Here is a 137,178-nt window from a genome sequence, read left to right on the forward strand (position 1 = left end):
CTCTTTGATCAGTGTCTCTTCCTCTAAACTGTAAACTACTAGAGAGCAAGGACCATGTCTTGCATTTACTACCAGGGGCGGATTTGGGTTTTCTGCAGTCTGAATATTTTACCATTGGGGAAGCAGGGGGATAGGGGTTGGTGGGGAGGGAGGCTCTCTTTAAGAAAATAAATACACAATTACAAATACAAAATTAAGTATAAATGAGTATTCATTTAGAGAATCAGGATCACAACAAATTCCTAGATCTTAAGAGGTTTAGGTCCCCTTTGAGGAGTTCACTTAGACAATTTAGCAGAAACACTGAAGTGTTTTCTGAAGGTAGCCAGGCTTCCTCTCTCTACCTAAAACATTCTACACCTCCGAGCACTCACATGGGCTTTGTGGGTGAGCTTCATCCTCATTAGCTGCTCAGTATGCCCATCTTTGTTCATCACTATATTGCCAGCACCTGGCATCATGCTGGTTATATAGATGCTCAATGATTCATGGCTATTATGATAATTTTTATTTTAAACCAACATTTCCTGAGCATCTACAAGGACGTGCAAAGACAAGCAAGGACAAGAGAGATCTGGTCTCATACAATTAGTGAATGGTAAGGGAGACAATCGCAGCTGTCATTACTTTTTTTTTTTTTTTTTTTTAGACAGGGTCTTGCTCTGTCACCCAGGCTGGAGTGCAGTGGTGTGATCACAGCTCACTGCAGCCTTGAATTCCTGGGCTCAAGTGATCTTCCCACCTCAGCCTCCTGAGTAGCTGGGACCACAGGCATGCCACCACCATGCTCGGCTTATATTTTGATTTTTTGGTAGAGATGGGTTCTTGCTATGTTGCTTGGGCTGGACTCGAACTCCTGAGCTTAAGTGATCCTCCTGCTTTGGCCTCCCAAAGTATTGGGATTACAGATGTGAGCCACTGACCTGGCTTGTGATTACTTTTAAGACAAGATTAATAATATAAACAAGTTGCCAGAAAGGACAGGCAGAAAGGTAACTTGTTTCAGGTAGTAAGACAAAGTTAGGAAGAGGAGCCCCTAATGTCAGCTAGAAAAATTTGAGCTCACCAAGTAGCTGACAGGGTATTTTATGTTTTTATAAAAGTACAGTAGTAGACAAGACATTCCAACTCCCCCTACTAGACCAGAAGTTGCAGTACCCAGCTGCAGGTGAGGCAGGGCCAACCACCAACTGCAGAGCTTGGCATATGAACGGCTATGTCTGCGCACAGCCAGCCCAGAAAGCCCATATGTCCAACAGAAGCATCCTCTAAAGGAGACTTGTTCCACAGACAACAGCACGGAGCAACTGGGTAAATAGAGAAGAAGGGGTGGAGCCTCAAGAATCCTTTAGAATGTCTGCTGAGAGCAAGGCTGTCTTAAAGTAAGAATGAGACATCTGGATGCTAATGTGGTCATCACCTGGGACCATAAAAACACTCAATATTTCATTTGGACAATTATTCAGCAAGCGTTACTTGAATGCCTACGTGGGCTAGGCAAATTCTTGCAAGACATTCTTTTTTCTCTGTATGCTTCTCTCCCCCTTTTTTGCACCCAAGTGGCTTAAGTCAAGTTTTCCTAAACACCTGGAAATCTCAGTACATTCATGACGCATCTTAACATGGGTATTGTGGCCTCCAGATGTACTCACACCTCAGCCTTTCCTATGAGTTTAGCCCTATTCTGTCTCAAGCCCTGTGCTGGACTCTTTCATTCTCCCATTTGATCCGTACAACCTTATCCCTCCCAGTGGTGGTCATTGTCCACTTTGGTCTGTACAGCCCCACGTGACCTCTTCCTCTGGTAACAGTACGCCTTCCTTACTCCAAACATGCAGTACCAGTGAAGGCTGCCAATTACAGTGCTTACTCTCCTACCTATAGGAATGAGCACATTGCCCCGGATGACCCATCTCCCTGACTATAGCGACTGATCTAGGCATGAACACATAACCCAAGCCTGGCCAATCAGTTCCCCCCAGTGTTTTTCTAACTAGGGTCAGCAGAGAAGCTCTGTCTTTTCTCTCTGACCTCAAAAATGAAAGCGTGTGACCAGAGTTCTAGCCTTCTGGAAGCAGCTGGGCTGAGAGAATGAAGCCAAAGTACAGAGACTAGAAGTGCAGAGAGGAAAGATGGTGTCACAGCTTTCCCCTACCCTCTATTTGGCTCTTTGAGGCAATCAGTTCCCCTTTCCTGCCACAGCTAGTTCAATTTAGCATCTTTTTGAGTGTAACTGAGAGTCCTGTCTAAGGAACTCCTTTATACAGACAAATCCCATAATCTCAGGGAGCCCCTTCAGCTGGCAAGAGGCTCAGCTTTTGTTCCCGAGTCTGAGATGCCCTTGAAGTTCTCTTGCTTCCTCCTTAGCTTCCCCCTCCACACTGGCTCCAGCACAGATCTCTGAACCAAATGCTCAGAGCTCAGAACCAAATATCCATGTTAGCACTGTTAAGACAGGGTAGATTATCAAAGAACTAACTAAAATTCTGAGTGGTAACAGCAAGGAAACAAACAACATGAGGTAACAAATGTACAAAACAGACAAGATGATAGAGAAGTCTTCAGCTAGATTGCTTCGGGGCCTGCGGGCCTATTCTACCTCATAAGCTATCTGAAAATTGCTTCATTCTCATCCTGAAGATGTGGGAAAAGATTTTAGCAATCCAGTCTGGATTCCTGGCTTCCTAACTATGAGTCTGACCCCACACGGAGGACATAGTTTTAAAAATTAACTAATTAAAAAATTAAAATGTAGCAAACTAAATTGATCTATAAATGTAATGCAATCTCAGTCAAAATCTCAATAGGCTTCCTATTTTTTAAAAGAAGCCAACAAGCTGATTCTAAAATTCATATGAAATGCTAAGAACTAGAATAACCAAAACAATTCAAAAAAGAGAAATAAAACTGGGGGATTGCTACCAATTAATATAAAGAATTACAGGCCAGGCACAGTGGCTCACGCCTGTGATCCCAGCACTTTGGGAGGCTGAGGCGGGTGGATCACCTGAGGTCAGGAGTTTGAGACCAGCCTGGCCAACATGGCAAAACCCTGTCTCAACTAAAAATACAAAAATTAGCCGGGTGTAGTGGCGCATGCCTGTAATCCTAGCTACTGAGGAGGCTGAGGCAGGAGAATTGCTTGAACCCGGGAGACGGAGGTTGCAGTGAGCTGACACTGTGCCACTGCACTCCAGCCTGGGCGACAAGAATGAAACTCCATCTCAAATAAATAAATAAATTAATAAATAAATAAATATCTCTCCAGCAATTCCACTCCTAGGAATATACCCAAGTGGACTGAAACATATGTTCATACAAAAACATATACACAAATGTTCATAGCAGCATTATTTATATAGCCAAAAGGTGAAAACAACTCAACTAATAAAACTCAATGGAATGTTATTGGGTCACTTAAAGGAGTGAAATGCTGACACATGCTCCAACAGGGATGACCCTCGAAAATATTATGCTAAGTAAAAGCATCCAAACACAAAAGGCTACATATTCTAAGATTCCATTTTAGACACAGAAATTAGGTTAGTGGTTTTCAGGGGTCAACAGGAAGTGGGGAGTAATTGCTAATGGGTTCCTTTTGGAGTTATAAAAATGTTCTGAAGTTAGATAATGATGATGGTGGCACAACTTTGTGACTATACTAAAAACCACTGAATTGTATACTTTAAAGGGGTAAATTTTATGGTATATAAAATTTTATCTCATTAAAAGACTTACTATGATGCTATAGTAATCAAGGCAGTGTGATACCAGCACAAGGATACCATATGTGTCATATACACATGTATTTTAGTGGAACAGAATTGGGTCTAGAAATAGATTCACACATATATGGTAAATTACTTTTTGAAAACTCTGCCAAGGCAGTTCCATAAGGAAAAGATAGTCCTTTCAATAAATGTTGCTAAGACAACTGGATATTTCTATGGAGATAAATGAACTTTGACCCTTACCCTTATATACAAAAATTAACTTGATATGAATCAAAGACCTAAATGTAAGAGTTAAAACTATAAAATTTATAAAAGAAAACATACAAGAAAAGGCTGGGCATGGTGGCTCATGCCAGTAATCCCAGCACTTTGGGAGGATGACATGAGAGGATTGCTTGAGCCTAGAAGTTCGAGACCAGTCTGGACAACATAGTGAGACCATGCTGCTATAAAAAAATAAAAAATTAGCTGGGCATTGTAGAGTGCCTGTGGTTCCAGCTACTCAGAGGCCGAGGTGGGAGGATCGCTTGAGCCTAGGAGGTCGAGGCTGCAGGGAGCTGTGATCGTGCCACTGCGCTCCAGCCTGGGTGGCAGAGCAAGACCCTGTCTCATAAAAAAAAAAGAAAGAAAAGAAAACATACAAAAACATCTTTGTGGCCTTGGAATAAGCAAAGATTTCTTAGGACACAAAAAGTGCAAACCACAATAGAAAAAAAAAAAGATAAATAGATTTCATAAAAACAAAAACCTTCTGCTTATCAAGAGATACCATTAAGAAAATGAATAGGCTGGGTGCAGTGGCTCACACCTGTAATCCCAGCACTTTGGGAAGCTGAGGCAGGTGGATCACCTGAGGTCAGGAGTTCGAGACCAGCCTGGCCAACATGGTGAAACCCCGTCTCTACTAAAAATACGAAAATTAGCCAGTCGTGGTGGCGTGTGCCTGTAATCCCAGCTACTTGGGAGGCTGAGGCAGGAGAGTCACTTGAACCCGGGAGATGGAGGTTGCAGTGAGTCGAGATTGCACCACTGCACTCCAGCCTGGGCGACAGAGCAAGATTCCGTCTCAAAAAAATAATAATAAAAAGAAAGAAAATTAATACACAAGCTATTGACTGAGAGAAAATGTTTGCAAAACATACATCTGACAAAGGATTTGCATCCAGCATATATATGTATATATGTAAATTTAAGTACATATATACCTATACATACAGAACTCTTACAATTCGGTAATAAGACAACCTAACTTTTTAAAAGGAGCAAAAGATTTCAACAGATACTTCACACACACACACACGAATATTTAAGAATAGCCATGAAAAGATGTTTAACTGTTAGTTACCAGGGAAATGCAAATTAAAACCTAAATGAGATGTATTACCCACCTACCAGAATGAATAACACTCAAAAAGACCGACACCACCAAATATTGGCAAGCATGTTGTGCATCCAGAACTCTCCTACATTGTTGGCAGGAATATAAAGTGGCATAATCACTCAAGAAAAGGTCTGATGACTCCTTTTTTTTCTTTTTGACAGGGTGTCCCTGTGCCACCCAGGCTGGAGTGCAGTGTTATGATTTCACCTCACTGCAACCTCTACCTCCCGGAGTTCTAGCGATCCTCCCACCTCAGCCTCCTGAGTAGCTGGAATTACAGGCATGCATCACCATGCCCAGCTAATTTCTTGTATTTTTAGTAGAGATGGGATTTCGCTATGTTGGCCAGGCTGGTCTCGAACTCTTGACCTCAGGTGATTGGCCCACCTCGGCCTCCCAAAGTGCTGGGATTACAGGAGTGAGCTACTGAGCCCGGCCTGATCTACATTTTGATTGCGCTGTTGGTTATACAGGTATGCACATTTCTCAAAACACATGGAAATATGAACTTAAAGTGGGTGAATTTTATTGTCTGTAAATTATATGTTAATAAAGTTGATTTTTAAAAGTAATACATGGGCATGAAAAAAAATTTTTTTTTTTTGAGACGGAGTCTCACTCTGTCGCCCAGGCTGGAGTGCAGTGGCACAATCTCGACTCACTGCAACCTCCGCCTCCTGGGTCCATGCCATTCTCCTGCCTCAGCCTCCTGAGTAGCTGGGACTACAGGTGCCTGCCACCACGCCCGGCTAATTTTTTTTTTTTTTTTAATTTTTAGTAGAGACGGGGTTTCACCATGTTAGCCAGGATGGTCTCGATTTCCTGACCTCGTGATCTGCCTGCCTCAGCCTCCCAAAGTGCTGGGATTACAGGCGTGAGCCACCGCGCCCGGCCAAAAAAAATTTTTAATGAAACGGGGTCAGAAAATTAAAATTTTCCTTCTCTACACAACCTCCCCAAAGAAAACACAAGGCGACGCCAGTTAAGTTCAATGCCCTAAAAAAGTCTCCGTATTCCACCTATTCATTCCGCCCTCCATCGTCGTATTTTTAAAAGAAACATCTAATATTTTAAAAATAGGAAAAATAGAAAACTGCTTTCCAGGCTGGGCACAGTGGCTCATGCCCGTAAGCCCAGCACTTTGGGAGGCTGAGATGGAGATGGGCAGATCACTTGAGGTCAGGAGTTCGAGACCAGCCTGGCCAACATGGCGAAACCTCATCTCTACTAAAAATACAAAAGTTAGCTGGGCGTGGTGGTGTACATCTGTAATCCCAGCTACTAATGAAGCTGAGGCATGAGAATTGCTTGAACCCTAGAGGCAGAGGTTGTAGTGAGCCAAGATTGTGCCACTGCACTCCAGCCTAGGCAACTGAGTGACACTCTGTCTCAAAAAAAAAAGAAAAAAAAAAAAAAGAAAAAAAGGAAACTGCTTTTCACCCTTGGACTGGTAAACTCTGTCAGGCATCTAGACTAGGCTGGGGCTTGGATAGGTAATGGGAACCACTAGTAGAGCCAGAGGTGAACATATAACAATCACCATAGCACTCATAGATGGGAACTACACACTTAAAATGACTGCTTGCCCATTTTACAGATGAGGGGACTGAAGCTCAGAGAGTTGCCAAGGACTGAGACCCAAGTATCCTGACTCCAAAGACCAAGTGTTCATCTACCTTACCCCAGGATCTACCACGAGAGTTAAACTGGTGGCTTTGGGGAAGAAGGATGAGCCCAACCTAGCTTCAGCTGACTGCCCTCTTTCAACTTGTCCCTGCTCCTCCCACCCTTCTCCCTCCACACACACATTTAATGCAGCTTCTAACATGTACTGATAACATTATTACCTTCTCTTCAGGGAAATTCTGAGAATGCTCTTGTTATTTAAAAAGTTGATAAATTCTGTCCATTTGCAGTCATAGTGTTGTATAGTACCTTATTTAGAGTTGTGAGTATTTATCTGTTATAGAAGAACTGCCGTATACATCCTTAAGTCACGGTAGGAAATATTCCAAATTAGAACATCCACTCCAGAAGCTTAAAGTTTCCCCAAATAAATCTTATAATAGCATCACGTTGCCAAGGTCCCCAGAAATCTCTGTGGAAGGTTAGCACCCTGTATCCCAGCAAATCAACAATGTGGCTTTCCTGTCTCTGACTTTAGGCCTCATTTGATGACTTGCAGGTTCCCAAAAGGCCTCACCCCTGATATTAAGCCAAAGACCACAGACAACAAGGTCTTCTTGATTCTATAGTCTTGTATCTTCATTCTACTCTAAATAATTAGCTCTGTGTGTGTGTGTGTAGTGTGTGTGTAGTGTGTGTGTGTGCGGGTGTGTGTGCCTATGCCCTTTGAATTGTCATCAGGTGACCTGGGGACCAGGGAAGGTTGACCTGAACATGGGAGTCTGCCCACATATCCCTTTCACAGACGTCCCCTTCTCAATACTTCTATGGCTGTATTGGAAAGCCTGGCAAAAATGGCTCTGCCATTACCTTCCTGCGTGGCCTTTAGCAAGACACTCCGCTTTTCTGGGCCTGTTTCCTCTACAGATACAGAATAGGGCAATTAGACTAAGTGTGGATAGGAAAGGATGAGCAGCTGGGAAGGAATCTCTGTTACCCTCTTCCTCCGGCTTGCTTTCTCTAATGGTCAGATAGATTTCTAGCCCCCAACTCCTACTCAGGAGACTCACAGAAGGATGTTCAGGGATTTCTGTGTTTTCCATTCTTATTTCTAAGGCCTTGAAGGGCCCAAATTTGGGGACCCTGTACTAGGTACATTATTCTCCATTCTCCACCCTCCACTGTCCTGCCTTTTGTCTTGGAAGCCAACTTCTACAGACTATATAATCAGGGCATGTTCACCCTCTGGCTTTGACTGGGTTTGGCCAGTGGGAGACAATGGCAAGAAGGATTGGAGGATTGGAGGAGAAAAAAGTGGAAGTCATACTCTCCCAGTGCCTCCCTGTGTTTCTGGCAGTGGTGGCATCATGTGATTGCAACACCAGTTGGGCAGCCCCTCTCCCTCACTTCCTGCTGTCACTGGTTTTCATCACAAAATTCCCTCCCTTTCTCTGCTCTGGTCCAGGAGTGCTAGAAAGGCTTTTTGCTTTTGCCAGTCCCTAATTAGTTCCCTCTGCCCTGCACACAACCTTGTGAATAGTTCTTCCAGTAAACCATTTTCAGTAGACCCTTGGAACGTGCTTTCTCTTTCCTTTCATATCTAACTGATACACACTCTTGCTATTTTTCTTCCAACTTTCAGAATTAGGGTTCTAACTGTCCCAGCTGTGGAAAGGTTCATCTGGAAGACCTAGAGTTTTGAGGGACAAAGCAAGGGTCTCTTTTCTGTTGCTGGGCACCTGCCTCCAGTTGCATACACCTTCTCTGATCCTTGGTGCGAATGAGTAAGGGGAAAGTCATCTAATGCTACTGGGTGACATATTTTACCAAACACTCTTCTATTGCTCACTATAATTATGTGAATTGTGTATAAGCTGCGTTCCTCTCATAATTTATTTCATTTTTGGGTGGCAGACTTCCAAATTCCCTCTCTTTTATTCATGCATAACACATGAATGATTCACAAGTGGTAAAGTCAACAGGGCCCCTTCCGCTTCAGTCCCCATCTGTAAAAATGGTTTATCAACCTCATGTTGAGGTTCAGAGTTGGTATAATATCAACCCTCATATTAAGGGTTGGTGTGAGGACTAAATGAGTACCATCTGTAAATCCTTAGAGCAGCAGGTGCAAAGTGCTAGCCCACACCATGAGTATTTGCTCATCTGATTCATCTCGGCCCCCTTTCCTACAATTTATATGTAGGAAGGGGGAAAAGGGGACTTCGGTAGGAATTTCTAAGTGCTCCCTCCAGCTTCCGGGGTTTTCCGCAGCACCCCTTCCTCTCTCAACACCCATTTCTGAGTAGATTTCCTTTTCCGCAACCTTTTCATCCCAGGAAGTTCCAGGAAGGGCAAGAAGGGCAATTGCGATTCTCACGTTTTCTGCTCTTAATTCTAAACCAGTGATTGTCAAATAGAGGCCTAGGGAGCCCCACTGACCACAGAAAGTGGGTTTTGCTCTAGGTTATATCTTTGTTATTGCTCTTATCTGTTTAAGTTTCAAGATTCTGTTTGAACAATGGTTTCCAAGTCTTTAAAAAGTCGAAAATCCCCCTTCTGATGAGATACAGAAACCCCAGACTTTAAAACTCTCAGTCTTAAACCTCTTTGGCACCATTGCCAAGAAACTTTTCTCTATTCCATTCAAATAGTTTGTATTCTTTGCCATTTCTGATGCTCTGAAACAGATATTCAAACAAGCAAGTCTTTATGTATTTATCTGGAGTGTCTTTCTCAAGCACTCAGCATGTTCAGTAGACATTTGTCTCCTTAATTTCTAGGCCCATGGGAAAGATAACTACAACACTGTTTAACAACAGAGACATTTGAAGGTACAAAACTTTACTGGAACCTGATCCAGCCGCTGCAGTACTTCCAACCCATAGAATCCAGCGTTACTAGAGGACCGTCCATTCTGGTTCCAGAGGCTGCTAGGAGCGAGAAAAGTTGGAGAGCAGAAGCTGTACAGGGACTGAGTCCCGGGGAGGAGTACCCAGCAACTGGAATTGGCTGCGTCATGGGGAGGAGAGTTAGCAAGGTACTAACACTCCAATTGGCTAACACATAATTTCTCTATGCAGCTTAAGACTTCAGGCAGACAGATATGAACACATGAAGGGAGTAAAAACTCCAACCTCTGGACCACTTCCTGGAGTGCTCCTAACCCAGACTCCCACAGGGCTTCCTCCCATACTTCATTTAGGTCTTTGGCTCAAATGTTACCTCTTTAGAACTGCCTCAAGACTGGGGCAAGAGGAGCCCCAGTCTAGGGCTCTGAGCACCTGATTCTCTTCCGTCCATGTTCCTTTCCATAGGGCAAGAAATCCCACGGGCCAACGGGATGTACTCACTCAGAGCTCTTGCCCCTCTCCTTTTTAGAGCATACTGTGAGTTCCTGGGACCCTAGAAAATAGTGCCGCAATAGCAACAGGTCACCAGCTACAGGCTGCCTCAGCCTTTTCCCAAGGTCTATCCTCCTGAGGAGCAAGGGGTGGTCAAGGGGAGGCTATTTGCAGGTGTGGACAAAACTCTGATGTGCAGATGTCGTTGTTATAGGTGTGGGCAAAAGGCCATTTGAAGTATGGGACAGAGCTGGGGTGCCAAGAGAAGAAGGAAGGCTGAGGGCCAAGGACATGTTCCCCCTCCAAAGCACTACATTCGAGGGCGTATCTCAGAAGGGTCCAAGAATCCTAAACTTAAATGTGGCCTTCCAGATTATGATGAAGGTATACATGTCAAGATAAAAGGATAGGAATTTTACATCACCGTTTAATTTGTAGTTTTAAAATATGTAGACATGATATGTGGGCCTCCATTTGTACTACTGACTCAGTTCTTGCAAATATTAAGGGTAGACCTGTCCCTGATCTTCGTGTGTAAAATAGCACCTCCTCTGCCACTCTATTCTTACCCCAGTCTACATTTCTTCATAACATCGGTCACCATCTGATCTACATTTACTTATGTATCATCTCTTTACCCCCACTGGAATGTAAGTTCCACGTCCCTAGAGTCTATATTTTGTTTACTGCCTTATCCTTATACCTAAACAAGTGCCTGGCATGACACCACTCAGTAAAACTTGAATAAATGAATAACAAATCTAGGCTCAAAGCTCTTACAGGTGAAAGGGGCTAACCTGGCAGTCACAAAGGAAAAATATCACTGTGACAACCGTCTGAGGAGCACCTTCTCCCCTTAAAATAACTCACTCAAAACAGTGGAGCTGCAAAGGTGACCAGAGAAAATCCATTAACACCTTAGTGCCCATGACACCAGGTGAGTTGATCGGGCTACTTGCGAGAGGGACATGTGAGTGAGCGTGGAGAGCTCTGAGTAGGCTGAAGAGCTGGATGTGGGGGATCTGGGCTGCTGGGAACCCCGAATGTTGGAATCGCCCTGACAACCTTATGAGGGTGGTCAGATATGGGTCCTGAGGAAACTGATTCCACGGCAACTGCCCGCCAACCCAGCACACCCCACAGTGAAGAGGGGCTTCTGATCCATGAGTAGGGCCCCTCAAATGATGTTCCCCTTTAGATGGTCATGGTCATCAGCAGGGGTGGGTGCATCGATCCTGTGGGGTCTTGGTGGTCGCAGACCAAGCGTCCCTCTTCTCACATCTAATTCACAACGTCTCATCGCTCCGCGGGAGCCCAGGAACTGCCCTACAACAGCCGAAATCCGGGTCGTCTATTCCAACGGACTCCTCTTCCGTTGGATACGGGGGCCGTGAGAGGCCAAACAACCTCCGCGAGGCTACCCCCGCAGCGACCGCTCGGCGGGCGCTCCATTCCTTTACCGGACTGTACACCTCGCCTCCTGGGGCCTGAGGCGGGAACCCGGGTCGCGCTGCTCCGAGGCCTCGGCGGACCGCGAAAGGATGGCTCACCACCCGGCCAGGGCCAGCCCCTGCAACAAGCTCAGCCCCGCCCGCTCCCGCGCCCAGGAGCGGCCGGCGGGGCGGGGTGGCTGGGCCGGCCTCGGGGGCGGGGGCTCGGGGGCGGGGGCTCAGGGGCGGGGCCACGTGGCTCCTCCTTGCGGGCGGAGGCAGGCGGTGCCGCGGCGCCGGGACCCGACTCATCCGGTGCTTGCGTGTGGTGGTGAGCGCAGCGCCGAGGATGAGGAGGTGCAACAGCGGCTCCGGGCCGCCGCCGTCGCTGCTGCTGCTGCTGCTGTGGCTGCTCGCGGTTCCCGGCGCTAACGCGGCCCCGCGGTCGGCGCTCTATTCGCCTTCCGACCCGCTGACGCTGCTGCAGGCGGACACGGTGCGCGGCGCGGTGCTGGGCTCCCGCAGCGCCTGGGCCGTGGAGTTCTTCGCCTCCTGGTGCGGCCACTGCATCGCCTTCGCCCCGACGTGGAAGGCGCTGGCCGAAGACGTCAAAGGTGAGAAGCGGGGGCGGCCCGCTCCCCCGTGCCCCGCCGCCCGGACCCCTCCACCTGCCCGGTGGGCAGCCTCCTACTCCGGGAGCGCGTCCCTCTTCCAGTCACCTCCGCCCACCTCTTCCTCTCCGCGCATCCCACGCCCACCACCTTCATGTTTCTCAGCTCCATTTTTGCCTCCCGCTCCCTTGCCTTTTCCTCTTGGCCCTCATCCCGAGCTTCTTTCCCTCTCCGCGGCCTGGGCCCCCAGACCTGCCCTGCTCGCCCGGTTCGTCCCCCGCCAGGTTACTGCCTCCTTCCCTGCGAGAGGTCTCCTTTGTTCCTTCCTCCGCATGGTCCGCTGACACCTTACCGTTTCCTGGGCCAGCCTTGTGGCAGTCCTCTTCCTCTCGTCCAGGGACCCATGTCATCTTCCTGCCAGGTTCCCTAGCTGCTGTGGGTCAGTGCTGGGGAGAAAAGGGAACGGACATCCATTTTGCCTCCCTGCCACCTTTCTCCACTCCCTCGACTGGTTGACCAGGTGGTACATAGACTTCCTTTCTCATTTTTGTCTTTGATGTGGGTATGTCCACCTGGCAGTTTTCCTATCTCTGTTCCGGGCCTCTCCTGACCTGCCGCCTCCAGCTCCTTAGCTTCTGGGCCACATCCTTCTCTCTCTTCCCCCGCTCAGACCCTTATATTTTAAACCCATGCACCCAGAGGCCTTTGGTGCGTGTTTGGCTCTTGCTCCATGTTCCCAATCCCTGGTTGGGGCACCAAAACTATATTTCCTGAATTCCAAGACACCATCAACTGTGAGACACACTGTTCATTTTATGACAGCCCAAGGGGTAGAAGGATAGGAAAAAACCACTACATGTATAAAGATTTGAAGGTGAACTCTATTACAGAAATGCTAAAATTTTGAAACACTTAAGACTTAGAGTCGAGGAAATATGGTAATAATAGTAATTAATATTTACGGAGCACCTATCATTTCAGGCACCTTACTAAGTACTCGGCATACATTGTCTCATAGTTTCCTTTCCACAATTTAAAGATTCCTGTGGTGTCACACATCCACCTAATCCAGGTAGTGGGTATTTGGCGGGCAGGAGTGGTATAGTGATAGTGATTTGTTCCTGACTTGCTGCCTCTGAATGGAGTTACTTCCTGACTCTGGTGCTAGGTCGCTAGCACGGCCTCCTACCCTGAAATGGTCATTGAATGAGAACTGTGGGCATCTTTGGAAATAGGCCTTTTTCTAGAGAAAGGGGAACTGGAACCATTGTTCCACTGTTGGTATTTCTTGATAAATTCAACTCTTTGTGGTAGAACAGTGCCTTTGTAGATGTTAGTTTTCAGACTCACCCTCCTCTTTTCCTGAGCAGCTTGCAGATTGGTTTCTGAAGAGGCGAGATGGAACCATGTGTACATCTTTTAGCCATATGGTCCTGGAAAATTATTTTTAAATGAAACTTATAAGCTGTTTTGACCTCCAGTTTACACTTGCCTACATGCCTCACTGGTCCCATTAGCTGAACGTGCCTTTCTGAGCAGTGCTTCACACCATTTCAACACATTTGGTCAGGGGAGGAGTGATGTCAACACATCTGGTCAGGGGAGGAGGGAGGAAGAACATGGATCATGGAACTGGAACACCTAAGATAAGGTAATCTCAGGGGACATTGTGGGCATGAACATCATAAAAATTCCCAGATCGCTTTCCACTTTGAGGTTATAAGAGGTGTTCAGTGGCTGCAGATGGACTTATTCTAGAATTTCTTCCTTCTTGAGAGTGCTGGGGGGAAAGATTAGCTTCCAGCTGACTCACATGTTTGGCCTCTTGCAATGCAGAGTTTTTAGTTTTCCTATGAGTTGCATGTCTAGATACTGACCCATTCTGCTCCTGGATGAGGGTTACCACTTCCAAACAGGATTCCCCAGTGCATGGAGCCTTTCTCTAAAATAAGAAAGCGAAATCAGAATTTAACCTCTGAAAAGGAAATGGAAGGATCAAAGTCTGTGGGGGTGAGCCAGGGTAAATGGGAGGTGGGAGATTTCAGTGGAAACTGGAGGTCTCCTGTGAGCCATTGGTGTGAGTCAGTCCTTGAGCCAGATCGTGTTGGGAGGGCACTGGCAGAATCTGCTGTCAGCCTGCAATGAAGAATGTCCTCCACTCTAACCCAAAGGGGTGTTCCCTGGTGAGGCCCTGCTGAGAAGCTAGGGTTGGTCTCGCTTCATCTCTGTGTCCTGAGGTTTCTTGAGAAAGGTTGGTTGTGGGCCCGCAGAGGGCTGTGCTCATCCCACCCTGGGCTGTGTGAGTACTGCCCATGCTCTCTGCTGAGGACACCTGTATCTTGAGGCAGGAACAGAGACAGAGTGAAGGTCACAGGGAGAGAGAAGAATTTTGCAGCCATATTTGGCTGGCTTCAGGCATTTAATCTGACTGAATAGGGTTCATTTCTTCAGTGACTAGGGCAGTAGATTCTCTAGGCACCTGCTGCCCCGGGGCAGAGCATGTGTTTCTGAGAACCTGGTTTATCCCCTTTCTATTCCAGAGCAGCTCCGGTTGTCTCACTGTATGTTTTGGAAACTGGTTGTATCCAATTTAGACCTTCATTGCTATTCACTGGCTAATCAATCAGCAAATATTTGTTGAGTGATAAGCATTGTTTGCATTGCAGTTGGGGAAATGAGCTACTCATAGAAGGAAAATTGGCAACTGTTACAAAGCTGTGTTTGAAAAAGGCCAAAGGAGTGGTTCAGCCATTTCTTATGGGAACCCAGGGGAGGGGAAAGTCACAGAGGGCTAATCTGATCACCAGAGGCCTTCATGCCAGTAGTTATTTATTACACGCTTGCCTTATGCCAGCACTTTGCTAAGGGCCTTCACAGGCCATTATTATGACAATCCTTACCCGGGAAAATATCTGTACTATGGATATTGTCTTCCTCTTTTTTTAAAACAGGTAAGTAACTTTCCAGGTTTACACAGATGCTGGAGAAGGTCATTGACTCCAGCTCTTTTTGGCTTTCTGGAGCCTGGGCAGGTAGAGAGGTGGGTGGAGGAGGAAGGATACTCCAGGTGGAAAAACAGCATGTGCCGAGCTATGGAGGTGAGGTTCGTAAGGCGTGTGTTTGAGTGACAGTGAGCAGTGTTGGTTTTGCCCCCCTTCTCTTCCACGGCACAGGCCACATCTGCTATGTGTACCTGTGATTCCCAGCACAGAGCCTGGTGCAGAGTAGGAGCCCACTGCACGTTCATGGTGGCCAGTGGCCTGAGCCTCACAGGATTCCAAATGACAGCGTGAGTGTAGAACCTTCTGCTGGTGCCGTGGATCCTCTTGACTCAGACCGGGGGTGTCAGCCAGGTGTGAGGGGTAGAGAAGGCATTTTGTCCATCCAGTGACGTCACTGCCCAGAAACTGTCAGCAAGGAGGAAGGAAGGCATGAGTTGGTGACCGCATAGTGCTGACTAGCTGGACAGGGCATAAACTAACTCTCTGTGTCAGGAGAGCTCCTGAATTCTTCGGTGTAGAGTCCAGAGCTGAGGGTCAGTAGATTCTAGTCACTAGACCACCAGGTCTGACTGGCTCTTGGTGGTTTGGGTAAATCTGTGCCTCTGTCTTCATGGAAGTCCAGACCCACTTAACACTCGGAGGCTGCATGTTTCTTGTTAAGAGTTGTTTGCCATCCAGCACCTCAACGGTTGTCAGAGCTAGAAGGGGCATTAGAGATCATTCATCCTGGCCCTCGCTGATCCAGGAGGAAGCAGAGGTCCAGAGAGACATGTGGAGCTCACGGTGCTGCAGCCAGTTAAACTCCAAGCAAGGCTTCCTGCTCCACCCAGTGCCCTCCCTGCACTTGTGAGTGGGGCAGGGGACGCTGCCCTTGACTCCAGACCAAGCCCCCAGTGGGGGCTCAGCAGAATCCCCACAACACCCCCTACCAGAGGGCATCCCCTCACCCATCAATCCAAGATTTACAGCTGTCCAACTTCTCTTGCCTCGCCACCCTTCCCCTCTCCATTAGTCCATTTATTCTGTGGTTGGTAGAAAAATTACGCTGTTCAGAGCAATAATTGCACCAGGAAAGGGTTTTCTCCCCAGTAGTAGAGCTAGACTGATACTACTGATCATTTTGGTGTTAGGCATTTAAGACACCTGACACTTCAAAAAGCCTCTGTCACCCAGCTCTGCATTGCGTTGACAGTAAAGCTTAAATGCAGCTTTGCTTTAACAATGGAGCACTCACATAAGGACCTTCTCTATTCCATCTCCTGTTACTTGTCAAAAGACAAAATTACACCACATTCAAAAATCTTAACTGGCTTCTATTTGTGATTCTGGAATCGGACAACACCACATTCTGTCTTACAGAATGAGTATTCTGATGAGCTGAGCAGAGGAGTTTGGCTTTATAGACAGAAAAAGGCTGAAGAAAGTAGAAACAGATCAAAAATCTGATTGGTTATTTCGGTCCCTTTTAAAGGTTAAAGCAGAGGAGACTTCTGTATGTTGGCTGAAACTGGCTTGTTTGAAGATTTGACTGTTAACTCACTCTCTCCTGATCTTGGAAGGTCAGATCGACAGCTTAGTTTTGGCTTGGTGGCGTGGAACTTCAGCTTGAGGGACTCCATCTTGGTTTGGTCTCTTGGGCCTTGTGCAGGAGCTCAGTCCCAACCAATGGCCTCCTAGAAATATTATTTAACAGTTCTCCCCTTTTGGTCAGGTTCTCACCTAGGTGAGAGTTACTAAAACAGGGCATCAGCACTACTCTCAGTAATCATCGTTTTGGGTTTTCGGTCTTAACACATCATTTATAGGTTAAGGTGTCCTCATTATCATGCGTTTCTTGGAGTTTTATCATTCCAGCTGGAGAGAGACCATTTAGCATTCAGCAGAGGGCTGCATATAGATATTTAAGACTCTTTGAGAGGATACAGTGTAACAGGGAAACTACTGTAATGACTCTCCCCAGGATAATACTAAGAGTTTACAATATGACGCTTAGCCAGGGACCCATGAACCAAACCAACTAAAATTGAAGAGATCAAAGAATGAGCCAGATGAGGAATTTACCCTTTTTAAGCAAGTACTATTTGTTCATTTTTTTGCAACTGAGTCTCAATACACTATGTGTCTATCCATGTGCAACAGAAAGTGTCAGCAATTGCACAGATTCCCTGTTCGCTAGTAGGTAGCAGTTCTATTATCTAGTATCCCATGACTGGGTTAAATTAAAGCAGGAAGTGAGAACACATGGGTCTAAAAGTCTGACTCTATAAAAGGGACCACTAGTACAGTTTGAACAACAGTTGTGTTAGGGATGTTGCTGAAGTTACCCACTGGGCAGACTAAAGGATCCCTTTGGTCATGTAAAGATCTGGGTTTAGCGTGACAAATCCAACAGTTTGTGAAGTTACCCACAGAAGCCACTGATTGTGAAATTCTAACTACAGCATTATCCTGCCAGACAAAAAAAGGTAGATGTAATCAAGGATAAAGTGGAAGTCTTATTCCAATGAAACTCTTGTTCAGAAGTTTTGGGAAAGCATGAAGTTGTCAACTTCTTGTCCTGGTTTGCAGTTTGATTGTCTCTGGTTATGGCATTGGGCATTTTGGTGAACTCTTTGTGTAGCGTACACGTCAGGCATGAGACTTGTCCCTTGAAATGTATATCAAGTTGTTCAGCTTCTGTTTATAGGGCTTTAGGCACAGAACAGTTCCTGTTCTTAGTTGGAGAATTGTAGCTAGTTATTGGAAGAAACTGGAAGAATTCAGAATTCAATCCATCTTATAGGTAGATGATAAAAACTTGAAAATGATCAACAAGGCTACAATCTAATAACAGATGTACTATAGTTTTTCTTTAGGAACATATTTTTTCTCTCTATAGTCACCCCCATTTCTACCAAAGATAATCAGGGTAAGTGGGAGGCAGAGGTCACAGTGAGCCGAGATTGCACCACTGCACTCCAGCCTGGATGACAGAGCAAGACTCCATCTAAAATAAAATAAAATAAAATAAATAAAATAAAATTCAGACTAATTTGCTTGCAGAAAATATTTAGTCACATCAGACTTGGCCTAATTATTTACATAAGTGTGGCAAGAATAGTGATTGACCACGTAGGCTCTTCTTAAGTTTGCTTTGCTAGAACTTATCGATAAGGAATCTCAGATTGGACTTTTAACAACTTCTCAAGGCTAGGAAGTCAACCCAAGCCCAACTTCAGATTTCACCTGCAGTACCTATAGATTCATCATAGGTATATTCTCAAGTATGGCATCACACTCAAAACCTTGGTAATATGACCAGTGTTTCCTATTGTATCCTGTTGTAAAGAGAGCAGATACTTATTGAACTTATGCAAATAACAGTATTGCCATAAAAATAGGAATATTCACAAATAGTTTCTGAATTCCAGAGAGGTCTTGTAGGGAGAAAATGTTTCCATTTTTGTTCACAAGAGTATACTTACCAAATTGCTGTAAACTATAGATAGCTTAAAAGAAAATAAGTTTTCTTAAATCTGGACAACAAAACATTAAAAAGAACCAGCAACGTTTCAAATTTAAAAACCAGAAAAACCCATAATTCTTCATTAGTTCATTTAGTCTCATGTAATTAATTCTTGTTGTGCTTGATCTTGGTTATCAGTTTTGCAGACCCATCAGTTTTTTTCATTAGAGTTCTGGAAATTCTTTCCCAGTCCAATCGTATTATCTCGAAGTTATCAGAAATGGTACTTATCAGAGACGTTTCCGTGGATCTCCTTGAAGATGAAGCACTTCAGGATTATAGTTGCTTAGAAAAAAGCTTTTAGAAAAACATCAGAATAAAGCAATTAACTGTAGACAATAAGACTTAAAATGGTTGTGGTTAAAGATCTGATGAGAGTTCATAGTAATAATGACACAATTGACAAGGAAATCTGGTTATTGCTGTGCATACAACATTTTAACCTAATAACCAAAATTAAGGCTGATAATGTATCATATTTCTAGGAATATCATATAATTTTGGGGATACACCTTAATAGCAAGTATAAACATACATCAATAAATATAACTCAAAGAAGATTAAACATCATTTCTTGTTTGACAATGCTTCCCATATAATTAATACATCAAATGAGCCTAACTAGTTTAGTATCTCCCCTTTGCAGAATCTTTGAGATGTTCCAGGGCCCCCTGAAATGTTCCAAAGTTACTTCAAGTTCAGAAAGCCTTAATTTAGAATTTGATTTTGGGAAGTTTGTACAAAATGTCAAAGGTTTAAAATTAAAACACTTAATCAGCCTGGGCATGGTGGCTCATGACGGTAATCCCAACACTTTGGGAGGCCGAGGCAGGAGGATACCTTGAGCCTAGGGGTTCGAGACCAGTCTGGGCAACATAGGAAGACCCCATTTCTATATTAAAATTTTAAAAAATTAGCCAGGTGTGGTGGTGTGCACCTGTGGTACCAGCTACTTAAGCAGCTGAGGTGGGAGAATTACTTGAGCCCAGGAGATTGAGGACAGGTGAGCCACGATCGCACCACTGCACTCCAGCCTGGATGACATAGTGAGACCTTATCTCAAAACAAAAACAAAAAAGCAAAACAAAAAAAATCACTTGATCAAAATAGGATCACAGGTCACTGTGAAGTCACAGTCATTCATCTAACCAGAATGATAATTAAAAGACTTCAAAATGAAAATATAGAATGTTACATTGTTGCAGAAAAAACAGCTCTTTTATAGAGAGGACTCCATTTTCTTAAGTAATCAAGGACCTAGTAAAGACAACATGAAGCACAGGGAATCATCTTGATGAAACAAAGGATCTTTCTTTAGGAGAATTACCTAAAAGGTACAGAAAAACCTTTCACTGTTTCCTTTTAAGAACAGATCAATACTTCAAGAAAACCTTGTTTTAACAGAGAGGACCAAATTCTGATTTTTCATCAGTGTACTTTTGATATTAAGGCTCATCAAAAAAAAAAAAACACAAAAACTATAAGTTAGCCCATTCGACCACACTTGAAGTTCTTTTCTCTTCACAACTTCCTTGTATCCATTGGTTTGTCCTGTACTGTTCCTCTTTCTCATTGTGAAATAACCAGTCACTCTACTTTAGAACAAAATGACTCTCTTTTTCCCTTAATTAAAATACATCCTTACATTTTATGACTTCCTTTATAAACCGTGCCATACTTCCCTTGCATACAGAATTATGTCCCTTATTATTTTTAGTTTTAGTTGCTTATATTAATTAGTTTTTACTCCTTAGTAATCTTAATTTCTAGTGAAAACTAGCAAGCATTGTGAACTGTCTTCTATTAACATTCACCATTTCATAATTTCTAGAAACATGTTTCCTCAGCTTTTCATGCTTATTACAGACCCAATTATATTCTCTATGCCATACAAAAACAAGATGCCAAAGCATATATACTTTAGACTTATGTTCAGCAATTAATGTTTCAGTATTTTAATTTACTTAGAAATGATATTTTATGAATATCTATGACTTAATTTAACGTAAAATAACCGTAAGAGGAGGCTGGATATGTGGACAGGGGCCAAATGAAGAACTGCCTTCTGGTTGTAGATTTTCTTCTAAAGTCAGTTAGAGCCCCCAGAGAATGTTGAATAGAGATTGACATAATCAGATCCACAGAAAGAAAAGATCATTTGGTGGCTAGAGAGGGCAGTGAGGGGTGGAGCACATTAGAACCTCACCAGGAGAGAAATAATATGTTGATGTTTCTCTGGAAGCCCTGCCATGAGAACCTGTACTAGCTCATGGGACACGGAGGGTAGGTTGGAGGTGAGGTCAGTAAAAAACCAGATCACGGGTTCATGCCAACCTAGGACAGGCATGAAGAGATGGAGGTTTGGGTGAGGGAAGAGACTTCAGAGGAGAGTGGACAGGATGTGGAGGCAGGTGGGGATCAGCAATCCCCTGGTAGGGGCAGAGGGATTGCATCCTGGGCCTGGCATGCAACAGGCCCTGACCATACCTGCCTTTGTGCAGGCTGCCTTGCAGGTGAGGTTTAAAGCCAAAGGATGCACCCCAGCTTGCAGATACTTGGATAGGCTCAAGTTGCTATCCTTGTGTGCTAAGGGAGTCAAGAAGGCTCCCCAAAAAGTGTGTGGTGGGGGGGTGTTGAGGAGGTTGGGGAAATGGCATCATAGGATGTAGCTCACCTCACTCTGCTAAATACTTTTGACGTCTGACTCTGGTAAATACCTCCATCTACTTCCTCTTCCCAACCCCCCACCCACCTCCCTCCTTCGAGGAGTCCAGAAGCTACAATGCCAAAAGCAGACTACCAGCAAGAAAGGTGGGGGAAAGAAGGGGGTGGTGTGGCCACAGGCCTTCCTCCCAGCTCGCAGAGCCCCCTCCCTTGTATCAGCCCCAAGAAGGGCCAGCTTAGTTGCCTTCTTTCCAGGGATGCGTCAGGGTGTGCCAGGCTCTTCCTGCATCTGTCTCGTGGAGGTGAGGGTAACACTCCTTCCCCAGGCGTAACGTGTTCTTAGGAGCTCTGATACCTTCTGAAATTGTGTTCTTCTGAGACGTCGTAAGGAGTAAGTTCTAGGGTGGAGTATTAGGGTGTTTTTGCATTGATAAAAGTAAGTACCTGAGGCTAGGTAATTTATAAAGAAAAGAGGTTTAATTGGCTCAGGGTTCTGGAGGCTGTACACAGCATCTGCTTAGCTTCTGGGGAGGCCTCAGGGAGCTTTTACTCATGACAGAAGGCAAAGCAGGAGAGGAAGCAGGAGGGGGTTGGGAAGTGCCACCCTATTTTAAGCAATCAGATCTTATGAGAACTCAGAGTGAGAACTCACTCGTTATCAAGGGGGCAGTGCCGAGCTGTTCATGAGGGATCTGCCCCCAAGATCTAATACCTTTCACTACCTAATCTAATACCTTTCACCTCGTCTAACATTGGAGATCACATTTCAACATGAGATTTGGAGGGGACAAGATCCAGACCATATCAGGTGGGGTCAGAGGTCCTGCTAAAACTGTGACTATCAGGGATGTTATTCAGATATTAGTGTTCTGTACTTAATGGGTGCTGGGTGGGCTGCCTGTGTAAATTCCACTCCCTGCCCCTGGGGCATGAGCTTCAAATGGGAATTGTGCCTGCCACCAGGCAGGCCTCCTCCTCCTCTCATCTGCTTCAGAGACGCATGTGGGTCCAGCTGCCATGGACGTCATCCTGAGCTGTCCAGGCAGACACTCCCAGTCTGGTCTCTTCTTGCTCCCTTCTATTCTGGCTCCCATGCCTCCCAAAAACCCTCCTCTCCAGGCAGCCTGGTTTCTGCCAGTCCTCTCCTCCTCCACCTTGCTCAGGCAGTTCCCTGCCCACTGGACCGACGGTCTAGGTTCAACTCTGTTTCCACCTTTCCTGCTGAGCCCATGCCTTGGTCTGCAGGGCCGACCTCTCCAAACTTGAGAGTTCTGTGCCACATGATTTGGCCCCTGCCACTGCCCTCTCACGGCTTGTGTGTCTTCCTCTGTGCGCACCTTGGCTTCCAGCTGGAGCAGCCTCCATGTGGGTGGAACTTTGGTGGATGCTCACGGGGCACCTGACCTGGAACCTGAGCTCAGGAGAGCTGCCTGGTATATGAGCTTGTTTCTTCTCAGTTCCTGGGCTGTGGCCCAGAATGGTGCCATTATTCTCTCTGCCAATGTTTCAGCGGCCAGCAGCCTTGTGGCCCGGGGCCTGATGCAGGGGCCAGACTCTGGCCTCAAGGCTTCTTTCCCCGCAGTTCCTGGATTCCAGATGCTCCTGTTTCTGTCTGGGGACCCAGTTCCTGATACCCTTTACCCCAGTCACTCAAGCTCTGCCCACTACCAGTATCTCTGGCCCCAGGAAACTTCCCTAAGGGTCCCCTGGGGAATTCCAGATCCCCTAAGGCATGTTCTCCACCCTCTGGAACTGATCCCATTTAGAGCCCCAGGGACAAAGGCAATACCAGGGCTTTTCCTGGGGGGTGGGGGGCTGGGGGGATGGCGAGGAGCAGGGCAAACTCCTTCAACATCTCTCAGCCCCCATCCCTGGCCCCGATTAGTAATGGAGAAACAGATACCATTATGAGGCAGTATGACTTATGCTAATCATCCAAAACACAGGTTCCCTTTTGTGAGACGCTAGAAATGCAGACCAACTGGAATATCTCAGAGGTCCTTTTCCAAGGAAGGTGTGACCTTTGTCATAAGAGCTTTGGGATCAGGTGCTTTGAGGTTGGCAGGGGTGAGGCATTGCATTAGGGGAGATGGGCGGGCAGAGGGGGTACCAGCCCCTCTTATTTACCCCTGGGTTTTTTGTCCTTTCAGCCTGGAGGCCGGCCCTGTATCTCGCCGCCCTGGACTGTGCTGAGGAGACCAACAGTGCAGTCTGCAGAGACTTCAACATCCCTGGCTTCCCGACTGTGAGGGTGTGTGACTGACAGGAGGGGAAGGCAGGCTGGGCCTGCTTTGTTTCCCTTTATAAGGGAAAGGGACCATGTGGGATGTGTCGGGATGGGCAGATTTCAGCTGCTCTGATTTGAGCTGGGAGGTGATCATCACTTGGGCTGGTGAGAGCTCCCACCTCCCAAGGTCCTCTTCAATTGCTCTCCCTCTTGACCTCCAAGCCTTAAGAGGTCTGATCTAACTCTATAAAACCAGGATTCAGGCTCTGACCCACCTGTGGGCAGGGTCAGACTCTAGAAGCCTAGTGGTCCCCCACAAAGGGACCCCAGACACTCTGGCAAGCCTCAGCCTCCTCAGGCAAAAATGCCTTGAACCACAGGTAGCTAAGAAGGGACCTGTCAGGGTAGCCTCACCCCACTGTCAGAATGTCAGTGCCTCAGGCAGCAGGGATCCCCGGCACGGGAGTTATCACACCCAAGGCATGAGGGCTTTGTCACCCCCGCTCTGGTGGAAAGTGGCACGAGATCTCTGATGATGCCTTACCTGCCAGCCTGCCCAGTGCAGGGCATCAACAGCTTAATTAACGTCTGAACAGCTTCCAAGGCTCTCAAATAGGAGGCCCTGGATAGCCCAGGGCAGCAAGGCTGCTGCAGTTATGGTGAGGGCCCTCCCCTGGGCTCAGGCCTGGCTCCAATCCAATTAGTTTTCTTCCAGATTAGAGAAGCCAAATTCAAATCTCTGTCTCTGTAGCACCAGCTATAAATAATATGTACCCTCCCACCAGAATGGCATCTAGAAAACCAGTTTCTTCTGTAGCCATTAAGGATTATTAGGAAATGCCTTTGAAAGCTGAAATGCCAAGCATTGTCCCTGGAACAAGATACCTCTGAGCTGGGGGTAGGGGCAGCCAAGTTTCAAGCAGAACTGTGAGCCAGAACTCAGCTTAATTACCCCAGCAGCATCCATCCGGGAAGTAAGGCCGTGGCTCCACCAGGAACATCCAGCTCTAACTCCATGTGACCTTTCTGTTCCTCGAGCCCAGTGCAACCCCCACTGGATTCAGGGTTTCCACACCTAATAGAAGTCCCTTCCTAAACTGTTACCACATAGGGTCAGGGCCCCCCAGGCCCCAGGTTTAGCTGAGACCAGGTTGGTCTCCTGATAGCGAACCAACAGCTACTGCCGTGTCATTGAAAAGTGGCAGCAGAGAGTCTGCATGTCAATCATCCCTTTGAAATGAAAGGCCTTCCTGGCAGGGACATGGTGCTATCTTTGGCCCTAAGGTGTGTAATTGAGAATATTCAAACAGGGCACTCTGTTCCTTTGGCTGAACCAGGGTGAGTGGCCCTGAGTGGGAAGCTGTGGGCAAGTTAGTGTGGCACAAGGAACCATCATTCACAGGCTGATATTTTTCTCCCAGTGAGCATGAGCCGCAGGGGTGCAGCCACTGCCCAGCCCCCAGGGGAGGGGTTGACACTGGTACAGCAGCCAGGGCAAGACAACCGATTGGAGTTCTGTAGGGCCTGACACCTGAGCTTTCTGACTCTGCCTGGGAGAGGCTGGGCACAGCAGGGATGAAGGAGGCGGCCTAGGCCCAGGAGGTCAGAGGCTCCTCAGCGCCACCCCATGTCACGCAGCGCACGCAGCCTGGATGCCTCAGGTGAGTCACCATCTCCTGAACTGCCTGGCTGGCTGTGGGAGGGGCACTGGGAGGGCCCTCGCTGGGCTCCTCAGCCCTCCCCTGCCTCCAGACGGGCAGCACCTGGCAGGGCCAGTCTGGTAGTCATCTGTCCACAGACCAACACGGTGGCCTCCCCCGGCAAAGCCTTTCCTGCCTCTCCTGAGGAACCTGTGGCTCAGTTTTGGCCAGGGGGAGGCACCCAGTGCCCAGTCCATAGGCCAAGTGGCTTGAGCTGGCAGGTCTCTGCTCTGAGGTCCTATGCAGCGGCTCTCAAATAGTTTCTTACTGTGACCAACTGTAAGCAATACACATTTTTACATTGTGATCCCAAAGTTGGTATGTATCTATTATCATTAAACCAGAAGTTTCATAAAACAAGATTCTTACTAAGTGCAGTTAAACTGTGATATTTTCTGTTCTATTTTTTTTTTTAAATCCGGCTGTGATTAAATACATTGATTTGACAGCTCATTACAAGGTTGTTTCTAGTGTTTGGAAAACACTACTCAAACAGATTCCAATATCCAGAGATTCGGGGCCATGAAGAACCTGTGTGCCCTTGGCAGAGGCTGACCTGGAGACTGCTGGTGGGCCAGAGACATAGCCCTGTTGCCCTGCCTGCTGCCCTCTGGGGGCTGGAGCCTGTCCTTGCACTCTGTCCATGAAGAGCTGAAAAGCGAGGGCCCATGCGAAGCAGGGGGAGGAGAGAGTGCTTTTGGTATGATGGGGACAGGCCCACACACAAGTCTGGCCTCCCTGAGTGGCATGTGTGACTGTCCTTTTCTTCTGTCTCCAGCCCCTTGTCACTATGAGCAAACAGTGAGCTTCTACCAGCCCAGCCTGTTTAGCAAACACCTGGGCCCTGAAGGGCGGGCCAGCTGTGTCAGGTCCCCATCAGGTTGGAGCCAGAGCCCAGCTGGAAGGAAACAAAGGCGTGGGAGAGGGAGGGGCTGGTTGGCTGCAGGTTCTGGCTGGAGCTTGGCAACCTAGAGGCTGGAACTTCCGGGTCAAGGGGCTTCTCCGTGGGCCTCAGGAGTGCCCTTCAGTGGGAATAGAATGGGACTTTTTATGGCCGAAGGCCTGGCCGGAGCAAGGGGTACACAGCACAGCAGCATAGGGGTGGGGAAGGGCAGGTCTTCTCTCTTCGAGGCTCTGAGGAGATCAGTGATGTGGTTTCAAATCCAGGCCTCTCTGCTTACTGTGTGTGGCTTGGAAAGTCACTTATCAGTGCCCCAGCCGTGGGCCCCAGTTTCCTTGTCTGTAAACATGGGATGATAACATCCACCTAAGAGGACCGTTGCCAAGTGTGAAGTGAGGTCTCCCATATGCAAGTGCCACCATGCTAGTGTGATTTGGACTTCAGTAAAAGTTAGTTTGCTTCCTTCCCGTTGTCCCATCTCACTCCTGGGCCACCCGTGGGGCTGCTGGTAGCTGGTGTGTGGCTGCTGCTGGACTGTGTGGCAGTCCATCCATCTGTCAGCAGCCACTGCGGGCCTACTTGCTGGGTGCCCAGCACCGCACTCACCACTGCAGGCGTGGCCAGGAGCGTGAGATCCCCAGAGCCCATGGCCAGTGAGAGGCGGCCAGGGATAGGTACCCAGGGTATGCCACAGGAGTTTGCTGGGCTCACGGAGCTCTTTCACTGGTCAGAGAGGAGTGTGTGTAGGAGGGGACTTCTACTTGGTGTTGAAGGACAGATGGGGTTTGGCTGGGAGAGAGGAGGAATGTGGGCGGGCCTTATAGGCAGGCGAGAAGGTGAGAGCCAAGGCCCTCTGTGGGCAGGGCGAGGTGGCGTGTTGAGGAGACTCGTCCAGCTGGGCAGAGGCTCATGTTGAGGGATGAGGCAGAGCTGGGGGAGGAGGGAGCCCAGAAATGGCAGGTCCTTGAATGCAGGTTTGGAAGCAGGGACGCCCTGTGAGGGTACAGAGTCTGGGCTGTTACCTTCTGTGGCTTTTGCTAGAAGGTGAGATGTCAGGGAGGAAGACAGGACTCCAGGATGTCTCCTGTCTCTCTCTGGAAAAAGGAGGTGGGCCCCTTTCTCAGCAGTCAGCTGCTGTTTTTGAGGTCTTCTCCATGGATAATCCACGGTGTTGGAAGTGGTTAAGGTAATGGATCCTCATGGGCTTACCATAAAAATATCTGGAGGCTGGACCATTTTCCTTAAAACGTTATAAAAGCTGGAATTGAATGCCATCGGTGTCACCCCTGGGAAGTGTGCTTTCTCTTGAGCTCTTTTGGCCCCAAGATAGCAGTCACTCCATAGTTTCGTGAAGACCAGCCTGGTGTTGCCTGGTTTTCTGCCATTAGGGAGCAGCTAGAGGTCTTCCAGTAGCTCCTGTGTAAAGTGATGAAAGAAAAGGGCTGGGTGCTGACTGCTCCTGGAGAAAAGCAACACACTCCCAGAGTCTTAATTGCCTGCTTCCAGGGAGCTGTGGTGGTTTCCCTTGGGCAGGGCACACGCCCCAGTGGTTGACTTAATAAGGATACATTTTAATCAGAGGACAAAAATGTGCCCTGACTTGATTTCCGCATGGGCTTCCAGCATGGTCAAAGGGCAGAGATTCTCTGTTCAGCTGAACAGATGTCTATTGAGAGATGCCAGACACTGTGGAGCTTGCAGAGATAAATAAAATGTCGTCCTGCTTCCTGGTCAGAGGTGGGTGCATGGGTGAGTGGTGGATTCAGGTTGAAGTTCATTGCAGCTGGAGTGGCGGGAGTGGAGGGCAATGTGAGGTGAGTTTGGGTTTGGAGCCTGGAAGGCCTTGAATGCAGTGAGTTTGGACATTATTCATTGACAGTGGGGAGTCATGGAAGAGATTTGAGGAGGAGCAAAATGTTCAGACCAGAACTGTGCCTTAGAAAACTAACCTTAGTAGCAGTGAGGAAGATAGCTGGAGTATGAAAAGATTGAGCATACTAAAACTTCTGAGAGCATGAAAGGTGGGGACTGATGCAGTGACCCAAAAATACGTCATCATCTGTCGGGCCTGGTCTAGACAAGGCAGGTGGAGAAGGAGAGGACTTTTGAAGAGGTAACACGGAGGTCAAATTCATAGGACTTGTCAGCTAACTGGATGACGGGTTTTTGAAGAGGGGGATGGTGTGGGTGGCAGGGAGGGGGACTGGTTGCTGGGTGAGGTAAACACAAGTGGCAAAGCAGGTTGAGAGAGGGGTGATTCAGTCTTGGGGATGGTGGGGGAGGGGCAGTATCCAGACACCTGAGTGGAGGCCATCAGGAAGAACCAGGAGTCTAGGACAGGTGAGGTCTGAGATGCAGAGGGTTCAGATGGCAAATCATTTGGACAAAGTCATTGGCTTTGGCAAGGGAGAAATGATAGGTTTGTTCATTGATCCCTTTATCCACTCATCATTTAGAAGCAAGATTGAGCAACTTCTTTGTGACAGTGCCTTCAACAGCTTTTTAAACAGAAGAGTGTCAGGACCTGACATGTGTCTGTAGGAGAGACCGGGGTAGGAGATGGGGGTGGACAGTGGGCACAGGAGAGCAGTCGAAAGTGAAGCTAGGACCAGGGCAAGGGGGCCAAGTAAGGCTGGTCAGTGTCAAGCCAACCAGGGGAGGGTGGCAACGTGAAAGCAACAAAGGAGAGCAACCACAAAATGTGGCACGAAAGTTGACAAATGCTCGCCATGGGAAGACAAAGCAGGCAGTAATAACATCTGTACCAGAGAGAGGCCAGGAGGGCGGGGAGAGATCACTGGAGTGGCTGAAGAGAAGGTCACCAAGGAGCTTCCCTAGAACGGCTTCAACTGAGGGTTGTGGGGATGGCCAGAGAGCAGTCTGAGGAGCAAGGGCAGACGCTGTTCCAGGAACATTGGCAGCATGGGGACACGGGAAGGAAATGCGGTTACTCGAGAAGGAAGGAGGGCCTCTCTTCATCCCCATCCTCCTTCCCTTCCCATCCTTTCCTTTTTTAAGGGTTAGACTAGAAGGATTCGAATCTATCTGTAGGCCTAGTTGGGCGGCTGTAGTAGAAAAGAGGAATGATGAGAGATGGCTAGGAAGAAGTTCCTGAAGAGCGTGAGGCGTGGGAGCCAGAACTCGGAGGAGACATTGGCCTGGGAGGTGGGTGCGAAGCTTCTGAGGACAGAAGGGAACAGCTGAGGTGCAGCAGGGCCTTCCCTTCAGCCTGCATCCTGGGGAGAGGCTCTTGGGGTCCCTGCATCCCCCTGGGCCACTCTGGCTGACCGAGGTTCCTGGTCAGACTCCAAGCTGCTTGTGGCTGCAGGGATCTTGAGGGGTTGCCTTTTTAAAATTTTTTTATTTTTTGAGACAGAGTCTCTCTCTGTCGCCCAGGCTGGAGTGCAGTGGCATGATCTCGGCTCACTGTAACCTCCACCTCCCAGGTTCAAGCAATTCTCCTGCCTCAGTCTCCTGAGTAGTTGGGATACAGGTGCATGTCACCAAATTTGGCTAATTTTTATATTTTTAGTAGAGACGGGGTTTTACCCTGTTGGCCAGGCTGGTCTCAAACTCCTGACCTCAAGTGATCCGCCCACCTCGGCCTCCCAAAGTGCTGGGATTACCGGCATGAGCCACTGCACCCGTCCTGGAGAGGCTGCCTTTTGGTAGAAGTAATGCAAGCCTCTTTTAATATGGGCACCTGCTCAGATGTGGGTGACCTGATGGTTGATGACAAAAAAATGACCATATTACTTTTCAGAGGTGAAAATAACAGCTGTAGCTGTGGGAAAGCCACCCATCTCAAGGCTTCATGATGTCAGTGTTGTTCTCATATATGTAGAAACCAGTCAAAGTGTAACCTGTCTGTAAATAAACAAGAGCACCATCACCATGAATAACTGCAGCGCAACATCACCCTCGGGTTTCTTTTTTGTTTTTAAATTTTATTTATTTTTAATTTTTAACTTTTTGTAGAGATGGGGCCTCACTGTGTTGCCTAGGGTGGTCTTGAACTCCAGGGTTCAAGTGATCCTCCCTCCTAGGTCTCCCAAAGTGCTGGGATTACAGGTGCGAGCCACTGCACCTGACCTGGTTTATTATTTGTCGGCAAACCAAACCCCAAATAGATGTATCTTCAATTTTGTTCATGAAAAAGTGTCAGTCCATAAATGCCGTAACTTACATTATCAATACGATCTCCTAATCAAGGAAATTTATGATCATTTTCTTAAGTATTAGGATAACATAATTTTAATAGGCCAATAAAATTAAATAACTGTAAAGAACGCTATTTAAATATGTGTGGTATGTATAAGTGGATGGTTTTCATCCACAATAAAAGTTTATATTAATGTTTTGAAAAGAGAGAGTAAAGCAGTGAGCAGGAGTAAGGGCCCGGGGGAGGTCACAGGGAGCAGAAGGTTGCAGATGGGGAGAGACAGGTGGCTTCTCTGCAGCCTTTGTTCCTCATGTGGGAGAGGGTAGCAGGTGGCTTCCAGATTTTCTGCCTACAAATGTCTGTAACAAACAAGTCCTAGCTGATCATGGTTCCTAGTGTTTAAAAGGTATGAAGGAGGGAAGGGGATGCTGGTGGTGGGTGATGATGGTACAGTTAACATGTACCAGTTCCTTGATGTATGCACTAGGTACCATGCTAAGCACTTTAGATGTATGGTCATGGAATCCTCACAAGTCTTCAAGGTAGATGGTGTCATCCTCATTTCAAAGATGAGAACACAAAGGTTCGGAGCAGTTGATGCGTTGCCCAAGGTCACACAGCAAGAGCAAAGCAGAACCAGTCCTTGAACGAGGTCTGCCAGAGCCCGGGGCCTGTTCTCAGCTGCCAGCTTGGGATAAGGCCAAACAGCTCTATCCCAAGGAGGGAGAAGGAAACCAGTGTTTGGCTGTTGGAGGCAGAAGTCCAAGGTAGTGAAAAGTGGCCCCGAGGCTAGAGTCCCACAGGAAGAAGCCTCTTCCCAGCCTGCAGGCTCTCCCCTAGGCAGTTCAGTGGCCGGCTTCCAGGACAACTCAACTGTGTTCCCTCCTGAATCGGAAGAGCGCAGGCAAAAGCCTTGGCAGCTGTCTTGCCGCCTGGGCAGAAGCCCAGATTGCCAGGAGTCAGGCTCTGTTCGGTCTGTCCTCTTGCCCCAAGGAGGTGACAGACTAGGCTTGGGGTGTCATGTACATGGGAAAAGAGGACAAAGTGGTGAGTTAAATCAGCTAGTCTGTAGCAAGGCATGTTTCCCCAGGGACTCAGGTCCCCGCTTCAAGAGAACCTGTTCTGGAGACCCCTTCCTTGACTGTGTCTGCTGTGCTGGGCTGGGACTTAGTGGACAGAGACAGCAGCCTGTAAGCCCCTTTTCCCAAGTAAGGAGCAAGGGCACATTGACATAGAAGCAAGCTGACATTTCCCAAGGGACGTAGGAAGTGCCTGCACTTCATGTTTTCAGATGAGTCTGCAAAGGAAAACAGCAGTGGTACTTCATCACTCATCCATTCGATAAATATTGGTTAGTAATTACATGCTAGGTACTGTGCTGCATAGAAATGGCCCTCGAGGAGGAAAGTGTATGAACTGCTGCCCACAGGATCCATGGATGCTTCTGAGGGGTGTGGGAGGGTAACAGGGGAGGGAGCCAGTGTCCAGCTCCTAGAGCAACCTCCCCCCAACTCCCCCCAATTCACCATTTTACAGATGAAGAAACAGGCTCGGCCAGGCGCCTATAATCCTGACACTTTGGGAGGCTGAGGCGGGCAGATCACAGGTCAGGAGTTCGAGATCAGCCTTGCCAACACAGTGAAACCCCATCTCTACTAAAAATACACACAAAAAAAATTAGTCGAGTGTGGTGGTGGGCGCCTGTAGTCCCAGCTACCTGGGAAGCTGAGGCAGGAGAGTCCCTTGAACCTGGGAGGCAGAGCTTGCAGTGAGCCGAGATCGCGCCACTGCACTCCAGCCTGAGCGACAGAGCGAGACTCTGTCTCAAAAAAAAAAAAAGAAAGAAAGAAAAAAGAAACAGGCTCAACAACATTAAGTGATTTGCCCAGCCACCGCATTGAATAAGTAGGCAGATTTTCAGAGCAGGCCTGCGTGGCTGCACTCTTGGCCACTATCTATTACTGATGCCCACCTGTGTGTTTGCTTCCAGTTCTTCAAGGCCTTTACCAAGAACGGCTCGGGAGCAGTATTTCCAGGTGGGTGCCCAGCTCTGGTTGTCCTGTTAGCATCTTCCTCCCCCAACCTCCCTCTTCACCTGGGTTTCTATTGGGGTGGAGAAAGCCCTGGCAGTCGGCAGGGTCGAGGGTGAGGCGGTCCCCACGGGAAGCCTAACTTGTGTCTTCCCAAAACTATCCTCCCAGTCAGCTTTAGGGAAAGGCAGGATGAAGAAGCCCTTCAGGTTGGACATATCCAGGGCCCTAGGGTCGGGGCAGGGGCACCATGTTCCCAGAAGAGCTCTTCTGTCACAATGGGGTTGGCGCCCAGAGAGCAGACCAGAGCCCTTGGGGAAAGTCCTGACGACTCCCAGTTCTGAGGGATTCTTTCCTGTCTGAGGGATGGGTGTCCTTGCACTACTTGGGGCCACAGGAGGACTACTCAAGCCCCATTCTTCTAGCACAGGGAAGGACTGACGCCTCGTCTGTCTCTGTCAGAGCTGGCTGTGCCCTCGGCCCTTTGTTTCTGGGAGTGAAGGTGGCCAGTGTGCTGTGGAAGCAGCTCTGCTCTCCTGACACTCCGCTCACGCCTGTTTTCATTTACAGTGGCTGGTGCTGACGTGCAGACACTGCGGGAGAGGCTCATTGACGCCCTGGAGTCCCATCATGACACGTGGCCCCCAGCCTGTCCCCCACTGGAGCCTGCCAAGTACTTTGGGCTGGGGCAGGCTTAGTGCATTGTGGGCCAGGATCCCAGGCCTGGGAGTGAGAGGGTGGTGGGAACAGCAGGGCGGGGACCCCAGTTTATTTTCCTTGCTGCCTTTGCCTGTGGGGCTCACACACCAGTCTGCTGGAGCTACTCCAGAACCAAGTGGCAGCTGATGGCTGGTGGTGGGCTTCCTATCGCACAGGTCCTGCTGAAGAGCCCTGTTTTTCTGGGGCTGACTGATGGTGCAAGGGTCCATCCCACCAGGTGGGAAGGAAAAGATGGATGGGGCTTCTCCAGGTTGTACCTGCTGCTGTTTCTTGCTACCTTCCCTCAAAATGTTTGCGGGACGCAGCAGGATTTCACATGCTCTATCCCCGGGAAGGCCACTGAGAGTCAGAATGGCATGAGGAGGAAAAAGGAGATCAAATATTTTGAGGGAAATTGGGGGGAGGTGGAGAGAAGGTGGTCATGCCTGGGGCATGGGGGTGGCCCCTGGCTCTCTGTATGGCAGAGCATCAGGTGCAGTGGCCGGTGCTCTGTATCTGTCAGCCAGGCAAGCTTCCCAGCTTGCCTCTTTTCCAGGAAAATGAAGACAGTAAGGTGCATGGTCTTGCCCATACTTTCCCAAAGAAGAGACAGCTAGATTAAAAACACTAGGCCCCCCACTTCTGGATCAGAACTCAAGATAGGATAATGCCCACCTCGGAGGACTCTTGCCAAGAAGGAACAAATCCATGTACCAGCAGGAGCTGCTAGAGGGAGCCCAGCCTTGTACACAGTGGAGGCCCCAGGTGCTAAGAAGGCCTCACAAGGCCGCTGTTGGTGCGCAGAGGCTCTCTTAAAAGTTTGTGTGCAGGTGCTCTCAGAGACATGGCCCTGCTGAGAGATTGTGTTTCCAAGTGTCAGTTGGGGTTGAATCCAACTCACAATGACTCCTTTGTCATCTTTCCCAATTTTCCATCCTCCAGAGGGCCTCCAGGGGACCCTGGATACAGCATAGTCTTTATGTGGTTTGGGGTTCCACAGCCAGACCCTGTCTCTCCAGAAAACACCCATGTCAGCCTGTGCCCTGGTCCTTGCTGCTTCTATTTCTCAATGACTGTGTTTCCATCTCCCTCCTTACACACACACGTACATCCTCATGGCACATTTTCAGCCCTGGGGTATCTCAAAAGCAACAGCTCAAGCAATCCTGCCAAGGTCTCTCAAAGTGATCCTTTTTTTTTTTTTTTTTTGGAAGACAGAATCTCGCTCTGTTGCCCAGGCTGGGAGTGCAGCGGCACGATCTTGGCTCACTGCAACCTCCACCTCCTGGGTTCAAGCAATTCTGCCGCCTCAGCCTCCCGAGTAGCTGGGACTACAGGCGCCTGCCACCAAGCCTGGCTAATTTTTTGTATTTTTAGTAGAGATGGGGTTTCACCATGTTGCCCAGGGTGGTCTCAAACACCTCAGCTCAGGCAATCGGCCTGCCTTGGCCTCCCAAAGTACTGGGATTACAGGCATAAGCCACTGCACCCAGCCCAAAGCAATCCTTTTAAAGAACTTTAGGAAGGAGGTAGAGATGTGTGATGAAAGGTGAGCTGCCTCTTCTGAAGTCTGAGGGTGGGAGTGGGGAAAGGGGTACTGGCCCCCATGTAGGTTGTGCTCTTCTGCCAGCCTAGGGAAGACCCAGGGAAGAGGTCTGAGAGGCTGGCCACCTGATGCCACCCTAAAGGCTCAACACCTCTTTTCCTCCACCCCAGCGGGGTGCACTCTGGCCCTCACCTGTCTAGCATATCCATTTGGACTGTCACTGGCTGGGCTCCAGCATCAATACCATGTTTTTGTTTGTTTTGTTTTGTTTTGGATATGTTTTGTTTTGTTTTGGAAACTGGGCCTCAGTTTCCTCATCTTAAAATAAGGAGATTGGGTTAGAGATATAGATGGCTTCTAAGGTCTCCTGAACCCAAGGCTTTCTGATTCTTTCATTGCTTTTTAATGCCTGCTCTAGGGAGGAAGGAGCACATCTCCCCCTTGGTCGTGACTTGTCACAGTTCCAGACTTATAGCTGTTGGGTTCTAATACCCCCCAGCTCTCAGGGGACCAATAAAAACCACATCCAGTCAGCCTGGGCCTGCCCCAGCACATGGAGACAACTGGTCTCAAAGCAGCCCTTCCCAGTCCCCCTCCCCACACGGCCTCCTACCCACTTCCGACTCTTTTTGTTTGTTTGTTTGTTTTTTGGAGACGGAGTTTTGCTCTTGTAGCCCAGGCTGGAGTGCAATGGTGCAATCCCAGCTCACTGCAACCTCCACTCCCCGGGTTCAAGTGATTCTCCTGCCTCAGCTGGGATTACAGGTGCCCGCCACCACACCCAGCTAAATTTTGTATTTTTAGTAGAGACGGGCTTTCACCATGTTGGCCAGGCTGGTCTCGAACTCCAGACCTCAGGTGATCCACCCGCCTCAGCCTCCCAAAGTGTTGGGATTACAGGCGTGAGCCACCGCACCCGGCCCACTCCTGACTTTTAAAAAGAGACAGGAAGCAAAAACAAAACCAAGCACCCAAGGTAGGTCAGATGAAGAGCCAGGGTTAGATAACAAGAGCAACATCCTTTGAGACTAAAGGTTTGGTTGACTCCCTTGGAGGGCCCTGTGTGGAAGCGGAGGAGGGCGGGATGGCCATACCTGCAGCACTGCATCACCAGCGTCTGGCGTTGCCAGCGGTTTTGTCTTATTTCTGCTGGCTGTGCAGAGTGACTGCCAGAATTGTCTCTTGCAGGCTGGAGGAGATTGATGGATTCTTTGCGAGAAATAACGAAGAGTACCTGGCTCTGATCTTTGAAAAGGGAGGCTCCTACCTGGGTAGAGAGGTGAGCTGCCCTGAAGTTCCCTGCAATTCTTGGATAGCCATGGAGAGAGAGCCCCAGTTTGGGAGCAGGGCTTTTCCTGCCAATTCTAGGGTCTTGGCTGCCTGGGTCTTTTAGCCTGGCATTGGCCTGACCCCTGCTGGGAGCCATGGGAAGTGCAGGAGCTGGACCTTTGCGTTTCAAAACCTTGCTGTTTATTCTTATCTCCTTCACGGAAATCAAATATAACACCTGCTGTTATTGAGCATTGGACCAGATTGCTGACACACGTAGCTGCTAATCCCCAAAATTAATGAAGGTGATCAAATAGCATGCCCAAGATCACACAGCTAGTAAGTTGGTAGAAGAGGGCTTTGAACCAGGTCCGTCTGGCTCCAAAGCCAATGTTGTTTCCACAGTGTCCCACTCCATGGGACTGGAGTGAAATATTTGGGAGGGAGGGAACATTAGCGACGCCCTAGCCCCACCGGAGGAAATGGGGTCCTTTACCCAGATGCCGGTCTGTCTCATGTGGGGCATCCGTGAGCCAGCTCCCCAGCGCTTCCAGCTGCAGTGCCCTGTCTAGAAAGCAGGGATGATTACGTTTCTCCGTAGTATTGTTGGGAAGGTCAAATGCAGCAGTTTATGTAAAGGGCCTGGATTGCAGCTGACACATAGTAGGTGCTTTATAAGGATCCATTCCCCTCGCCTAATGCAGAGAGCTCACCATTCTGCCATTGGTTCATGGACTTCTCCATAGACCAGTTGTGAGCTTTTCCCAGCTGCAAAGGTGGGACGTGCCAGTGCACGGGAGATACTCCAAGTCAGTGCAGGGAGACAGGCATGAGAGTAGGCATGAAATTAAACTGCACTGTCAGCCTGAGTGATTTTCCTGCTGAAACTCAACAAGCACAGCTGAGAGTCTGAGCTGAAGCCAGATGCTGTCTCCAGGCCTCTCAGCCCTGAGAGAGGAGGCACAGGGGTTGGGGAGGGGAAAGACAGCTTGGCTTAAGGAGTGCCTGACCCTCTGGGGTCCCAGTTCATGCCTGGGGTCATGCCTGTTATGTAGAGGTGATAAATGGTGATTGGAATCAGGTCTTTTCCCTCCCCTCCCACCACAGTCCTTGAGTACCAAGGGGCTGGGGTCCCAGTGGTTGGAGCCAAGTGCCCCATGCCCATGCAGTGGTGCTTAGCGTGGGACCAGTGGCTAAGGGCCCAGGTTCTGGAGCCACACTAAGCTGGGATTTGTAGCACAGTTCAGGCATATGCAAGCTGTGTGATCTGGAGGCATGATTTCACTTCTAAGCCTCAGTTTCTCCAGCTACAAGATAGGAGCTTTATATTTATTTATTTATTTTGATTTTTGTGAGACGGAGTTTCACTCTTGTTGCCCAGGCTGGAGTGCAATGGCACTGTCTTGGCTCGCTGCAACCTCCACCTCCCAGGTTCAAGCATTTCTCCTTCCTCAGCCTCCCAATTAGCTGGGATTACAGGCATGCACCACCATGCCTGGCTAATTTTGTATTTTCAGTAGAGACGTGGTTTCACCATTTTGGTCAGGCTGGTCTCAAACTCCTGACCTCAGGAGATCCGCCCACCTCAGCCTCCCATAATGCTGGGATTACAGACGTGAGCCACTGCGCCCAACCAGGAACTTTATTTTTATTATTTTGAGATGGAGTCTCGCTCTGTCGCCCAGGCGGGAGTGCAGTGGCACAATCTTGGCTCACTGCAAGCTCCACCTGTCAGGTTCATGCCATTCTCCTGCCTCAGCCTCCTGAGTAGCTGGGACTACAGGCGCCCGCCACCACACCAGGCTAATTTTTTTATATTTTTAGTAGAGACGGGGTTTCACCATGTTGGTAAGGATGGTCTTGATCTCCTGACCTTGTGATCTGACCACCTTGGCCTCCCAAAATGCTGGAATTACAGGTGTGAGCCACCACGCCCGGCCTGGGAGCTTTATTTTTAAGTAAACACTTATGTACCTACTATGTGCTAGTCACTGTTATGGCATTTTAATAACATTAACCCCTTCAGTTCTCAGAACAGCCCCCCTGAAGTTGGTGGTATTATTATTATTGTTGTTATTATTATTTTGCAAGTAAGGAAATTTGGTCAGGGAAAGGTTTGGTGCAGTGGGGCCAGGATTCCAATGCAGGCAACTGTAGTGTACGGTGCCGCATCTCTTAGTCTCCTGAGAATAGCTGCTATTTCAGTGTTTCTCTGAAGATAAATGAGGCAATCTGTGTGGACACTACATAATACCTATGCAATACAGGTTAGCTAGTGCTTTCTCTTTATTTCTTTCTAAAAAAAATAATGATGACTGATGTATATTTTTCTGATTCGGAGTCTAGATAGGAAGCTTTATAAATATAAGAAAAAAGGCTAGGGGGCGCCACCTGCTCCATGGTGAAGAGTGAGACGTCAGTAACAGAAGTCCGTGCCTGCCATTTGCAGATGGCCTGTCCGATTATGCTCAGAACTTCTCTTCCCATTTCTAATGTGGGGACATTGTCATCTCAACAAGGCCTCTTGTTGCCTTCAGAGAGCCCCACGTTAAGAAACGTTTTCAGATCTTCTTATAACTATACACATTGACCAAAGGGCCCCTCTGACTACTGCACATACTGGGCTCAGAGTTAGCCTGCTGTTTAGAAGTTTACCCAATTCCAAAGGTTTATTTTGTTTGTATCCTACCCATGAAATTTGTTACCATATGTATTTGAACGCAATAAAATCACAGTTCTTTAAACATCTGTGACTCAAGCTTCCATAAGGAAGACTGCTCTTGCCCCCAACAATTGATATTTCAAACAAACAATAATTAGTAATTTCTAAAGGGATCTTTTCCCTTTAGAAAAATGTTATGAGAAGGCCCTGGGGAATCCTGGACATCAGAGAGCAGTCTTGGGGTGTGAAGGTCTTAAAGACAAGAACGTGCTGGCTCAGTGCAAAAAACAAACGAGAATTAAAATGAAACCACATTTTATTGTGCTCTTTACAAATTGCTTTCATTAGAAAGAAAATGCTACCCAGTTGGGACTGTCGTAAGAAATTAAAGCGTGTGTGGCATGCACAGCTCCAAGGCCTCTCCTCCTGGGCAGTGATTGGCACTTGCTACCTACTGGTTAGCTGCTGTTGATGGCGAGTATCTCTTGCGCATCAGTGTGGTCCACTCTTTGTGGGTTTAGAGTCTGGAAGGAGCACAGCTGCCATCTGGGTGCCTTCACAGGTCACCGAGCTGGGACCCAGCCCTGGCTCCCTCCACCCGGTGGCCTGGCCCCCAGATGTTCTGCTGTCCCTGCAGGTGGCTCTGGACCTGTCCCAGCACAAAGGCGTGGCGGTGCGCAGGGTGCTGAACACAGAGGCCAATGTGGTGAGAAAGTTTGGTGTCACCGACTTCCCCTCTTGCTACCTGCTGTTCCGGAATGGCTCTGTCTCCCGAGTCCCCGTGTGAGTATCCTGTCTCCTGGCGTCCCCTCTCGTCCCTCCCTGTGCTCATCCTTCCTTCTTGCCCAGAGGGGCTGCCCGCCTTTCACAGTGGCCAACATGTTCTTTCTGAAGAGCCCCCTCAGGAGAAGCTGCAGTCTGCTGTCTGCGGGGCCAGCGCCTCCACCGTCAGGAGCCTGGGCCTGAAACGCTAACCCTGTTCCGCAGCTCAGAGACCTCAAAGGCCTCAGCCCCCCGCACCCAGTGTCGCCTGCACCCTCATTACGTCCCCACCACAGCCCTGGCCCTCTTCTCCACCCTCTTCTGTTCGCAGGCAGACTCATTGGCAGGCTACAGGCCTGGCAAGCACTCGTATATGCCTGACCCTCCCTCCCTTTGGTTTTCTAATTGCAGAAAAGTTCATTAGCAGCCAGACAATAGCCAGTTCCAAAATGCCGAGAGAAAACAATCAGGCCAGCCTCAGCCCCTCTGCCAGGCTCCTGCTGCTGAATGGCCCGTTAATGGCACCAGATGGTGCCTTGGTGCCCTCCCTGGGCAGATGATTGATGTCAGCCAGGCCCCGCAGGCAGGAGCATTGGGCCAGGGAGGCAAGGCTTGCCTGTGGTGCCTGGTGAGCTGCTCCTCGGGGCCCTCAGTGCCGACCCACACGGCGCCGGGCAGGGTGGCCACTTGGCCTCACCCTGGCCCAGATCACCTGCTAGAGGGCCCAGGAGGTGCGATGCCACCAAGGACAGGGAGGCACTCGCTTTCCGGGCAGGCCCAGAAAGTGCCAGTGATGGTGGGGAGAGAAGGCATTGTCTCCTCTCTCCGAGTTGGTGGAGGGGAAAATTGTTTGTGACGATGCTGCCTCCCGAGCCATCTGCTCACCGAGAAACCCAGGATGGTGGAGTGGAATGAAGCCGTGCGTCCCATGCCAGCTCCCCCGGGGCAGCCCTCACGCTGCTGCTGGACCCGGCGTCTCTCTCTGCAGGTGCCCTGGCTGTGGGTGAGAGGGAATATGCACTCAGGAGGTATCCCGTGCCCTGGAGGACTCCTCCCTGTCGGAAAAAAGAAAGAAACCAAAAAGACCGTAAAAAGATTTAGAGAATTCTGGAGGCTCTTTGTCATTGTTGCTACCTGTTTTTTGAAAAATCCCATATCAAACTCCCTGGACTTCTTAGGGGGTAATGTCACTTATAGTACCTCAGGGCGAGCTTATGGATGGGCAGCTGCCATATTGAATCTCGGGGTCCTTGGGGAAGGGAGTCACACTCCGCCGTTCCTGTCTGTGGGCACCGGGCTGTCCCGTGCCTTTCCATGCCCTGCCTGGAGCCAGAGGGCCACTGGGGGAATTCTTGGGCCCAATTGCCTTACCAGGTGAGGTTTGACATCAGGCTGGTGTCAGAGAGGCTTTCCAGAGCATGTGCAGTGATTAGAAGGGTTACAGCGAGGCCTGGGTGCCGTCTTCTGGCCTCACAGAGGACAAGATGGAATCTCGTTCACATATTTAATAAACCTTCCTGTCCGATGAGCCACCCTTCTTCCTCTTCTGACATTGGTTAGCTCTAATCTTGTTCTCTGCACTTACTGCCTCTCCTCCCTGGTTCTGTGCCCTCACAGGCTCATGGAATCCAGGTCCTTCTATACCGCTTACCTGCAGAGACTCTCTGGGCTCACCAGGGAGGCTGCCCAGACCACAGTTGCACCAACCACTGCTAACAAGATAGCTCCCACTGTTTGGAAATTGGCAGATCGGTAAGGCTACGCCTGGTTCTCCTCACTTCTTCTCCTTCCTCTGATCACAGACCACCACACCTTCACACCCACGCCCTCTTGCTCATTCTTCTTCCTTGTCATATGATTAGTGTGTACATTCTGAGCCAGGCTGTCCCCCACCCTGGGGTCTGGCCATGCTCAGGGACCTTCAATGTGTGGGAGCGGCATTTAGCTGCGGTGCCTCTGGTGTCTGTTGCGGGGCCGGGGCTGACTGGGGAATGAACACCTTCCATGCCCACGCTCCTTCAGCTTAACTCTGCTCACAAATGGGGAATCTGCGTGCAAGGACACTCTGAGGCCTCCAGACCAACTTCCCACCCAAGCAATTATTTGTGCAGTCAATATTTTTGAGTACTCACTATGTGCTAGGCACTGTGGCAGCAGATATGTACAGGCAGATGCATTCTCTGCTTGTGCAGACCCTACAGCATCCCTTCTAGGAAGGCACCCAACCTCACTTGAATGCCTGTGGTGTCAGTGAGTTCACTGCCTTTTCAGGTCACCTGTGTGTGTGTCCACAGTCGTAAGCATGAGAGAGCTGCTCTTCTCTCTGAGGCTCGTTGCCTTTTCTGTTGTGGTTGGGCAGTGAGACAGAGCTGTAGACCTCCTGCACTGGTACCAGCTGCATACCAGGTGGAAATGTCTGACCAGGGAGCTCAGAGCTGGCCAGGACGGTGCCCCTCACAAGGGGATGCACGAGACAGTGGGGGAAAGGTGATTGCAAGAAGGACTTTGCATCCTAGCATGAGGGACTTTAAGGGTGGAAAGTGCCAAATGGAGAGACTTTTAGTAGATCAAGGGAGAAGGAAAGAGAGAGTGAGGGGTGGTGTAATCATTATGATCATTCCGTCATTATGAATGATCATCATAATCATTCGATCATTACAGTTATGCAAACCATTGACGTTCTTGTAATAGCTTGGGCTGGTGTATGTGCCAGGCTCTGTGCTGGGCACCTTCCCTGTGTTACCTCATTCAGTCATGGGGCCACTTCTGGAGGCAGGGCACAGGAATGGAGAGGTAAACTGAGGCCCAAGGACAGCAAAGTGGAACACAGAGGAGACCTTGCCCTGAGGAGGAGCATAGGCAGCCACAATGCGTACCCCATTAGTTGACCTTATTGGCTCTTTCCAACCTCAGGAGGTTGTCATGGAGGGGTCAGGAGCAAGTCATGTGTTTTACAGGTGAGCTGACTGAGGCCCAGGAAAGTCAACTGAGTTGCCCAAGCTCACAAACTAGCTCACAGTCAAACTGAGGTCAGAACCCAGGTCTCAAGAGACAGGGGAAGAGGCACCCAACTTTCCTGGCCCCTGCCATCAGAACCCTGAGCCTGGACCCCAGCATGATGGGCCTGGGGCCAGCATGGAGCCTCCGGCCCTTCCATGAGGGCTGCGGAGAGGTGTGAGATGGGCCCACCTAAGATGTGAGGTCCGGCAGCTGTGAGCACATCAGCCCTGAAAGAAATACAGGCCCTGCTTCCCCTCCTGCCCCCAGTCGCCATTTCCCAGACTTGGTGGGCAGCTAAACCCTGGTCTTTCAGAGAGGGCCCAGTTTTTCCAGAGCCATGTCGTGTGTATGAACCTGCTGGTCTGATTATGTCTAGTGGTCTTGGCTCGGAGCTGGCCTGATTAGTGAGTTGCAGGAGGGGTGGCTGTGGGCCTGGAGAGAGAAAACTCCTACTCCCTGCCAGGAGCTGCTGAGAGTTTTTTACATTTGTGCTTTTATTTGATCCTCTCAGCAACTTACCTGTGAGCAATGTGTTATTCATATCTTACAGATGAGGAATTGAGGCTCAGAGAAATTAGGTAATTTACCCAAGGTCACACAGCACATTTCTGGCAGAAGCCAGTGGTAACTTACAAGACTCTGTGACCATCAGCAGTGCCCCTTCTCTTCTCTCCCTTTAGCCCTGGATGCTCCTTGCAGCCCCTGCACCATGGTTAATACTTCTTTCTCTCTCTATCTCCCTCTGGGTCCTCAGCTCCAAGATCTACATGGCTGACCTGGAATCTGCACTGCACTACATCCTGCGGATAGAAGTGGGCAGGTTCCCGGTCCTGGAAGGGCAGCGCCTGGTGGCCCTGAAAAAGTTTGTGGCAGTGCTGGCCAAGGTGAGCAGGGCCATGGCTTCCCTTGTCTGTGCAATTCTACGGATGGTCAGTGTGCGTTCCTGTAAGGCTGGGCACCCCGTCAGCCCCTCCCTCCAGAAGCCCATGGTCTGGCTGGACACCTGGACCCACAGCTCTCCCTGTCCACCATAGGTGATACCCTCCAGCCTCAGCCATACCCCACACCAGCCCCACACTGCCAGGGACAACCCTGCCCCATGCAGCAGTGTGGGTGGGACACAGGGCCCGTGCCCCCCACCTGGGGATATTTCCAGCTGATTCAGTGACTGTGGCTCTGCCTGCCTGAGTCCTCAGTCAGAGCCCCAGTGTGGCTTCCCACCCCTTTCTGTGGTCACTGGGAAAGCAGGACCCCTAGGACACCCTGGCGAAGGAGAGGATGCTCTTCTGATACTCCTTGCTTCCCTCCCAGTCTGACCCGATCCCTGGCCCTGGCCATGCCTTCCTTATTCCTTTATAGTTTCCCCGGGAAGGTGGCTACTCCACGAAGGGTAGCTCCTATTTATTGAGGACTTGATGTTTGTCTAGGATTTAATCCTTTTAACTACTCTGCGAGGTGGGTGGTTTATTTTGTCCTCCCCGATTTAAGAGGCCCAGGGAGCTCAAGTGCCATGCCTTCGTTCTGCCAGCCTGAAAGTGTTGTGGTCAGGCCTTGAGCCTGTGCTCCTTCCTCTCTGAAGGTGAGAGGTGGCTGCCATTCCCTCTCTGCGCCCTTCCCTTTGGTTCCAGATCCTGGCCATTGCGTCCCTGCTGGAAACCCTGGACTCTGCTGCTCAGTACTGCTGAGTCAGATGTGGCTCTGGGCGCTTCGGGTTTGGCCGCTGGCTCAGCCTCCCTTGGCCCTGGGGCCCGGATCTGAGCCCACCCTCCTCAGTGTGGGTCTGCAGGAAGCTGGGGCTGCCCTCGGGTGATTTGTGCCTCTCCTTGGGAACTTCCTGCCAGCCTGATCCCTCCTTCCCACCTCCCTGTCCTGGCCCCCTGGCTTGGTCACATGAATGCGTGGTGACACTGAGAGGGCCTGACAGGGACATTTCAGCCTAAGGCAGGACAGTCGTTGGCCCCTCACTGAAGTCCCATGCAAAATGAGCCCTTGTTCTTCAGTCCATTGCCATAATAGAGACCTTTCCTCCAAGGCTGAGAGCTGTTTGGTCCTCACAGTGCAGAGGCCTGGGGTTGACAACCTAGAGACTTAGAGGGGAAAAATCCAGAACTGACCCACGTACAGTCCCTCCTCCTGACCCATGAGGGAGAGCACCCAGCATGCTTTCCCGGCATGCCTCAGACACCCCACCACCCTAGTCCAGTACTCTCCAAAGGAGTCACCCCAGGAAGATCGGCTTGTGTGTCACTCGCATCTCTCAGCTGTGATCAAACCTGCTATTTTCTTTGTCCCCAGTGGGGCTGTTTGCAGCCGGTATGGGGGAAAAGAATGAGATACAGAAAAGTCCCTGAGCTGGGCAGAGGCATCACCCCCTCTGTGCCTGCTGAGTCTCTGCCTTCAGCAAGGGCTGGGAATGAGCTTGAGATGAAGGTGCCTGCCCTGCCAGAGCCAGGGCCCTCGGGGTAGGGCTGGCAGTGGGGTGGAGGACAGAGGGAAGCCAGGTATGCCCCGCAGTAGCAGCAGAGGCATCGGGGGCATGGGCCTGGAGACCCTCTGTTTGGGTTTTGCCCGCACATCCCCTGGGGTCTGTAGAGTATTCTGGCCCTTGCCTTGCTTGGGTAGCTTCTTCCTGAATAGTAGTATCCTAGCAGCTATCATTTCTTCAGCCCTGCCGGTGCCTGCAGTGTTCTTTGTATATTAGCTCCTCATTCTGTTTCTCAGAGAAGATTCCACAGCATGGCTTCTAGTATGATCTCCGTTTCATAGAAGGTGAAACAAAGCCCCAGAGAACTAAAGCACCTTGCCAGGGTCTTCCAGCTAGTGAGGGGCTGGGCAGGGAGCCACACCCACTCGCATCCAGCCCATGCCCATTACCACCAAGTGCATGGTGCTCACAGGCCCGAACCCCTAAGGGTGCCAGTGGACACTGCTGGCTCCCCCTGGCTAGCTGCCAGCCCTGCAGGTGCCCGGTCAGTCAGGAGGCCCTCTGCATGTCCTGCCGGTGCCTTCCCACCCGGCCTCTCCCAGCCTGTGCTCCCTCCTGTGAGCAGCTGGTAGGAGTGGCCACTGGGTGGCGTGTGGGCACCAGGGTTTCCTTGCTCCCAGTTGTCCAGAGCTCCTTAATTCATCCATCCTTCTGGCACTGTCGCCTTAGAAGGCGGAAGTTTCTAAGTCAGGATGATGGCAAAGGTCAGTGAGAAATGCTGACTTCAAGCTGTAAATTTGTGTGTGAGTTCCAGAGGCCCGTGTGGGCTCACCAGGAGGGCACGTGTCAAAGCGTGGTCTTTTCCGGCCATTTCTCACTCTGGGGGAAGGTGTCCAGCCCAACGTTTGATAGGAATATTTAATGGCTTTCTCAGAGGAATGGATCTGTTAGCAGGTTTTCCTGTTCAGTTACCATTCGTGTCTCCAGTATCCTTCTCCTCTCAAATGTTTGTCTTTGCTTTCTTTGCTGTGATTTTCTCAGGGTCCTCATCCCCTCGGCCAGCCTCTTTGTGGTTTTATCTGATCAGCCTGCTGCTGTGTCCCTCTTTCTCCTGCCCTCCGCCCCTTGTGCTGTGCACGTGCACACACGCACACACACACACATACACACATATGTCCTCCTCCCTGGAGTCCTTGTGGTTTTAAAGTGCTGATACTAATCGGATTTGAGTTGACTTATTGTCAGAGTAGCTTTTCATGCTCCTCAGATACCACTGGGAGTTACCATCAAGATCTGGATCTTGGCTGTGAGCCCCTGGCCTGGCTGGTCCTCACTGGCAGCCCATGGAATCCAAATGAAAGGTCTCGTGCCCACCTAACCCAGCTGGCCAGTCAGTTGGCAAGTCAGCTCTATCCGAGGACCACCCAAAGACAGGACTGTGTGGCCCAGGGCTCCCAGCAGCCCTGGCAAGGGGCACAAGTGCTCCAGCCTTCCTCCCAGTGGTGGCACATGGTCGGGGGGTGCTGCACAGGAGCCTGAGGTCTGAGAGAGGGAGACTTCCAGGACCCCACCCCATTTAGAGCGAGCACCTTCCCTACCCTGTCTTCTAGCCTTACCAGGTGTCCCAGAGCAAAGGTAGTACAGAAGTCATATTTGTGTCTTAGTTAGAATGTTTTCCTGGTGGTTTTGGAACTTTGCACAACCTCCTCCCCACTGCCCCCCGCCCCCCGCCCCCCGCCTTCTTCTGCATAGCTTCCTACCATCTGCAGGACGGGGAACTTGGGGAATTGCTTTTCACTCTCCAGCTTCCGCTTGTTCCTCCCCACAGTATTTCCCTGGCCGGCCCTTAGTCCAGAACTTCCTGCACTCCGTGAATGAATGGCTCAAGAGGCAGAAGAGAAATAAAATTCCCTACAGTTTCTTTAAAACTGCCCTGGACGACAGGAAAGAGGTGAGTCTGGGAAGCAAATAAAGATCTCTCCATCCTCCGTATTTATGAGAGTGCAAGGGGTTAACCCTGTCATTTCTGACCTTCTTCGCCAGTTTGCACCAGGGAGTCAGTGATCTTCGTTGGGTCCTAACAATAATCAATAAATGACTATTGATTGAGCTCTCTATGCGCACATCTCATTTAATCCTCATAATGTTAGTGGAAGGTAGATATTCTCCCCATTTAGCAGATGAAGAAACAGTACTTTGAAAAGGTTAAGCAACTTGTCTGGGTTCATGGAGCCAGTAAGTGTTTGGGCTGGGATGAAAACTTGGTGAGACCCCAGAGTTTTTAACAACTACCCTGTGCTGCCTCTTAGTTTGTGGTGCTGCTCAGCATGGCCTCCCTGGCCCTCTCCAGGGCACCTTCTGGGCTCCTGCTCATGCTGCTATTTGCAAAAGTGGGTCACTGCAGCCAGCAGAGGTGTAAAACCCTGTAGACTTGTAGGGTGTCAAATCTCGAAGGGACCTCAGAGATAACCCCCTTGTGTTACAGCTGGGGAAGTTGAGGCTGGAACGGGATGCAGCTTGATCTGGGTCACAGCTTTTTAGGTCTGCTGCTGCTTCAGTGGGTGGAACTGGTGAAAGGGAAATGCCACCTTCGAGGTGATAGACTGAGGGACCTCATTTGTCTTAGGGCTGTCTCCTAGAAGCTTCTGTCTCTGCCTCTCCCATCCTTTTCCTTCTCCATATGTGCACTCACACTCATGTGTCCCTCAGGGTGCCGTTCTTGCCAAGAAGGTGAACTGGATTGGCTGCCAGGGGAGTGAGCCGCATTTCCGGGGCTTTCCCTGCTCCCTGTGGGTCCTCTTCCACTTCTTGACTGTGCAGGCAGCTCGGCAAAATGTAGACCACTCACAGGAAGCAGGTACGTCCAGGACCCGTTCACCCCACTGTGCCTCCAACCCTGCTCTGTTCGGCCCTCCAAGGGGAGAGGGGGCAGGGAAGCTCCCTTGAATTGCCCCACTGGCTCCCAGCTGCCAGAAGATGGGGAGAGTCAGCCTTGGGGCTCTGGCTGGATTGCTCTATCTGCAGGTAGCCCCACACGGCCAGAATAGAACCAATCCCAGGAGGGAGCAGACTTTAGGAATTCAACCAGTCCTGTTTTCGGCCCCGGGAGCTCTGGGGCTGAGGCTTCTCCCTGTCTTTCTCCGGGCTTATAGTTTGCTTTGCTTTCAGTCTTCATGAAAAAATTGTGATTCTATTTTTTTATACTCTTAACAAAGAAAAAAACGTGTATTTTACAGTTTACATAGCTGATACATAGCAGGTGCTTTGAGCAATTTTATTGCACTTCCCACTGAAAAACAATTTCCTGGGGGAAGTTGGGGAAACACGTTTCCCCTGCTGCCTCGGATTGTCCACAAACTGCACCACCATGTTCTCCGGCCACGCTGCCCCACACCTGCTTTTGAAGACTGAAAGGATGCGCATCCAATTCAGTCCACACTGATTGAGGAACCAGGTTTATACCAGGCTGCGGCTTGGCTTGGAGGATAGATACATGGGTGAAAAGGGCGACAGTGCCCGCTCTTGGTGGACCTCTAGTGTGAGGCAGGGGGACAGAGAGGCCTGCAGTGCATCAGGGCTAGGGCCGTGGTGGAGAGAAAGATGTGGGGTGAAGAGAGGGCAGGCTCGACGCCATTGGGAAGGGGCCCGAGGCCTTACGGGGTGAGTTGAGGGGTGATGGGTGAGTAGGGATTCCGCCAGGAGAGGAGCATCCCAGCAGAGGGAGCAGCCTGTGTGGAGCCCCGTGAATCAGAGGAACTGCCAGGCAGTGGTGTGGGAAGCCAGTGTGTATGGAGCATCTCCACCATGCCATGTGGCGCTGCAGGTGCCGGGGACACAGCAGCATATGAGACAGGTCCCTGCCCCCACAGGGCCAGTATCTGAGTGGCAGGAGACAGACACAGAGGGATGGCTTCAGCCATGATGACGAATGCTGAGGAAGACAAAGCAAAGCAGTGCCGGAGCGGGTGCTGTCTGGAGAGGGGTCTGGGAAAGGCTTCCCTGTGGAGGGCCCGGTGCTGGGACCCATGTGGAGAGGAGAAGGCAGTGTGGGACGTCTGGGAAGAGAGTCTCCCAGGCTGTGTTGGTGTCCTTGGGCTGCACTCACAAATGTCAGGCTGGGGCTCAGCCAGTAGACGTCTGTTGTCTGAGTTCTGGAGGCTGAAGTGCAAGGTGGAGGTGTCTGTGCTGGTTTCTTCGAGCCTCTCCTTGGCTGGGCGGTGGTCGTCTTCTCCTTGTGTCTCCGTGCAGTTGTCCCTCTCCCAATCCATGTCCAAATTTCCTCTTCCTGCAAGGACACCAGTCCTATTGGATTAGGGCCCACCCTAATGACCTTATTTTACCTTCATTACCTCTTTAAAGACCCTGTCTCCAAATACGGCCACATTCTGAGAGGCTGGGGATTAGGGCTTCAACATAGGAATTTGGGGGGACATAATTCAGCCCATAGCACAGGCTGGAGACCAGCAGGTGCAAAGGACAAGCCTGGTGTGTGGGCAGCACTGAAAGAAGGCTGCTGTGGCCGGAGGGAGGGAGGTGAGGCTGCAGAGACAGGCCGGGGGCGGAGGTGAGCGCTCATGGGCTCAGAGGCCTTGGCGAGGGCAGGGTTTGGAGGTTGGTGTTGGCATTTTGAGAAGCCACTGGAGAGGCTAACGGAAGTGACAGTTGGTTAACACTTTAGAAAGGTGGAGGATGGGCTACTGCAGGCAGGGGGAGGCAGGGCAGCTGAGGAGCAAGCTGCATGCTCGCCCAGCAGTGGTGGTTGGGCCTGGACTAGGGTTGTCAGTGTGCCCCTGGAGGAAGTGGTCAGATTTGGGGATATGTTAAAGGCAGAGCTGAGGGACTTACTGATAGATTGGAGGAAGGGTATGTGGGAAGCAGGACTCGGGTGGACTCCAGGGTTGTGGGGCCTGAGCCTCTGGTGGATGATGGTCCCATAAGCTGAGGAGTCAGGGGCTCGGGTTGGGATGGTGGAATCAATGGCCCGCTTTGTGTCAATAGACCTCCCAATGGAGGTGTGCACAGTTGAGTCTGGAGTTCCAGGGAGAGGTGGGGAATAGAGAGATTAGCTTTATAGTCATTAGTAGCATCAGAGCTCAAGCTGTGGGACTGGATGAGCTCCCTGGCAGGGAGGTAGAGAAGAGTGCTGAGGACTGAATCCTGAGCATCAAACCACCAGCAAAGGAGGCTGAACGGGGGAGGCCATGGTGATTTCAAGGGGGCCCCAGAGTCCAGTGTTTCAAGATAGAGGTGTAGTCACTGGGGCCAGTGCAGCTGGAGGTGGCGCAAGATGAGGACATCTCTAGCAAGGGCTGTGTCGGTGGAGTAGTGGAGGTAATGGCCTTGTTGGATTCGGCTGAAGAGAGACCAGGAGGCAAGATTCTGGAGATAATGAGCAGGAACTGGGGCATGACTGGGTTAGAGGGAACTTCTTTATGATCATCCTTTTCCCCAGTTGGAATGATCCCTTATCAGGGGATAAATGGATGACGCAGTAAAGAAAAAACACTAACGGGAGTGAAATCCTGGAGGTGAGGAGTGGGGTAACCCGAGCAGCAGCGGAGACAGAGGCTGAGCAACGCCAGGGCCGTGTGGTGAGGCCTTGTGGTGGGGAGGTGGGCACCTGTGCTGGGTGCAGAAGAACAAGCTGAGAAGGCAGAGGAGAGAGAGAGAGGCAGGTGTGGGCTGCTGCGGGTCTCACCTTGCCAGGAGTGAGGAGAGTAGGGTGCCAACGTCCTGCTGCGTGGAGGGGTAAAAGCAGGAGATTGGCTTCTAAAGGCCTGGGAGGTTTGCGGTAGGAAGGAGCGAGCTTGGAGGCAAGCACCAGCAGCCCTGGAGCCTGAGGGTGAAGGGCTTAGGAGGGGCGTGTTGGATTAGGAGTGGTGTCCTCAGCGGGGAGCCTGGTTTCAGTTAGAGCAAGAAAGTGGGGCTGGTTAACAGGTCTTTGCTGATGCCAGTCCAGAGGGTCCAGTGGGTGGGAGGGGGTGGGGGGAATGGAAGGGGAGAGCGAGGAGAGATGGAGACAGATTAGGAAGGGCATGTGCAGGCCAGGTCCAGGCCCGAGGGAGGTGACGCATGGTGGAAGCAAGTCGGACAGGCAGCATGAGTGGGCAGGGGAGGAAGGGCCAGGGGCTAGGGCGGTGGCCCTCTGGCCCCTGCTGACCTCTCTCACCATGTCACAAAGAGCCTGAGTTTCCTGCCAAGGAGTGTGGACTTTGTCCTGGGTGTGAGTGACAGGCACCCAGGTTAGTGGCAGGGAAGGGGATCCAGGTTTAGGAGTTTTGGGGGGATGGGGTCTCCTGTAAAGTGACCATGGCAGGTAGAGAAGTAGACAAGGGGACACTGGGCCTCTGCTGGCATAGGCTGGGGTGTGTGGCACCTGTGCAGGGGTGGCCACGGCAGGATGGGGGGCGGCAGGGTGGCCTGGGGAGGCAACGGCTGTGGGGCTGGCAGCCTGAAGGGCTGGTGCGTGGCATCTCCTCTGCCCTGTAGCCAAGGCCAAGGAGGTCCTCCCAGCCATCCGAGGCTACGTGCACTACTTCTTCGGCTGCCGAGACTGCGCTAGCCACTTCGAGCAGATGGCTGCTGCCTCCATGCACCGGGTGGGGAGTCCCAACGCCGCTGTCCTCTGGCTCTGGTCTAGCCACAACAGGGTCAATGCTCGCCTTGCAGGTAAGGAAGGACCATCCCCAAGGCTGGAGTCACTTGTGGGGGACGAGGGGGTGAGGATACTTGGGAGTCTTAGGCCAAAATTTGGGGAAGGGACACTCATTGTCCCCTCAGTCACAGCCCAGGCCTGTTAACCAATGCCAGTATCATCAGCCCCATTTTTGACATGAGGAAGCCAAGGCTTTGACACTGTAAGACCCTGGTCTTCCCATGCCGTTGCTCACTTTTTCCCTGCTCTAGGGCCCCTCTCTAGCCTACTGGGGTCCCTCTCCCGCCTCCCCTGCTCCGTCTTCTGGCTGTTGGCCCCTTACTCAAACTGCTAGGGCAGAGGGAGCTGGGGTTCTCTCTCCCTGGGAAGGGTCTGATGAGAGAAGGGGCTGGAGGAGACCAGGTCGTTCCTGGAAATACCAGGCACCGGCTCCCAGGAGGGAGCCTTGCCCTCTGCGTTCCCTCATTATGGTGCTTCCTTTTCCTCATCAGGAGTCTGATGGCTCTAACAGGCAAACACATTAAACTCCAGGGAGCTGGGTCGGGAGGGAGCCATCTGTGGACAGGAGGCGGTTTGTGTGTCGGGAGGGAGCGGTGCACGTGGCTGTGACAGCCTCCCGGGGGGGGGAGACCAGGGCGGAGCCGAGGTTAAAGGAGCTGAATGGAGCAGGTGGTGGTGCAGGCGCCTGCACTTGGTCGTGGTCTCCTGGGGCCTCCTATCGAACTTTGAAAGGAAGACATGTGCCTGTCTTCTCCTTCCCCCACCCCGCCCCTGCCACCAAATGCTCCATTTGACCCTTCAGCCCCTTGACCTCGGCAGGCTCCCAGCTGCTGCTGGAGGGCCAGGAGCCTGGGCCTGTCCCTGAGAGGCCAGAAGCAGGGTGGTTCCCTCCCCTCTCTGGTGGGGTCCTTTCAGAAGAAACTCAAAATTACCAGGCACAAGCTGAGAGCCCCCTCCACAAGGCCTGATCACTATGACTCATGACTGGACCCTTGACTCTGCTTGTTGTCCCCTCCCCAAAGTAACCATTCTGACTTGCATGCCACTTGCTGTTGCTGCTCCTGCTTCCTTGTAGTCAACAACTTGTCCCCCTATTAAAACCTTTAGGAGAAGTGCTTCTACAGAAGGGATGGGCTGATGCATTCCCTGGGCAACACTGCGTGAGGGGCTGGTGGCCGTGGCTCACCCTCTGGGACTCATCCAGAGGCTGCCTAGAGGGCTGGGCCCACCTGGGGTACCAACAGCCTGCAGCCCCAGCAGCATCCTGACTCTTCCAAGTACCCCTCAGGTCTCCCCCCAACTATCCCTTGGAGCCCACCCCTACCCCAGAGGGCTGCTGCTGGGTAAAAGCAAGGATTGCCATGAGCAGCTGCCTCTTGCTTGAAAACGCATTTTCCCTTGAATTGACAAAGTAACCTATTTGTGCAGTTTGTATAATTTGGAAAATGTCAGAAAAATGCAAAAAAAGACAAACACGAGCAGACCGACCAAAGACTGCAAAACAGATCAAAATGAGTATTCTTGCCCTTTCCCATGTCTGGTACTGGGGTAAAGGCTGGTTGTAAAGTCCACATAGCAGGACAGTGGGTCTGGCCAACACCGGGAAATGACTGAGATGGCGCTCTTCACGCTTCCCTGGAAAACCACGGAGGGCCGGGGCTGAGGGGTAGGTGGATCTGCCTCCTCCTCCATGCTGCCATCTGTTGAGCTCCCACTGTGGGCTAGTGTTTGTAATCTGTATTTTCTAATTACCCATCCTCTGGAAGGGCAGTGGCGAGCCCTTTCTGCAGACAAGGAAGCTGGCGTTCTGAGTGGAGGAGTGTGGTCTGGGTTTTTGGGTGGGACTGATGTCACCACCAGCCTGTGTATGCTTCCCTCTGTAGGTGCCCCCAGCGAGGACCCCCAGTTCCCCAAGGTGCAGTGGCCACCCCGTGAACTTTGTTCTGCCTGCCACAATGAACGCCTGGATGTGCCCGTGTGGGACGTGGAAGCCACCCTCAACTTCCTCAAGGCCCACTTCTCCCCAAGCAACATCATCCTGGACTTCCCTGCAGCTGGGTCAGCTGCCCGGAGGGATGTGCAGAATGTGGCAGCCGCCCCAGAGCTGGCGATGGGAGCCCTGGAGCTGGAAAGCCGGAATTCAACTCTGGACCCTGGGAAGCCTGAGATGATGAAGTCCCCCACAAACACCACCCCACATGTGCCGGCTGAGGGACCTGAGGCAAGTCGACCCCCGAAGCTGCACCCTGGCCTCAGAGCTGCACCAGGCCAGGAGCCTCCTGAGCACATGGCAGAGCTTCAGAGGAATGAGCAGGAGCAGCCGCTTGGGCAGTGGCACTTGAGCAAGCGAGACACAGGGGCTGCATTGCTGGCTGAGTCCAGGGCTGAGAAGAACCGCCTCTGGGGCCCTTTGGAGGTCAGGCGCGTGGGCCGCAGCTCCAAGCAGCTGGTCGACATCCCTGAGGGCCAGCTGGAGGCCCGAGCTGGACGGGGCCGAGGCCAGTGGCTGCAGGTGCTGGGAGGGGGCTTCTCTTACCTGGACATCAGCCTCTGTGTGGGGCTCTATTCCCTGTCCTTCATGGGCCTGCTGGCCATGTACACCTACTTCCAGGCCAAGATAAGGGCCCTGAAGGGCCATGCTGGCCACCCTGCAGCCTGAACCACCTGGGGAGGAGGCGGGAGAGGGAGCTGCCATCTCTAGGCACCTCAAGCCCCCTGACCCCATTCCCTCCCCTCCCACCCCTTGCTCCTTGTCTGGCCTAGAAGTGTGGGAAATTCAGGAAAACGAGTTGCTCCAGTGAAGCTTCTTGGGGTTGCTAGGACAGAGAGCTCCTTTGACACAAAAGACAGGAGCAGGGTCCAGGTTCCCCTGCTGTGCAGGGAGGGCAGCCCCGGGCAGTGGGCATAGGGCAGCTCAGTCCCTGGCCTCTTAGCACCACATTCCTGTTTTTCAGCTTATTTGAAGTCCTGCCTCATTCTCACTGGAGCCTCAGTCTCTCCTGCTTGGTCTTGGCCCTCAACTGGGGCAAGTGAAGCCAGAGGAGGGTCCCCCAGCTGGGTGGGCTGGAATGGAACTCCTCACTAGCTGCTGGGGCTCCGCCCACCCTGCTCCCTTCCGGACAATGAAGAAGCCTTTGCACCCTGGGAGGAAGGACCACCCCGGGCCCTCTATGCCTGGCCAGCCTCCAGCTCCTCAGACCTCCTGGGTGGGGTTTGGCTTCAGGGTGGGGTTTGGAAGCTTCTGGAAGTCGTGCTGGTCTCCCAGGTGAGGCAAGCCATGGTTGCTGGGCTGTAGGGTGAGTGGCTTGCTTGGTGGGACCTGACGAGTTGGTGGCATGGGAAGGATGTGGGTCTCTAGTGCCTTGCCCTGGCTTAGCTGCAGGAGAAGATGGCTGCTTTCACTTCCCCCCATTGAGCTCTGCTCCCTCTGAGCCTGGTCTTTTGTCCTTTTTTATTTTGGTCTCCAAGATGAATGCTCATCTTTGGAGGGTGCCAGGTAGAAGCTAGGGAGGGGAGTGTCTTCTCTCTCCAGGTTTCACCTTCCAGTGTGCAGAAGTTAGAAGGGTCTGGCGGGGGCAGTGCCTTACACATGCTTGATTCCCACGCTACCCCCTGCCTTGGGAGGTGTGTGGAATAAATTATTTTTGTTAAGGCAAGCATTGGTGTGTTCTTTAACTTGCTACTTGGAGACCTAGTGTCCAGTCTGGACAGAATGCACAGAGACCAGCCTCACCTGGAATGCAGCCAGACTCGATGTCCCTCAGCACACACAGCTCCTGGCCACAGACTGCCCATAGAACTGTCTGCACCCAAACCCCATGGCCTTTTCATGCACGGAGACAGGCCTCTGGATGTGCAGCCTTGCCACCCCCTGCCCCAATCCTCCCTGAGAGCTCCTGCCTCAGTGCCCTGGGCTGGTGAGGGAGAAGCCTGTCTGCACCTGCCTAATTCCAGCTCCTCCAGGAAGCAAGGGCTTGTTTGTCAGAGCTGCAGGGTTGGCCACTCGGTGGGGAGGAGTCAGCCAGGATTAGAGAGCCTGCCCCTAATCCGGCCTGCTGGGTTTTACAAGGATCAGAGCTGCTGATAATGAACCTCATTAAGGGGGAGCAGGAGCCTCAATCCGATTTGGTTTTCTCTTTGACATCTTCACTCTGCTCAGATGGCCTGGGTGCTATGTGGAGCAGGTGGGATGCCAAGGCCACTCCTGCTATGGGGCAGCTGGGGCTGGGGAGGGATGGCAGTCTCCCTGCATGTTTCCCTCGACCTCTTTAGCTGCAGCGCCTTGCTGGGCTCCTGGGTTGGACTCCCTCTCTGTGCCCCTGCTCCAGGCACCCATTGGCTCCATCCTCCTGGTTGTGCTCTGCACCCCCTGCTCCCTTGGGCTGGCCCTGGCTGGGGGCCTGAGAGACAGACAGGAACCCACAATCAGGAGGCAACCCTGGCCTGCAAGAGGAAGACAGAGGCTCCCAGGGCCGGTGCCCTGTGTGCCCACTGCACCAAGGCCGCTGAATAAGCCTGCCCTTCACCCCCTAAGGGCTCCTTGCCCAATGCCAAGTGCTGGGGATTTCTGTCAGCAAGCCCTGTGGCTCCAGTGACGGTATTTCTAAAGCCAAACTTAGTTACCTAGAATTAGCGCCATGTTGGAAACACTGTCGCAGCAGCCCGGGCTGCACAGTGTGTAGCCCAGCCTCCAGGTCCACGGAGTGGTGTGGACCTCCCACCTCACAGCTGCCTCTGGCAGCCAAGCCTCTTTTCGCCCGGCCCCAGCCCCTCTGGTTGATAAACGGGTGGGCCTCCTCAGCAGCGTGGCTGCCTTTCACCTTGATTTCCCCAGGGCTCTCGGCAACATCGATAAACCAGCCTCGCCCACCAGCTGGGCCCTCCCCCACCCAGTCTGCCAGGCTGGGAGCTGGAGCTTGCTGAGTCTTGAATGCCCTTCTAGATGGCTTCTCTAGAGGCTCTCCTGGCAAGAGAGGGTCCCAAGGGGAGCCCTGCAAAGCAAAGGCTCCTTGTCTGGGGCGGGATAGAGAATCTCGCCTCTGTCTGGTGTGTTACCTACTGGGGGCACAGGAACAATTTCCTCAAGGAGACAGTGGCATGGAGCTTTGAAAGACGAGTAGGTGTTAGCAAGGAAATAAGGAGGAACGGGGGTTACGGGCAGAGGAGAAAGCACATGCCAAGTCAGCAAAGAAAAGTAGAATTCGAAAACTTTTTAAAAATATTACTAAGGATTTTCACAATGCTGCACTGGGCTAGAAACTGAAGCTAAAACAGATACGTGGTCCCTGCTGCTATGGGGCTTCCGTTCTAGAGGCAAGGACAGGTTGTGATGAGGGTTCTGAAGGATAGAGACCAAGCAGGGAGGGTGTTGAGGAGGCTTCTGCGAGACCTGAAGGATGGGAAGCCAGGAAGTGGGAGGGGTGGGGGTCCAGGCTGGAGGGGCCCAATGTAGGTGTAGAGGGACTACAGCCCTGAGGGGCTGCTCCATGCGGCATTCTTGGAGGTCCAAGAGGGGCAGCGCCACCTTGGGCCAGGCTCCTCTCCAGCAGCCTTGGTATGGGGTGGGGGTGGGAAGACCCCTGATGCAGCCTGTCCTCTGGGTGTGGGGGTGGAGGAGAGGGCTCCAGGGGACCCAGCCAGCCTTGACCCTGGAGGAAAGTCAGGTGGGCTCAGAGAGAGCCCTCAAATCTGGGCCCTGGGTCAGGGTGGGGTCAAGTCCAGCCTTGAAGAGAATGGACTCTGGAATCTGACGTCTGGGTTTGAATCCAGCTTCCAACACTCACTGGCTGTGTGACTTTGGGCAAGATAACTTATCCCCTTGTCCCCATGTGTCATTGGAGATAAACTACCCACCTACCAGATTGTTGTACCATGCTGGGCAAACACTAAGTGCTTAATAATGGTAGCCCACTGCTCATGTCGTGTCGTCTCCTGTCTTGATACCTGAAAACTCAAGGGGCCCTGTTGTGCTTGGAGGGGGGTGCCGTTCCCACAGGATATTCTGTGAAGGGTGTCCCTGGAGCTGGGCCTCCAGGTGGCAAGCCCCAAGCCACCCCGGCAGGTGCCACTGGCCAGAGTTGAACTGAGGTGTTGAGTGGAAAGTGCCTCCCCACCCCCATCTGCCACAGTAGTATGGATTTCCTTCATGAGATGGGGCTCCTAAAATGCCTGAAATGTGTATGCTGTTGGAGAATTGATGTGTATGATTTATTGAACTTTGCACTCATTTAAATCTCATTTAATCCTCCAACAACGCAAGATGAAGAAGCTGAGGCTTAAAGAGATTAAGAAACATCCTATCCCCTTTACTCCCACCAAAATAAATACATTTGCCCTATTCTCCCAAATGGTGAGAGGTAGATCCAGGACTTGACCCCAGATCCCACCCACTCAACCCTGGAGCTGCAGTCTCTACCCCTTCTAACACATGTGATTCTGTTTCATGTCCTGTTCCATCGGTAGAGTTACACACTTTCCTGAGACTTTATATGGTGGTGCTGCTGGGTGCCAGCCCTTCTTCCCTCCAACAGTGGCAGTAACCACTGTTGTGTGTTGGTGTCAAGGAGTGGGGACACCCTGAAGGAATCCGCCTTTTCTAGAGCTCTCGCTCCATTCCCTACATCGAGGCTGAAGTGCCCTGTCTCGGGTCCTTGTTTTTAGGCCTCGTTTGAAGGAGGGGAAGAAACCAGGTTCGTTGGGCGTGACCTTGGCTCAGCTCGTCTGTGAAATTGGGGCCGCAGACTTAGTTTGCGGGTCCCTGCTAAATTCCTCTCCCTCTTCCTGGGATTCCCATCCATGTATTGCCAGCTACATGTAGAGTGGAGAGGAGAGGTTTTTCCTGCAGGGCCTTCCAGAGAAAGGATTCTTGGCCAGAGGAAATCACAGCCTATAAGATCAATATCCTGATAGAATCCCGGGCCAGGTGTGAGAGGGGAGAGCTCACTCACACCAGCCTGACAGTCTTGGGGCAGAGCGCCCCATAGGCCTCTGCAGCCCCATCACTGCCTCATTCTCCCTCAGGTGCCAAGGAAGCTCCAGGGTGGGCCCAGTATCCTTCCACAGCATCCCTCCTCTTCCCCTTCAACACCCCTTTCACCCCTCCCTCCACCACCTCTGAAAGGTGCTCCTTGGGCAGGGCGATAGGATTCCCACCCCTAGCTTTAAGAACTAAACCAAACTTCAAGAGGAGCAATTTAATCTTCATACCTGACTCCTTGTCCCTCCTCAGGCATGCTGTTGTGCAGGACAGAGCCCTGGCTTCTCCTGGATGTCACACCTGGCCTGTCTCTGACCCTTGCTTTCCCTTTCTCTGCTGCCCTCAAGGGTCATTCACACCCAAGAGGGTAAGAAGCTGCCCTCTCATCCCTTCCTCTCCCACCCTGGGCCTCTGCCCTCTGCCTGGCCCCAGCAGCACAGTCTTCTCCATAGAGAGGGGCTGGGCCATGGGACCCCAGTTCCTGGGGTCTCGGTGACACAGTTCACTGTTTGCTGCAGAGGAGGCCCCACTCGCAGCCTTGGCCTCTGCCCTGCAGAAGAATTCCCTGTAACTCACTCACCAATGGCCGTGGGAGCCAGTGGCCTCGGCGAGGGTCAGTTGGACTGCATAGCTGCCGGCTGAGTCTCTCTGGCCACCCTCACTGGCCCCATCACTCCAGGTTGCACTGCTGCCCAGGGGGTTTGTGCCAGGCCTGGGTCACAGTGGAAGAGAGTCTGGAAATCACAAGGCAGAGGAGGAGACCTTTGCCAATGTGAGAGAACAAAGTTAAGGGGCAGTCCATGGGGGCATTGACCTTACTTAGGTGAGGAGGACTCAGGGAACATCTACAGACTCTAGGGCTAGGGTGAGATCCTCCTGATAGTGCTGGTAGCTCCAGCTGCTGCTTTGGCAAGACTTGGTCGTCTCTATACTGAGAGAGCAAAAGCTCTTTTCCTGGGGCTGCATGTTCTTCCATAGGAAAGTGGGCTTCAGGTGCTGCCTATTAAACCTCCTGCCTCCCCTGCTGCAGTGCTTTGATGCCTTTCACCTGTGTCTACCTGCGAACCTCTGCCCACCACGGAAGAGCAGCTCACATTTGGAAGGGGCTAAAATTTTTACCTAGTTTGAATCTGCTCTGCAATGTCCCCATCAAGTTCTTAACCATCCCGGGTTCCAATGGTTACAGAGTTCTGCCCTGGGGAGGGAGGAATTGCTTAGCAAATGATGTTGAGAATAGTGATTATTTGGGGGAAAATTCAGGTAAGATCTCACCTTCATACCATATACCAAAATACATCTCAGTAGATTAGTAAGCTAATGCAAAAAAAAAAAAAAAAGGGGAAATATAATTGAATACTTCACTGTTTTTGAAAGCATGAAAACAATGGAAAATGCAACTGATGTGAGTAATCCATCTACTTGACGTCACTTTTAAGAAATAAGGCCAGGCACGGTGGCTCACGCTTGTAATCCTAGCACTTTGGGAGGCCGAGGTGGGTGGATCACGAGGTCAGGAGTTTGAGACCAGCTTGGCCAACATGGTGAAACCCCCATCTCTACTAAAATATTACACAGGCATTGTGGCACACATCTGTAATCCCAGCTACTCAGGAGGCTGAGGCAGGAGAATCACTTGAACCTGGGAGGTGGAGGTTGCAGTGAGCTGAGATCGCGCCATTGCACTCCAGCCTGGGGGACAGAGCGAGACTCTGTCTCAAAAAAATAAAAAAATAAAAATAAAAAAATAAAGTAAAGCTACATATTTAAAAGCTGGGGAAATATATGCTGTAAATATGACAAAGGGCTGTGACTCTTCTGCAACACACCATTTTAAGAATGAGCTAGGTCTGCATTTATTGACCTGATAAAATGTCCCAAGAAGGACACATTTTTATAAACATAAGTTACTATTGTTATATATATGCTAACGTTTGTCTAGAAAAAGTCTAGAAAAATACACACTGAACTGTGAATAGCAGTTATATTTAGAAAGCAACATTAGGATGAACTTAAGTCAGGGCTTGGACTAGAGCAAGGCAAGTGAGGTGCCAGGATGCAAAAGTTAAGGAGACACCTGACCTCAGGGGCCCACAACTGCAGAGCCCCTGACAGTGAGTGTCTCAGTAGCCTCGCCCTAGTCCTGGCTTTCACTTAAATATGTTTTCGAATGTTTGTAATAAAATATTTCTTTTGGAAGGCAAAAATAGCAAGGAAAATAAATAGGATTAAAGGATACTAAAGCCCATTCAATAAAATTTGTAGGAGGCCACTGATTTGGCCTAGGCTCCTATGATGTAACCAACAGACCAAACCAATATGGAGTCATTCATGCTAAATGAAACTAGTTAGGAGTATATTCATATAACAAGTGGCTAAGTGTCAGTTACAGCCTCTGAGCTTTAGTCAATTGTAGGTGGTCAATAGATTCAGATAAGGCAATCCAGTTAAACTGTATATCCCACTTGCTGTTTTCTGTCCCTAAATTCTCTCTGAGTACACTGCAGCCCTGAAGTTCTTTGAACCTGTTCTGGGTTCTGAGGGCTGTCCAATTACTGAATCATACATAAAAGCCAAGTAAGATTTTAAAATTTGTTATAATTTTGGTTTTTAACAACTTCTGTTGTAAATAATAAAAGCACTAAATCCCTACTGAAAATAAAGGGCCTAAAGACTGAATGAGAGATGCAATTTTTTTTGGCTAACCTATTGGCAAAGAAATGATGATGATGATGATGATGATACCTAGTGTTGCTGGAGTGAGGGGAAATGAGATGTATCAGTTATCCATTGCTATGTGACAGCCACTCCCAGACTTAATGGTTTGAAACAACAGTCACTCATTTTGCTCATGAATTGGTAACATGATCAGAGCTCAGCAGAAAACAGCTCCTGGCTGCTCCGTGCAGGGTATCTAGGCACAGTTCATTTGGCAAGTTGGTGTTGGCTGCTGCCTGGAAGCTTAGCTGGGGCTGTGGGAGGGGCCTCCAGTCCTCTACCCATGGGCCTCTCCATGGGCTGCTCAGACTTCCTCACGGCATGGTGGCTGGGCCCTTCAGGGTGGCCTTTTCATGTGCTAGCCTCAGAAGCCACCTAGCATGACTTTTGCGATTTTCTGTTGGTTGAGGTTGATGTAACGGCTCGCCCAGGATGCAGATAGAAAGGCCTGAACAGGTTCAAGGGGAGGAACCTTGGGCTTCACCTTTGACGGGTGTGACAGAGTTCTGGAACACTGTGAGATGGAAGATACTGTTGCAGCCATCTTAAGAAACTACAATCTGCCCCCGCCCCAGTCCTCTCATATACTGCTAGTGGTAGTATAAACTGATACAAGTTTTGGGAAATAGATAATTCATAATGTAATGTAATTGGTAATATACTTTTAAAAGCCTTAAGAAAATATATAACCTTTAATCCAGCAATTCTATTTCTGGAATTTATCCTAAGGAAGTAATTGAGAATATTTAGTAAATATTTGCTACATGATAAATATTTATAGTATCAAAGTAAGATTAAACTAAAGTCCAAAATGGGATATTGAGTAAATTCTGGTACACAATTACAATGGAATACAATATAACATCTAAAAATGATTTGAGGGCTGGGTGTGTTGGCTCATGCCTGTAATCTCAGCACTTTGGGAGGCCAAGGTGAGAAGACTGCTTGAGCCCAGAAGCTCAAGGCTGCAATGACCGATGATCACTCCACTTCACAGAGCGAGACTCTGTCTCTAAACAATAACAAATAAATACAAATTATTTGAATGTATATATTTTTATCCTGAAATTATTTTCACACCACACTGTTAATGGAAAATATTGTTACAAAAACAGTTCTGTATAGTATGATCTTATTTTATTTATTTATTTTTTATTTATTTATTTTGAGACGGAGTCTCGCACTGTCACACAGGCTGTAGTGCAGTGGCGTGATCTCGGCTCACTGCAAGCTCCGCCTCCCAGGTTCTCGCCATTCTCCTACCTCAGCCTCCTGAGTAGCTGGGACTACAGGCGCCCGCCACCACGCCCGGCTAATTTTTGTATTTTTAGTAGAGACAGGGTTTTACCGTGTTAGCCAGGATGGTCTCAATCTCCTGATCTCGTGATCTGCCCGCCTCAGCCTCCCAAAGTGCTGAGATTACAGGCCTGAGCCACTGCACCCGGCCAATCTTATTTTTTAAAAAAGAAAATACATATATTTATGGATATTGAATGCATGGATGAAAACTAGGATAAAGACACCAAAACATTAATAGTGGTTAATGGTCCCTGGTGGGATTATGGCTGTTTGTTTTTCTTTTTATTTATCTGTATTTTCTCACCTTTATTAAATATTTATTAGTATATAATTAAACACTTTTAATGAGCCAAGAATATGAACCGTCAGCTTACAAAAGAAGATATACAAAGAGCAATACTTACGTGAAACAGTATTCTACTTGTTGAACAATAATCAAAGAGGTGAAAGATTAGTGCGATATCATTTTTATATAGTATGCAGCAGTACAGTTTGGTACTGGAAAGGTGATAATGCAATTATACTGTATAGTATATCTGAGAAATAATATGATGATATGTATCAACCTTAAAAAGTTTATGCCCATTGGTTCAGTTATTTTAGTGTTCAAAATCTATCCTAAGGAAATAATCAGAGATATTGACTAGAACTTGGAGCAATCTACAAATCCAATCAGAAGACATATCTACATGGGCCCAATTCCCAGGGCAAGAGTCAGCTGGGCCCCCTTCCTCACCCAGGGCCATAGTCCGCATCTCTCCCTTTTGCTTCCCAATACGAAGGCCAAGGGGCAATTACCATTTATCATCACATTTGTGCTGTTGATTTGGAAGAGGGAAATATTTCCCTGCACTGTGTCTCTAACTGCATTTTTTTTTTTTGGCTTGTTTCCTTTAGGCAGGTTCTTGCTCTGTTGCCCAGGCTGGAGTGCAGTGACACAAACACAGTTCACTGCAGCCTCAACCTCCCAGGTTCAAGCACTCCTCCCACCTCAGCCTTCAGAGTAGCTGGGACCACAGGTGTGTGCCACCACACTAGGCTAATTTTTTTTATTTTTTGGAGAGATGGGGGTCTCCCTGTGTTGCCCAGGCTGTTCTTGAACTCCTGGGCTCAAGCAGTCCTCCCACCTAAGCCTCCCAGAGTGCTGGGATGGGCCATATTTTAAGAAAAATGGAAAAAAGCATTATCTATATAGAAGTGAAGCATGTTGCTATGTATTTGGTATTTAGGAAGAGAACATCTATGCCTAAGAATGGACCTTTACTTCACTCATTTACCTCAGGGGCCTGACCTATAGCCATTTGAGTTGTGACTCTTATTTTAGACTCAGCTGATACATCACTCCCTCTGGCAAGCCCTGGGCCTCCCAAGCCTGAGCCAGGTACCCCTCTTCAAGCTGCGGGAGCACCCTTGGCTGCCTTCATGGGAGTGCTTAGCACACTGCAGCGTGGCTACCTGGCTGTTGTCTCCTCCACCTCCTCTAAGCTTCACCAGGGCTGGACAGTCTTCTCTCTCACTGCAGCCCCTGAGCTTAACATGGGCCCTCGCACATAATAGAGGTTCAATAAATATCTCTTCAGTGAACAGAATTCTACATTCTAGGATGCAGATCTCTCAAAACTCATCATTCATCTTTATACCCCTTCAGTGCTATGCACGGAGCTCTGAGCATCAGAGATGATTATTAAGGTTAAATGAGTGAATAACAAATTATTAGGAAGCAGCTACCATCGTGGAAAAAGAATGATTTCAGGGTCAAGGAAACTGAGGTTCAAATCCTGATACTTGTCATGGAACTTTGGGCACTGGCTTTTCTGAAGCTGAGTTTCCTTCATCTGTAAAGAAGATAATGTAGCTGGGCTGTGGCTCATGCCTGTAATCTCAACACTTTGGGAGGCCAAGGCAGGCGGATCACTTGAGCCCAGGAGTTTGAGATCAGTCTGCGCAACAAACCCTGTCTCTACAAAAAAATACAAAAATTAGCCGGGTGTGATGGTGAAGGCCTGTAGTCCCAGCTACTTGGGAGGCTGAGATGGGAGGATCATTTGAACTTGGGAGGTGGGGGTTGCTGTGAGCCGAGATTGCACCACTGCACTCCAGCCTGGGTAACAGAGCAAAGAGAGACCCTGTCGAGAGAGAGAGAGAGAGAGAGAGAGGACAGAGAATATAGGGTTAAAGGTATGGCTAACAGTGTCCAACACATAGAAGGAGTTCCATACATGTTCTTATCACCGGTATCATCAGCCTTCTTTACCAATCACAGTGGGCCAGGAATTGGGCTGGACTTACTCAAGCAACAAAGGACAACCAGGTAGCCAGCACCATTAGGAGCAGTATGAGCCGGCTGCAGGAGGTGCTGGGCACTGGGCATTAGATGTGACATTGTGTCCTGACCACTCCATTATGGCCGAAGAGCACCAGAAATGAGGGTGCTGCCTTGCCCCTGGGGAATTCCATAGAGGGCCTTTCTCCAGAGGCTCAGTACCACTCTTCAAAGGCAAAACCACTATGTTTTCAAAGTCCTTTATGCATCCCAAAGTCCTTTCTCATCCTTTTTTTGAAAAAAATTTAATTTCATTAATTGTTTTGAATAGGTAATGCATGTTTAGGTATTCAAAATATTCAAAAGGGCAGAGTGTCTCTGCCCTGTCTGCCTCCCAGCCACTTAGCTCCCCTCCTTGAAACAGTTCTTTGGTGTCCTTACAGGCCTGTTCTATACAAATACAAGGAAAGACACACACTATCAACCCCACTCAGCACCTGATCTTTCTCGGGTCTCCTGTACCTTGCAGACCCTTCCATGTCAGCATAGGCAAAGGGCGGAGTGGCACTGTCTGGCTCTCCAATCTCCAGCTCCTCCTGGTCTCACTGCTGAACTCCATTTCTATCTTAGGCTGCCACTTGCTAGTTTCCATGGCACATCTCTGGCTACTCAACTCTCCAGGTGTCTAAAGTCAAGCTCCTTGTCTTCCTCTCAAAACCTGTTTCCTCTCTTGGCCCCCCACAGTTTCCTTCCCTCTCCCCAGGACTAGCAGGCGCCTCTTCCCATCTTCCTGATGGGTTCCGTTTGCTCTGAGGCCTCTCCTGCCTCTCTTCCTCTTTTTGCTGACTCTCCACCGTGCCTCCTGGAATCTACCCTGTCTTGCTTCTGCTTCACTGCCTGTAGAGCCTCTTTCCTGTCATCTGGCCCCTGCTCACAATCTTTTAGAATCTCCCTTTCACCTATGGGGTAAAGGCCAAACCGCTTAGTGTAGCACCATGCCTTCCACCAGCTGGCCCCTACACACTCTTCTCCCTGTTCTTCCACTACAAACCATGGCCCTGTGGCTGATGACCTGTGCCACCTTGGGAAGTTCAACTTTCCTTTTTTTTTTGAAACCGAGTCTCACTCTGTCGCCCAGGCTGGAGTGCAGTGGCGCAATCTTGGCTCACTGCAACCTCTGCCTCCTGGGTTCAAGTGATTCTCCTGCCTCAGCCTCCTGAGTAGCTGGACTACAGGTGTGAACCACCATGCCCGGCTTGTTTTTGTATTTTTAGTAGAGATGGGGTTTCACCATGTTGGCCAGGCTGGTCTCGAATTCCTGATCTCAGGTAATCCACCCCCACTTTGGCCTCCCAAAGTATTGGGATTATAGGCGTGAACCACCATGCCTGGCCCAACTTTTCTAAATCTCAGTTTTTTCATTAGTAAAGTAGAGCCAGTAACATCCAGGCACTGGGGGGCTGGAGGGGGGAATAGAGGTAAATAAAATAGAGGTCTCTGATTACATTTCTGTGGCAAGATGATAGGAGGAGTGATATGGTTTGGTTCTGTGTCCCCACCCAAATCTCACCTTGAATTGTAATAATCTGCACATATGAAGGGCAGGACCAGGTGGAGATAATTGAATCATGGAGGCGGTTTCCCCCATGCTGTTCTCATCACAGTGAGTGAGTTCTCACGAGATCTGATGGTTTTATAAGGGGCTTCCCCCTTTGCTCGGCACTCGTTCTGTCTGTTGTCACCCCGTGAAGAGGTGCCTTCTGCCATGATTGTAAGTTTCCTGAGGCCTCTCCAGCCATGTGAAATGGTGAGTCATTTAAACCTCTTTCCCTTATTAATTATCCAGTCTCGGATATTTCTTCATAGCAGCATGAGAATGGACTAATACAAGGAGACAGATTATAATCAGGTGAAGAAATGAACAGCGATCTCTCATAGTGATAAGACATTCTTACAAAGTACATAAAGAGCTCACTAAACAGAGATTCTATGCATATGGATGGACAGCTAGAGATTGTAAAGATCAAAGTTTTCCAAATAATCTAAAATCCAATGTAACACCAATCAAAAGTCCGCATGGATTTTTTTTAAATAGAACTCAACAATCTTATTCCGAATTTTTTTTTTTTTTAAGACAAGGTCTCACTCTGCTGCCCAGGCTAGAGTGCAGTGGCCTGATCTTGGCTCCCTGCAGCCTGAAACTCTTGGGCCCCAGCGATCCTCCTGCCTCAGTGTCCCAAGATGCTGGGACTACAGTCATGGATGACCCCACCCAGCTAAGTTTTTTCATTTTTTTGTAGAGATGGAGTCTCCCTATGTTGCCCAGGCTGGTCTTGAACTCCTGGTCTCAAGTGATCCTCCTCTCTGGGAGAAGATATTTGCAGTGTCCAAAGCTGCTGCCACCATCATCCTGTAGACCCCAGGACAAGCCTGTCCAGTAGGCCTGGCAGGAGATTCTCTCCCCTCCATCTCCCATCAGGGAGGGTCCAGGCACTAAGATGAATAATCCAGATGACACTGCAGGTGAATGACATGCCAGGGCCTGCAGCCAGGTTTGTGGTCAGCTGGCCAAGCCTCTCCAACAAGAGTAAAGAGGTTCCGCCCTCCATCTCTCTGATACTAGCTTCAGTCACGGCTGCCACAGCACAGAGGCTGAGCACCAACCCTGAAATGTGTGTGGTAAAACAGACAAATTACCCTGATGAGTTCCAATTTTCACTCTCCAGAAACAATTCCCTGCTGGCCTATCCCAGGGCACAAGTGTGAAATGTGGCCTTCATGGTGGATTACCAGCCTGAAGGAAGCTGCCACCTCCCAGGCCTGAGGGACAGAGTGGGGCTGATTCTGTTTCTCTGTGAAAGAATTCCTTTCTGTGTTCAGCCTGTGGCTCCAGCAACACTCCTTGTCACCATTGTCTCGTTCCTGTGACTGAAAAGAACAAATCCACGTGTGTGTGTTGGGGGCTAAGGGGAGGGAGGTGTCAAAGAATGTCTGGATGTGTTTTTTTTTGTTTTCTTGAGATAGGGTCTCACTCTGTCACCCAGGCTGGAGTGCAGGGGTGTGATCGTGGCTCACTGCAGCCTCAAACTCCTGGGCTCAAGGGATCCTCCAACCTCAGCCTCCTAAGTAGCTGGGACTACAGATGTTCTTCACCACGCCCAGCTAATTTTTTTAAATTTTTTTTGTAGAGATGAGGTCTTGCTATTTTGACCAAGCTGGTCTCAAACTCCTGGGCTCAAGCGATGCTCCCATCTTGGCCTCCCAAAGTGCTGGGGTTATAGGTGTGAGCCACCGAGACCGGCTGGAACATTACAGATGTGAGCCACTGAGCCTGTCTGGAACATGTTTTAAAAACTTGTTACTGGAGGCCACAGTCCCAGATGCTTCCAACCGTGGGAGAAAGTCTCCTACAGAAGTGCTGTTCCTGAAACTTTGTCCCCCTCCAGAGGAGAGCTTTGGGTGGGCTTCTCCTGAGGGAGAAGAAAGACGGGCGTGGTAACATTCACAGCAAATATTGATGAGGTCCTCTGCTCTCAGGGAGTGTGGAGTCCAGAGGAGAGGGGACAGACACAGGCAACCAGGGGCTGTGGGAGCCCTGAGCAGCTGCCTCCTCCTCTCGGTGGTGGGGTGCGGGAGAGGTGGGGGTGTGGGGCTCATGCAGGAAGAGCAGGGGGCTTGCCAGGAGGTTAGCATGAGTGGTGGGGATGGGGACAGCCGGGGAGTGACTAAGAGTGAGTAGGTGGGACGTGGGAGTGAAGGAACAGCCTAGAAGTGGGCTGGATCCTGTGGGCAGCGGGCCACTGGGGTGTTCCAGCAGGAGAGGGCACCGCCTCAAGTATTTTTTAGGAAGATGTCCTGGCCAAGAAGTCCAGGCTTCAGGACCAAGTTTTTCTAACTCGTGCATAGTGGCAGGACCTTGCTGTGGGCGCTCTGCCACTGCCTACCTCTCCAGCTGCCCCTCTGCCCAGCCCCACCAGCGCCCCTCAACCCAGGCAGGACTGTAGGATCTGTGGGTCCCCTGAGTCTCAGGCTCTCTCACTCCTGGGCCTTTGTATGTGCTCTTCTCCCCACCACAAATTCTTCCCTACCAAACTCCTGCCTGGGTTCACATGCCACCTCCTCTGGAAGCCTTCCCTGGGCACCTCGCCCTCGCTGCAGCCAGGCTCTCCTTCTGGTGGGTAGGCCATAGTGAGCACCATCCCTGTCCCCTCTTTCAGTTCCTGTCGCATTGTTGACGTCGTGTGCCGACTCGTCGGCCTTCCCTGTCAGACTGTGAACTCCAGGAAGGCAGGAGCTCATCTTCACCATCCTGTAACTCTCTGTCACCCTGGCTGCTCAGTTAATGGCTGACAAATGAACACACAGCCTCCAACTCCCACCACTAAGTAAAACACTTCCTGATTTTGCTACGACTCAACTGCCCCAGGCCGACTAAACTCCCTCTCATCTGGTTTCACTCAGCATCCTGGGAAGAGGAGAGATACCAAAAAGTATTTTTTAAAGGATATTTAGGTTCTCAGAAACAGCATTAGATTTGTACATGGTAAACCCCTTCTGGAGTTTACCGAATATGCTGCTTTTGGGCAGTAATCTTTCAGAATGGTAAAGGTGCCTACCCTTATCCAGGAAATCCATTTCCAGGATCTAACCTGTAGGAATATATGCATATGTATGGAAAAATATTTGTACAAGAATGTTCATGACAGCATCTGTAGTAGCAAAAAATAGTCTGCCCATCAACAGGTGACAAAATTATTGTATAGTAACATTGTGGAACATCCAACAACCACTGAAAAACAAATGGCAGGGTATGGTGGCTCATGCCTGTAATCCCAGGACTTTGGAAGGCTAAGGTGGTAGGATCGCTTGAGGCAAGGAGTTTAAGACCAGCCTGGGTAAAATATCGAGACCCCCATCTCCACACACACAAAAAATTTTTTAATTAGCTGGGAATGGTGGTGCATGCCTATACTCCTAGCTACTCAGGAGGCTGAGGTGGGAGGATGATTTGAGCCCAGGAGTTCAAGGCTGCAGTGAGCCATGATTGCACTGCACTCCAGCCTGGGAGACAGAGTGAGACCCTGGCTCAAAAACAAAAAAGCAAAGCAAAGAAAACCAGCCAGGCGCAGTGGCTCACGCCTGTAATCCTAGCACTTTGGGAGGCCAAGGCCAGTGGATAACAAGGTCAGGAGTTCAAGACCAGCCTGGCCTAGATGGTGAAACCCCCATCTCTACTAAAAATACAAAAAAATTAGCCAGGCGTGGTGGCAGGCACCTGTAATCCCAGCTACTCGGGAGGCTGAGGCAGAGAATTGCTTGAACCCGGGACACAGAGGTTGCAGTGAGCCGAGATCGCGCCACTGCACTTTAGCCTGGGTGACAAAGCCAGACTCTGTCTCAAAAAAAAAAAAAAAAAGGTAAAGAAAACCAAATATGCACTGAAATGACACAACATCCATAATAGATTATTCAACTATAAAAGCAAACCAAAGAACAGTATGGATTACTGAAACAGTATGAACAGTATGGATTTACTGAAAACAGTAAACGTGTTTGAATTAAAAAGATATTGGTTTATATGTGCATTCCTATCTGTTAGGAACTTAGAAGAAAAGCTTGAAACATTATCCATCAAATTCCTACTGGTAGTTACTTCTGCAGAATAGAATTTTACAGTAGTGGGGGGATATTCATTTGCTACTATAGACGCTTAGATGTTTGAATTATTTGCAAAGCATGTGTATTACTTCTGCAAGAAAAATAAAATAGGGAAAATTTCTACTTCAGCAAAACGACTATCTCCTACTTATCAGAGCATTTCCAAGTCACTCACACATATTTGAACATTTGAATGTTAAGTCCAAGAACACTGGCAGAGGCAATCATGCTCCCGCCAGTCCATCGGCTCCCCAGATTTTCAGGCTCCAGCCGGGAGTCAGGGTCACGTGACTAATTCTAGCCAATGAGATGGAAGCGAGCGCCACCTCCCGGAAAGGAAATGATGCCCGTAACTTAGAGCGGGCTAAGGTGCTCAACTCTCCAGTTTCCCTTCGTCTGTCTTGGCCACAAAGGAAACCACACATTCTAGATATAAAATGTTAGAGCCACCTGCCAAACACTGTACTTTTGTTATGCCACTGAGATTTGAGGGTTAATCTGATGCGGCATTGTATTCTGGCCTATTTCAATTCTCTACTGCTATCTGACAAACCACCCCAAAATGTCTTAGCTTCAAACAACACTCATTTTCTTTGCTCATGACTCTGCAGTCTGGGCTAGTTTCAGCTGGGCAGCTCTTCTGCAGGTCTTGCCAGGGTCATTAATGTGGCTGCATTCAGCTGGCGGGCAGGCTGAAGGCTGGGCTTAGCTGAACTCACAAGACAGCTGGGCCTTTCTCTCCCCACCCCCGTCTCTCTCCCCACTCCCCGCCATATAGTGTCTCCACAAGGCCCAAGGTCTCTCTGGTAAAGTAGTTGGACTTCTTGCACAGATGGGGGCTCAAAGCTCCCTAAAGTGCCATGCCATCTTAAAACTTAGTCCCAGAATGGGCACAGTGTTACTTCTGGTACCTTCTGTCGGTTAAAGCAAATCACAGGTCCAGTCCAGACTCAAGAAAAAAGGACTCCACAAGAACATTCAAATATCAGAGATGTGGTTCATTGGGGCCACCTGTGCAACACAGTGCCATGGCCTCTTCTGAGCAGTATAAACACCAAGGGCCTACTCCATATGGGAGAATGCTGTGTTGCACACATAATGTTGTGTAATCTTTTTTTTTTTGAGGCAGAGTCTCACTCTGTCGCCAGGCTGGGGTGCAGTGCACTGCGTGATCTCAGCTTACTGCAACCTCCGCCTCCCAGGTTCAAGCAATTCTCCTGCCTCAGCCTCCCAAGTAGCTGGGACTACAGGCGCATGCCACCACACCCAGCTAATTTTTGTATTTTCAGTTGAGACAGGGTTTCACCATGTTGGCCACGATGGTCTCTATCTCTTGACCTCATGATCTGCCTGCCTCGACCTCCCCAAGTGCTGGGATTACAGGAGTGAGCCACCGCGCCTGGCCAATATTGTGTAATCTTTTTTTTTTTTTTTTTTTTTTTTTTGAGACGGAGTCTCGCTCTGTCGCCCAGGCTGGAGTGCAGTGGCGCGACCTCGGCTCACTGCAAGCTCCGCCTCCCGGGTTCACGCCATTCTCCTGCCTCAGCCTCCCGAGTAGCCGGGACCACAGGCGCCCGCCACCACGCCCGGCTAATTTTTTGTATTTTTAGTAGAGGCGGGGTTTCACCGCGTTAGCCAGGATGGTCTCGATCTCCTGACCTCATGATCCGCCCGCCTCTGCCTCCCAAAGTGCTGGGATTACAGGCGTGAGCCACCGCGCCCGGCCTATTGTGTAATCTTTAAGGGTGTGATCATGTAAGTGGCAACCCAATGTTTTAGAGCAATTTTTTTTTTAAGTGCTGAGATTACAGGCGTGAGGCACCGCGCCCAGCCAGAAGGAAAATAACTGCTTGTTTCTGCCTGGTTTCAAACCAAGGACCTTTCGCGTGTTAGGTGAATGTGATAACCAGTACACTATGGAAACACCCTCTCATTTTTGTTTTTTAAGAAAATAATGGGACAGGCACAGTGACTCACGCCTGTAATCCCAGCACTTTGGGAGCCTGAGGCAGGTGAATCCCTTGAGCCCAGGAGTTTGAGACCAGCCTGGGCAAGACGGTGAAACCCCATCTGTACAAAAAATACAAAAATCAGCCTGGCATGGTGGTGCAAGCCTATAGTCCCAGCTACTCAGGGGGCTGAGGGTGGGAGGATTGGTTGAGGCTCCAGTGAGCCATGATTATACTACTGGACTCCAGCCTGGGCAACAGAACAAGACCTGGTCTCAGAAAAGAAAAGAGTAAACAATTTTAAATTTAGTTAAAAATCAGCTGTCCACTTTGAAAAAGCAAAGATCTAATGTGGAAGTTTGGAGATCAACTCTTACTCTTATTATTGTGGGTTAAAGAAATAGTGGAAAAAACAAGCAACTCCAGATGTTAAAGTCATTTTGAAAGTACTGATTTACAGTAATTTAAGTGCTAACTAAATTAGCACTTAAATAACACACACACATACAACCCAGGAAAATCAAACCTTCAAGTTACTTTATTCAAAGGCAAAACTTTGTGGGAAGAAGTAGTCCTGCTGTAGAACTGCCTAGCAATGGTCCCGGCTGTCTCTGAAAACAGACAGCCCCTGAGACCTGCTATGTTCACGAGGAGGCCAGATGGCTGCCATCCAGGGATGCCGCAGACATAATTCAGCAAGGGTTGGGCAGTTGGGCTTGAAGACCTCTAAGATGCCTTCCAATCTGATGATATGATCCTGTGATACTAAGAGGTGCATGAGTCTTGATTCCTGAGCTGGCTGGAGGAACGGCCAGGACTTGGAAATGCAGCAAGAGCGGGACAGGCCTCCTGGGCCCGGAGAATCACATAGAAAGTGCATAGGCCAGAACTCCAGCGTTATTCCAGCCACCAGTGGCTGAAGCCAAAGGCTGGTGCCTCGGTTTCTGGATCGTTTTCGAAGGCTTTTCCTTTCTTCCCGAGTGTTCATCACAGGAGACCATGTGGCAAATGTAATAGAGTCTGTAGAGTGCCGCGGAAGAGCAGGAAGTACATAAAAAGCCAGGAACCATTACAGATGAAGGGTAAGTGGGGCCTTGACAGCAGCAGCACTGTGAGGATCTAGCCAGCTGCCCACACCAATAACAGGCCCAGTCGTCTAACGAGGCCCGACAGAGCCACCACAGGCTGCTCAGCTGCTCCCGAGAGCGGATGCCACCTCCGCAGCCCTGCTGACCCAGGGAAGATGCGCTCAGGTTTCTTCCATTCTTGGGCCTGAGCAGTGGATTGGATCACTTAGAAATTCTTTCACTCACTTCAATCTTGTAACAGATATTTACTAAGAAGTCATAATACGCCAGGCGCTGTACTTCGAGCTGGAAATATAACAGTGCGCTAGACCACATCTTGGCTGTCAGTAGAGAGGAGTAAAAGGGCCCGAGGACCCTTTTACTAGTATAACAAATCACTGTCTCGGCACAGTGATTTCATGTCTGCCCCTGACAGCCAGGGACTCCCTCTCTGTTTCCCTACGAGGAAGTCATCTGTGTGGTTAAATAACTTGCCCAAGGTCTCCAAGCTGGTGGGGAGCGTCCACCCAGCACTGGGGCACTGATTGTCCTTGGAGAGTGAAGCTAATGTGAATCAGCGGTTCTCAAATGCTTTCTAAAAGCCACTGGAGAGGGTCCCCAGGAGTGGGTGGCTGGGACATGGTGGAAGTTCCCCAGCCCCATGAAGGACGGGAGCATGTTTTATCAGGGGTGGTGTTGTCATGAAGATGGCTGGAATCCCAAGGAGGGAACTGACCCCTATGCTCACGGGGGTTGGGGGAGAGAGTGTTCTCAGGAAACAGGGGCCTTGTCAGTTGTCAGTGCTATTTGGTGTGTCCAAAGAAACTTGAACAGCCTCCACTGGGAGGGTGCCAGGCCATCTGCAACCCCAGCCAGCTTCCTGGACTCCTCACGTGCCTTCAGATGCTAAGCCTGCGCCCTGGAAATTGGGCAAGCGTCAGGGGTTGGGGAGGGGCTCATTGGAACCCATCTCTGGTCAGGAGCCGCCCCTCAAGGGAGACCCTGGGCTGGAGAGTGTCGGCAGAACAGGCCACAACCCTCTGCGCAGCTAACACAGCTGGGGAACATCTGCATACTCTCTTTCCCTCCCTCAGGGGTCTTCCCTTTCTGAGCACCCCCTCCCCTTCGCTCCCCCAAAGAACACAGATCCCCCTTGCTCTTTGGGGGAGTGCAACCACCCCAGCAACATAAGTACTTTGGTTTAAGGGTGAAGCTCACTTGGGCCTGGAATTCAGGGCACATGGTGGGCCTTAGGAGAGCCTGCGAGAGAGGGTCCCCTAAACTAGAATAACTCATGCCACCGGTCAGAGACAATGCTTTATACACCACTACGTGTTCTCAGAGCTCATTTTATTTAACTTTTATTTTCAGCTCAGGAGTCCATGTGCAAGTTTGTTATATTAGTAAACTTGTGTCATAGGGGTTCGTTGTATAGATTACTGCGTCACCCAGGTATTAAGCCTAAGTACCCAGCAGTGATTTTTCCTGATCTTCTCCCGCCTGCCACCCTCCATTTCCTGATAGACCCCAGTGTTGTTCCCCTCTGTGTGTCCATGTGTTCTCATCATGTAGCTCCCACTTATAAGTGAGAGCACGTGGTATTTGATTTAGTTCCTGAGTTAGTTTGTGTAGGATGATGGCCTCCAGCTCCATCCATGCTCCTGCTCAGAGCTCATTTTAAATTGCTTGTGCTTATGTTTCTCCATGTTCTAGAAACAGCACTGGCTCTCCTCAGAACACACTGTGTGTGCATAATAATGTTTTGTTAAGCAAATGAAATAATTTTATAGTCAGAAATTGAGGGAAATCAAGCAAACTCTTTCACTGATCAACATGAAGGACAGGAGGGAGCATCTTCTCATGGACAGATGGCCCCAGAGGAGGGCCCAGCTGGCTGAGACGGGCCTGTGGATCAGGGGCCTGTGGTGCCACTGGTGCTAGGAAATAATGGATTGGCAAGTGGGCCCTGGAAGGGCCTCAGATCTAGACCCTTCTGCCAAAGTGTGGAGACAGTGTGAAGTGTATGAACATACGGCCAACAGCTCACGATGGCCCTGACATTTGTGGTTTTTTGATTTTGTTTTTTGTTTGTTTGTTTTTGAGACAGAATATCTCTCTGTTGCCCAGGCTGGAGTGCAGTGGCACCATCTCGGCGCACTGCAACCTTGGCCTCCCAGGTTCAAGTGGTTCTCCTGCCTCAGCCTCCAGGCGCGCATCACCACGCCCTGCTAATTTTTGTATTTTTAGTAGAGACGGGGTTTCGCCTTGTTGGCCAGGCTGGTCTCAAGCTCCTGGCCTGAACTGATCCACCAGCCTTGGCCTCCCAAAGTGCTGGGATTACAGGCGTGAGCCACTGCACCTGGCCAACATTTGTTGAACTCTTAGAACGTGTGCTAAAGCAACACAGTAGCCTAAGGTGCATGTTATTTTTATGATGCCCACTCACGGGTGGATTTATTTGACCATTTACCATTATGTTCCGTTAGTTTACCATTACACGGCATCATCAGACGCCAGCCACTTGTCTTCTCCGTTCCTACTCCCTGGGTCCGAACCCTGCTGACTTAGACTCTCTCTCTTGTCCATCTCCTCACTTGTATTCCTGGCCTCTTGCTCCCCCGTCGTCTCCTCCACCCGTTCCCATCCTTCCTGCCTCCCAGCCCCTCAAGTCCAGCCCCCTGACTACCCCAGTGCCCAGTGCTCTCCCCCACCTGACCTCTGACCTCCCTTGTCCCTGCTCCAGACTGAAGCAGGGTAAATCTGTCTCTGTCCCTGGGGTGCTGCTTGTCCTTTTCTCCATGTGTTCCATGAAGCTGCCCACCCCCTCTGTGCTCCAGAAGAGACTCAAGATGCTTGTCCCTCTGGGCCACTGTCAAAGAGCTTGGGGGCTGTGAATGGTGAGACGGGGATTGAGAGGGGAGCGGGTCAGCTGGACCTCCGGCCTGGCTCCCCCAGCGGAGGGACAGAGCTCACCAGGCTCTGGGTGGAAGTGTTGGGCCAAGCTAATCACCTAAATGGACGCAGGCTGTTGAGAGACAGGCTCTATTCCCTAATAGAATTTGCCCTCAAGTGCAATTTAATTTTCTCTGAGGCGGTCTCCAGCCCCTCTGCTACCCTCCCCCTAGGCAGACCCTCATTTCCCCAGCTTCCGAGGGGGAGCAGAGCACCTTCTCTTAGAGAAAAGAGGAGCGGGGCATCCTCGGGGCTCTGTGCGCTCCCTCAGGTTTGGCCTCCTCCTGGGGAACGCCCTGGCCCACCCAGGGCACCCCTTCTCCAGGTTCCTCCCCACAGGGAGGCTACCTCCACTTACAAACGCCCTGATTTCTCTAGAGCCCTGGGCCCTGCCAGGATCTCTGCTCCCAGGCTGTTCCTCCTCCAAACCCTCACCGTGAAGGCAGATTCTTCCCCTGACCTCTGGTAAGTGCACATGCTTCGAGAATTCTCTTTGTCCTGCTTAGTGCCCTGCGCTTACTGAGGGGGACTAGTCAGAAGGAGGGGTGGGCGACGTGGACACACAAGCAGGGGCCTCTGTGGAGGGGCAGAGATCCACTCAGAGCCCTGCAGTTTGGGGTGCAGCCCAGCTCTCGAGCACCCTGGGCCTCCTCCTGGCTCACCAGTGCCTCTCCCGGGGCTGGATTTCCCTCCAGATGACCCCCACCCCAGACCTCAGATCACAGGCCCTGAAACCTGACCTGGTCACTGGGAGTGGGCTACTGTGGGGGTCCAGGCTCGGGGTGCACGTTCTTTCTGGGTGGGAGGCAGGGCCGCCATGGAGGTCCAGGCTCGGGGTGCACGTTCTTTCTGGGTGGGAGGTGGTGCATCTTCAGATGCGGCGCTCCAGCTCTTTCTGTGAAACTCCTCTGGGCTGCTTGGGGCTTCTTCTCCCAGGTAACAGAGGCTTAGGGAGGGCTGTGCAGGTTCATGTCTGGCCTGTGCCCCATGGCCATGAGTTTACCCTAGGCAGAGGTGGGGCGAGGACCCCAAAGAGAAGCCGAGGAGGTGATGTGAACTGTAGGAGGGGAGCAGAGAAAAGGACTGGGGCCCATGGAGTCATCCTGGGTGGCTTTCCCGTTTAGCAGGAAGCCTGTGGGATGCAGTGTTCCAGGACTTCAGGCAATCCCGTGACCCATCCCTCTCTAGCCCTGTCCTCTTATCTGGCAAAACCTGGGGAGGGAGCACTGGAATTCCTTTTTCTTTGCCACCAGAGTCTTGGAAAAAGCAGAGTATGGGGAGGAGGATGACAAAGAATGGGTGGGTGGCAGGTCAGGGTCAACTGCAAGGGGGAGATTGTCATTCTTCAGGCACAGCCACCTGCTCAGCTCCCACCTGTGCAGCTGACATCTCCTCCTCAGTGTGAGGTGGGCCCATTGCTCATGTGGCTCCATCTGTGGGCAGCCTTCCGTTCCTCCACCTGGCAGTGCTTATTAGGCCCTTACTTGGTACCAGGAACCGTGCTAGGGGATAGGAGGAAAGGGGACTGCTCTGTGTATGAGTGCGTGTGTGTGTGGACAGTACCATACACCTGAGTGGGACTCCAAAAGGCGGTAGGAGGGAGGACACAACTGTGTGAAAAACTACCTACTGGGTATGACGTTCACTATTTGGGTGATGGGTTCACTAGAAGCCCAAACCCCAGCATTACACAACACACCCATATAACAAACTCACACAGGTACCCCCGAATCCATTTTTTTTAAAGTACCATACAAGTCAGAGCACCCTAGAACAGCGCTGTGCAATGGAAATATAATGTCAGCCACTTATGTAATTTTTATTTATTTATTTATTTATCTGAGACAGTCTCGCTCAGTCGCCCAGGCTGGAGTGCAGTGGCGTGATCTTGGCTCACTGCAAGCTCCACCTCCTGGGTTCACGCCATTCTCCCGCCTCAGCCTCCCGAGTAGCTGGGACTACAGGCGTCCACTACCATGCCTGGCTAATTTTTTGTATTTTTTTTTAGTAGAGAAGGAGTTTTCACCGTGTTAGCCAGGATGGTCTCGATCTCCTGACCTCGTGATCCGCCCGCCTCGGCCTTCCAAAGTGCTGGGATTACAGGCGTGAGCCACCACGCCCGGCCACCACTTATGTAATTTTAAATATTCTAGTAGCCACGCTCAAATAAGAAACAAATGAAATTAATGTGAACAATAGATTAACCCAATATATTTAAATTATTATTTCTACATATAATATAATTTTAAAATATCTTAATGAAATATTTTACATCCTTTTCTTTGTATTAAGCCTTCAAAATCTAGTACATGATTCAATTTACAGCCCATCTCAGTTCTCACAGCCACATTCCAGTGGTCAGCAGCCACATGTGGCTAGCAGCTGCTTTCTGGGCAGCGGAGTACTGGAGCGTCCCCACATACCCTGAGGTCCAGAGGCCAGCAGCATCAGCATCCCTGGGAAACTCCTTAGAAATGCAGAATCCTAGGCCCAGACATATGGCGTCAGAGCCTGCATTTGAACAGCACCCGGTGATGATATGCATGGGAAAGTCTGAGGAGCTCAGTGAAAGGCCCGGTAGTAGAAGGAATATTCGTGGAGCATTTGCCTTAGGAGCTTTGCCTGTGGGATCTCCTGATCCCCAACAGCCTCTTCTCAGGATAATTATGGGAGTATCACCCCCATTTAAGCATGGGAAAACAGAGGCTCCCGGGGTTTAACTTCCCACAGACATAAAACTCAGATGTAGATTAGAGCCAGGTTTTATGTTCTCTGCAGAGTACCTCCTCAGGTGAGGTCTGGGGGGAAATCCTTTGCCCCCCCAAAGCTCTCAATATTTCCTCCTTGACCACCAAAAGTGGCCACAGTTCTAGTGACCTGGTCCCTTTTCTGCAGGTCAGTGTTTTCAAGTAGAAAGTTTTGGTGACCAGTGGCAAGCTCTTCATAGTGAGCCAGGATGTGAGAAGTGAGAAGAGGCCAAGCAGGGAACCCCCTGTTCTTGGACAATAAACAGCATCACAATTATGGGGGCTTGCTTGCACCAGGCCTTGTGCTAAAGGCTTTATTCCTCCTTTGCCAATGGTATTAGGTAGGAATTGTCACTATCCCATTACACAAATAAGTAAATGGAAGCTCACACGGGGTCACACCCAGCAGGCAGCATGGCTGGAACCCACACTGAAGTCTGTCGGGTTCCAGAATCGGGAGTCTGGCCCCTGCCTCACAGCCTGTCCTCACACACACCTCCTGGGCCTTCCTCCTGTTTCCTCTGCCCACATCGAACACATTTACATGTTTTGGTTATAAGTCAGTTCCTGAAGGGAAACTGTTGAATTAGACTCCTCTAGTAAAAATCTTTCGCCAAGACAATGACGGGATTGTTTTATAGATTAGCTTTGACACCTGCAGCTATTTAAAATGGAGCCAGGCTGGGCTTTCCACCCCTTCTCCTTACCATTTCTAGCGTCCTCTTCAAGAGCTGAGAAATGGATCATCTGGTTAGAAGCTCTGAGACAGAGCCCTAGGTCAAGCCCAGACAGCACGACCTTTCTGTGCTTTGGTTTCCTCATCTAGAAAGTGGTTGGAGTATGACGTGATCTACCTGCTTCGGTGAGGCTTGTGAGGCTTCGGTGAGATGGGGTATGGAAAGGCACCTAGTAAACTGTCAAGCACTATAAAAAATGTTGGTCACTAAGACCATTCTTGGATTTGAGATGCCGCTGAATCCTGGAGGGAAGATGAGGAAAGGGGGAAGCGGGGAAGGTGGCAGTTGTGCAGCATCTGGAATCTAAGCTCCTTCTTTACATAAATTTGGAGATTAAGTCAAATCAGAAAACAAACAAAAACGAAGAGAACATAGGTGCAAGGCAGTGTGGGCAGAACAGCTTCCGAAGGAAAAATACAGAATCAGCCCAGCTATACCTTCCTGTCCCCTTTGCTTCGTATAAGCAAGGTGTCTGTTGCCATGACGGAGTGGAGCTTTTCACAAGATAGCTAAAATTTCACCCAAGAAGCAATTCTGGCACATTGACCTCAGCTTGTGGCAGAATTGAAAGAGCAGGTTTCCTCCACCTGCAAAAAGGGGAAAACCAAGAACAGTCCATGGCCATGGGGCTCTCTCTATCCCAAATGCATGCTTAGGAAAGAAGAGCTCCCAAAGTCTAGTCTTCACTTAAGAACACCCAGGAGAGTTTCTTGTCCCTTGGTTTCCCCTATAAATGTAAAATAAGGAAAAGAAAAAAAAAAGCAAAATATTGCAGAGGGTATAATCATGATGCTTACTAGGTGCGGTGGGTAACAATCTGTGAGTAGAGTGCTGTTGTTAACCCCATTTAGTCAAAAGACTGGATTTAATTTCCAGTTGGCACTACAATTTATTAGCTATGTGACTTTAGGGACAGCAGAAAAGGAACTTGCCAGAATGTATCCAAGTTGGGATTTGAATGCACGTCATCTAAGCCCAGAACCCAAACATTTACTAACCCAGTTCTCCAACCCCTTCCCAACACAAGGAAGACAGGCATCTGGAGAACTTTGCTGACATAATTTTATGGGAATGTTGCCAGTCCTGGAGCAAAGTAAGCTGTGAACTGTCTGCACTTGGCACTCCAGGTCATTGCCTTCCAGGGCCTGTCATGGAGCTGGCATACAATAGATGCCCGATGAATGCACGAATTAAGGAATGATCTAGGTAGACTTTTTTTTTTTTTTCTTTTGAGACAGGGTCTCACTCTGTCGCCCAGGCTGGAGTGCAGTGGCGTGATCTCGGCTCACTGCTACCTCTACTTCCCGGGTTCAAGCAATTCTCCTGCCTCAGCCTCCTTGGTAGCCGGGATTACACGCACCTGCCACTGTGCCTGGCTAATTTTTGTATTTTTAGTAGAGACAGGGTTTCACCATGTTGGCCAGGCTGGTCTCAAACTCCTGTCCTCAGGTGATCTGCCTGCCTTGGCCTCCCAAAGTGCTGGGATTACAGACATGAGCCACCATGCCCAGCCAGTACTATAGACTTTTGAGAGATAAAGAGAATTAACTCTGAAATTGGAACAAGACTAAACTCCCCAGCTCCCCCATACACACAGCCATGGGATGTGATAGCTTCAGAGATGGGCTTAGAGGACTTGGCCTTGCTGGGTCATGTACTCTGCATGGACCCCTCACCTGGCCATGCCCAGGAACCCTTAAATAAGGATTATTTGATGATGCTGGTGATGCTGCAAGGATAGAGCCAAACTACCTGTGACCATATCCTAGCTCTGCTGCTTACCACCTGTGCAACCTTGGGCACATCACTTGACCTCTCTGTGCCTCATTTTCCTCATCTGTAGAATAGGGATAATGATAGTACCTGCCTCTAAGGATCTGTGGGGGTTTCATGAGGAATATACATGCAGCATTAGAACAGGGCTGGCAATGTAAGTGTGAGCCATTGTTGCTTTCCGTCTTCCTCTAAGGATCCCAGTGCCCTTTTCTTGTCCTGTTTCTTAGCCACTAACTGAGACAGAATCTTATCTTGAGAGTTAGATGGCCAAGTACAGGACCATCTCTTTCCCATATCCCTTAAATTCCTGTGTCAAGGACACAGGGCAGGTTTAAGATGAGTAGTGACGGCCTTCTGATCAGCATCCTGGTGGGGAGAGATCCCTGCAAGGTTCTGGGAAGAGAATGAGACAAATGACAAAGTGGTGGGCCCATGAAAGGCCCTGTGACAAATGACTGGAAGGACTGGGTGGACAGATGGAGAAGAGCAAAGGCCCCTGTCCTTTTATTGGAGAACTCCTTGTGGCTCCCTGAACAAGACAGTGGCTCCCCAGGGGCTGGGCTTAGGGTTGGTCTCCCTGGTTCTCTCTGCGGGGATGAGTAATACGGACCGGGGCAGAGGGTCTATATCAATCTAGCCCAGCAGAAAAATGAATGAAAATTGAATTCCCCAAGGAGAATCGGGGAGCTGTTATCCAGACAGAGATAAATCAAAGGATGCCACAGAGCCCCGGGAGAGCAGGTTTCCAACAGCAGGAGAATAATTAAGGAAACAGTTTCAAAATGCAAATAATGAAAGGGGCCTTGAGAGGAATGAGGATGAGGAGGAGATGATTAGAGCTGGGATGACAGGGAGGGGAGCAGGGGCAGTGAGATTCGTCCCTCAGTGGAGAAAGAGCCTGGGGTTCAGGATTCCTGGCATCTGAGAGTGAACTTGCCTACTCTGTGAAGCTCTTAAAATGGAAGGGTTAGAAGACACACTAGACTGCTGTGCCGAGTGGAAAGAACACCAGGTTGAGACTTAAAAGACTGGATTTAATTTCCAGTTGGCACTGCAATTTATTAGCTGTGTGACCTTGGGCAAACCACTTAACCTCTCTGTTTCCTGATAATCATACCCAAGCCCGGGCATAATTATGAAGATAATAGGAGATAAAATATGTGGAGGAACTTTGTAAAATGTAAAATGCTAGATAAATGTAAGCTATAATCATTTTCCTAAATTGAGTGTCTTGCCTCTGAATTGGATCCCCTGACATGTTGGGTTTGGTTTCCAGAAATGGAATGTATAAATGTCTAGCAAGTACTGGATACTTTGTACTGGCTATTGTTCAAGTTCTCTGACAGAACTTAGACCTGAAGAAAGCCACATCACCCCACCACAGGCCCATCCTCTAGTGCTCAACCTCCAACCAGGTCCTGGCCCAAAGGGACATGGCTGGCTCTGAGGAACATTCCTGGGAGGTCACCTGCCAGCCCTGGGTGCATTGTAGTGAGAAAAGCCCTGCTGAGTCAGCTCAGGGATTTTAATCCAAACTGAGTCCCACCCCAAGGGTCTTTCTGGGCCATTCCATAGTAGAGATTAATGGACTTCTGTGGGATTCAGCCATTCTCCCATTCTCTGGGGGTAGAAAACAGCTTAGCCCCTGCTAGCCTCGGTTTTTTCATCCACCAAGTAGGTATGATGAAACCATGCATCAGTTCCTCATGAAGAATAGGTAGAATTATGCAGGTAGAAGCACTTGCCTTGGTGCCTAGTACAGTTGCAAACTTTCAATAAATATTAGTTATTATTACTACCATATGCTACTATGTTGTTATTATTATTATTATTACCATCAACAGCAGTAGGCACTAAAATCTGTTTAAGGAAAGCTTTTTGCTAGGGGTTCCTCATTTGCAGATGGGAAAGCTGAGGTCCCAGGGGAAGTGAAGCGTCTTGGCTGGTATAGATGCTATTGGAGGACCTTGGGAATGGGACCCAGCTCATACAAGAGGCGAATGCTTTTAGAAAAGCCTCAGAATGGCCGGGCGTGGTGGCTCACGCCTATAATACCAGCACTTTGGGAGGCTGAGGCGGGTGGATCACGAGGTCAAGAGATTGGGACCAACCTGGCCAACATGCTGAGACCCCCGTCTCCACTAAAAATACAGTAATTAGCTGGGCGTGGTGGTGCGCACCTGTAATCCCAGCTGCTCGGGAGGCTGAGGCAGAATAGCGTGAACCCGGGAGGAGGTGGAGCTTGCAGTGGGCTGAGATCACGCCACTGCACTCCAGCTTGGGCGACAGAGCGAGACTCCGTCTCAAAAAAAAAAAAAAAGAAAGAAAGAAAAAAAAGCCTCAGAATGTGGAAAGGGCATTTATTGGCTGAGCTGCACTGTGTGTGTGGGCATGGGGGTGCAAGGTATGTTGGAGCTGCTGCTTACAGGTGCAAGAACTGAGAGCTAAGCTGACTTTCCTGGGCTTGTCTGCCAAACGACACAGGTGAAAGTGGTATCCCCTGAATCAGTCTTGGGCAGAGATAAGTCCCCACCACAGTAAGGCTGTTCCTCACCTACTGACAGGCTAGTGACATGCAATGGGAAAAGGGCAGGACCCCAGCAGGTTCAAATCAGAGAAGCAGGAGCTGCAGAGAGCATTTTTAAAATATAATTTTAAATTATAAAAGTAATTACTATATATGCTTTACATTCACTGCATTTGAATGTTATCTTTTACTAATGTTACTGAAAAATAATCACTTTACAGAAAATCTGGAAAAGAGAAAAAGGAAAAAATTCCATAATACATCTCCCTAATATACCTTTTTCCAAATATTCTTTTGAATAGTATTTTGGTATCTTTCCTTACCTTTTCCCTAATATTTTAAAAAGCATTTTATTAGTTTTTTTCTGCTTTATAAAATAATGTGCTCATTGAGAAAACTGAAAAAAGCGAAGAGAATAAAATAAAATATCCACTGCACAGATAACCACTTTTACACTTTGGCATTTTTTTTACTCCTCCTAAACAATTTTTTATTGAGGTAAAATATACATATAATTTACCATCTTTACCATTTTTAAGTGTACAGTGTTTATGCTTTTTTTAAGAAAAGTTCCTGAAGTTCATACCGCTTCATATTCTTTTTTCACATTTCCTAATAAATCTCAAACCCTTTTCTACATTAAATATTCTTCTGTTGTATTATTTCTAAGACTTCATAACATTCCATTTTACTTAATAATTTACTGTAACTTATTTACTATCCCCTATTGTTGGATATTTAGGTTTTCCCTTTTAAAAACCTTATAAACATCCTTGTAACTACATCTTCACAAACATTCTTGATTATTTTCTTTGGATAAATTTCTATAGAGATTGGGTCAAATGCATCACATTTGTAGCCAAAACGTCCTGAGAAGACATTTCCCCTCTTTGCAATCCCCACTAGGAAATTGTTTTCTAATTTCCCCACAGCCTAACCAACAATGGGTATTATCATTGCCCTTACATTTGACTAAGATTTTTACATATTTATAATCCTATGCTATTGCATTGTGCTTTTAAAAAAAATAGTATTTCACAAGCATCCCCATGTTATTGGGTTTCATAATTGGTTTCCATGATTCCATAACATACTACCAAACAATTTAATCTACTTCCCTAAGCCACTTTTCTTTTGTTGGCTATTTAGGTTATTTTTCTCCAAAACATAATACTGTAATAAACATTTTCACGCATGAAACTTTTATAAAAAATTCTAGATTATTTCCGTGGAACAGACATTCAAAAGTACTACATAAACTAAAGGGTATGAAAAATTTATGAGTTTGATACATATTGCCAAATTTCTTTCCAAACGGATGTTAAGAGTTTATAAGCACCCAGCAGTATTGGTGAGTGTCCAAGCCCCTTTCGCCAGTCCTGAACTCTAGGATGCCCCTCCCGCGCGTCGGGCATCTCACAAACAGAAAAAGCTGTGCACGTGTTGTTTTGTCTTGCGTGTTTTTCACTGCAAATGAGGCTGGCGTTTCCCCGTGTTTGCTTACTAGTTATATTTCTATAGAACACATTTTGGTAAACACTAAAAATGTCACTGGGTTCTTTTGCTTTTTTCTTCTTGTGTATATTGTCTCGCGCGCGGAGTCACCTCGCAGGTAAACAAGGGAAGAGATGATGCCAACCCAGTACCAGGACACACAAAAGTCACTGTGACCTCATTGGAGACAAATTCTAAGCAGCGCAGACGACCAGGCCATTCTCCCCCGCCCCATGCTCCTCCCTTAAAGGTGAGCAGGTGTCCCTTGTTTGGAGATGACACCAGGGGAAACAGCAGGGAAGGTTCTGGAAGGCTGGGGAGGGCACACAGTCCCCCTTCCCGCCTAAGCTGAACCCCACTAGGCTGGAAGGACACGTATGTCTGCATTTCTGGAAGGAAATGCCGTGGGGGCTGGGGGCAGGAGAGCGGCTGGGTCTTGGGGCAGACGGGGTGGGCTTCCCGCGCCTGCAGCCCGGAGGCGTCGAGCGCCTGATGGAGCGTCAGAGGAGACCTCGTCCCAGCGTTGGGCCTTCTGTTGTATTTCTGCCAGAAACTCGCGTTGAGGAGAATTTGTTTTAAGCGTTTCTCTACCTGTCCATGCATCTCGTAAATACAGTAAGCATGGCAAGCCCTTTCGCTGGTTAACCCCGGCGTCCGTGTGCTCACTGCCGCCCTGCACGCACGAGGTCGCGGATGGTTCAAAGCACCCGCGGTGGCAGCCGGAGAGGCAGAGCGGGCTCTAGGGACCTAAGACAGGGCCGAGCTGGACGACTGGTGGCAGGGCGGCCGGGGAGGCCCCGCCGCGGGGAGGTTTGGGCCCCCTACCCTGCGGAACTGGAGGCAAGTGCGGACTCCGGCTGCAGGCCGCGGTCTGCGGGGACGCGCGCGGGGGGCCTGCGTCCCGCCACCTCCGCGCACAGCCCCTGGTCCCCTTCCCCAGCCCGGGCCGGCGCCGCCCGCCGCGTGACTCGCGCGTTCCGGGCCGAGTACGGGCTGTCCCTTGGCCCAGCCTCAGCCAGACGCGGGGGAGAGAGAGCAGGGGCTGGGAAGTGCCGGCAGGAAAGGAATTGGCCAGGGGAAAGAGGAGGAGGAAGATAGATGGAGTCATCGGTTACGGAGCGCGCTCCGTCCGGCGGAGCGAAGCCGGGGACCGAGAGCGCGCAAGGCGAAGACACAGCGACGCAGCCCCGTCCCCGGCCTCCGGACCGCCTGCCCCGCTCGGCCCCGGCTCGGCTCCGCCCCGCCCCTGGGTCCGAACGGAGGAGTGAGGAGGACACGAGCCGCGCGGGCTTGGAACCCACGAAGACCCGCAAACCCAGGGCGCCGCCGTCTCCGACCACCTGCTGCCGCGGCAGGCCATCAGCAGAATTTATACCCAGGGCGCGAGCCCGCCACGGCTGGGCGGAGGCGGAGGCGGAGGCGGGGAGGGGGGGGGGGTGCCGGCTTGCGAGGCCCCGCCCCGCTCCCTGCCGCCCCGCCCCCCTCCGCCCCGCCGGCCTCACTCGGGGCGCCGGGACCCCCACTCCCTCCGGGGTCGGCTGCCCGCCGCCGGGTTGGGGGATGTGCCGAAGGGCGGGCCTCCCTGCGGAAAGCGACGTCACGGCCGCTCCTGCAGTGTGAATGAATCAAAACGCCCGGGTGACCGCGGCCTCCCGGGCGGCCGGCACGCGAAGGGTGGAGGGGGAGGGGGAAGGAGCGGGCGGGGGAGGGAAGAGGAAAAAAGCCAGAGCTGCAGCAACAGCGTCTCAACCTGGGATGTGCACCAACCCCGGAGAGCGAGATCAAAGGGACTGGAAACAGACTGGGGACTGGCGGGGGGAGGGGGCCGGCCAGCCTGTGGAGTCCTCCCTGAGAAGCGGAGGGCCCGGCTTCCACCGTGACTCCAGCGGCCTGCTTGGGGTTTTAATTATTATTTTGAAATTTCTGAATCGAGCTAGAGCGAGAGAGCGAGAGATCTCCGTAGACTGCGACTCGCTGGCTTTCGCTCCGAGATGATGCAGAGTGCGACTGTCCCCGCGGAAGGGGCTGTCAAGGGGCTCCCGGAGATGCTAGGTGTGCCGATGCAACGTAAGACACCCCCCTTTCTCGCTGATTTAATTCTAACAAGACAGCTAGCAGCCTCAGCCGCTGCGGGGCGGGCCGGACGCCGCTCAGGGGCCGGGAGGGGCTGGCGGCCGGGGCGCAGAGGCGGTCACAGGGCAGGGGCACCAGCCAGAGTGCGTTTGAGGGGGCCAGGCTCTTGGCTGTTTGGGGCCGAATGTGAACGCCTCCTGGATCATGCTTGAGGCGAGCCGAGTACCGAACCCCGCATCTCCAGCCCAAGGCTTTTCTTGGAACGCTGGGGAGAGTGCTGTTTGGGGACACCCAGGGGTACGAGCTGTAGGCCAGGCCTGAGGGCGAGGGTGGTCCCCACAAATCTTCTTTCGCCGGCGTGACGGTCAGCGCTTGCAGGACCGCTAGTGCAACTTCACCCCAGCTGGCGGGAAGTTGGAGAGCGCGTCTCTCGCCCCTGGGGCTGGCGGCGGAGAAGCCCCGGCCACACTCTTAGTCCCTGCGGCCCGCGCCCCGGGCGTGCGTGCCGGGTGAGTCCCCAGCCGCTACTGCCCGCGGCGCCCGCCGCGTGCGCCGCGGGAAACTGACTGCTCCTTGTGAGGGAATCTGCTCGCGCATTCCAGCTAGCCTAGGAATGCAGGGGAGGGAGAAGCGACCGCAAGTTGTGAATTCCGGGTTCAGCCTTTGCGCACGCGAGGGCAGGTGCTCAGGGTGGCTCGGGTTTGGAGGGGTAGAGACGGGGGTGTGTGGGAGCTTTGCTAGCCTGCCCGCCCGCTTTCTTCCCGCGCCCGAAATTAGCGAGACAGCCGGAGCTCGCGGCGTGTTTATCCCCAAGTCTCTCTCTGTGTGTATGGGTGTGCGCGCGCAGAGATTTTCCCGAAGGGAATCCGTCTCTGTGCTTCACTCCTGAGCGAGAGTCCCCGAGAGGGAATCTGTGCAGAGGCCAGAACAGGTGCCCAGTCGTCGCGCGCGCGCGCGCGCGCGCGCGACAAGCGCCGGGAGAGTCCTGCCCCTGTGGCTTGCACGCTCAGCAGGGCGCCCCGGGCACCCTGGAGAGACCAAGGAGTTCCTCGCTCCGCTTGCCAAGGGGTTGTACTTCCGCCTGCGACTTCTTTAGTGGTGCGGTAGCTACATCTTCGGGGTTTACTTTAAGTAAGGGCCGGCTCATCCAGGGATGGTGACTACCTACAAACTAGGGCGCACGAGCGCGCCCTCCTGCGCCTCGGGTTTCCATGGCAGGGTTTCTGTCCGGCGATCCTTCGGAGGGCAGGCGTACCGTAGGCTTCCCTGGGAAGTTTTTGAGAAGGGACTAGAAAAGAATAGCTTCATCCAAGCCTATTTAGATTGTTTCTTGGCTGTATTCTACAGTTATTCTTTGAGTGTTTTCGTGTCAACTGCCGGCAATCAGTTCCACGTCTGTGTTGAGCCTTGGGGAGTTTACCGCTAAGATGTTTTCATAGAAGGCATTGGAGATTCACTACGCCCCACACCCCGCACACAGGCAGGGACAGAGTGGGTTCTCAGCCCCTGCAAAGACGGAAACAGAAACCCTGCAAAGGTGCACCGAGTCCTTAAGCTGCTTGTAGCTCTGCGCGAGTGAGGAGACTGCATGAGTGGGGGAAGGGTGTGTGTGTGTTACTAGTGTCCTTGGTACCCAGTACGTCTGTGCTTTCATGGCTGTGGTCCGTAGGTGACCTGTCTGTTGGGACCCCAATGAAGGACGATGGTCTCTGCTCTGACGGCCTTTCTTGTGATGAGTGACACTCTGATTGTCTCACTTTTTGCCTTCCCTGTTCAGAGACAACTTTGATGTTCGACGTCAGGGAGTCGCTTTGCTAAAATGCCCAGAACTCACCTTCAGAGCTACAGTTTGCCAAGGCTGAGTCTAGGTTCACACTGTGGAAAACTTGAGGTGTACAAAGGAACTTCCACACCCACCCCCCCAGGGTGGCCCAGGGAGGCAATGTCTAATCTAGAGGGGGTGGTCAGTCCTCCCTTTGTCCGAGTTTCGTGACCTTGGTTGGAGGAGGCATCGGCCAAAATTGAGGGGCCCACTCCCTGAAGACTTCTGGATCCAGCTTTTATTTCCTCTTGGAATGTGAATGGATTGTAGCCTCCCTTGCAGCACATCTGGCCTCTGGCTGTTAGGCTGTTGGTGCTGGGACCGCGGGATAGGTCCCCATCACCCACATATACACAACTATTAGTTTTCTTGGGACTGGGCCCAGTGGCCTAAGAAGGGGGGAAGCTCGAGGGGTTGTGGGGCACACCCTTGGGCCTTCCGGGACAGTAGGCTCTTAAACCCTAGAGGAGGGGAGACAAAAGAAACGCTCTCCCACAGGGGTCCCTCCAGTCGCCAACTAGAAGGGTTTCCCTCTCAACACAGACATGTTTGCCTCTTCATCACATGGAGTCACCACGAATGGAGCACTTGGGGACGCAGGTCTAGGTGTCCCCAAGCTCGGTGCCTCTAGTGCCCTCCCCTCTAGGGGCATTTTAGAAGAAGTGATTTAAATCCAGCTTATTTCGGCGGCAGCTGGACTATTCCTTTGCTTATTTGGGGATGGGTGAGGGGCATACCCTTTAGGAAAACGTTTCCAAATGATGTAATAATTTCTCTCTCATCTCTGGTCTTGCTCCAGACTTGGCCTCTTCCTCGCCACTCTGTCCCGGCCTCCCGCCCCCGCAGGCTCCCGTGCGGACTTAGCAGTTCGCGCCGTAGCCCTCCTGGTTTTTTACCGCGCCTTGGTCGCGCGGCCCCCGGTGCGGGCCTCGTCGCTCCGACAGCCCTACAGCTGTCCCTACGGCCCGCACCGACAGCTCGTCCCCGCCACCTCCCTCCGGGCTGTAGGGACGTCGAGATCCGAATCCTCACAGCGCCTGACCCGGGGCCGTGTTGGGTACGGGTACGGCGAGAGCCTTCCGAGCCGCCTCCAAAACTCTCCCCGCGGACCTCAGCAGTCCCTCCACGCGTCGGGGCCCTGCTGGCCGGCCATGCCCTCTGAGGAGACGCGGAAAAGAGCGAGGCATATAGGAAGGTGGGGCGTTTTATCCGCCTCGGTTTTGACCCATCTGCCATGTAGTCTCCCCAGGCACCGAGGGAAAGGACGACGGAAGCCCGCCGCCCGGATCGCTGGCGGGAGAGAGGGCAGCCCGCACGGGAGAAGGAGGAGCCCCGCGGGGTCTCCGCTGGGGGTGGTAATTGGAATGCAGGCCTGGGGGTCTCTGTCCCCCTCCTTGTCTCCTAAAATGCTTCCGGCAAGCTCTGGCGAACCCCGAAGCTGTAGGAAAAAGGTATTTTATTTTGTGTTTGGTAGGGTCGGGGTAAAGGTTTTCCCTGGGACTTCCTCTCCTGGGGCTCCTCCGGGGTGCGTGGGGTAATGTCCCAGCGCAGGTCGAGTTGCAGATCCGAGTCCCCGGGGTTGTTGACTGTCCTTCTTGCAGGACATTTCTTAAGGGGGTGAGATGGATTCACTGTCCAAGACAGGAGTTCACTCAAACGCTGGTGCTGTTCGCTCTTCTTTCCATTCCTGCCTTGTCTCCTAGTGCGAGAAACAGACACACACAACACACACAAATTATATATATATATATATATATATATATATATATATATATATATATATATATAATAGATTGAGATTCTATCATATTCCGAACATTCCGATATAGCAGCTGTAGGCACCATAGACCTCCCTCCCTGCGTCGCGAGAATATATTCTCAGGCAGGAGACAATTTTTACAGATGAGGTCAGCTGTCCCCGCCGGCCGATTCGGGCCTGATGGGTTGGGGGTTCCGATGTCCTAACTGCTAGGATCCCGTTCCAGCCCCTGGCCAGAGCTGTGTACCACAAAGAAGGGAGTTTGGAGAAACCCGGGTAAGCGCGGCAGCGCCCCGCTTGGGACAGCGGATGGCTGAGGACTCCCAAGGGGCGAGAGGGCTCCGGCCTCCTCCTTTCCAGGGCCTTGTTATCTGAGAGGGCCGTTAGCACGGAGGGAAGCTTGGAAAGCCGCTGTCCCAGTGCGCTCCGCATGCGGAATTAACTGTTAAAGCCGGACACGGAGCACGCAGGTGCAGCAGGTGAGGGGCAAAGGTCTGCATTGAGCAGTCCGCAGTGTCCCGGGAAGTCGTAAAGTCGGGACTGAGAAGAAGCAGGACCTAACTCAAGTTTATTTCCTCTCTTGGCCGAGGTCCGGGCTCGTGGAAAACCAGAGCTAGGCGGGGCTACGCAGGGCTGAGCAGGAGTGGCGTCCTAGGGTCTGGGAGCGCGACCCACATGACCTCGCTACGACCGGGGCAGGGCTCCTCCGCCCCGCGGGCAGATGCCGGCCTGGGTGGCCCGGGGAACAGACGATGAATTCTTTAAATGAGCGTTTGCTGCGCACCCATGGGCGGCTCACGATCCTGGGCACTCGCCCGGGAATCCCGGGCGTGCTCTGGGTTTTGGGGGACTCGCCGGTGGAGGTAGATGTGGACAGGGCGGCCGGCCCTTCGCGGGTAGCCGGCTTTGCGCTTACTGCGTCCCGCAGCGGTGGGTAAAGGTCGTAGCCCAGAAGGGGACAAGGGAGGGACCGCCTCTCTCTCCCCGGTGCGCTGCAATAGAGGTTCCTGCGCCTTGGCCCTTGCAGTCCATCCGCCCAGAGGTTCGCGCCCGTTTTCGGAGCTTATTATCTCAGGTAGCCCAGAGGTCCGACTGAGCTGGAATTAGCCAGGCCTGGGACCCCTTTGCTGCCCTTTAGAGTGGTGGCAGGGACTTTTCCAGCAAGGATAGGCGCGGCAGGCGCGAGTGCGGACGGCGCGCCCATTAGGAGGAGGCCGGGTGAAAACCTCTCTTCCTCTCCAGACCCATTTCGTTCCAAGCATTTGGAATGACAAAATTAAACCCCAACCCTGGCGGCTCGAGTCTAATGTGACTGTTTAACCCTGGGAAAGCGATGCTCCCATTTTCGAAGGGGCTCCTCCTCTTCGGAGCGGGGAGGCCGCCGGCGGGTGTGCCCGGCCCGCGCGTTCTGCGGGTGTTCGAGCCTCGGCTCCCCACTCGGTTCCGCAGCTTAGTGGACCTTGACGAGCGCTGGAAACGTGTCAGGCTCCAGAGAGACAGAGTCTCTACCTAGGCGGCTGAGGATGTCAATTAAAATCGACCAGGGAAGGGAGTTGGCGGCACTGTGCGCCGCCGGGGAAGGCGAGGTGGCGCGGGCCACCGGGTGCACTCACCGCACGAGAGGCCGCGGCTGGACTGGGACCGAGCGCATCCCTGTGTCTCAGGGGGTTTGCTTTGTGCAGGATGGGACCTTATTATTTTTAGACAGTGGGGCAAACGTGTCTTTTAAAGAGATCCGAAGGGTGAAACTAATGAAAAAGGAAATGAATTACTAGAAAAGCCGTGAAGGGATAAAACCGGGAGCAGCAGGAAGTTGAAGGAAGGACGACCGAAGCTAGGTGTATCTGCACCTGCCTCTTGACACGCCAAAAACAAAGGGGGGTTAAGGCAAGAATGTAGACTAAATGCTGTGAGGATTAGGGTAACGCGAGCCCTCAAGACGTCTCGGAGACCGCCTACAGGGCTGCAAATACCAGGGTCCATTTTTAAAAATCGAGTGCTCCTAGAGGTGGGGTGGGGGTGGGAGAGCCGGGAAACCAGCAAAGCAATTTCTTTCCATTGAGTAGACAAAAACTTGGGCCACAGGGGCATCTTGTATTTTGAACAGTGACCCGATGACCCCGCTGGCCAGGTGTAGACAGCCTCAAGTCCTAAATATTTGCATTGTCCTAACTTCCCAGTTGCCTCGGATTTTAATGCCCTTTCACTCTGCGTTACAGTCAATTAGTGATTACTTAGCATCCACATTAGTAGACTGAAGCCAGAGACCCCAGTGCTGGGAGGAGAGGAGGAGCCGGGGGAAGGAGGATGGGGCTTGCAGTCCTGCAGGGATGGAAAATTAGTTAACAGGAATTAACTGTTCTTTCTATTACCTTGTTATGAAATCTGCTTTGAGCTTCTTGTTTTGGACGGGAATGGTGGGTATTTAGTGGATTTCTCTGGCTGGGAAACTTGTGTCCTCTTCCTATTGAAGAGTTGTGGATGGGGGGCGGGTAGGTGGAATCGGATAAAGGGACCTTGTGCCTTTTCTTTCAATTAAGGAAATTTTTCAGGAATAGAGCTGAGGAGCTTTGGGACGCATAGGGACTTGGAACCAGTTTAGCTGAAGAGAGGACAAAAGGAGTAATATTACCCACTTTGAGAAACCCACGGTTGGAGACAGACTGAAGCAGCAGTTTGCTGTGGCAGCACCAAATACATGGCTGCATAGACGGCTGAATTTGGAGAGGGCTGGCTGGGGTGCCGTTGAGGCGATTTTACTTTTGTAACAATGTTTTGCCTTTCTCCCTTCCTGGAATGAGTGTTAACAATGCCCATAACAGAGATGTGGGCAAATAGGGTCCACTGCTTTTAGTAAAATTCCATCGCGGTCTGGTGGCTTGAATTTCTCTTTCTTCCTCCCTCCTTCTCCTTCCCCTGTTCCCCCAATTTCTTCTGTCTATCCCTTCCTTCCTTTGCAAAATCTTTGCAGGGAGAAACATGGGATAGTGCAGGAATTCACGACACAGGGGTTTTACTCGGCGGGGGGGGCGGGGAGGAGGGCGGTCGTGTGTCCAGCAGGCTGCACCGTGGTGGAGCCATCTCTCTTTCTAGGCGCCCTGGGAGGGAAGCACAGGTGCTGGGTATAGGACAGAAGCCGCCCTGGAGCTGGGCTCTTATTGTCTGTGGTAGGAAGAAATCAACTAAAATTAGATGCCACTGTGAGGTTTTACCTTATTTAGTCCTCAATTTTATAGGATCCCTGATCAAAATGGAGCACAAGTCAACCATTTTGAGGCATTGCTTTTGGGGGTAGGTGGACAGGTTGGGTTTAATTGGTGAAAATGAAATGGATTCTCCCTTGGAAAATGGACTTTGGGGTTAACTGTATGAGCGGCTGACTGGAAAGTCGTCTTGGGAGGTGAGTCCTACCTCCTGCTGTAATTTTGGTGGATTTCTTTTCTCAGATCTCCCCACCCTGTTCCCTCTGTCAGTCTGGGTCTAGCCACAGATGTTTAACTGCAGTACCTCACCCCCACATGTCTTTAAAGTATAATTTGCTTTAATTATGATGTTAGGGGGTTAAGAGATTGGTTCTGGGAATAGCTTAATAGAGACAAAACTTGCAGCCAAATTAATTGAAAGTTTCTTGCTATGAGGGAAAGATTGCCAAACATATGGAATACTGTTACAGAGTGAGACATTAGAAAAATACATTGTAGAGATTTAGCAATGATTAAATGTGAAAATGGAGTGGAAATAGACGTGTCTACAACATTTCCATACACAAACATGGATTTGCTTAATGTAATTTTCTGTTTTATTTGCAATTACTGAGATATATGATATCCTACTGAAGAATACTAATTACGTGACAATATATCACCTAGGAGATAATCCCTGCAAATACATATTTACATTGTGTATTTCATTTGTTACTCGACTCCTTATGTTAAAATATCCAAATTACAGCCTTAAAATGATAACATCGAAATTATCTCCAGTTTACTTTTGAATTTGTTCTTTTATTGAAGAGGTTTCTATTTTTGACTAAGCCGAAAAAGAACAAAGGAGATTTTCAAAGGCACCCCAAGCCACCAAATAAAGCAAACAGTAAAAGTGGGAAGGATTCCGGAAAGCAAGTGAAGGGAAAGGACAGCTTCAGGTGTGATCATTTCTGATGTAAGAAGGATTTTCTGACTTTTTTTCTGGTTGCTAGTCATTTGTCAAGACAAACTAGAAAAAACTAGAAATTAGATAAAAAGACGTGAGTACACTGATGCATTTTAAAACATGTCAGTGCATATGATGATAGAGAATATGATTTACCTTCAATGCGATGCTAATTTTTAAAATTAGAATTTTTCTAATATTTTTGTGGCTGGCCCAGCTCTCTTTCTTTAATGCTGCTGTCATCATTGATGTTCAATGTGCCTTTTCTCTTTATGTTTTAAAGAATTAATGTTGGAATTTTGTGCTTTAGCTGTGTTATGTGATTATTACTAGGTTGTGAAAATCCCTTAAGAGGAATTTTATAAAAACATTTTGGAAAATTCTGTTATTGTCTCTTCAAGATACGCTGATTTAGAATAAGTGAAAATATAAAAACGAGAACTATAAACGGTTCAACAAAAATGAATGTTCTTTAATGACAAAGAGCCAGGGTTGGGGGGCGGCACACACCAGATTTGTCATGGAAAACTGAGTCGTGGGCCTCAGGTTTTCCCTGCGTGGGGACTGCATGGATGAATCAGGCCTTCTTCCTTTGGTCACAATTACCAGGTGATTTAAAAGGGGAATTGTGACCAGAAAACAGGATTTTATCATCAGCGGTGATGGTGGCTACTTTGAAATGGAAAGTTTTATTTTTGAAATATTTATCCAGTAATAGACCTCTTAGTTAATTTAATTTTAATGTAACTATACCTCCGTTATAAATCTTTGACCTGGACATTTCAGAACTCAGGTATGTGTTTAGGCAGGTGTGCCACAGCTTGGTATATCCTGTAGCTTCACCTTGTTGATGCATTTTAGAATTAGTTATTCCCCGACTAAATCAATGAGCCCCCCACTGACAGTATTTCCCAAGCCTGCCTTTAGAAAACCATCTTCCTTCTTTCTTACTCAGGGAACCTGAGGCAACAGAACAGCAATGTCTGCAATTTGTTGTTTTCTCTTCCTTACATGTGGGAAAGGAATGGAAAATTTCAAGAAAAACATTTGCATACTATTTCAGTTGCATATGTGATTCCTTAAAGCCCCATTTGGCGTCTCCTTTCAGTTAGTAGTCAGTAAAGAAACTTAACAAATAAATAAAATTAAACGTTTTTGGAAATACATATTGGCCAAATGTTATTTGAGACAGAGCTCAAAAAACTGCTTACTTCTGGAGGGAAATCACCAGCAAAAAGGTTTTGGGCAAAAATCCCAGATGGAGGTGGCTTTGATTGAGCACAGGTGGAAGCCATCAGACCCAGAGTAAAAGAAGGTTTAGTCCTAATTCGGCCTCAAACTGTGTACCCGTAGGGAAGCCCCTTATTCTCAGAACCTTTTAAACGTAGACAATGAATGTCCGCTTCACAGGGTGTCTGGGAGGAGGGAATGAGCTTGCCAATTTGAAAGTACTTGACCAAGTTTGGAGTGCTGGTGGTCTTAAGGCACTCAGAGACTGGGATCACAGCTCCCATTTCACAGACACAGCCGCCCCTGGGAGCACTGCTGGCTGTCCCAAGAGGATGGCCACCTGAGGGGGAATACTGTGGGGTCTGCAAACAGGGAGACCCGGAAGTGGCTCCCATGGACCCAGCTCCTTTTCTCGAAAGGAGCAAGAAAAACCTTGTCCTGAGCATTAGGCTGTCAAGTCAAAGCATGAAACAAAAAGAACACTTCATCCAGAAGGCAGTTAAAAAGCAAAGGGAGTTAAAAAGCAAAAGCCTCACAGGAGGCACATCAAGCTGGCACATCAAAGTACAAACTTTACAAAATATTAATCTGGTCTCAGAGCATCGTTAAATAAACATTATTCCCTTTTAAAATTATTATAATAGAGGTAGGGGCTCACTATGTTGCCCAGACTGGTCTCGAACTTCTGGGTTCAAGTAATCCTCTCACCTTGGCCTCCCAAAGTGCTGGGATTACAGGTGTGAGCCACCGTGCCCGGCCTAAACATTCCTATCAGTACAAAGTTTTAAAAATATTTAAGTAGCACATCAGCATTATGATTCCAATGGAAAGATCTGAAATTCTGACTCCTTTCCCCAGAAAGGTGCCTTTTCTTAAATATATTTTAGAAGTCATTGTCGGATATGTTGGCTCTCATATTAGTCTCTTTAGTGGAATTTTTTTTTCCTTTACCCTTTTGATCTTCCGTGACGAAAGGGATAGAAAACACCATTTTTCAAATAATTAAAATCGATCAAACAAACACAAACGCTCTGTGAAATGTTTCATGGTGGCCCCTGGTTCCTTGAGAGCAGTTTCTTGGAAATGAAGAAACGTGAGTGGGGAATACAAATGCATGATATTTATTATCTCTCACCAGAGGGGTGTGGGCAGTTTGGTCTGCCATGGATCACATCAGACCTTTTGATCTCTTCCACTTCCCAGCTTTCGGAAACCATTAATGGAGGAATTTGGGGATTTAAAAATGGAATCCAGTTTCTGATGGGCCACTGTGAAAAATAAGCCCAATGTGCCTCTGTCACAATGCTTCAGGTGCTTTGAGGGCTGGCTATCACGTTGTGAGTTTTAAAAGCTTCCTCGATGAAGAAGGAGATTATGGCTACCGGGGAAGGGTCTGTAGCCATTTCTTATCAAGTAAGAAATAGTCTCTTTTCCTTTGGGCATTTAGTTGTCTCTAGGAAAAAATGCTAGAAGCCCCAAACGTCAATTTCAACCCAATCTACCCTCACCTGGATACATTACAGCAACAGTGAAGTAAGATCAGGCAGTTGTGGCCTCAACCTCCTCATTTTTACCATCCACATGTTCGGAGAGACCAAGATTTGGCAACTTTGTCATTCTGCAGAGGAAAGAGTCTGCCAGATCCCTTTATTCCAGAAAGACTGAGCCCTTGTAATACTGCATTGTCTGCTGTTTATACTCCAGGATCACGTTGATTAAAAAAGAGTGTGTGTCTTCGGAATGCTTTAGAATTAAGGGAGTGGAGGAGAGTTCTGAGTGTTTAGGAGGGGGTTGAGGGAGGGAAAAGGTATATTGGGAAATAATGAAGCATGAAGTAATTTTGATACACTTTATAGACATGCATCTTGTTGGCAACTGGCTATGAGACAGTGAAGGAGAGAGCTGACCACTGGCCTTGGACAGTGGCACTGTGAGGGCTCGGTGTTTTACATGCATTACCTGATGTGGCCATAACACAGCTACCTCGAAAGAGTGGTATGATTATCCCCATTTTATAGATATGAAAATCAAGGCTTGAAGACATTAAGCAGTTTGCCCAAGATCACATACAGGGTGGAATTAGGATCTGAGCTCAGGTCTGACTAGATCTGGGATTTATTGGCATTTGGAAGACCTAAAGATTTGCAGATCTAAACTCTGATCAGAACAGAAAACTTTCAAATTCTCCCAATATTTTTAAATTTTTGTTTTGATTTTTTTTGTTTTTGTGTTTTTTTTCTTTTTGTTTTGTTTTTGTTTTTGAGACAGAGTCTTACTCTGTTGCCCAGACTGGAATGCAGTAGTGCAATCATGGCTCACTGCAGCCTTGGACTCCTGGGCTCAAGCGATCCTCTTGCCTCAGCCTGCCAAGTAGCTGGGACTACAGGTGCACCCGACTATGCCTGGCGATTTTTTTTTTTTCTGTAGAGACAGGGTCTCACTATGTTGCCCAGGCTGATCTCCCAGTATTTTTGAGCCCTTTCCAAAAAAGTATTTGAAACAATGTTTCTACTTCCTTCTGCTTTTCTAGTTCACTCACTCCCTACTCTCCCCACTGCTTCAGGATTGGACAGCTCCCTCATTCGGCTAAGCCTTCCTTTCCACAGACAGAGCTTGATTTCAGAATTGGCTTTTTTTTTCCAGAGTGGCAATGCCTCATCCCATGTATGAGGATGTGAGTGCATGTGTTTGTGTGTGTGTGTGTACATGTGAGTATGTGTCTTTGAGTATATGTGAATATGCATGTACATTTGTCTGTACATGTGACTGGTACATGCATGTGCCTTTGTATATGTAGGAATGTATGTGTCTCAAGGTGTATCTTTATTTGTGATTGTGTTTCTCTGTATGTGTATGTACGTGTCTGTGTTATATGCATGTCTATGTATATAAGTATGGTGTGGGCGTGTATATATATCTGTGTGTATATATATATATCTGCGTGTATATTGAGTGTGTATGTGAGTGCGTGTGAGGATGTCTGTATGTGTTCATGCAGGTACATGTGGGCTTAGGTCTATGCCTCGACTATGTCCCTCTGCATGACTAGGAATGCTCTGGTGGGCGGGCCTTGCAGATGGGTAGTGTGTTGTTCTATGTGGTTTAGCATTTCCAAAGATTCTTTGGCTGTTCCAGGGACATTACTTTTTTGTTTCTGAGTTTACCCTCTGCAGAGCCCCAGCAGAGAGCATCGTCACGAAATGCTTATGGGCAGATAAGAGAAAAACTTTCATTTTAAGTGAAACGACTCCTCATATTGAGTTGATATTAATAGATCAAATTTTGTCTTTAGTGACTCCAAGCATCTATGTAAATTGCAGTTTTAATGTGGAATTTTGAGATACTAAATACTGCATGAAATACATTGAGCTTATTGGGGATTTGGAAATTGTCTTGCCCCTTGGAAATTTTGGTTACAACTTTCTTTCTTTTCTTTCATTTTTTTGCTCTGTCATCCAGGCTGGAGTGCAGGGGCGCTATCTGGGCTCACTGCAATTTCCACCTCCTGGGTTCAAGTGATTCTCATGCCTCAGCCTCCTGGGTAGCTGGGATTATAGGCATGCACCACCATGCCTGGCTAATTTTTGTTTTTTTAGTAGAGACGGGATTTCACCATGTTGGCCAGGCTGGTCTCAAACTCCCGGCCTCAAATGATCTGCCTGTCTCGTCCTCCTAAAGTGCCAGGATTACAGATGTGAGCCACTGTACCTCTGTAAGGGGAGGGGAGGGGAGGAGTTCTCCCCTCCTCTGCCCTGCAAGAGGAGGCCAAGGTAGTCTTCCTCGACGCCTCCTCCCTCAGGAGGAGGAGATCCGGTTCATGCACCAGAACTTTATTCCTGGTAGGAAACCTAGATAAACTCTGTCCTGTTTAGCCTTTCTAAACTGTAAAAATAATAATTTATTACAGGTTTAATTAAGAGGCTTATGTTGTTGCTCTTTGAAAAATTTCCAGATAGTTTATATTTTTTACTAATCTAAATAATTAAATAGGGGCCATGTTGCCTGGAGTGTGGGGTCTGAGTTCACAGGTCTCCACATCCTCACAAGTAGGGATGGGCGCCATCAACAGGCAGACACCTTGTAGCTGGGGGAGGAGATTGTGGACAGAGGCTGCTGCTTCCCGCCCTCCTGTGGACATTAGGCATCCATCCCATATGACACATGCACACTAGATGCCTGTGTCATCTCAGTTTTTGCCTCTAACATTTCCATTTACCCAGCTGTTAGGGAGCTCAAGAGGCCAGTGGTCTTATAATCCCTTGTTGCTGTACATGGAATCGTGTTGAGACTCTCTCTGCCACAATTTCCTATCTAAAAAAATGACAGGCTCAAGCCAAATAAGGGGATGGTTCAGGCCCCTTGAGCTCTCAGGTTGGGTTAGTCCATCTTCAGGAAAGCAGCAGCACAGTCTATTGGTTGGAATTCTGGCTCCCCCACCGTCAGCCTTGGGCACATCGCCTGATCTCGCGAAGGCTCAGTTTCCTCATCTGTAAAATGGGGATGATAATTCCTTCCTCGTTGAGAGTGGCTCACTGACGTAATACACACTCAAGCCCTGACGTGGCTCATAACAGGCTTCTGATGCCTGCGTGTATTACTGTGATTGGTATATTGGAGATCTTTTAGAGCATTTCCAAATTATCTTTGTTTAATCCCCCCGTCAACATCTACAGTGGAATAGAAAAGGTTTTTAATTTTTAACTTAAAGGGCACCCTTGGTAGGCCCCTTCCATTTTTGCCAAGCCAGAGGGCCCCGGTTTGGTCCCAAGGCCTCTCTGTGAGGACTTCTAATTTGGGCAGCCCAGAGTGACCCAGCGCGGATCCTTTCCTCCAAGCTCGAGGCTGAAACGACTTGTCTGTCTGCTTTTAGTGTTGTTCCTCAATGTGATGCTGTCTCTGCTTACAAGCCTCTAAAACTCCCCTGCCCACCATTCCCTGCATACATTAGCCCTAATGTATTCTCTCTTGAATACTCATCAGATTAAGGCTCCCACTAGATATCCTGCTCAAAATAAATTTTATGGGCATATATCCTCACCCTCATCCCATGTATTTGTGGCTGGGAGGAGAAATATAGCCAAATCTCTTCTCAGAGGGCTGGCCAAACAACAATTAGGTAGGAATCTGTGGCCCCTTTTGCCCAGGAGCCAAGGGAGGTGCAAGGAGTTGGGCTAGCTCCCAGCCTGCATGCCAAGGGCCAGAGAAGATGGTGCTTCATCTGGGTTCTCAAAGAGTTAATTGCCCCCCTGGGAGTCCAGCTCCTGGAAATCCAGATCACACAAAGAAGTCCCTGACCTGACTCCCAGGGCAGAGGTGCGGCTGTGCCACTGGGGCATGAAGCCCTCCCTGCACAGCTGTGCCTAGCAGCCTCCTGCCACGGCTGTGCCCCGCTGTCGGGGCTCAGTGGGCACACAGCACTGCCCTGTGGCACACAGCAGGCCTTGTTCACACATTCCTGCTGGCTCTGCATGCCCTTTGTACTTAACTCACTTCCCTGAGCTGGCAGGGCTTCCTGGTTGGGTCTCCCCTCCTCTCCCCTGCAAGAGGAGGCCTGGGCAGTCCTCCCTGACCCCTCCTCCCTCAGCCTTTCTTCTGCTCAGCAGACCGCAAGGGCACTGAACTCAGCTCATGCTGGAGAAACCCGCTCCCCCTTGCCCTTCATAACCCTCCTGACCTGAGTTGTCCCCTACTTTCTCCTGCTTCAGACTGGGGGGCGTCACACCAAAGGAGTTCCTGGCTATCCACCCTTCATAGACTGGTGGGCTCATGTGTCACCTCCTCACCAAGACCTTCCAGGGCCCTCCAGGGATTCCAGCCAGCCCCTGATGGCCCCTGATGGCCCCTGGAGGGAGACCAGGGGTGTGGCTGAGTGAGTACCTGCATGGGGCAGACAGGCATGGCCCCAAGCCGCTGGCATAATTGCTGTGTGAGGCGGCCACTCGGCCTCCACGGGAGAGTCATGACATCTCTGCAGGGATTCTTATGAGGGCTCCATAAGAAAATGCCCACGAACATGGGTGCCTAACTTGCCTTTCCGTGGGCATGACAGTTATCTCCTAATAATAGCAAGCCTGTCTTGAGCACCTACTGTATACCAGGGCCTGTCCTAAAAATTGTCCATGTGTCAATCCGTTTGCTCCTCACAACAATCCTACAGGCACTATTGTCATCATCACCCCCTTTTACAGGTGAGGAAACTGAGGCAGAGAGAGGCTAAGTCATTTTTCCAATTTAAAAAGCAGAGCCAGGATCCAAACCCAGGCAGCTGAGCTCCAGAATCCACATTCCCACCCCGTGTCCTGCCCATGCCCTCACTGGGTGGAAACCCCTGTGGCCGTCATTGTTCAGTACTTTGCTGGGCACAGTGGAACTCCTGGGTAAGTACTGATTGACTGGACTGCGTATTCCTCAAGGAGGAAAACTGTGGAGATAGAAAAAAAAAAAAGAATCCTGTATGTACTGGGACAATTAGCAAGTGGGACACCTGATAGTTTTCATGGGATATTTTGGTCTGAGAAAGGGGTCAACAGGCAAAGCATGTATACCAGGCCTGACTTCCACGCAAATACTGGTAGTGCTGGGGCCATGAAGGGAATAGGCTGGGGTTGGGGTTTAATTGGGCCCAAAGTTGGTACTTCTGTGTACAGGGCTAGTGATGGCATTTAGTGAGTGTCCCAATAGCCTATTTATAGGGTTTAAGTACAAACGTCTTAATAGTCAAGAAAGCCTTCTCTCTACATAGGTTTAGATGTGTTTAAAATTTTTCTTAGTACATTGAGGGTAATTCCTTTATGTTAACACTTTTTAAATTATATCACAACCAACAAATATGATATGAATCAAAAACATGTATGAGGCCAGGCGTGGTGGCTCACGCCTGTAATCCCAGCATTTTGGGAGGCCGAGGCAGGCGGATCACCTGAGGTCAGGAGTTTGAGACCAGCCTGGCCAACATAGTGAAACCCATCTCTACTAAAAATACAAAAAGTAGCCGGGTGTGGTGGTATGCGCCTGTAATCCCAGCTACTCAGGAGGCTGAGGCAAGAGAATCACTTGAACCCAGGAGGTGAAGGTTACACTGAGCTGAGATTGTGCCACTGCACTCCAGGCTGGATGACAGAGCAAGACTCTGTCTCAAAACAAAACAAAACAAACAAAAAAAACCCATGTATGATTCATGAGAGATTTGGTTTTACTGCTGTTGACATTTTGGAGTGTACAGGAGATACTAGTGAAAAGCTGTTTCAAGGTGAGCCTCTCAGACAGGATTTAATCAATTTATTATTTAGCGATAAACATCTATGGCATTACCCTTGTGTGCCAGGCACCGTGCTAGGCAGTGACCGTTTAGACAAACAACGAGCAAAGGTGTCTTTTATAATAGGGGTGGTAAACCCTGGGGTTGCCAGCCTCGTGAGTGCTGTATCAGGAGGATACTGTAGGAGGCCAAACGCTTGCACTTTTGTTTTTCTTCTTAATACTTGTTGATTTGTTACCTTCCTTTTTTGAAAAGCACAGGGGAAAATGGCTAGAGATCCTAGTACTGTTTGTTCATCCAACCACGGAAACCTGACCATTTTGTAGATGTTGAAACAGTCAGTGACTCAAAATACTATCAAATTCGCAAGCAATCCCTTGGAAAGATGGGATGGTGGAGAAACAGACCTCAGATAGGAAGTCACCCAGGACAGGAACCGGATGGGGCAGTGGTTAGGGTTCTGTTGCAGACAATAGAGTCTTCTTTCACTATTTAAGTGAAAAGTGATTACTCATCAGGTGGCAGGTGACTTTCAACTCAGTGGAGCCAGCTGGTTGGAGCTTCCAGGATAACTCTCAGCCCCCAGAATTTCACTGCTTCTGCTGTGACTGATCAGGACAGTGCAATACCCACCAAAGCACTTCATCGCCTCCGCCGTGACGCACACCAGCACAATGGGAGCCTGCCCCTCAGCTATCCTGACATTTAGCTCAGTTCTGAATTCAAGTCTTTCCCAAGAGCATTTGATTGGAAGACTCAATCATCTTCAAAATGTGAGCCGCTAGGGCATCTGGAAAAGCAGTTTCTAGCTTTCCTATCTGCAGCACCGGAAGGCACATTAGGATGAGGTATTGATCCAGCCAATCTATGGTATCAGTTGCAGTTCATTAAAATATTGAGATTTTCTCTACAAGAGCACACTCAGGCTTGGACCTTGATCACTGCCCGCCCCCTCCCCCACACCATATTTATCATTTGCTTTTCAGGACAGATGGCCTTTCAGTCCAGGCCTGGGCAGGGCTCACTTTGGGGGCTGATGTTTTTAGCAGAGCTTCCAATCACTTGTGAAAATGTCGTGGAAACAGAGGTGGATGTTGCTGAGCCTTCCTGGCCTGTTGGCTGTGGAACTGCAGCTGACATAAATGGGTTAGCTGCTGCTGCTAGCCTTGTGGTGCCCTTAGAAACGAGTGATTCCTCTGGGCCAAAGTCACCCCAAGCCAGAATCCACAGCCTGGCCAGCAAAGCAAGGGTTGGCTTTCAGTCCCCACTTGTTCCTTGACTACGTACGTTTGTGTGCAATGTATAACCTGTACAACTATATGCAACAGCTCTGCGGTTTGGGCCATGTCTGTTTCCACCATCAGCAGAGTGGGAAGGCACCCGCCAGGGCCTGGCCTGGTTAGCAGGGCTGTGTGGAAGGCTCACAGTGCCTCTCTCTCCTCTTCCTCACAGAGATTCCCCAGTGCGCTGGCTGCAACCAGCACATCCTGGACAAGTTCATCCTGAAGGTCCTGGACAGACACTGGCACAGCTCCTGCCTCAAGTGTGCAGACTGCCAGATGCAGCTGGCGGACAGGTGCTTCTCCAGGGCTGGGAGCGTCTACTGCAAGGAGGACTTCTTCAAGTAAGTCAGAACGGTCCGTCTCGTGGCCCTGGCCTGTCTCTGCCTCTCCCCAAGCAGTGAGGGGGAAGTTTGCAGCAGGGTAGGCCAGGGAGGGTGGAGAGTCCACTCTGGGAGGGGCAGGTAAATCCTGGAGCTGAGAGGATGCCCCTTGTTGAGGTCCCCCTTCTGATCACTGGCCCATCACTGCCAGAGGTTCAGCCTCTAGACCTCATTTGATCTCTGCATGGGGCAGGGGTGAGGAGCCAGAGGCCTTGGGCTAGATTTCTCCAGGGTGGTTGACAAAGTTCTGCAAATCTCCTCTGTTGCTCCAAAGAGCAACAGAAAGAGTTGCTCTTTCTGTCCTGATATATTGGTGCTTCAGGGCATGTGGTTGTAACATTCCCACAACTTTCAGAGCAGCTGCTTTTAGGTTCATGTCCACATCCAGAGGCGTCTCTGTGACTGTGTTTGCACAGCCTGCTTCAAGGGCCTTAGAGGCTTGCAAGAGTTGCTTCTGGCAGGAGGCAAGCCAGGCTCGGTCAATGTCGTCACTTTATATGGAAACATGACTAAGAAAGAGGCAGTTTCATGTGATGGTTGAGTCCAGGCTCTGCCTGTATTCGAACCCACTTATTGGCGGTGTGCTCTTGGGTAGGTTACTTAACTTCTCTATGCCTCAGTTTGTTTATCTGTAAAATGGGGCTCACAGTAGTAGTCCCTACCTCATGAGGTTTTTATTAGCTTTAAATAAGTCTATTTATGCATCAAGTCCTCAGGACAGTGCCTGACACTTGAGTGTTAGCTCTTAAGACTGTCTGAGATTTTCCTTTCTGGGGTGGGGTTCATCAAAAACTTCCTGTTGGAGCTTTGGATCAGGGTGAGAAGACCTCCTGGAAGGTGTTTTCCATGGCATTTAGTCCTTGACTTCTCTCCCAGAATCTATTACCCAAGGCAGTGATGTTGGTGCCTTAGCCAATGTGGAGCAGCTGGCAGCAAGCAAAGCCAAGAGCCGGAGGTGGGGGTTAGGGATCAGTGACGCTGAGCCCTGTGTTCAGTCACACCAGCCTGGGTGGCCCAGGGGGCGCCAGGGAGGCTCGCCAAAGGCTGAACACACCCAGCCCAGATAACCAAGCCCCATAGAGGCACCTCATGCTGAAGCTGTGTATTCGGAAGATGGGGGTTGAGGGGGAGTAATGGGGAGAAATGTGAGTCCTGGATACAGAATACGATTTCTCCCACATCTTCCCAAAGGTTTCACTATGGAGAATAAGTGATTTGAATATCTGAGGATTCTCACATTTCTTTAGTGCAGTGAGTTGAAGAGCACATTAAAGATCTTGGTAACCAGTGCGTGGGGCTGCCTCCCCGCCTGTGTGCAGAGGGTGCACTCACTGTCACCACGGTACTTTGCTCAGATATGTGCTGCTCCCTACGTGTGTGTGCGTGTGTGAGTGTGTGTATGAGTGTGTGTGTGACAGTGTGTGTGAGAGTGTGTGTGGGTGAGTGTTGTGTGAGTGTGAGAGTGTGAGTGTTGTGTGTGAGTGTGAGTGAGCGTGTGAATGTGTGTTGACTACAGGAAGGCAGGGGCAGCAGGTGACATGGGTGCCCGGCAAGTCCTTGATGTTTGGGTGGAAGGACAGACCTCTGGTCCTTCCTCTGAGCTTTTTGTGTACTGCTCTTCTTTCTCACAATCTTCCTGTTGCTTTCCCACCTCTGACCCTCCTCTAGTTTCCTTTTCTCTGGCATTCATGCAATTCCATTCCCTCTAGCCACATCCTTTCCCAGTGGGCAACAGGAGTTTGCCTCTATTTTCCTTCCTCTATGATGTCCTGGCCAAGCACCACAGCAGCTGTTACAGGACCCTGGGTGGAGTGAATTTCCCTGTGTTTGTGTGTGTGTGTGTGTGTGTGTGTGCGCGCGTGGGTTGACATATGTACCCGGGTGCAAATGTGAACATAATGTGTGTGTGAAGAGGGCAGGAAGCGGCAGGTGGCAGGGCCTAGCCTTGGGGTCGGGTGAGCTGCCCTGCTTCTGTGATGAGGTGTGTGCAGATGTGTATGCCTGCACCTTTGGAAAGCCAAGAGGCCACGCCTCCGCTTGCCCGTCTCGGGGCAGGGTAGGTGCTGGATGTCCGAGTCAGACCTCAGACCCCACTGGTTTCTGGCTGGTCCAGTGTGGCGGCTCAGGGAAGCCTGTGGGGTATGAGCAAAGCCTGGCAGGGCCACTGACCCAGGACTTCATCGCCAGAGGGCTGCCTTGGACCCCCCAGTGCTTCCTCAGGGCCCTGTCTGATTTTTGGACCCTGAGTGGCTGGCTATGGTTTGGAAAGAGAGGGTGGAGAGGAAGGTGATGGCAGCGCAGGCGTGGGGTTGGGTTTGGGAGAAGTAATGACCAGGAAAGAGGGTCTCCCTAGACCCAGGAAGCGCCCACAGTGTGTGCTGAGGAGGGATCCCCACAGGCCTATGAGCCAAAGGCCCAAGACCAGAAATAACAAGAACGGCTCCTCACCTGGGCCTTGCCCCTGGCTCCACTGCCCCAAGCCCTGGCCCTCTTTTGGATCCTTTCAGGGCCTTACTCAGCAGAAACCTTCTGGCTAGTCCCTCCACTCACCTCCCTGTAGTCTGCAACCCTTCCCACCCGGTGAGTCTTCCGCCAGGTGGGCCTTCCCGCCAGGTGAGCCTTCCACCCCACAGCCCAGGCCAGGGCCTGCCCCTTCCCTGAATATGCCACAGAGCCTGCCAGAGGCACTGGCGCATCAGAGCCTCCTGCCGGCGCTCCCTTCCAGTCCTAGCCCGCTGCTTTCCTCAGGTACCTGACGCCCACCAAGCAGGATGCTCCATTCCCAGGCATGCTTGGTGGGCTGCCGCCTCCACACGCCAGCCCAGGCTGTTTCATCCTCCAGGGACGGTGCCCACCCTCCAGGGCTTCCATCCTTCCAGGGTCCTCAGAGTCCAGCTCCGCGGCAGACAGGATCCCCAGTGGAGCCATCACTTCCTGTCTCTCCCCTCTCCCGGGTGACCCAGCACAGAATGCTTTGGTTTGCCCATTTCTCGTGTGCCTGGTTTATCTTCCTTGTTGGCTTGAGGAAAAGGCCTATCTGTTACTCATTTTTCTGTCCCCTGTGTAAGCCCCTGGCTCTGCGCTTTGTCCATAGGCCACTGCTGGGTTTGATGCTGCAACAAGTAAATTATCCAGTGAGTTTACACGAGCTTTGGTGACCAGTTTCTTCTGTATGCTGCAAGGCGTCTTTGAGTGAGGGAGGCCCAGGCTGCTTGCAAATGCTCAGGCCCATCATTTAGCCACGGTCACTTCCCTTGTTCCCGGCACTGCTCTGCTTCATGAAATGACCTACTCTCAGGGCTGGGTCCTTCTGTAATGCAGGGCATCTGGCCACGGATTCAGTGCTGAGTTTGGGCCATTGACTCTGTGATGGGGTGCTGTGAGGAGGGGAGTTCAAAGCTGAAGTGATTCTCCCTCCTGTCAATGGAGGGCCAACCCGAGATGAAGACCAGGTGGCTCTGAAGTCCTCAGTGGGTGGATTCATAGCCCTCACCAAGCTCTTGGGGACCAGGGCTGTTTGGTACAGGAAGGCACAGCTGCAGGCTCCATCCTAGGTACAGACAGGGAGGCAGCAGGCTGTCCAGCATCTGAGTGGTCCCACCTCCCATCCCCAGGGGTCTTGGGACTTGCTGGCCACCTGGGGCTCTGGGGCAGCCTGCTCCTCATCCCATCTCATTAGATGTCACCAGGCACCTCTTTCAGAGGGCACATGGGGGCACACACACAGTGGAGGTGCAGTAAGGACAGAGACCGTGCTGGGGCAGGAGGGGGCAAGCAGTCCGTGGAACCCCAGGTCCCTCCCTGGCTCACCCTCGGCTATAGAAGTCACATCTGTGGCCACCTTGTGAGAGGGACAGCAGGTGCCACATACTTGAATTTGCCCATCAGACCTCTGATGCTCTTAGCTGTGGAGTTTGGAAGACAGCTGGTCAGAGCTAGGGAGAGTCCCTTTTCCACGCTCCTTGAAGAAAAAGAAAAAAGAAAAAGCATGTCCTTTTCTGGTACCTCCTCCTAGCCCTGTTCAGAGGTGGGGGCAGGGCTCATTGGTTCCCTGATTAGCACTGTGGTCCTAAGTTCCTGGATCAATACTTTAATCTCTTTGCCCATAACAAGGAAGAGGGCCACTGCTTTGCACAACTCCAGGGGGCATCCTCCTGTCATATTCTATGTGAAGTTCTGCAGATCAATACGGAGATACGGAGAGTACCCACTGGAGGTGGGTAGTACCTTGTAATATCTCAAAAGTGGAAGGAGGCCGGGAGGTCAGGACTTCCCCAGCCTTCCACAGGGGCATGTGGCGATCCTGGTAACTGGCAGCAGGGGGCGATGTTGGTGTGGACACAGAGGAGGCAAGAAGGATTGTTGGGAAATTGTACTCTGTGGTTGTTGCATTTTTCTTTGGGGGCTGTTGAGCTCTGTCTTGCTCAGTAACACTGACTGATTTTTGCTGTTGTTTGTTGTTTTTGCTGCTTGTGTCCTTGGCTCTCCTTTTTTCCAAACGAAATAAAATTCTGAGACCCAAGAAGAAAGGCACTGAGTTGACTAAGGGAGCACAGTGGGGACCATGATTTGTTCTGAGTTCAGTGGCGGCTTCAAACATCAGGAGAGCCCACCCCTGGTGCAGAGGGTGTCCCGAGCCCTGTTATAATTTGAATCCCAAGCTGCGGGGCAATGACTCCTCGTGTCGCATTTGCTAAGCAGGTCCTATCCAGACCATGTGTCCAGCATGTCATGGATCCTTCTCATGTCTCCTCAAAAAGGGACCAGGGCCCAGAGAGAGTAGGGATCCAGGAGTGGGGTTTCTGGGTCCCCTTGCTATCACCAGGTGGGTCCTGGAAGGAGCCAGGCAGCTGCCTTCCTCTGGAGCACAGCACAGACCTCTTGGAGCTGGGTTCAAGTGTTGCCTGTCGGCAGCCAGCTGGGTGCCCCTAGGCAAGTTTCTTTGCATCTCTGAGCATCTATGTCCTCTTCACAGTGCCTGTCTAAGAGCCCTGGCACCCAGGAGCATTTCTCAAAAGGAGTGATTTTCTCAGCAGTGATTTTCCTTTTGGTGAACCCAAAAGGAGCTCAGTTGAATTCCTGTCCTATCTTTCGTTAGCAGTTTGTCAGCACAGGTAACTAGGTCTTTCTGAGCCTCATTCCCTTGTCTGTGGAGAGGAGCTCACGCTAACCCACCGAGCTAGGAAGAAGACGTGTGTGACCCGGGTCCAGCAGAATGCTAGGTGCTTTGTAAACACTGCCGGGTTTCAGGCCCTGCCGTGTGGCCCCTTGACCCGCAGCCCTGCAGGGTCAGGTAGTCAGAGTTCCCTCAGGGCGGGGCCTGCGCTGGCTTTCCTGGTCTCCCCTGTACCAGCCTTGAGAGCTTCCCATGGAGATGACTCTTAACTGCCTGGAGCTCCTCAGTTAGTGGGGGGTTAGCCTGGCAGAACGGGGTGGGCTGTGGTCCATGGGAGAAACCTGCCATGTGGATCTCTGTGAAGAGTTGAGAAACAAACCATTATGGAGTGAAAACAAACAGAGCTGTGGAATTGAAGCGAGGGCAACGTTCCTACACGTTTGTAAGGTCAAGGGCAAAGCCTTCAAGGACAATCCAGGCTTGTGGGGGCTTCAAGCTGTGCCCCCAGCCACTGGGGCTCCATATTTCCATCTGCCCGTCAGGGGGCGTGGAGTGACTCTCGGGTGTTCTGAGGGTGCTGCCACTCCAGGAGGTTCCTGTCTAAAACGTCATGCTTCTCAGGGGTCTCCCTGCCCCTGAGGCCCTCACAAGGCAAGGCAGGCAGGCAGAGATGGGTGCGCCAGAGGCTCCCGGTAGCGGGATGGAGGCCGCTGTGTCGCAGGGGAGCTGTGCGGCTGCTGGGCCAGGCCAGGATCTCCCTCTGCTCCCCGCGGTGCCCCTCCCCCAGCCTGCCAGTCTGCAGGCCGTAGGTGGGCTGTCCGCCAAGGGCAGGTAGGCAGCGTCCTTGGGAGCCCGGGAGCTGCTCCCATTTATCTCCGCAGTCCAGAACAGCGCATTTCTGCCTGGCGTGGCTGCAGGGTGGTGGTGCTGGCTGCAGACAGGGCTTCACTGGTGACCTTAGCCCACTCTGGTGACCAGGGCCTCTGCTCCTCATCTTGCAGGGGGCAGCTGCCCACAGGACATTGGCTAATATGGGGAAAAACAGGCTCGACCCCTCTGCGGGGTGGGCTTCATGGAGAGCAGGTGCGGGGTTTTGAGTCCAGGCTCAGCGTGAACTTGGGGCGTTAGACATCACCAAGCCTCGCTTTCCCATCTCTACAGGCGGAAGAAAAATACTGACTTTTCTGAGTGACTGTGAGGACTGAGTCAGAAGCAGCAAGGAAGTGCTTAGTCCATTCTTAGGAAGGCCATGAGGGGCATCTACACTGTGCCCCACATAGGGAGGAGGAAAGAAGACAGCAGGAGGGCCTGGGACCAGGCTGGCAAGGACGGGGTCCTGGGGTTGCTGGCCAGGCTGTGTCAGTGGTAGTGGTGGTCAGGGGATTGAACAAAGGCCCACCCTTCAGTGAGGAGCCGGCCTGCATTTTCCTCATGGGATGCTCTCCCTCCCTGTGTGGTCCAGAGCTGTGGGCAGGAACCGCAGCCCTCAGCGCTCGCTCGCATCAAAGAGCGGGGCCAGCCTGGTGGGAGGCGGCAGCCCGCGCCTGGGTGGCTTTCCACTGTCTCAAGCTTTCTTGTGCCCTGTTGCCCCAGAAAGAGGCAGCCTCAGTTCTGGGGTTGGTCGTAGAGTCAGTGTGGAGTCAGACTTTTGCTGAGCCACTTATTATTTCTGATAACCACACACCTGCCAGGCCATGCAGGCATGATCGTGCGTACACACACACATGCACACATGCACACACATGTATACACGCACACACACATGCATACACACACGCACACACGCGTGCACACACATGCACACACACAGTGCTCTAGCAGAATGTGCTTAAGGAATGCACAGGGGTGTGTCTCTTTGATGTGTGACTTTCCATAATTTCTGAATAGTTTATAGTCTAATTTCCTCGCTAAGCAAATTAAACCTTTTAAGGTAACGATCAGATGGTCCGGATAGTGGCTGTGCGTGTGGACATTTGAAAGATTCAAACACACTGGTGGGACCAGGCCCACAGTCATTTGTGCCGGCCTGTAATCAAGGCAGAAGCAATTACTTAGCCCCGAAGCTCCCCCAGGGACCGAGGCTGTAAATCAGGAGGTGATGAGTCGGAGGAGGATTGTCTGCCCGCCCCAGAGCGTGCAGTTCAGCTGCAGTCGCCTGGGCCACCCTCCCCGAGTGGGGCCTGGGGTGAAGGCCTCCTGACATCTGTGGAAGACACATCTCAGGGACTTTCTGGCTTAGAGGAATCTGTTTGGAATCACCTAGCTGCAAATTAGTCTGGGGATCAGATGCATCTGGGCTGTGGAAACGGGGTCCCCAGTGGGATCTGGGTGACATGGGAGTGGAAGCTGTGGGCAGCCCTCTTTTGGCCCAGGCACAGCACAGCAGCCAGCGGCACCTGCCTTCCCTCCGTTGCTGAAGATCGGTTTCCTCTCCTCACCCCTACCCTGGCCATTCAGGTGCCATGCCATGGGGTTCACCACTCCAAAAGGCCCTCTCTGGACATTCCTGCAGCCTCTGTGCCTTCAGGCCCTTGTCTTTGGGCCTCTGCACCACTGTAACTTCTCTAATTGTGGTCCTTTCCCCTCCTTCCCTCCTCAGCCCGTCTGGCTCTTCCCTCCGCCCATCTGGTCACGTTGTCCCCATTGCATCCTGGCTGGGCATTCAAGGGCCCATGATCTGGCTCAGCCTTACTCCCTGCTGGTCCTCTGGCCAAGGTCACACCAGGGTCCCATTAGAGCCAGTGTCTAGTTTGTCACTCTGGTCCCCGGAGGCCTTCGTGTCTCTGGAAGCCCCACTCTGAGAAGCCACGAGCTTCTCCACAGGGCTGGTCTCTGGTGGGCACTGTGGATGAGACAGCAGGTCAGCCTGGGGGCCTCTCTCCCACACACCCATTCCAGTTCCTGCGGGTGTCTGCCATGCGCCGTCTGGAGAATGAGGCCCTCAGTCTTGAGGGACTTTGGGACTCTGACAATTGATGAGTGACCTGCAGATGCCCAGGTGGGCTAAGAGCATAGGTGACAGGATTTCTGTAGGAGTGGTCTGTGCCACCGCTGCACTGGGCCATCCGTGGGGCTGGAAAGTGTGGGTTCTGGGCCCCAAAGTGGGAGTCAGGGGTGGCTTTTCTCTCAGTAAGCACCCCCGATGCGTCTCCCGCTCGGGGGAGTTTGCTCACAGCTGAGCTAGCAGCTTGGCAGAGGCTGATTGGCCTGTAGTGAGAAGGGCAGATGAGGTGCTGCGGGAAGTAAGGGAGAGGAGGGAGGGTGACCTTGGGCCAGGCAGCTGACTGCTCCAAGCCTGTGGCTGTCAGAAAGAAGGGAATACTAATCCCTCCCTACAAGGGCAGGTGTGTGGTTTGAATGAGATGCCTCGCATGAAGTTGCCTGGTGCATATGACATGATCCGTGCTTGTTTACAAAAACACCTGGTGGTCTGGACTCTTCTAGAAGGGATTCAGGTCCTGCACGTCCCGTTGCCTCTTCAAGGAAATCTGCCCCCAGCAGGGAAGGAGAGGACTTGAGGCCAAATGGACGGGAGAGTTGGGCTCTCGTCCACTTCCTGCCATGGATGGAGCTGTGTGATCTTGGGCAAGTCACTGCTTGTCTCTGGGCCCCCATTTCCTCCTCTGTGAAATTAGGGCCTTGGACTAGGTCACTGGTTTTAAAGCTTTTCCAGCAGCATTCATCTCAACATGATAATATCGAATATTCTTTAAAAATAAAAACATTAGATTAAAATCCTGATAAAAAGCAGATTGCTGAGGGGCTGTTCCCATGGGCTGGGAGGTATATGTGTGAATGTGTGCATGTGACATGGGGGCTGTGTCCCCAGCCCCCGAGGCTCTAAGATTCTCTGGTGTCAGGCCTTCTCCAAATAGGACCCCCGTCTGTGTCTGGAGAAGGCTGCCCATTCTGGGGCAGAACTTTATGTGCCCATGACATGGCTGTGGCCTTAGAGTGGGCGGTGATATATGTTGGAAATATTGGTACATACAGTAACAGTAAATATCAGCAACTTTCCTGTCAAGTGTGGTGATAGATAAAAGAAATACATGTAGGGAAGTGTCAGCTGGGAAAAAAATATACGGCCAGCAGTAAATCACCGCCAAGCAATTAAAGCATAAAATCAACTTGTGCAGTATTTTGTTTCCTCAGGACGGTGCACCGTTCCATGGCAGCTCCACGCACAGGAGGCTGACATGGGTCCTGGGCTGGTCCCCACCGACTGCCTTCAATAGCCAAGAGTAAGGAAGACATCCCAGAGGAGAGGCACTGAGTTCAAATCCCAGCTCCACCGTTTGTCTGTGAGGTCTGGGGCAGTTACTAACCCTCTCTGAACTTCAGTGTCCTCATGTCCAAATGAAGAACAGGCCTTCAAGCATTGCGCAGGACTGGGTCACTCACTGATTTATTCATCATACATGCACTGAGCACATATCGTCAGCCAGGTCCTGCTCTGGGTGCTGGATTCAGTAGTGAACAAGACGGATAAAGACCCTGCTGTTGCAGAACTTGCCTTCTAGAGAGGGGGAAACAGGGTCAGCAAGAAATAAGTGCACAGCGCATCTACTGAGATGAGTGCTGTGGAGCAGGGAAGGAAGTGCTGAGGGGGAGGGGTCCAGGGGTGTCCCCCTGAGCAGGTGACATTTCAGGGGACCACTGCAGGAAATGCAGGTACCTGGGGGGAGAGCGTGCCAGCAGGGAAGCAGTGCCCGGGCCCCAGGAGGAGGCGGAGTGGACTGGGCAGTGGAGGAGGGAGGGTGGAAAGGCGATGGCGCTGGGATGCCATAGTGCCTTGGTGGCCGTTAGGGAGCCTGTGGCTTTGACCCTGAGTGAGGTAGAAGCCACTGGAAGGTTTCAGCAGGGGAGGGCGAGGGTGTGACTTAGGCCCACTGTGGCGACCATGTGCAGAAGTGCCTGTAGGGGCATGGGCGGAAGCGGGGAGACTGTTAGGAGGCAGCTGTAGGTGCTGGCTGATGGCAGCCCAAGCTAGGGAAGGCGGTGTGGGTGTGAGAAGTGGTCCCCAACATGATATAATTTTGAGTAGAAGCTGGGCGTGGTAGTTCACTTCTATTGTCTCACCTACGCAGGAGGCTGAGGCGGGAGGATCTCTTGAGCCCAGGAATTCAAGCTTGCAGTGAGCTGTGATTGCACCACTGCACTCCAGTCTGGGCAACAGAGCGAGACCCTGTCTCCAAATAATAATAGTAATAATAATGATAGTAATAATAATTATTATTATTCTGAGTAGAGTCAACAGGATTTGCTGACAGATCAGATGGGGACGGATGCCCAAAGGTTTTGGCCTGAGCTGTGGGAAGAATGAAGTTACAGTGGTCTGAGATGGGAAGGGCTATGGGAGGAGCAGAGGGTGCGGGGGGTGTTGGTAGGAGTTTGGTTTTGGACTCCAAATCCATGTGCTGTAGAGGCAGTGGAGCCCCAGTCTGGAGCCCAGGGGTCTGGGCTGGAGGTGAGATCCCCAGGGGAGCGGGGTGGGCAGAGAAGAGGTGTGGGAGGAGGAGGAGCAGGAGCAGAGGAGCAGAGGCCGGAGAGCACAGTGTAGGAGGCAGCGAGCAGGTGTGTTGGGAGGCTTGGGAGGCCAGGGAGAGGGGAGCTGACCGCTGGGCTGCAGCACAGCTCTGGTTGGGTAGGGCACTGCCTTGAAGGGTGCAGGAAGTGGGCAGTATAGAAGGGAGGCAGGCAGGGATCATAGAATGCCTGTACATGGATGGAAGGAGCCAGCAGAGGTGAAGCTAATGACACAGAAGGCAAAGGGGATGGTTGCTGGGAGTCTCATTACGTGAGAAGGAATGAGCTGTGTCTGGTGGAGGTGCATGGTTCACCTGTGGGTGGCAGGCAGGGGCTGGGGCCCCGGGTGTGCGAGTGGAAGGCACAGTGGGAGGTGGGGAGGGTCCAAGCCGGGCTTCCCTCTTCCATGGGAAATGGGAGGGCGCCAGCAGCTGAGCCTGGGGCTCAGTGGGGGAGCGGGTGGGAGGTGCATTCTGACCCCCGGCCCCCGAGGCACCATCAGTCCGGTGGGCAGGGGCTGCTTTCCTGGCTCTGTGGATGCCCGTGCTGGGGTGGGGCAGGCGCAGGGCGGAGAGAGGGCAGGGTCCAGGGTGTGTGGGGAGGGACAGGTGGGATCGCCCTGGGGTCTGCTGGGTAAGGAAGGAGGGAAGCGAGGGACAGTGACAAGCCCAAGGGGAAGGGCAGTCCCTGGGTTGTGTGAGTCAGTGCCCTGGGGAGCTGGAAGAACAGCGGGGTCCAATGGTGGGAGGGTTGGAAGTGACCCCTGGAGCTGTGGCAGTTGCTGGTAACAACAAGGTCTGGGGGAGTGAGCGGTGGGAGGGAGGGTAGAGGCCACAGCCTTCAGGAGGTCAAAGAATTGAGAGGGAGGGCCTGGAAGGATGGTCTATGTGGGGACTGCAGTCACCAAGGGTGTGGTGGGAGTGAGGGTGAGCCTGAGTTAAGTCACCCAGGCGGGAAGCAAGTGGAGCAGGGTGGCAGTGCAGCCACGGGGTGAGTGCCGGGGCATTGGGCTGAGGGCTGGAGGTGAGGGTCGGATGAGATCACATGTGCAGGGCCCACTCTGCACAGGACACAGGTTGGTGCTAGGAGAATGGCAGCTGCCTTTATTACCAGCGTCTCAGTGACCCACTTGTGGTACATCATGCGGGTCTGCTCAGAGGTCGGAACTTACCATCAGGAATGTGCCAGACAGCCAGGGTGTAGGATTTATGCACCCCTGGTTCTAGAAGGCTCGGTCCCTGCAGGGCCTGCCTGCTGCCCCCTTTCTACAGGGTCCAGACCCTCAAGCCTGTCTTGCACTGGTGAGCAGCCCAGCCAGGTGGTCGGGAGCAGCAGGGGTGGACAAATCAACAGCAGCAGGAGCTCAGGCGGAGCTCAGGTGCAGAGGCTGGGACCCAGCACACAAGACCTAGTCCTCTCCTGGGGTCCAGAGTGGCCCATGAGAGTCAGCCGAGAAGTCTCAGCTCTTCTCTGCCCACACCTGGGCCAGCCGGAGGATGTGGAAGGTGGACAGCGGGCCAATTACATGTGTTGGGGTTAACACACTGGGGGGTGAGGGCTTCCCTGGCCACCCCAGCACTGCAGGGCTGGGAGCCTCATGCAGGGGGCTCAGAGCCACATGAGGGGGACAGGCCCTCTCCTCGAGCTCCAGCCTAGGTCAGGGCACCAAGGCCGGGTTTGCTGCCCTTGAAGCCCGCCGCATGTCCGCTGTGTTGTGTCAGAAGCACCGACTGCAAACCCCGGTTCTCTCGCTCGTTGCCCTTGGGAGCTAGGGGTCGGCACCTCACCTCTCTGAGCCCCAGTTCTTATCTGTTAAAAGGTGTCACAGTACCCACCTTTCAGGCTAGGAGCTCAGGAGACAGTCTGGAGGCAGTGTGATGGCGACAGCAAGTGGGATGTAAAGTCTTGTGGTTTAGTAAACCATGGGCCTCATTTCAACCCGGGACTTAATGCCCTTCTTAGAAAAGCTTTTGGCTGGGCACAGTGGCTCACACCTGTAATTCCAGTGCTTTGGGGGCCAAGATGGGAGGAGGCGGCGAGCAGGTGTGTCGGGAGGCTCGGGAGGCCGGGGAGAGGGGAGCTGACCGCTGGGCTGCAGCACAGCTCTGGATGAGTGGGGCGCTGCCCTGAAGGGTGCGGGGAGTGGGCGGTAGAGAAGGGAGGCAGGCAGGGATCATAGCATGCCTGTACATGGATGGAAGGAGCCAGCAGAGGGGAAGCTAATGACAGCAGAGGCAAAGGGGATGGCTCACACCTGTAATTCCAGTGCTTTGGGGGCCAAGGTGGGAGGATCACTTGAGACCAGGAATTCAAGGCCAGCCTCGGCAACATAGTAGGACCCAATCACTACAAAACATGTCTTAAAAAATGAGCTGGGCATGGTGGCATGTGCCTGTGATCCTAGCTGCTCAGGAGGCCGAGGTGGGAAGACTGAGAGTTCGAGTGCAGTGAGCTATGATTGTGGCACTGCACTCCAGCCTGGGCAACCGAGTGAGATCCCCTCACCCCTAAAGAAAAGAGCTTAAAACTGCTTCTCTGCTCTGAGAAGCACAACTAACTGCCTTCACTGAAATATACCTCAGGCAGAGATTTGGGGTGAGATAGTAGGTCAGTTGATGTTCTGCAGGAAGGGGCAGCTTGTCCATATCAGCTCGCTCACGCCGCCAGTCCATTCTTAAGGAACTGCCAACCAGGACTGATGATGCATTTTAGCTTTGAGCTTTTGGGGGTTATCCTACCAACAAACAGTCCTTCGGGAAGAAAACAATCCCAGGAATTAACAGATCAGAATGTTCACACTGGTTAATCTTTTTCTAGCAATGAACATGAAGCTAGCAGAAGCTGGTGTGTTTCCAGATGGTTCCTCTAACCAAACTAATTTTTCACTGTTGACAAGTGAGGCAAGGGTTGCACTGGACCAAAGGCTGAGGCTTGGCCATCTAGCATTCCATGCAAAATGGTTTCCTATAAGCATTCCTTTTATTCTCTATTCTATCCTGGGTCTGCCTCAACCATGAGATAGGAGAGTCTCCGGTACTAGCTGCTGTAGCACTGCCCTTCATCCAGGACAGTTAAAGGAGTCTTGGACCTTTCTTTCTCTGGGATCGCTGCCCAGCACCTTCCTACAGAGATGACTTTGAAAGGAAAAAAAAAAAAAAAAAAAGGAAAAACAGCACACCATTCCAAGGAGCCTGGCATTCCTGAATCCTCCTTCCCTACAAGGTGCCTGTCACCTGTCTTTACTGCCTCCTTTTCCCTGTCATGCTCATCAGCTATGGCTTCTGTCCAAGTGCCTGAACAGAAGACTAGAACCTCCACTGCAGGCTGGTTTGAGGTCGTGATTTATGTCAGAATCTTGCACAGCACTGCTAATGTAAATTTCAGCTTTTTCCCTCTAGGATAAACACTTACCAAAGTATGCAACTTTTTTTGGTGGGAAGAGGGATTGTCCTGTGATTTCTACCCATTTTCTGAGGCCTGTGGAAATAAATCTTTAGGTACTTAAAGTTAGACCAAAAATAGAACAAAGTTAATACCAAACTTGAAAAAAAAAAAAAAAGAAAAGAAAAGAGCTGCCATTATGGAGAGCCAAGCCTCCCCTGACTACTCAGGCAAATGTTTTAAGAAGCAGTTCGTTCGTTCACTCATTCGTTTGCTCATTCGTTCATTCATTCATTCATTCATTGGGTCTTTGTGGCTTGCCTACTATGTGCTGGGCAGGGATAAGACAATTTCCAGTGGTGTTGGTTAGAGGATGAAAATAATATGAGCCATTAGCAAGTCTTCCTTGCATTTTCTCTGTGGTTTTGGATCAGCTCCAGCTGCTCTCCTGGGGGGACTGGTTGTCCCCAGAGGCCTGGCTAGCAGGACTGGGCAGCAGGCTTATCTTTCTGAAGGGTGAGGCCAGTGCCCTTGGTGCCCCTGCATGGGTGCCCGGTGATCGGTGTTAAGGGGTGCTGCTTGGAAAAGCCCTTGGGAGCCCTCTTCCTTGGCTGGAGTCCAGCCTTTCCCTCTTTACCCCAGCGTCCTTCATATTTGGTCCAGTTGGTTAGACTTCTGGTTCTCTGTGTAGCAGCCGGGTTCACAGTTTTACCTCGTGTGGGGCCAGGGAATTCTAGGCATGACCGTGTGTCTCATTATTGCCTGTCGCAGGGCAAGTCATGTGACCTGCCAGGCTTTGGCCTTCTCACCTGTGACTCTGGCTATTCTAAGATCTGGGAATGGGGACAGTGTCTCCATCACAGACACACCCCTGTAGGATGCCCTGTATTCTAGATACACTGGCTCTGACTGGAGATGGGGTGGAGGGTGATCTGCAGGGCTGGGCTGGGCCGGGGGAGCCTTGTGGGCCAAGGAGGTGCTGCATGCGGCTCCCTCGGCAAGGGTCCCGCTGGCTGTGCTCCAGGGGAAAAGGTAATGAGGAGCCACTTCCACTTCCCTTCAGTATAAATCCCACAATCAGGAAAATTGCTTCAATTGCTAAAAAACGCTGGTGGGGAAGTCCACTTATTTTTCATTTTTCTTGTGCACTTGCCACCCTCATGCATGAATCACTGTCGGTATGTAGATTAAATTTATACCCCCGTTATCTTTCATGTCTCTGGTGTGCTGGTGTCAGCTGGGCCTCCGGTGACTGAAAGCCCCCTGCCTGCTTTTTAGTGGGAGAGAGTGTGGCCCCTGTGGAGGAGGCTGCTGAAGGGTCTTCCCTCTGTTCCGGGGTCTCCTCTCAGCCCTCCTCTCCTTGGATCTCTGGTTAGGACACATTCTCCAGATTTGCGTGGTTTGTTGGGAGGGTTCGCAACAAGCATGATGAAAGCCTTGTTTCATTTTAATTAATTAATTTAGAGACAGGGTCTCGCTCTGTTGCCCAGGCTGGAGTGCAGTGGCGTGATCTTGGCTCACTGTAGCCTCAACCTCCCTGGGCTCAGGTGATCCTCCCATCTCAGCCTCCCAGGTAGCTGGGACTACAGGTGCACACCACTACACCCGGCTAATTTTTTGCATTTTTTGTAGAGGCAGGGATTCACCATATTGCCCAGGCTGGGCTCAAGTGATCCTCCTGCCTCAGCCTCCCAAAGTGCTGGGATTACAGGCGTGAGCCACCACACCTGGTGCCTTGTTTCATTTCAGTACCTGCTTTGCAAATTGGCTGGGATTGGATATTAAATATACAGGCCTTTTGAAAACACTCTCTAGTAACACATGTGTAGGCTTCCTTTCTCTGTTATACACACACACATAACACACACACACACACACACACACACACACACACAGTAGAGGTGGGTGCCTGCCAGCCTTCCTCTTTGATCCAGGTGATGTGGTTACACAGCAGTTGTGGAGGACCTGGTTCTCACCTGTGTTCTGGGAGGTCTAGAACCATCCAGAGCCGACTGTGTGCTTTGTTCTACATCCTCAGGTTCGGCCATCTCCGTGCACATCCTCTACAAGTATGGTGCTTTATCTGCTGATTTATTTATTCAACAAATATTAACTCTACTTTCCTGGGTCCTGAATCCCTTTAAGAATCTGATGAAAACCCAGGTCCCCTCCTGAGGCACAATTTTGAACAACTTAGCAGGTGGTTTACAGGCCTATGCTGACCCTCACGCAGAGAACTCCTGCTCTAAATGGGCCCCATCTCTCTGAAAACCAAGAGGCATTCCAGGAATTCAGAAGCCTGGGGTCCTCCCAAGCCACCACCTCTCAGCCCCTCACACCCCAACACCCTTCTTATACCCATCTCAGAAGAGTGTTCCCTGAAGTACACTCTGGGTCTTTCAGGATTACCCATGCAGACTTAGAGAACCCCCACTTTTCTCTGGGATGCTGTGTCCCTGGTGGGGGGCGTCTGAGGCTGCTGCTGGCCATGCCTATTCCGGGCCCCCATAACCCCCTCAGCAGGTATCATTACTGCATAACAGACCTATCATTCTGCATTAATCTGGTATTCATCATGATAGCCATGACCATAATTAATTTATTTGGTATTAATGTGGATGAAATATGTACTGTCCTTTCAGGGGAAATCAGGCTGCCTATAAGCATTAGTTAAAAGGACCATTAAAATCAAACCTTCCCCAGATCCATTAGGCGAAGTCTTTCATCCTGAAGAAGATAAAGTTCTGCTGTGTGAAATGTCATGAATAATTAGGTTGATTGCTGTTTTAAACTCTGCCCTTGCTTTCCCAATGCCTCCCGCCTCCCTCCTGAAGCGGGGAAGGCTCACCTGCAGCCACGCACCCTCCTTCACTGTCCCTGTCGGCCCCCAAATTTCCCTCGTCTCCTATGACCATCGGTGTGCCTCTGTTGATCTCTATGACCAGAATGGGGAAAGGGAGTGGAAACAACCCCACTGGACGATACTTTTAAGTGTCAATTTCTCCTTCCTTCCCGGCCTTGGCAGGGGGTGGCTTGCTTGGTAGAAGCTGCCTTGGTGGCAGCAGGTAGCTTCCTTTTGCCTCGGTGTTGTTCTGGAAAGGTGCTGACCAAGGAGAGGTCTGAAGCAGCATTTTCCAAACTGTAATCTGCAGACTCCTTGTCCCGAATGCTGTAGGGGCTGAAAAGTGCAGCTTCCTGGGCCCTTCCCAAACCACCATGCCCCAGGCTGTGTGCGTGCATAGGAAGGGGATGGAGGTAGGCTTGGAGGGCTTTGTGTGTGCAGAATGGAGGTGAGGGGAGAAATGGAGGCAAAGGAGAGAGAACAGCTGTCAGGACAGCCTTGCTCTGCTGACAAAGTGCATTTTCTCTGCAGCGTGCTGTCCCCTGGCCAGGCAGGGCCTCCTCCCTGGGAGTGTGTGAAAAGGTGTTGCTGGGTGCTTTCTACACACAGCCTGTGGCACACACAGTTCCCTGTGAGGATGTCCTCTGGGATCAACCATAAGGGTGAGGAAGCTGGGAGGTGGAGGGGGAGACAGCCTGCTTTGAGGGACTTAGAAAGTCCACCTGCTCCCCCTGTGAATTGATGGGTGTTAATCGGGCAGCTGGAATCCGGGGGCATCAGCTTTGGAAAAGGTACCTGAGGGAGACTCTAGTTCTCATCAGTCCCTTCTTTGGTGGTTGAAGAGTCCCAGGCACAAAGCAATGAAGCTAGATGGAGGCAGAGAGGACCAGACGGTAAGCTCTGGGTGACTGGGGGGTGAGGCTCATGGAGTCCCGGAGTGGTGGGGTAGGAGGGAGGCTGCTCCAGGAAGTTGGGGGAAGCCAGATCCCTTGCTCCCTGTGTGCCCTAATCCTTTCCTGCTGCCCTGACAGGCGCTTCGGCACAAAATGCACGGCCTGCCAGCAGGGTATCCCCCCAACCCAGGTGGTCCGCAAGGCCCAGGACTTTGTCTACCACCTGCACTGCTTTGCTTGCATCATCTGCAACCGGCAGCTGGCCACGGGGGACGAATTCTACCTCATGGAGGACGGGCGGCTGGTGTGCAAGGAAGACTACGAGACAGCCAAGCAGAACGGTAAGCAGCATGGCCCCGCATGGTCCCCTCTCCAGGCCTTTGTTTGGGCCACGCCCTCTGCCTGAGGTGCCCTTCTCATGGCGTCCCACCTGCCCATCCCTCAGAGCCCTACTCATGCACCGCCACCTCTGAGAAGCGTCCCAGATCTCCACACTGAGAGTAAATGCTGAACACCTCCCCGGCCGTTAGCACTCGCCGGCTTCATGGAAGTGTTCATCCAGCCATGGTTCCTGAGAGCCTGCCTGTCTCCATGGTAGGCTCAGAAGCAGCCAAGAACCTGGTTGTTACCATGGTGGTGGCCTCCTTCCCTGGGTGGAGGCTGGGGTGCTGAGGGGTGGCTGGGAGCTTGGTCTGTATTGGACACGTGGGGCTGCCGCTTAGTTTTGCACATCAGGGTGCACATGGACCTCTCAGCAGCCCCTGCCTCAAAGGCCGTCGGTGAGAGCCCAGCACTGGCCTCTGCACACTTCATACATCTGTCTGTTAATTGTGTTCTGTTCGCCTCGCAGACTGTGGGCTCCTCTAGGGCAGGGCCTCCTGGAGTTTCTGCAAGTGCCCAGTGAGTGCTAAAAGAAGAGGCAGGACACATGCCAGATTCAGGGAGGCTCCGTCTCAGCAATATAGCTCCCTCCACCCACTTCAATATAGCTGCCCCCACCCCCTTCACCACAACCACTGCAGGGCCACTGCCCACGGTGGCAGCAGGAGCTCTGCATGGTGGAGGCCGAAGTCAGGTCCCGCATTTAGCAGCCACGCCTGGAAAGGCCTAGCTTGGCCTGGCGGCAGCGGCTCTCGCCCTACATGCCATGCGCTTGGGCAGCCCGGGGACTTTCCAGCGTAGAGCCCAGAACAACACATTCCCCATGCTCCCCTCGCAAAGCCAAGGTGGACACTTTTATTCCTGCAGCCCTACCTCTGGCTTCTCACTCCCAGATGCACCCACATGGTCGTGGGGTCAGGCCCTGGCTCTGAATTTGGGATTTGGCCAAACCCAACATGATAACCTCAGAGGTGTGAACGCACAAAACATCAAGTTCCTTGGCCTTTGACTAGAATTTTGATCAACTCAGGGTGTTACTGTGCAAAAACGGCTCTTGTTGACAGCTCTGGGCTTGATGAGAAAAAAAATTAACAACAATTTTATGTATCTCCTTCTAGATCTTTTCTGGGCCCACACACATATTATACAGATCTCATCAATAATGGAGAAACTGGTTTTTTGTTCATTGAACACAGTATAAAATAAGGGGATTGTGGTGGTGAGGAAGCAGAGGGGATTCATAAGGGCCCTTTAGGTGAGCCAGCTGGAGCTGGGTTTGGCTTTGGTCCATGGCAGGAGTGGGCAGGGCTTCCTGTCTCTTTGAGGACCTTCCCTCCCACCACCCCCACAGCTCTGGCCTTTCAGGGTGGACAGAGGCCTTTGACCTCCTTCCTCCAGAGACCTGGGGCCTCTGCAAACCCATCCCAAGGCTCTTTGCCTGCAATGTACTAATCTGCTCTGGTTTCTTAAAACTCACTCCATGCTATTGCCTTGAAGTCAATTGTGATGTCATGGGAGATTAGGGCAACTTGTCAGGGATGAACCATCACAGCAGATGGACTCAGAGATACCAAGACACCTTTGGAAGTCTAGTGCCGTTCATCAGAGATACTAAGATGGCACGACCTCCCCGGCCTGCAGCTGGTTCTCATCAGAGGCCTCATTTGGACTCTGAGCACTCTCAGCTCAGCATCTCCTGATGTTGTGGGTGGTTCAAGAGACAAGAGAAACAGATGTAGATTGGTCAGAATCTGGCTGGGGAGGTGGGAATGACATTGTGGTGCTCACAGTTTTATCGAGGAATATTTGCACCACAGCAGACCTCTGCAGGATGATGGAAGATGCCGGACTTGCTGTCAGAAGCTGGCTGGGCATCCCCCCACACAGGGAGATCTCCTGGCAAGTTGTAGAACTGGCTGACCCTCGGCTTCTCAGCTGTCTATGGAGGATCATAGCATCTGCCACGTAGGGCTGTTTTCCTGAGGTTTAAATAGGATGAGGCTTGTGAAATGGGATGTGAAATAAGAGACTGACGTGGAGGAGAAGTGCAAACAGGGAGGTGAGGTGTGCTTGAGGTTTTAAAGCAGCGGAATGTTACACAGTATTTCTGGCCTGTTCCCCGGGTCCTTTCCTGACCCCACCCTGGCTGTGAGCAAGGCAGGGCTCCTCTGTCCTGGGCAATCGGTGATCCTTGGAGCAGCGGGGAGTTCTGTCCACTGCAGAATGCCTGGCTGTCTTTTCAGGTTGTTTTAATTCCTCCTTGCTACTCTCAGCCCTCCTGCAGGCTTACAGTTCCCTCCCATTAGCTAAACAAAGGATCTCAGAGCAGTTACTTGCACCTTAGTGTGAATGATTTTGTTCACTTGTTCCGTCTCCCTGGATATTTGCATTTTCAATATAATGAGGTTGCGTTTTATGCCAGGGACAAGTTCTAGGAGACCCTGCATCATTCAAAACTAACATATTTTAAGACTAATTTTCCTGTAGGAATTAATGTAGAGTGTGTGGGGGGGGGGGTGGTATATTCTGAGAGCACATAAATCCATAACCAGTGAAGTGTATCTTTGCCTTAATGCTACTTTTTATTTTCTCAGCATTATCTTGAATACCTTGCAGAACGCTCTCTCCTAAATTAACAGCCCAGGGTATCATGGGCTCCCTTGGCCTTCCTCATAGCGTTTTGTCACATTTAACTTCCGTACCAAAGTTATTGATTTTTGGGTACATTTTTCAGCACGAGCACTGCCACTGCTACTTAATGAATACTTGGATGACATTGTTATGGGATATAAAAAAGATTTTAAATTATAATAACAGTGAATGTTAAAATAACAGCATATTAGTCCCCATCATTGCAAGAAGAAAATCCTGTGTGTGTAGCAGTGCCGAACCAGCGGGCCACCAACCAGGATGACGGGTCTATCCCAGTGGCGCTACCATCTGGCTGTGGTGAAAAGAATTTATAATTCCGTAGGCCAAGCTATTTTGAAATTAAGTGATTCTCGAGAAATTAAAACATTTTTGGTGATTGCATTATTTCACATTTTTTAATATAAAGATTGTACACAAGTGCACTATTTCCCATTTGCATAATTCAAAGTTGCATCAGACACTCCCGTGTAGACTATAAATATGCACAGAAGGGACAGACTCCTCAGAATGAAAAGGAAGGCATTTTGGAGGTTCCCCTTTGTCTTTTGGAATGACTCTCTAAGTAGTGTAGTCTCTGTGGCAGGGGCTCCGGAATCCCTACCCTTCGGGTTCAGGGCTTCAGGGAGGGAGTTGGGCCACAGTAGTTCCGGGATGACAGTGGCCACGTGAGAGAAGAAAACAGCCCGAGGAGAAGGGAAGGCACGGGTGTGTCCCCCCTCACTGTGTACACACATGTCCTGGCTGCACAGCTGCTTCATTCCTCTAGTGCCTCCCAAGATCAGGGCAGGCCGTGTTGCCCTCTGGACTTCCAAGGGGGAAGTGAGTTACTGGCCCAAGTCACTCACTCATCAAGAACACTGAAGCCAGGTCTGCTGACTCCAGGGAGAGCCTTGTAGATTGTGAGGACCGAATGCATATAAAGTCCTTAGTCAACACCAGCACATGGTAGGTGCTAACACATGTTGGCTACTATTGTTTCTAAGAGAGGGTTTTCTTGAATGGAAAGAAAGGAGAAAAGACAGAGAGGAAGTCAGGAATGTCACAGAGACACCTTCTGGGGCACACAGGTGAGCAAGCACAGAGAGCAGAGCTGCCCAGGCCAGCTGCTGACTTTATTCCGTGTGTCCTCCAGGGGCACTGTGGAGAAAAGGGCAGTATGCCTAAGTGCTGGGAGAGGAAACAAACCTTTACATTCACCTGTGCTTCCGAACACACGCACGCGCCTCTCTCTGTACCTGACTTTGAATGGAACAAACCAGACTTTAACTAACAGGAACTTGAGCTTGTTCACTCAAAATCTGTCTAGGACTTTGTGTTGATCAGTCAGTGTGTTGCCCAGAACATTCCTTAGACTAGTTTTCTCAAAAAATTTTGACTACAATCCACAGTAAAACTCATTTTACATTTCATCTCAGTACACATATTTATACAATAAAAACTAAAGTTTAATGAAATGATCTTGCCATTCCATCCCATTCTCTTCATCTGATTTCCTGTTTTAGTTTTGATCCACTAAGGTGACTTTACAGCCCACGAGTGGGTTCTGACCTATAGTTTAGAAACCTGCTTAGACACTGTTGGGTGTGCAAGCTCACCCCTGGCTGTGAGCCCAGCGACGCCAGGGCAAAGGTGACATGGCTGTGGGGAAATGGGAGACTCCTGATGAGACAGAGGGGAGGGCATCTGGGGCGACTTTGAACATGACTTCAACCTGGCTGTTCACCTTCACAGCTCTGGCAAGAACTCATGAGGATGTGTGAGCAGAGTGTTTGTCATGACAGGGACGTGTGGAATTGGGTACATTCAATCTGATGAGACTTCTGTGCAGCTGGGCTGGCAGGGGAGGGTTGAGGCAGGGAGCTGAGCAGAGAAAGGACTGCTGTCCTCACTTTTCAGTGGCTTGGGAAGGCCCGTGGTGCAGGAGTCAGTGCCATGAGAGTGGGGACCTCTCCACTCTGATGTCCCCTGTGCCTCGCGCTGTCCTGCCTACAGCAGGCAGGCTTAGGTGCAGAAAGGATGGAAGGGAGGGTGTGGGAGGAGGCGCAGCTGCTGCAGATAGGCCGAAGCCAGTAAGCAGTGGTTTTTCCTTGCAGATGACTCAGAGGCTGGAGCTAAGCGGCCCCGGACCACCATCACAGCCAAGCAGCTGGAGACATTAAAGAATGCATACAAGAACTCCCCCAAGCCTGCCCGGCACGTGAGGGAGCAGCTGTCCTCAGAGACAGGCCTGGACATGAGGGTCGTACAGGTGAGATGCCAGCACTCCTGTGCCCTCCGGGGATCCCAGGCCCGGGACAGGGGTGGAAGGTATCCTGAGTGACATCAGCTCACGGGTGGTTGGGCTCAGGGCTTGACCCCAGGGCTTTTGCCAGAACTGAAGACAGAGTTCTGAGGCCCACCTGGGGAGAGGGGGTGGGGCGCATCGCACTCCCAGACCTGTGCTCCATTCAGGCTTCAGTCTGCTTCCAGCCGCCCGCCTAGGGGGTCCTGGGGGCTTTGGGTTTGTGGTGGACGCCCCCTGAGTATGTCCCTTGTGCTTGTGTGGCAGGTTTGGTTTCAGAACAGAAGGGCCAAAGAGAAACGCCTGAAGAAGGATGCAGGGCGGCACCGCTGGGGGCAGTTCTATAAGAGCGTCAAGAGGAGCCGGGGCAGCAGCAAGCAGGAGAAGGAGAGCTCTGCAGAGGACTGTGGGGTTAGTGACAGTGAGCTGAGCTTCCGAGGTGAGCAGGGCTGGAGGGGCCAGGCCGAGGCCTTAGGAAAGTCCCCTGGGAATCTGTAATCCCTGGCACTCAGGAGGGATCTTTCTTGAGGCCTTGGCAACTCCCTCCTGAACACAGGCTTTTCCTTAAGACTTGCAGTGAAGGGTGGGGGAAATGGTAGTGGCCCTTTACCATGGGACAGGAGTAGGAAACAAGATTGCTGAGGTCTGGAAGCTGGGATGGGCCAGGCCCCGTCCTGTGGCCCCAAGGTCTCCCCTCCCCTCCTGCTGACTGGGGCCTCCCTCATCAGCCCACACAGCTATGAACAGATGACTGGGTTCCAGCCTTGTGCCCCTAGCCCCTCTCCCATCTTTGTCCCCTTTGCTGGGACACTGGCCTACTCCCATAGTCCCCTAGAGCCACCCCTTCCTCCAGTCCTGGTGGTGGGGAGGTCATGCTCCACAGGTTTTTTCCTGGGAAATCAGTACTGTGAGTGCATGTGAGATGGGGAACTGGCTTCACTTCCGAAATCCCTTTCCCCACCACTCACTTCATTCTGTCCCCTGCACACAAGCTTTGCAGCATGCACTATATTCAAATTCATGCATCAGCAAAATTGTAAATTACTGCATGTTATGAATCCTCAGGTTGTTTGCAAAGAATCATAACTGTTCTCAGGTACTGAGTTCTCAAATGTGGAAGGTCTTCTGCGGAGGGGGAAAGGGAAGAGTACTCAACTGGCGATCAGAGACCTGGTTTCCAGTGCAGCTCTGTCAAATCGATTCACTTCTCTTGAGCCCCAGTATTCCCAAGAGGAATACCATATCTTTGCCCATCTCACTGCGTTGTGGGGATCAATGAACACAACCAACTGTGGATGTGCTTGGGGAAAGCCTGGCACATTTGTATACCTGGAAGGCATGATCGTTCCCACAGGGAGCGTGTGGCTCCCGCAGAGGGCCCTGGTCATTTGGGATGACAGGTATAGGGAAAAGGCTAACTCATGGCCATTTGACAATGGAGTGGAGCCTTCATCTTCCTGCTCCCTTTAAAGAGCATGAGCTCCCCCCACCATGTTTTTTCATAAGGGGAATGGGGGGCAGGCCTCAGAAGGGATGGGGTGTTGAAGTCTAGTCTGGGGAGGCCTTATTTAGGGATTGGTGCAGAGGCCCAGGTGGAAATAGAAAAGGAAGTTTGTGGGACAGAGGATGGAACAAGTTGCCTGCCAGGACAACGATGCCCTGGGAGGACTCTAGTTCAGCCCAGAGGTCAGCTGAGCCCTAGAGGGCAGCCTCCTCTGAGAACACAGGGCCCGTGAGGCCTTGGGGACAGCTCATGGGACTAATACTCACCTTTTAGGCTTCTTGGCAGGATTGGGAAAGTCAATCTCATCTGGGCTGTTGAAGTCAACACCTAGAACATACTGGATTGTTAAGCTCATTTCTGTTGGGTGCAGGTGGGTCCCTGGGCTGACCTATCATTGGTTTCTCTGGGAATAATTTCTCAAAGACTAAAACTGCTCACCTCTGTTGGAGAGAGAAATTCTTTCAAGTGGCAAAGATTCCATTAGATCCCCTTAATGAAATTCTTTAAGAAAAAAGAAGGTTCATTTGCCTTAATCAAGTCAATTCTTTGTCCCCAGTGAAGAGCTTATTGAATACAGACAGAAACCAAGTCCTTTGATATTGAACCTCTCTTCCAGATAGACCAGAAGGATTTTGTACAGATGTCTAAGAGTGGTCCTCAGCTTCCCTGACCATATGGGCCTGCTTGCTTCCCAATCAACTAAACCAAGCCCTTTCTCAGCTTGAAAGCTTTCAGGGTAAATGTTGTCAGCATGTAGTTTCCATTTGTGATGTGGAGACATCTGACCCACCCAGCCTTAGGCATTCATCCTCCTCAGTGTAGCCAGAGTATTAGTACACGAGCCACAAGGGACCAACGAGCTCACCAAACATTTGTCCATCCTTCTGGGACCTGGGAATTTAGTCTTTGCAGGTGTTTCTTGTTTTTCTCCTTGGCCTGGGTTGGCCTCTGGATATCAGGCTGCCATATTGGTGTGTCTGACCCATGCTTGGCTGCAAGGCAGCTGCCATCCTTGGGCATCTTTCCTGGTCATGTGTGTTCCTAGGTTGTGAAGAGCAGGGGACCATCAGAGTCCTGGCAGCTGACAATAAATCTCCGTTCTTTTGTCCACAGAGGATCAAATTCTCTCAGAACTTGGCCACACCAATAGGATTTATGGCAACGTGGGGGACGTTACAGGCGGACAGTTAATGAATGGGAGCTTCTCCATGGACGGGACAGGACAATCCTATCAGGACTTGAGGGATGGGAGCCCCTATGGAATCCCCCAGTCTCCATCCTCCATATCGTCCCTGCCATCCCACGCTCCTTTGCTCAATGGGCTGGATTACACGGTGGACAGTAATTTGGGCATCATTGCGCATGCAGGGCAGGGAGTAAGCCAGACGCTGAGAGCCATGGCTGGGGGACCCACCTCTGACATCTCCACAGGAAGCAGTGTAGGCTATCCCGACTTTCCAACTAGCCCAGGCTCTTGGCTCGATGAAATGGATCATCCTCCTTTTTAAACTTCTCTCCTCCCCACCCTACCTGCCCCCCTGGCTTGAGAGAATATCTTCAAGGATCAAAAGAGACTTGCCTTTTAAGGATCGAAAGTACGCCAATGTGAATTTCCATTATTTTCAATGGAAGTCCTCCGCTGATTCCTAGAAGGCTGTGAGACCACACTAGGGCATTGTTTCCCTGGGGAAGCAGTGGGAGAGCAGACTCATCTCAGAACACAGCACAGGGGGTAATGGCCTAGAGCTCTAGGGACACTGGCTTGTTGGGTCTCTCCCCTGCTGTTCTGCTTAGGGGCTTGGCTGCTCAGTGCTTTGGTAGCACAAGGTGACTGTGATAGGCCCCCTTGGCCTTTGGGAACTTTGCTCCAACTGGTGTGTCTCACACAATGCCTCCCAAAACACTGCTCTCACCAGAACTGAGACTCCTAAGGTAGAGGCCTCACAGCCCTTGAGTAAAATAAAAGTGATTTCTGGACCATCCTTATTGAACCCTATATTTCAAAATGAAAAGATCAGTTATTAAAGGTCAGTGAACACTTTGATGGCCAGTTTGATATTAAAAACATGCCCCCTCCTTTTTTATTTTTGCTGTGAAGATATGAATTCTTTCCTACAAACCAGAGAATATGAACCTGTTTTGGTTTTTAAGTGTCCCATCTATATCATTGACTCTGATGGCAAGAGGTGGTTTTCATTGCAGGTGACTGAGGCTGAGCTGAGTAGCCCTGGACCACCGCTGCAGATTGCCTGAGTCGTCCCCTTGGTGCACAGTGTGCCTTCTTCAATTGCTTGTATCATTTATTCCACAAGACAGGCTGTGGGCTGTAAAATGAGCAAAACTAAAATGTGGGGAGAACAAAATGACAATCAATCAGTGAACATTTGTAGACACATTTGGATTCCAAACCTGCAGTCTGTTCAGCCATATCGGCTGATGCCAGTCTTCCAGAGTTCCCCATCCCTTGTAGGGTGAAATATTTGGAGTCTGTTTTGAAGGAGTTGGTTTAGATGAGCTTGCAAGTCTACCCCTCTGAAAGCTTTCTCTGCTGTCCTAGCTGACTCAATTGGAGGACAGTTTTGGTCATTTCCAGGAACCAGCAATTTTTTTTTGGCCTACCTTGGTTGGGAAGAGTAATTTAGGGAGCAGCCCTAAAATTGTCCAAAGGGTTCTAAGTGGTTCTTGGGCTGCATCTCTCTGGATTGCTGGCTGGACACCTGCCATGCCTTGGGCTGCAGTCCCATGGTCAGAAAGCCAGAACTCTCTGGCCAGTGGTGGTGCAGGGACTCCCCGTTGTGCAGGTTTGCAGTAGCAAATCACTAAGCCTGAGGCCAGAGCAAGGCCAACCCCCGCTTTACGAGTTGCCACTCCTGCGACAGACTGCACTGCTGTGGGAAACGCTGTCCTGAATGGTGCTGCAGCTCCCACCCACCTTGTGCACCCATCTACCATCAGGAAGCTCTCCATGTGCAAACTGGAATTTAGCCAGCTGGAATTTATTCCTGTCCCTCTGGGAAGCTGTGTTTGCTTCTTCTGGCCTCCCATTCTCTTAAATGAGATCAGCAGAGTAGGAAAGGGTGAGAAGGCATTGCCTATCACATGAAGTGATGGGGCCAGAGACCCTAAGGACCCTTCCTTCTACGAATGGTTGGTCACCTTTTGAGGACTGCAAAGACTTAGGCATGTCATAGGCAGACTAAAGGAAGAATACACAGTTCCTCTTGGACTGCTACATCTTTTGTAAGCCCTTTTCCAGGACTAAACTAAGTTCAATTAAGTAAGTTCTTTAAAACAGTAAATTCCGGGATCAGCCTTCGGGCCCTCTTCTCTGACCAATTTTATAGCGTACCCTCGTTTTTTGGTGTGCTGCAGTGGTCATGATTTTTGCTTGAGAAGTCTGCAAACATAGACACTTCTCTTGAGGTTCCATGTTTATGGATGATGTTGTGTTAATCCTAGCCAATTCTGTGCTATTGGGAATTCTCCAATCATGAACACTGGGGTGGGGAGGAAGACACAAATGCCATGTGAGGAAAGGAAAATGCAGTCGTCTTTTTGGAGGATGGCTTTTTAAATACACCCTTCTTAGCAGGCTGCTTAAAATACACAGGAGAAAAGGCTCTGCTGGGCAATGAACCAGATGAAAAGCTGCCCACCCAGATCACTGTTGCAGGTTGACTATTTGGCTTAGCAACTCATGGGATTTCAGAGGCCCTTGAAGTTTTTGGTGAGTATAGTGTGGGGGAGAGCAGGCTTTTTAAAAGGGGGGGGGGCATCCTCCTCTGTGTAGCACTGTTTAAGATCACTGTAAGTAAGTTGACCAGTTTTTGTAAGTTAATCATACTAATTCCCAGTTCAATAGTGGAAGGAGAGGCCTTCCTCATTTATACTAATAATATAATAAATCTCTTGAGGAACTCAGTGAGCAGTTGACGAGGTCAATAGTTCTTTGGCATCAGTAGGGCTGGTTAGCTGGAAAAACCCTTGAGAGCACTGGCCTGAAAACCAGGAGAGCTTTGTTTTCCAGAGCCACCTCCCCAGAAAGCAGCAAACACTGCTGCCTGTTTAGAAGCACAGCCACAGTAGGTCTAAGATTTTAAATGGATCTCCCTACAGGTTGGGTTAGCATTATGGGTGGGCTGGTGCCACTAATGAGCCATTGCATGACAGGACTCTTCTGGGGTTTGGAAATGGAGAAAAGCCGGGCATTCATTACTTTTAGCTTCTCTTAGAGGCACTCCTCTGTTGCTTGGAAGTCTATTATGGGGTATAAGGTGCTACATGGTAGCTGTTTCCCCCCTTGCTAAAATGACATGGATGAATTTTAAAAATGAAATGAGACCTTCTAGAGGCAACCATTATCTGCAGTGCCTGGCTGGTCGACTTTAGAGTAGGAAGCTCTTGAATCCAGGAGCAAATTAGTTAAAACCCCAAGTTCCAGTGGTAACTGGTATAAGCAAAATGGAAACTGAGGGGCTATGGAGGAATCTCTGTTTGTTGGAACGTAATGAAACCATGGAGGAAATACCAGATTTAAGGGCTAAGAAGCTGGCCCGATGGGTAAATCAGTGTTGGGAGTCAGGTTCTTGGCCCTTCAAGGACTTGCTATGCAACCTCAGGCAAATTCCTCTCAGTCTTTGTGCTTTCTCTTTCTTGTCTCATCTGACAGTTATGAATATAACGTAAAATAAAGATCAACTATCATTGATAACACTGTTCCTGCAAATGAATACTGTGAAACATCAGGGAAAGAGGAAAAAATTAAGCCACAAGAAAACCATTTGGCAGTGTCCTTAAACTTTTTTTGGGGGGGGGCAGTGTAAAACATGAAACCTAGTAAGATAATTGGGCCATTAGATCTTCATCATTAAACTCACTTTGCAAGGAAGTGTAAGAAATCTGTAAAACAAAAGACATTCCTATCTCAGAAGCTCAAACTGGTGATTTCCAACTGCCTCTTTACAGGAGGGGGCTCAAGGCTTCTGATGAGCAAAGGCTGTGTGTTGTATGACAGTCCACTCTCTGCACCTACACTTCCACGTGCCACGACTGACAACTTGGTTATAACCATGAAAATAATGACCATACCTCCCCAGCCAGCAGGGTCTGGAAGGCCTGAGGAGGCTCATTTTTAAACACTGCACTTTAAAAATTGGAAACCGTGAGATGAAGAAAAATTCAATTAAGCGGAAATGAGTTTTGTTTTATTGCCTGCTGCTGAAGGGCTCTGGGCATGCTGAAAGCTAAATGAAAAGCACATCACTGGCTCTCTTCTTTCTTGGATTGGTCAATTGGCCCTTTTTGCAGTAGTTGCTCCAACTGTTCTAAACAGTGAGTGACTGGAGCCAAAAAGAGAGAGCTCAGCAAAGCCATCCCATCCACACTCTGCTTGGTAGGACCACACTAAAAGCACAGTTTCATGCTGCTAGCTCTGGTAAGGAGACAGCTGCAGGTTTGGGAGGTGCACCAAGCATTCCTTTGCTTAGGGAGGCAGAGCACAGGTGAACAGAGGAAGGACACCCCCACTCTCATCTATTGCCCACCGAGAGGCAAGAATCACACCAACTTTCCCACTTGAGGACTGTGTTCGGCCAAACAAGCAGGTTCAGGGCTGCGGGATTCCAGAAGTTGCTCTGAGCTTGCAATCAGACCTCAAAGCCCCAGATCCCCTCAGCTCTGGATCGTTGCCCTCATCCTTCACAATGTAAATTTTGTACAGTTAAAGAGAAATGAAGTCTCGTTTCCTGGGGAAAAAAAAGAAAAAAAGAAAAAAAAAAGACCCACCCATCCTTATTTATTGCCATATGACTTTGGAAAACAGAAGCTGGTGCGTTTGTTTGTATATGCCTCCTGTGTGTTGGCATGAGATGTGTACGGTAAAATTATGTAAAATAAATATGGAAATTCTTTAGATGCTGATGTGTCTTGCTTTTCATTTGGTTTGCTGGAAGTTTTTTCTCTTGACATAAATAGAATAAAAACTGAGTGATGTGAGGTCCTTTCCTTTTATCATCAGAAGGAAACCAAATATACAACTCTGAATGCCAGAACTATTATACTTAGAGCCATGAAATACCAGAACCACTCAATAAAGGACTGATTAGAGGAAGTTCCCTGGTTTTTCTAATAGTCATTTCCTGGGCACGATCCTCTGCCCCCAGACTTAGGAAATGAGCAGTAGAAATGTTGACCATATAACTTTTAGTTCCTGTTTGTTCAGTGGCATTTTTAAAATTTTTTTTTGAGACAGAGTCTTGCGCTGTTGCCCAGGCTGGAGTGCAGTGGTGTGATCTCAGCTCACTGCAACCTCTGCTTCCTGGGTTCGAGTGATTTTCGTGCCTCAGCCTCCAGAGTACGTGGGATTACAGGCATGCGCAAACACGCCTGGCTAATTTTTTGTATTTTTAGTAGAGACGGGGTTTTGCCACGTTGGCCAGGCTGGTCTCGAACTCCTGACCTCAAGTGATCCGCCCACCTGGGCCTCCCAAAGTGCTGGAATTACAGGTGTGAGCCACCATGCCCGGCCTGTCCAGTAGCATTTTAAAAGTCCTTCACACTCATACATTTTTCTTTCTAGAGAAAGTATATGCAAATGTCTATATTTACAGAGGGACAGAAACACCTCATCAGAGTCATCAGGGCTCCTGGACAAACATTTTCCAGGAGAATCTCCATTTAGGTTTGTTTTCTCTGCAGGAGTCTTTATTAGTGTGCAGACCCTAAGTTTAGCTGGAATGGAAACAGCAACAGGGACTTTTTCATTACATTAAAAAAAAAAAAAGTCATAGCATTTCTTTACAGCTGGGATTCCACTGTGGAAAAACTACAGCGTGTTTCTTTTCCCCACTAGTCATTAGTTTTGTTTGGCTGAAGAGAAGATCCAAAGCAGTGGCACTGTCCAATATGGTAGCTACTAGCCACACATGGCTATTTAAATTTAAATTAGTATTAAATAAAACTAAAAGTTTAGTTCCTTACACTAGACACATTTTAGGTGCTCAACAGCTTCATGTGACCAGTGGCTACTGTATTTGGACGACACTGATATAAAACAGTTCTATCATTGCAGATGGCTCTACTGGACGGTGCTCATAGAGTCTTGTTAGGGAGAGTGGGCAAGGAAATCTCATTCATCACATGTTTAGCTATTAGT

At 50.4% G+C, this 137,178-nt stretch overlaps 3 protein-coding genes and 2 long non-coding RNA genes across 15 annotated transcripts in view, besides 18 other annotated features; 2 read left to right on the top strand and 3 right to left on the bottom strand.

The window, feature by feature from the left end:
• Positions 1-9,561: 9,561 nt before the first annotated feature.
• On the bottom strand, positions 9,562-11,792 carry LOC105371636 (uncharacterized). Its single transcript, XR_001738314.3, has 2 exons — positions 10,953-11,792; positions 9,562-10,143 (listed from the first exon to the last, which is right to left on the bottom strand). It is a non-coding gene; the product is annotated as an uncharacterized LOC105371636 (long non-coding RNA).
• Positions 11,498-11,817: a silencer, noted in NCBI's record as "silent region_1592". NCBI's record gives its function as "represses an Ori minimal core promoter by ATAC-STARR-seq in GM12878 lymphoblastoid cells {active_cell/tissue: GM12878}" and the evidence as "EXISTENCE:reporter gene assay evidence [ECO:0000049][PMID:35858748]".
• Positions 11,823-60,984, top strand: QSOX1 (quiescin sulfhydryl oxidase 1). Of its 3 annotated transcripts, none has more exons than XM_047426230.1 (13): positions 11,823-12,126; positions 23,445-23,545; positions 32,275-32,320; positions 32,885-32,987; positions 35,748-35,838; positions 39,128-39,273; positions 40,870-41,004; positions 43,007-43,136; positions 46,506-46,628; positions 47,387-47,534; positions 51,167-51,346; positions 53,216-53,844; positions 54,287-54,988. In XM_047426230.1, the coding sequence occupies exons 1-13, from the start codon at positions 11,862-11,864 to the stop codon at positions 54,293-54,295; spliced, it is 2,106 nt and encodes a 701-aa protein (XP_047282186.1). In that variant the 5' UTR covers positions 11,823-11,861; the 3' UTR covers positions 54,296-54,988. The 3 variants fall into 3 exon arrangements, with proteins under 3 accessions (XP_047282186.1, NP_001004128.1, NP_002817.2); NM_001004128.3 differs by having other exon boundaries at positions 53,216-53,553; NM_002826.5 differs by having other exon boundaries at positions 53,216-60,984.
• Positions 11,998-12,097: an enhancer, noted in NCBI's record as "active region_2159". NCBI's record gives its function as "activates an Ori minimal core promoter by ATAC-STARR-seq in GM12878 lymphoblastoid cells {active_cell/tissue: GM12878}" and the evidence as "EXISTENCE:reporter gene assay evidence [ECO:0000049][PMID:35858748]".
• Positions 22,664-23,321: an enhancer, noted in NCBI's record as "H3K27ac-H3K4me1 hESC enhancer chr1:180134845-180135502 (GRCh37/hg19 assembly coordinates)". NCBI's record gives its function as "activates a minimal SCP1, AML or CMV promoter by ChIP-STARR-seq in naive H9 embryonic stem cells {active_cell/tissue: H9 hESC(naive)}" and the evidence as "EXISTENCE:reporter gene assay evidence [ECO:0000049][PMID:30033119]".
• Positions 23,322-23,979: an enhancer, noted in NCBI's record as "H3K27ac-H3K4me1 hESC enhancer chr1:180135503-180136160 (GRCh37/hg19 assembly coordinates)". NCBI's record gives its function as "activates a minimal SCP1, AML or CMV promoter by ChIP-STARR-seq in naive H9 embryonic stem cells {active_cell/tissue: H9 hESC(naive)}" and the evidence as "EXISTENCE:reporter gene assay evidence [ECO:0000049][PMID:30033119]".
• Positions 23,980-24,635: an enhancer, noted in NCBI's record as "H3K27ac-H3K4me1 hESC enhancer chr1:180136161-180136816 (GRCh37/hg19 assembly coordinates)". NCBI's record gives its function as "activates a minimal SCP1, AML or CMV promoter by ChIP-STARR-seq in naive H9 embryonic stem cells {active_cell/tissue: H9 hESC(naive)}" and the evidence as "EXISTENCE:reporter gene assay evidence [ECO:0000049][PMID:30033119]".
• Positions 24,636-25,293: an enhancer, noted in NCBI's record as "H3K27ac-H3K4me1 hESC enhancer chr1:180136817-180137474 (GRCh37/hg19 assembly coordinates)". NCBI's record gives its function as "activates a minimal SCP1, AML or CMV promoter by ChIP-STARR-seq in primed H9 embryonic stem cells {active_cell/tissue: H9 hESC(primed)}" and the evidence as "EXISTENCE:reporter gene assay evidence [ECO:0000049][PMID:30033119]".
• Positions 45,282-45,401: an enhancer, noted in NCBI's record as "active region_2160". NCBI's record gives its function as "activates an Ori minimal core promoter by ATAC-STARR-seq in GM12878 lymphoblastoid cells {active_cell/tissue: GM12878}" and the evidence as "EXISTENCE:reporter gene assay evidence [ECO:0000049][PMID:35858748]".
• Positions 49,853-50,524: an enhancer, noted in NCBI's record as "H3K4me1 hESC enhancer chr1:180162034-180162705 (GRCh37/hg19 assembly coordinates)". NCBI's record gives its function as "activates a minimal SCP1, AML or CMV promoter by ChIP-STARR-seq in naive H9 embryonic stem cells {active_cell/tissue: H9 hESC(naive)}" and the evidence as "EXISTENCE:reporter gene assay evidence [ECO:0000049][PMID:30033119]".
• Positions 50,826-50,995: an enhancer, noted in NCBI's record as "experimental_1382 CRE fragment used in MPRA reporter constructs". NCBI's record gives its function as "activates a minimal promoter by MPRAs in K562 erythroleukemia cells, with activity observed for the non-introgressed 1:180163092 variant allele {active_cell/tissue: K562}" and the evidence as "EXISTENCE:reporter gene assay evidence [ECO:0000049][PMID:34662402]".
• Positions 52,894-53,063: an enhancer, noted in NCBI's record as "experimental_1383 CRE fragment used in MPRA reporter constructs". NCBI's record gives its function as "activates a minimal promoter by MPRAs in K562 erythroleukemia cells, with activity observed for both the introgressed and non-introgressed 1:180165160 variant alleles {active_cell/tissue: K562}" and the evidence as "EXISTENCE:reporter gene assay evidence [ECO:0000049][PMID:34662402]".
• On the top strand, positions 85,329-135,938 carry LHX4 (LIM homeobox 4). Of its 4 annotated transcripts, none has more exons than XM_011510105.3 (6): positions 85,329-85,867; positions 105,239-105,410; positions 123,346-123,548; positions 128,334-128,488; positions 128,789-128,960; positions 131,139-135,938. In XM_011510105.3, exons 2-6 carry the CDS (start codon positions 105,346-105,348, stop codon positions 131,531-131,533), a joined length of 990 nt encoding a protein of 329 aa, XP_011508407.1. In that variant the 5' UTR covers positions 85,329-85,867; positions 105,239-105,345; the 3' UTR covers positions 131,534-135,938. The 4 variants fall into 4 exon arrangements, with proteins under 4 accessions (XP_011508407.1, XP_011508408.1, NP_203129.1 ...); XM_011510106.4 differs by lacking the exon at positions 85,329-85,867 and adding an exon at positions 85,950-86,107; NM_033343.4 differs by lacking the exon at positions 85,329-85,867 and adding an exon at positions 87,218-87,559.
• Positions 86,659-86,788: a silencer, noted in NCBI's record as "silent region_1593". NCBI's record gives its function as "represses an Ori minimal core promoter by ATAC-STARR-seq in GM12878 lymphoblastoid cells {active_cell/tissue: GM12878}" and the evidence as "EXISTENCE:reporter gene assay evidence [ECO:0000049][PMID:35858748]".
• Positions 101,320-102,067: an enhancer, noted in NCBI's record as "H3K27ac-H3K4me1 hESC enhancer chr1:180213501-180214248 (GRCh37/hg19 assembly coordinates)". NCBI's record gives its function as "activates a minimal SCP1, AML or CMV promoter by ChIP-STARR-seq in naive H9 embryonic stem cells {active_cell/tissue: H9 hESC(naive)}" and the evidence as "EXISTENCE:reporter gene assay evidence [ECO:0000049][PMID:30033119]".
• Positions 105,300-105,800: an enhancer, noted in NCBI's record as "H3K4me1 hESC enhancer chr1:180217481-180217981 (GRCh37/hg19 assembly coordinates)". NCBI's record gives its function as "activates a minimal SCP1, AML or CMV promoter by ChIP-STARR-seq in naive H9 embryonic stem cells {active_cell/tissue: H9 hESC(naive)}" and the evidence as "EXISTENCE:reporter gene assay evidence [ECO:0000049][PMID:30033119]".
• Positions 106,086-107,066: an enhancer, noted in NCBI's record as "H3K4me1 hESC enhancer chr1:180218267-180219247 (GRCh37/hg19 assembly coordinates)". NCBI's record gives its function as "activates a minimal SCP1, AML or CMV promoter by ChIP-STARR-seq in primed H9 embryonic stem cells {active_cell/tissue: H9 hESC(primed)}" and the evidence as "EXISTENCE:reporter gene assay evidence [ECO:0000049][PMID:30033119]".
• Positions 110,916-111,435: an enhancer, noted in NCBI's record as "H3K27ac-H3K4me1 hESC enhancer chr1:180223097-180223616 (GRCh37/hg19 assembly coordinates)". NCBI's record gives its function as "activates a minimal SCP1, AML or CMV promoter by ChIP-STARR-seq in naive H9 embryonic stem cells {active_cell/tissue: H9 hESC(naive)}" and the evidence as "EXISTENCE:reporter gene assay evidence [ECO:0000049][PMID:30033119]".
• Positions 114,893-115,662: an enhancer, noted in NCBI's record as "H3K4me1 hESC enhancer chr1:180227074-180227843 (GRCh37/hg19 assembly coordinates)". NCBI's record gives its function as "activates a minimal SCP1, AML or CMV promoter by ChIP-STARR-seq in naive H9 embryonic stem cells {active_cell/tissue: H9 hESC(naive)}" and the evidence as "EXISTENCE:reporter gene assay evidence [ECO:0000049][PMID:30033119]".
• Positions 125,648-125,942: an enhancer, noted in NCBI's record as "tiled region #8966; HepG2 Activating non-DNase unmatched - State 23:Low, and K562 Activating non-DNase unmatched - State 18:Pol2". NCBI's record gives its function as "activates a minimal TATA promoter and a strong SV40 promoter by Sharpr-MPRA in HepG2 and K562 cells {active_cell/tissue: HepG2 | K562}" and the evidence as "EXISTENCE:reporter gene assay evidence [ECO:0000049][PMID:27701403]".
• ACBD6 (acyl-CoA binding domain containing 6) overlaps positions 126,607-137,178 on the bottom strand; it is a 232,925-nt gene continuing 222,353 nt past the window's right edge. For 4 of the 6 annotated variants that reach the window (XM_047432080.1, XM_047432082.1, XM_047432081.1 and 1 more), the window contains one exon: positions 126,607-132,366. The gene's annotated coding sequence lies outside the window, so the exon portion shown is untranslated. The other 2 variants (XM_047432083.1, XM_047432084.1) reach the window with 2 other exon arrangements.
• Positions 126,617-131,635, bottom strand: LHX4-AS1 (LHX4 antisense RNA 1). The gene is made up of 5 exons (NR_037642.1): positions 131,605-131,635; positions 130,891-131,066; positions 130,292-130,352; positions 129,567-129,646; positions 126,617-128,925 (listed from the first exon to the last, which is right to left on the bottom strand). It is a non-coding gene; the product is annotated as an LHX4 antisense RNA 1 (long non-coding RNA).
• Positions 128,468-129,395: an enhancer, noted in NCBI's record as "H3K27ac-H3K4me1 hESC enhancer chr1:180240649-180241576 (GRCh37/hg19 assembly coordinates)". NCBI's record gives its function as "activates a minimal SCP1, AML or CMV promoter by ChIP-STARR-seq in primed H9 embryonic stem cells {active_cell/tissue: H9 hESC(primed)}" and the evidence as "EXISTENCE:reporter gene assay evidence [ECO:0000049][PMID:30033119]".

Source organism: Homo sapiens, chromosome 1, assembly GCF_000001405.40.
Source record: "Homo sapiens chromosome 1, GRCh38.p14 Primary Assembly".
NCBI lineage: Eukaryota > Metazoa > Chordata > Mammalia > Primates > Hominidae > Homo > Homo sapiens.

Excerpts from the sequence above, each read along its gene's own strand:
- QSOX1 (NM_002826.5), top strand. The coding sequence starts at position 11,862 with ATGAGGAGGTGCAACAGCGGCTCCGGGCCGCCGCCGTCGCTGCTGCTG. Across the intron at positions 12,127-23,444 it reads GCTGGCCGAAGACGTCAAAG|CCTGGAGGCCGGCCCTGTAT; the intron begins GTGAGAAGCGGG and ends TTGTCCTTTCAG. Across the intron at positions 46,629-47,386 it reads CCCTGGACGACAGGAAAGAG|GGTGCCGTTCTTGCCAAGAA; the intron begins GTGAGTCTGGGA and ends TGTGTCCCTCAG.
- LHX4 (NM_033343.4), top strand. The coding sequence starts at position 87,484 with ATGATGCAGAGTGCGACTGTCCCCGCGGAAGGGGCTGTCAAGGGGCTC. Across the intron at positions 105,411-123,345 it reads TGCAAGGAGGACTTCTTCAA|GCGCTTCGGCACAAAATGCA; the intron begins GTAAGTCAGAAC and ends CTGCCCTGACAG. Across the intron at positions 123,549-128,333 it reads CGAGACAGCCAAGCAGAACG|ATGACTCAGAGGCTGGAGCT; the intron begins GTAAGCAGCATG and ends TTTTCCTTGCAG.